The sequence below is a fragment of the Sminthopsis crassicaudata genome, chromosome 6 (genome assembly GCF_048593235.1).
Source record: "Sminthopsis crassicaudata isolate SCR6 chromosome 6, ASM4859323v1, whole genome shotgun sequence".
Taxonomy (NCBI): Eukaryota; Metazoa; Chordata; class Mammalia; order Dasyuromorphia; family Dasyuridae; genus Sminthopsis; species Sminthopsis crassicaudata.
In genome coordinates this window covers 252,255,285-252,368,535 of record NC_133622.1, presented here as the reverse complement: position 1 = coordinate 252,368,535, position 113,251 = coordinate 252,255,285, and the positions used below count along the sequence as shown (strand labels likewise).

Sequence of the window (113,251 nt, the reverse complement as noted above, 5' to 3'; positions counted from 1 at the left end):
AATCTCCTCCCTCTCAATAACTGATAAAAGGAATAAGCCGTCCTGTCAGATGCAGACCCTTGGGAGATGCTCTGGAGATCTTTTTTATTGACGAGGAGCCATAAACCCAACCAGATCTGCAGGGACAGAAGTCAGCTCTTGTCTGACACGGTTTCCCGTGCCACGGTGGGCGCCTGGGCCATCCACTTCTCCGATCGTGCTCCCCCCAAGGCCTTTGGTGACTCCCAGATAAAGTTCTGTCTCCTTCGGTTGGCATTCAAGGCCCCCCCCCACCCCAGCCTTCTATCCCACTGCCCTCAGCACACACAGCCTCTCACTGGATGACCTAGAACGGCTGAGTCCCCAAGCGCACGACCTGCTACCAAAGGGATTCTGCCAACTTCTGCGGCCTTTTCAGAACTGACATATTCAAGGGTTTGCTCGCGGCTTAGAATGGGACATTTGTAAAATGTTCCACCTTTCCCGATCTACCTCAGTACCAAACTCCACAGATCCGTGGCAGCGTGGTGGCGCAGCCCTGAAGTCAGGAGGACCCGAGTTCAAATCTGCTCTCAGACACTTAACATTTCCTAGCTGTGTGACCCTGGGCAAGTCACTTAACCCAGCGAAAAGAAAACAAAACTCTACATGGACATTAACTTCTGGGAGTCGCGCTGAATCGGTCCATGGTTACATATGTGTTTAAAATGTATATAGAGATGGGAGTCATATGTATGTGGGCTACACATTCGTGTAATGTGTGGGAAGACATATGTATGCATACATTTCTACATTTCTTAGAACGTAAACAAAAACGGGACTCAGAGGAAGAAGTGAGACAGAGCCCTGTGTATTGGGGTGCTTTCATTGGTTCTGGGATAAAAGGGGAGCATTATTCTGGGCCGACAGTCTGGGCCTATTGGGAGCTCCAACTTAATGACGGATCAGTAAGAACCATCATTGCTCCACTGCCGGTTCTTCCAAACCCAGTAGTGAGCTTAGCAGCAAACCTTGTCCCTGTGACCCAGAGCGGGACGGGGCACAGAGGCCGCTGGGGGTCACGCGCTGGGGACGTCGCTAAGGGAATGTATCAGCGGAACTCTAGGCCTTCAGAGGTCGCTTCCAGGGCCGGACCTTGCTAATTCCATGTTGTTCACTCTGTTCCCTCCAGCATGTACACTCTCCTACCCAGGAAGTGAGGCTCAGCGTGAATGCTACCTGTGCCGGGAAGCCTCCCTGGATTCCCCCCCTTCCAATGCCCCTCGGACATTTTTCTTTGTAAATCCCAGAGACCCCAGTTCCTCTGGGCCAGGTGTTGCTCCCTCCGCTTATCCCGGGAGCTCCCTGAGGGCAGGGGTTGAATCCTATTCCTGTCTCCCCTCACCAGGGCCCAGTATCGCCCTGCCCCCCCCCCCCCCAGAGACGAGGGATAAATGTCTGAGAGCTGACTGGCAGATGTCCCCAGTGGGGAGTGGTACTGGGGGACTGAGTTAGACTGAGTGGGCCATGATTAATGCCAACTGAAGGAACTGTCCCACTGAGGCCCTTGTGTTCTAAAAGCAGACATTCCAGGAGGCCGCAGCAAGGACTCGGGGATGGTCGCTTGAAAAGGACTCGGGCCCTTCAGGCGGGGGCTCTTCAGGCAGGGGCTCTTCAGGCGGGGGCCCCAGCCCCCAAGGCCAAGTGGAGCCCACTGGAACAAAGGCCTCCCAGACATCTGGCCGAACTTTAGCCATTTCTGTCCCTCTTCCACAAATTGGGCGGGGGGGGGGGGGGAAGCTCCTGCAAGAAGCGTCAGCCTGGAGATTATTATGCAGTAGTCTTTGTACCCAATTTCCAGGGGCCCCCAAGGCCGCACGGCTGGTGGACGTCAGAGCCCAGGACTGAGTGTAACTGTCTCAGTTCTAGGCCTAGGACTAGGCCGTGTGGCCCAGATAAGACTGGGAGGCCACATTGTATCCTAAGAGGCTGGGACCCAACCTTGTGCCGTGATGAAGCCGGCCCTTCCCACAGCTTCTCAACCGTCTGGGAGCGCCTCCTCCTGAGGGGACAGCCGCTGTGTTCCTCCATGCACCCAGGGCTGCCCAGACACATCACTGGTGCTCAATAAATGCTTACACATGCTGGCCAGGCTGGGACTGCCAGGAAGCTTTCTTTCGCTTGTTCTGGGATAAAAAGGAATCGTGATCCTGGGCAGAGAGTCCTTGGGGACTGAGGGAGCTATTGGCTTCCATCCCAGAGGAACCCCTCTAAGACACAGGGTCCACAGAGCCCTCCCCCCAATCTTTTCTCGGCCTTGAGGGTGTCACAGAGCTGACCCCTTTGATGTCTACTCATCACACATGGCTCAAAACTTTTACTGCAGGATGCCATAGAATGTGGAGGGTAGGAGCCGGGATGGCCCTTGGAACGTAGGGATGTGAGAACCAGGAGGCCCTTGGAAGTGGGATGTAGGAGCCGGGAAAGCTTTGGGAACCTGGGATGTGGGATCCAGGAGGGCCCTGGGAACCTGGGACGTGGGAGCCGGGAGGACCCTGGGAACCTGGGACGTGGGAGCCGGGAGGGCCCTGGGAACCTGGGACGTGGGAGCCAGGAGGGCCCTGGGAACCTGGGACGTGGGAGCCGGGAGGGCCCTGGGAACCTGGGACGTGGGAGCCGGGAGGGCCCTGGGAACCTGGGACGTGGGAGCCGGGAGGGCCCTGGGAACCTGGGACGTGGGAGCCGGGAGGGCCCTGGGAACCTGGGACGTGGGAGCCGGGAGGGCCCTGGGAACCTGGGACGTGGGAGCCGGGAGGGCCCTGGGAACCTGGAATGTCTGAACTAGGAAGACCTTTAGAACACAGCACATGGGATGCTCCAGCTCTGTGAGAACATCGGGTATGTGGAGGCTCCTAGCACACAATCATCGGCTGAAGGAGTAGAACCTTTTTTCCTGGAGAAGACTCGGGGTCAGCCTGGCCCATCCCATCCAGGAAAGAAGGGCTGTGTCTGATTGGTCCAGTGAGAGCTGTTTGTTCCTCAACAACACAGGTCCCAAGGAAGGACGTGAGGCCGGAGGGTCATAGGCTGCCGAGGGGGGCTGATTCGCCGGGTCATTTACAGATGAGAAAACTGAGGACAAAGAGTTGAAAAGACACAGCTGGAAAGGGCTGAGGCCACATTGGAAGGCGAGTCGTTCTGATTCATTCCCAGTCCAGAGTTCTCTCCACTGGGCAACCCTGCCTTTTGTTCAGGTTCGAATAGAGTAGTTGCTCCCAGAGCTTCCCTCCCACTCTGAGGTGGCGAGACCCTTAATTTCTCCAGCAGCATTTTCGGGGTGTCACAATTTGGCAATCTGGAAATAAATGCTGGAATGACTCGGCCAAGTAGCCAGCACTTACGTAGCACCCTAAGCTAAAACACTTTACAAATATGCCCTCATTGGATTCTCACAACAACCCTGAGCAGTAGGAGCTCTTATTAGCTCCCTTTGACAGATGAAGAAACTGAGGCAGAATGAGGAAGTGACTTGCCCCAGGTCACACAGCCACTGTCTGAGGCTAAATCAGAGTTCAGGTCCAGAGCTCTATGCCCTGCCCCACCTGGCTTCAAACTGAACAACTTGGTTTTAGGCCATTCACACAGAAGGATGGACCTTGGTTCCGACTACGTTTCTAGACAATATGGACCAGAATGCTCCAGACCAGGCCTTTCGTCCAGGACTTAAATGGGCTGGGAGCAGGAATGGCCCAAGGGGGGCCAGTTCAGAGATGCCTGAGATTCTGAGCTGCAAAAGATCTGTGGGTTCGGAGCGCGATCCCCATTTGTACCCGGCTCCCCGAGCATCGGCCTCCCCACAGATCTCTGGGAGTGGGGCGCCCATGGCCTCTCTCAGTGCCCGGTCTCCCTGGGGGAGCTCTCCTCCTGTAGGCTTCCTGACTTCAGGTCCAAATCTGCCCCTTTTGGTAGCACTTCTAGCTTCTGGGTTTAAAGCAAAGCTCTGTTAGGAACAGCCTACAAAAGCTTGGGGAAACCTGAAGGCAGGAAGACTCACTTCCTAGCTGTATAGCCCTGGGCAAGTCATTCACCCTGTTTGCCTCAGTTTCCTCATCTGATTTCTCTGATATCTTTGTTGCGCCGGAGCAGATTGCCACCCCTGGCGACCTGAAGGCTGGCTCTTTGAATGGCCATGGGGATGAGCCTGGGGGACTTCGGCTGGCACGTTAAGCATCACTGACCGGCTGGGAGCCTTCCCAGGACCCCGAGCTCCTGAAGTTGGGCCTGTGCGGGTGAACGCCTCCCACAGCTCTGGGCCATCTCCCTAACAGGGCCAGCTTTGGGAGGAAGGAGACCTTGATGGACAGTCTCCAAAGATATCAGAGACCTCCTAATTCCCCAATCGAATGGCCCTTTCTCTGCTCTCATTCTCCTTCACTCCCCCGTGGCCTTGGGCCCTGGGGTTTACTCTCAAGGCTTTCTGGGAAAGCTCCCTCTCCTGGCTCTCCCACTACAGACCTGCCTGCTCCCTGTCTGTCTCCTTGCCTGGATCCTCCTCCAAGTCCCGCCTTCTACCCCCAGTGTCCCACAGAGCTCCGCCCCGGAACCTCTTCTCTTCTTCCCACAGTGAACACACCAGCTCCTGTGGATTTCACACGCTGACTCCCACCACTTCTCTGGCGTGGCTCTGTCCAGATCGCCAGTTAGACATTCAGTCCCGGACACGGCTTGTCCATCAACATGGTCAAAATGGGCGCATCCTCTTTCCTCTCAAACTGGGGACTCCTCTAGGACTTCCCCAGGACTAGTGGTGGTGCTTTCATTCTCCTCATCGCTGCAGCTCCAAACCTAGGAGTCATCCCTAATGTCTCATTCACCTCATCCCCAGCCCCTCATTCACCCTCATCCCTAGCCTCTCATTCACCTCATCCCCAGCCCCTCATTCACCCTCATCCCCAACCTCTCATTCACCCTCCTCCCCAGCCTCTCATTCACCTCATCCCCAGCCCCTCATTCACCCTCCTCCCCAGCCCCTCATTCACCCTCATCCCCAGCCCCTCATTCACCCTCCTCCCCAGCCTCTCATTCACCTCATCCCCAGCCCCTCATTCACCCTCCTCCCCAGCCTCTCATTCACCTCATCCCCAGCCCCTCATTCACCCTCCTCCCCAGCCCCTCATTCACCTCATCCCCAGCCCCTCATTCACCCTCATCCCCAACCTCTCATTCACCCTCCTCCCCAGCCTCTCATTTACCTCATCCCCAGCCCCTCATTCACCTCATCCCCAGCCCCTCATTCACCTCATCCCCAGCCCCTCATTCACCCTCCTCCCCAGCCTCTCATTCACCTCATCCCCAGCCTCTCATTCACCCTCCTCCCCAGCCCCTCATTCACCTCATCCCCAGCCCCTCATTCACCCTCCTCCCCAGCCTCTCATTTACCTCATCCCCAGCCCCTCATTCTCCCGTCCCCCACGTCCAGTGGGTCACCTGCTGATTTGACCTTTCCAGCACGCCCTCTCTCTTCTGACCCTGCTCTCACTCCAGTCCTCACCTCTTCATGTCCCAAGGCTGCTCAGGCTGCTGCTTCCCCCCCCAGCCTCTCCCACTTCAGTCCGTCCTCCCTGGGGTCCCAAAGTGATCTTCCTCAAGTGCAAGTTTGCTGGCATCCCTCCTCCCCCCAGCTCCGGTAGCCCCCCACCGCCTTCGGATCAAATAGAACAGCTGGGGTGGCGAGGCAAGCTCTTGGGCCGGAGCTCCCTTCCCAGCCCCTGCCTCTGTGCTCCGGCTCCAGGACCCGGGCATCTCTCGGGCTGGCCCCCAGGGCCTCTTCCTTCCTCGCTGCCTTCCTCCCCGCCCGCGGGAACCTCACTTCTGCAGCCGCTCTTACTTTGGGCTCTCCCTCCGGTTCCTTTTAGCTTCTCCCTGACGGGCGAGCTCCTGGAGGGCGGGACTGCGGCCTTGCTCTGCAGGCTGGGCCTCGCACAGCGCCTCAGTTGTCCTGTTCGTCCTGTGATGCCAGGACAAGCAGCGGATTGGCCTGGGGTGGGGGGGCTGGCCAGGTCACTGCCTCAGTTTCCCCTCCAGAGCCTTCCGGGGGCAGCGGAGGCCCCGAGAGGCCCCGGGTGTTGGCTGACAAGCAGGCCAGAGAGAACTGGGGCGGCTGAGCCCAGAGGGACACTGAGTCAGGGACGGCTCCGACTCAATCCCGTCCCTGCTCCTGGGGGGAGGGGCAGTTTGGCCCCAGTTACGGAGTTCTCGGGGAGGGGGAAGGGAGTGGGGGGGGGCTAAGGATGTGCCAGCAACCACGAGGCCCCCTCCTAGGGACTCTAAACCCCCCCCAGTCACTCTCTGCTTGTGGGGCAGCCCGGGACCTGGGGGCGGGGCCTAGGTTCCATTGCCAACATCTCTGCACCCCCCCCACCCCCGCAGCGGGAGCGGGCTCGGATCCCGCCGTTCACCCTCGCTGGCTGAGCTTAGCCAAGTCCCTTTTTTCCTTGAGCCTCGGTTTCCCCCGCAGGTGAACTTGGCGGCGGGAGACTCCCGCCCGGGTCCCTCTCCGGAGTCAGAGCGGAAGGAACCGTGGGGTCTCTGGGCTGGGGAAAGCGCACGGCCCCACCGTAGAAACGGGATTTGAACCCAAGTCTTCAGACTCCCAAGTGCCCGCACCTGGGCCCCAGGGCAGCCGGGGCAGCCTTAGGTCTGTCCGAGAGCGCGGGGAGAAGCCCCGGCACACGGCCCAATCCGGGGGGCTCTGCCCGCCCCCCGCCTCGCTTCCTTCTCCCTCCTTCCCCGCCCCCCCAGCCTTCTCTCTAGCTCCTTCGGATTCCGGCCACGGACCCTTCCAGGGGAGACGCAGCCCCCGCAGGGCCCTCTCAAGGCTGCTCCTCCCCTCCGTTTCTCCGCATCTTGGAACTCCGCCCGGCGCCTTCTTCCCCAGGGTCCCCCACCCTGCTCCCGGCTGCAGCTTCCGCAGCCCCTGCCGGGATCGAAGCCCCCCTCCGCCCCCTCCCTCTCCAGGCCCTCTCCCCAGCGGCCGCCCCTAGCCCCGCCTCCGCCCCCCCCCTTCCGCCCGCCCCCTCCCTCTCCAGGCCCTCTCCCCAGCGGCCGCCCCTAGCCCCGCCTCCGCCCCTCCCCCCGGCCCCTGCTGGGATCGCAGCTCCCCTCCGCCCCCTCCCTCTCCAGGCCCTCTCCCCAGCGGCCGCCCCTAGCCCCGCCTCCGCCCCCCCCCCCGCCCGCCCCCTCCCTCTCCAGGCCCTCTCCCCAGCGGCCGCCCCCTAGCCCCGCCTCCGCCCCCCCCCCCCGCCCGCCCCCTCCCTCTCCAGGCCCTCTCCCCAGCGGCCGCCCCTAGCCCCGCCTCCGCCCCTCCCCCCTGCCCCTGCCCCGATCCCAGCCCCTCCTCCGCCCCACAGTCCCAGCCCAGGTCCTCTCCCCCAGCCCTGTCCCCAGAGCCCTCCTCCTCCCCCTCCAGCCAGGCCCCGCCCCCGCCCCGCCCCGGCCCCTCCTCCTGGGCATCCTCGGTCACTTCCTGATTCCCGCTTCCTGCTTCCCAGAGTTGGGGATCCAGAGCAGCCGCCGGACCCGGACCCGGACTCGGACTCGGTCCCGCTGCCCCGCGCGCGCGGTGCCCACCCGCCCACCGGTGAGCGGGGGCGGGGCTGGGGAGGGGGCGCGGCCTCCCGAGGCAGCCCCTCCCCCCGGGCTCTGGACCCGGGCCCTTCCCGGAGCCGGCGGGGGCGCGGGGTGCAGGGGGTTCTGGGCGGGGGTGGGGGGTGGGGGCCGCGGGACCCTCTGCCTCCCTGCAGATCCGCGCCCCTCACCCCCTCCCCTCGGCGGTAGCCTGGGCCCTGGCCTAGTTCCTCTGCTGGAGGGGAGGGGGGGCCCCCCAGCCAGGCAGAGCAGGGTCTGACGGGAGCGGCCCGGGAGAGGGCGGGCCGAGCCTCCGGACTGCGAGGGGCCGGCGGGAGCCGCGGGGGGAGCCCGGGTGGGAGCCGCGGAGGGTGGTTTAAGGACAGCCTATTTTCCAAGGCCTTGGGAGGAGATTTCTGGAACACCACCCCCACTCCCTTCCCTGCAGACGCTAAAGAAAGGTTTCCCCAAATCCCCGAGGAAGCCAGGAGAGCCTTCTGCAGTTCTGTGGGCAGGAGGGGGCAACGTCCCATTTTCTAGATAGGAACACTGAGACTCCGACTGAGAGACAATCAAACAGAAGTCAAAGCGGGGAGTGGAAACTCCTGCACAAGGCGGGGAATCTGGGGGACTCGTCCAGGGCCTGACTCTTCCATTTGCCAGCTGGGTGAATTTGGGGAGGCCCCTTTTTCCTTTCTGGCCTCAGTTTCCCCATCTGTAAAACGAAGGGGTGGCCCTTGACGAGGAGGCCCAGAGTTTGCCCCGCCCCTGAACTGCCCCAGATGCCCCGCCGGGACCAGGCAGGGAGGGAGGGGGCACCTCCTTTACGGGGGGTGAGGGGGTGCAAGATTCATTTCTGCTTTTCTCTTGCCAGACATGTCATTCCGCAAAGTGGTCCGACAGAGCAAGTTCCGGCACGTCTTCGGACAGCCGGTGAAGAACGACCAGTGCTATGAAGACATTCGGGTGTCCCGAGTCACCTGGGACAGCACCTTCTGTGCCGTGAACCCCAAATTCCTGGCCATCATCGTGGAGGCCAGTGGGGGAGGGGCCTTCATGGTGCTGCCCCTGAGCAAGGTGCCTTCCTGGGCCGAGGGCGAGCCCCCGGGTTACTTATCATGTGTGTCCTAGAGCTGCCCTAGAGTCTGGCCCAGAAGGTCCTAGAGCGCCCCGGCAGGGATGATGGGAAAGGCCCGAGAATCCCTTCAGGGGGGACAGAGGAGTGGGTACAAAAGTAATCATGGAGGCAAGAATGGTACCGAAGGGGGGCCAGGAGAGCCCTTGTGTGGGAGGTACTGGCTAAGAGCAGGGGGAGGAGTGAGTGCATTCCAGGCCAGCGACTAGCTGTTGCAAAAGCGTCTTCAGAGAGGCCGGGTGGGCTGGCTGGAGTGGGGGGGGGGGGAGAAGATGTAAAATCAGTCTAGAAAAACAAGTCACTGGCGGATGCTGAAGGGCACAAACGCCAGCGAGAGTTTGCATTTGAGGTAATAGGGAGCCACTGGAGGTGAGAAGGGAGGGGAGGCTCTGGTCACTCAGATCTGTGCTTTGGGGGATCACTTTATTGCATTTTAACTCCGAGCCTGGGTCAGTGAGCAGACTGAGGTTGGCGTGGCCCAGCCCACGGGCCAGTGCAATGATCCGGGTGCTGACAGCCGAGCCAGGGAAGGGGCCCTGCGAGTGTCAAGGGGAGAAGGGGGGAATGGAGTGGGGAAGGGAGGGACAAGCCTTGGCAGCTGATTGGATGCTGGGGAGGATTCTGAGGTCATCACCCCAGGACTAGGGGAAGGGGCCACAGAGAGCCAGGCAGGCCTGAAAACAAGCAGAATTAGGGTGTTCGGAAGCACTGTGAGACGCCATTTTCCCCAAGCATCCCTGGAGTGGCTCCCACCCCTTATCTCAACCTCGATAAAGGGGGAAGTCCCACTGTAGAGTCCGGGAAGCGAAGGCTCCATGCTATAAAGCAATTTGACCAAGGTCACCCAGACTGTAAACTGCTACTGGAGCCTGGGAGTGGAGCTCCAGCTTGGGTGGGGGGGCCCACCTTGTGACCCAGCTCTGTGACCTTCTCTTCCTTCTCCCCACCCCCATGCCCACAGACTGGGCGCATCGACAAGTCGTACCCCACAGTGTGCGGGCACACCGGCCCCGTCCTGGACATCGACTGGTGCCCCCACAACGACGAGGTCATCGCCAGTGGCTCGGAGGACTGCACGGTCATGGTGAGGAGCTGGCGGGGGCGGGGGGGGCCTGCTCTGGGGGCCTCCTGCTAACACTTGGCGGGGGGCCCGCAGGTCTGGCAGATCCCGGAGAACGGCCTGGTGGCGCCCCTGACGGAGCCCGTGGTGGTCCTGGAGGGCCACTCCAAGAGAGTGGGCATTGTGACCTGGCACCCCACAGCCCGGAACGTTCTCCTCAGCGCAGGTCTGACCCCCTTCCCAGGCTGCCCTGTAAGGGACGGGCCGCTAGGAGCCAGGGGGATCCGGGTACAAATCTCCCTTCGTCTGCTTATTTAACTGGGCAAGGCGTTCCATCTCTTGCCCTCGGTTACTTTACCTGCAAAATGGGGTTGCAAGTGGTACCTGCCCCAGTGGCTATCGTGCAGACCCAGAGATATAGCATTTATCCATCCCAGAGAGTCCAGAGAGCCCGGCCCGGCACTTCCCAACTGTGGGAGCCTGTCCGGGTCCCCAGCCGTGACTGCCCGGCTGCCCATTAGCCGGGCCCTGGATGAGAAGGGTCATGGGAGCAGCAGGAAGAGTGCATTGCTGTTGGCCCATTCTCCAGATAGGATGAGTGAGGCAGCAGAGGAGGCCCTGGGGCAGGCTGGGATCAGAGCCTTTCCCTCAGTGGGGGGAGGGGCGGGGTCTGGACCAGCACTGAAGGGAGGGGGCCGCTCAGGCTGCGACAACGTGGTGCTCATCTGGAACGTGGGCACGGCCGAGGAGCTGTACCGGCTGGACGAGCTGCACCCCGACCTCATCTACAACATCTCCTGGAACCGCAACGGGAGCCTCTTCTGCTCCGCCTGCAAGGACAAGAGCGTGCGCATCATCGACCCCCGCCGAGGCACGCTGGTGGCGGTACGTGGGGGGCTGGGCGCCGGCTTGGGGGGGGGCGATGCTGAGCCTGGGAGGGGGGATCGGCCCTGGGTCCCAACTCTGAGGAGGGGGCGATGCTGAGCCTGGGAGGGGGGATCGGCCCTGGGTCCCGGGCTCTGTTGGGAGGTGCCGATGGGCGGGGCTCCCAAACTCCTGCCATAAAGATGGCCGACCGCCGTGCCCACAGGAGCGAGAGAAGGCCCACGAGGGAGCCCGGCCCATGCGGGCCATCTTCCTGGCCAACGGCAAGGTGTTCACCACGGGCTTCAGCCGGATGAGCGAGCGGCAGCTGGCGCTCTGGGACCCGGTAAGCCGGGGCCGGCAGCTGCCAGTGGGAGCGGGGCTTCCGAGGGACCAGCAGGGGACGGAACTCGGCTTAGGGCACTAAGGACAGGGGCAGGACCCCAACCCTAACTCCTGGAGGAAGGAGGAGCGAGATCCCTGACATCCCGGAATGCTGCAGGGAACGGAGAACAGATTGTCAGCCAGCAAGAGCCTCCCCCCAGAACGTGGGCTCTCAGAGCTCGAGGGACCGAGAACGTGGCAGGGGTGGGAAGGAGCGGGCACAGAGCAGAGCACCGGGCTGGCCTGCAGAAGCACAGACGGAAGCCCGGGGTGGCAGAGAACGGCTCCAAGCCCCCAGTGTCCCACTAATGCCCCCTCTCATCCGGCAGGAGAACCTGGAGGAGCCCATGGCTCTGCAGGAGCTGGACTCGAGCAATGGGGCCCTGCTGCCCTTCTACGACCCCGATACCAATGTCATCTATGTCTGTGGCAAGGTGGGGCTGGGGGTGCCCTGGGGCTGGGCGGAGGTGGGCGCATGTGGGGGGAGCAGGGACCTTGATGTGCCTTGGGCCCCCCCGTTCTCCAGGGGGACTCAAGCATCCGCTACTTTGAGATCACGGCCGAGCCCCCCTACATCCACTTCCTGAACACCTTTACCAGCAAGGAGCCTCAGCGGGGCATGGGGCGCATGCCCAAGAGAGGCCTGGACGTGAGCAAGTGTGAGATTGCCAGGTGAGAGGGGCCCCGGGAGCCCCAGCAGGAGGGCAGGCGGGCAGCCCCCACCAGGTTCACCCCCTCGTTCCCTCCATTAGGTTCTACAAGCTCCATGAACGCAAGTGCGAGCCCATCATCATGACGGTGCCCAGGAAGGTGAGTGGGGCCCGGTCCTCGGGCCCTGGGCCCCCGCTGAGTCCCCAAAGTCTGGCCCTGGGCCCCAGCTGAGTCCCCAAAGTCTGGCCCTGGGCCCCAGCTGAGTCCTCGGCTCTGGAGCCCCCAGATCTCTACCCTCTGGAGCTCCCAGATCTCTACCCTCTGCAGCTCCGGTCTCTGGGCGCTCAGGACGGGGAGGGAACCGGAGCTGTTCAGTCTGAGGAAGATTCAGGGAGGGAGGGACCGGGGGAGCTGGGCCCAAGGGCTCTAGGGCCCTCTGGGGAGATGGGCGCCAGCCTTTGGGAGGTGGGGGCCCTGGGTCCTGGAAGCCGAATTTGCCCTGCTCAGCCCTGGAGGAGCTGGGTCCCCCCGGTGACTGAACTTGACGGACCCAGAAATGGGGGGATGGGCAGCCTGAAGGGACCCTCCCTGCCCATAACCCAGCCCCCTCACACACGGCCCATCCCCCGAGGAGGGCCGATCTCCTGGGCAGCAGGTTCATCTTGACCTTGGCCCTCCATCTGCCCCCGTTACTTCCCCTCTGGCCAAGGGGAACAAATGTAATGGCTCTGGACACTGGGGCTGGTGTCTGGCCGGGCCAGCCCTCCGCCCTCGGCTCCCTCCAATCTGTTCCTCCTCACGTGACGCTTCCCCGGCCGTCCTGGCCGCTCTCCAAACTCCCACAATGGCCTTCCCGGGGCCCTGGGGCCGCTCCAACTGGGGCAGAATGTCAGCGCTGTCTCTGGCTGGAACGCCCGGCCGCCCCCAGAGGGAGCGGCCCCCCCCGGAGGGCTTCCCAAGAGGCCGGCTGATCGCCCGCTGCTCAGGCCGCAAGTTCCCTTGGTTTACCAAGTGGACCAGGAGTCTCCCGGGTCCCTCCAGCCTTTAACCGCTTAATTCCCAGAGAGGAATTAGGACGAGAGCCCCAGGCCTCCCGGCCCATTCTCCGGGTCTTTGGAGAGCTGACAGCTGGGGCGGCAGGAAGGCAGCGGACGCCCAGGTGGAGGGCTGGGCTGGGGTTCGGGGACTGCCCTCCAGCGGAGCTGTCTGCCGGAGCACCGGGGTGCACGAGGGGGATGCCTAAAGTGTCAGCCTGCACATGGAGAGCAGAGGCAGGGAGCCCCGGGAGGGTCAGAGGCGAGGTCAGGGAGGCTGCCGGGGCACAAGGAGGCTGGGAAAGTGACCCCGGCCAGTTACTTAGGGAGTGAGCGTAGAAACCTGCAGTCCCCGGGGTTAAACCCTGGTTCTCCCGCCTGGCAGTCCGGAGGCCTCGGGCTGGTTCCTGCTCGGGGCCTCAGTTTCCCCGTCTGGAACATGAGGACACAGGCTCAGAGCTCTGAAGGCCTGGCCCCTTGTCGTCACCCAGGCCTTCCCGGGGAGGGGGTCTGTCCTTCCTCCCCACCCCCTTGCCTACCAGCGCCCCTCTCTGCCCCCGCAGTCAGACCTATTTCAGGATGACCTGTACCCAGACACGGCGGGGCCGGAGCCCGCCCTGGAGGCCGAAGACTGGGTGAGTGGCCGGGACGCCGAGCCCTTGCTCATCTCCCTCCGGGAGGCCTATGTGCCCAGTAAGCAGAGGGACCTCAAGGTCAGCCGCAAAAACGTCCTCCATGACAGCCGCGGGGCCTCGGCTCCGGCGCCCTCCCGGGCTGGCGTCGCCGCCCCCGCCTCCGCTGGCCCCGCGGTCAGCGCCCCCGGAGGCCCGGCCACTGGGGTAAGTGTCGTCCTGCAGCCCGGCCTCCGGGCCGGGGTCATGCGGGCTCCCGGGGGCAGGCCGGGCTCTGGAGCGCGCCCCATCACCCTGGCCCTGTTCCCCTGCAGGAGGCCGGCAAGCTGGAGGAGGTGACCCGGGAGCTGCGGCTGCTCCGGGCCCTGGTCAAGGAGCAGGGCGAGCGCATCGGCCGGCTGGAGGAGCAGCTGGGCCGCATGGAGAACGGGGACGTGTAGCGCGGGCCCCGCACACGGCTCTCTGGGCGCCCGGCCCCCCCGCCAGGGCGCCCCGCTCCGGCTGGACCACTTTTATACTTGTACCCAGAATTTTTTATATATCGCAGGCCAGAAGTCCCCCAAACCTCCGAGGGGCCCCGCCCTCCCCCAGCTAGCCCCCGACTTACCCAGACACCGCTCTCCTGCCCTGAGCTCCCCTGGCGGAAGTTGTGGGGCCAACTCTATTTTCATTCCAAATAAAAACCTTTCTAAGAACGTGGCTGGCTCCCCCTTTGCTATGGGGCGCGGGGCGGGGAGGAAGGAGGTGGGGGGCGGCGTGTGCGGTGACCTGGGGGGGAAATGACATGTGGCCCTCCAGCCCTGGACGGATCTGCTGCACCCCCCTCCCCCTGTTGCCAGTTCCCAGCATGCTGCTCTGGAGTTGCCTAAATCTGGGCTCCCCACCACCATTCTGAGGCCCGATCCCTGCCCCCCACGGCCCTCCCTCTGCCCACAAACACACCCACGCTTCTGGCACCTTTAAAAGTCTCCCACTGGCCTTCCCTTTTCTCCCAGTGTTCTCCCCTCGCCGAATCGCTTCCTTTCCTCCCCAGTACCTAAACTCTCCCTCCTTGCCCTCTCCTGGGCACTTGAGGGGCACTCCAATCTCCTGGGGTCCCTCTAGTTTGGGGAACACTACCTTCCCTAGGGAATTCCTCTAGTTTTGGGGGGCACTGCCTTCTCCCAAGCTCCCCTAGTTTTGGGGGGCGCCACCCTCCTGGGTCTCCTCTCTAGGTCTGGGGAACACTACCTTCCCTGGGAGTCTCCTTTAGGTTTGGGGGACACTGCCCTCCAGGCCTCCAGCTCCCTCAGCCTTTGGGGGTCCTCATGCCACAGTGCTGGGGCCCTCCCACACCCACTCCAGCCCATCTGGCTCAGGGGCCCCCCTCACAAGCTGCATCTTGGCCACTGTTGGTGGCATTTCAGGGCAAACGCCCGAGCCGCTCTCCCCTCCTACCCCCCCCACAGCGGGCCCCGGCCCAGCCCTCAGGTGCCCAGGCCAGGTGTGGCCCCTGTGACTCACTCACACCTGGACTGAGGCACATGCTGCCCATCCTCCACCCTAGCCCGGGCCCGACCGGGCCACCTCTGCCCAATGAGTTTCCCGGGCTCTGTTATCCCCTCATCAGGCCAGGAGGCCCTCCTGCCTCTCCCAGCGCTCCGGCCCCATCCCGCTCCATCCCCATGTCCTGCCTCGGTACCAGCTGCCCCCTGGGCTCTGGGCCTGCCCCCCTGCCCCCCCCAGTTCTCCCCCAACATCCTTGTCTCGCTCGACAGCACGTGAGCTCTGGGGGGAGGGGGCAGTGTTTCTGCTAAGTTCGTGATTGGCGGCACCCGCTCCCCAGAAGCCTTTGGGTCCCAGGCCTGGGGTTGGACAGAAAGCCCCGATCTGAGGGAACGCGTGGGCTCACCCGGCAGCCCCGCCTCCCCATCACCGGGCCCCTGCCAGCTTGGGGAGGGGTGGGCAAGACACAGGAAGCCGGAAGCCCCACTCTAACTCTGGTCTCGGTCCCTGCCTCCCTCGCCCAGTCTGCTCTCAGGCCCCGCCACAGCCGGTGTTATTCGCCCCAGAGTAGCCGGGCCCGCTCCGAGACTGGAGGCCCACATGGTGAGTGAGGGGGCCCCGGACGAGGAAGCGGGCAGGGGGCGCCGGGGCTGGAGCAGGCCAGCGGCCTCCGCCTCTAGGCCCCCATCTCTGAGGGCCTGCTTGGGACCGATCTTGGGGAGCGTGCCGCCAGGAGTGCCTGGCACCTAACGGGACTGGCAGGCTGTCCAGGGCGGTCAGAGGTGAAGGGTCACCGAGGAAGGAGCCCTGAGCCTCAGCTTCTCAGGCCTCCACACACTGGGTGCCCGCAGCCCAGGGCCCAAGGGGCTCCAGCCCCTCCCCCACAGCCCGTGGGGCCAGAAATGGGGGCCCCGGCTCTGCTCACCCCTGGGAGCGCACAAGCAGGGCAGGCCCCACCTGCTTTGTTCCGACCGCAAGCTTCCTCTCAAGGAGGCGGCTCAGGCTCGGTCACATGCCTGCCCCCCCCAACTCCGCTGGCTGGGGGGGTGGGGAGGACATGCTAAGCAGAGAGCTCCGAGGCTCCCAGGCCCTATGTGGGGAGCAGGGGCCCTGGGAGGAGGAAGGAGGAGGGCGAGGCAGGAAGTGCCCAGTGCCAGCCAGCCCCCCACCCCTGCCCTGCTCCAGGGCAGCGGCCCCAGGCCCCCATCTCTGGGGAGCCCTCGAGGAGAGGGGCCCGGCAGCTGCTGCCAGCTTGTATCCCTTGGCCTGGGTTCCCCCCCCAGAGGACGCTTACCCTTTTACAGAGGAAGAAACTGAGGGTCAGAGAGGGTTGCCCAGTTACAGAGCTGGGGCCCAGAGTCCCAGCCTTGCAGTCCAGGGCCCTGCTGAGAAGGGTGTGGGCAGAGGCCGCCAGGCTGGCCTGTACTTTTGGGGGCCCCCCTGAGCAGAGGGAGCATTCAGCCATCCGTGGGAACCTGGCCCTTTCCCCCTCGTCTCCGTCCCATAAGCCCCTGGCTAGCCAACGTCATCCCCGTTCTACGGCTGAGGGAACCGAGCGGGCGGCCGGCACGGGGCCAGAGCCCCGGACCTGCAGCGGGAGCCAGAAGGGCCTGACCCCCCCCGGCTCCAGCCCCCGTCCACCTTTCCCTCCTCCCTCCCCGCAGGCTCGCTGCAGGCTGGGTGGCCTGGCGACGCTGGCGGCCCTGCCGGGGGTGCTGGGCTCCGAGGAGAGCGGCTCCCCCAACTCGGTCACCGTGTGGCTGCTGCTGCTGCTGCTGCTGCTGCTCCTGGCGGCCTTGGCCCTGGCCTGGTGCCACCTCAACCGGGAATCGGGGGGCTACTACCACCCCAACCGCCTGGGCACCTCCCTGGGCAGGCGGGCCCACCAGCTGCTGCGCGCCTCAGGCCTGAGCCGCTGGTTCCGAGCCTCGGCCATCGAAGAGCTCCAGGACAGCACTGAGAAGCAGGAGGAGGACGAGGAGGAAGAGGAGGAGGAGGAGGATCTGGAGCCAGACGGGGAGCACGGGCATCAGCTGGAGCAGAAGCCCAAGGATTGTGGGCTCTGCGGCTCCCAGGGCCTGGAGGCGGCCCAGGGGGAGGCCAAGGAAGGCCCCCAAGCCCACCCCTCCGAGGCCGGGGGCAGCGCTGGGGCCCTGCTCAGCGACCTCCACGCCTTTTCGGGCAGTGCAGCCTGGGAGGACGGGGCAGGCACAGAGGGGGGTCACGGCCTCAGCGTCACAGCGCTCTAGGCACGGGCGGCCTGGCTTTGCCTCCCTGATGCCCATCTCTGGCCCAATAGTCACGGGGGGACCCACAGGTCCTGCCCAGCCTCCCAGGGGCCCGCTCAGCCCACCCCGCCCCCAGACTCCACAGCGGTTCCAGTGTCCTGAAGGGGTGGGAGCGCCACACCTGACCCCGTGATCGGTGCCCAGCCTCAGCCTCCAGACTGTGGGGCACGAAGCAGCGCCCCCCCAGACTGAGACCACTGAGCTCTCCCTGCCCTTGTGGGTGCAGGGCAGAAGGATGGGGCGCCCGATCCAGCTCCAGCATGGGGGGGGGCCCTCTGAAATAAAGGCTCCTCCACTGGATTCCTGTGCTTTTCTAGGCGCCCACCCCCACCCCTCCCAAACTGAGGGCGGGCACCAGCAGACCCTCAAACACTCCATAAGGGGGGCTCCCCACAATCCCAGGATAACTGGGGGGCCCTGAGCTCCCACCCCCTTCACAGGAAAGGATGAGGTCTCCACAGGGTCATGATTCCAATATTTATTTCCTAAAAGCCGCAGCCCAGCAGCCGGGCGAGGAGGGCACTCGCTGCCTGGAGGCCGCAGCAGTCCGTTCCCATGATTCTGTGCAAAAGGTGCCCTCCCCGCCCCCAAGGGCACTTCACTCAGCCTGGCCCAAGGGGCCTACAGCACTTCCAGGCCAATGCCAGGAAATCCTTCCGAGAGGTCAAGGGGGATCAGAGTCCGAGGGTGGCTGGGGTTCATGGCGGCCCCTCTAGCGTCCAGAGCGGCCCCGGCCCTTCTTGGACTTCTTGCAGGGAGTTCGGATGGGAAGCGGGGCTGAACTGACCGGGGGTGGGGGTAGTTCCATGGACTCCGGGGGGCCGGTACTGGGTCGGAACGCTTCAAAAGGTGAGAATTTCAGGGGGCTGAAGGAGAAACCGAGGCACAGTGAGGGGGAGGCCCTGGTCTAGAGAACGGCTCCAGCCCAAGTCCTCCCTTGCTCCGCCACTCGCGGCCTGGCATACCTGATGGGGGTCCGGGGGCTGCTGTTGAGGCGTCGAGGGGAGCCCAGTTTGGGCTGGAACGAGAAGCCTTCCTTGATGCCCTCCAGGACCGAGGGGGCCACGTAGGTGAAGCCCTGGAAGCAGAGGCACAAGTCTTACCCCTTTCCCTGCCCCCACCCCATCCCCAAGCCCCCCAAACACCCTGAGGGGTTCCTCACCAAGAAGACCTGGCTGGCGTTCTCGCCGAGCACCGAGTCGTCGGGGCTGTCCACGGGCGTCTGCTTCGTGAAGCGAGTGTCAAACTGGCTCACGTCCTCTTCTGACTGCTGCGGTGGGTGGGAAAGATGGAGGGGGGGTCAGGATTACGGGCAGGGGGCTCGGCTCCCCGCCCCCGCCCCGTCCCCACACTCACCAGGTTGGGCCGGAACGGCGGTTCTACTTGGAGAGCCAAGAGGTCTTCCCAATTGATGTGGCGGAAGAAAGGGTGTTTCTAGGGAACGAGAACTGCTGTCAGGGTCGACTGCCCCAATCCTGGACACAACAGCCCCGTCCCCAGGCCCCCCCACCCCGGCAGGTGCCCGTGCGTTACCCCAGTCCCAGACCACTCCACCAATACCTATGAAGCACCTACTATGTGCAAGACAGAGGGAAAAACAGAAGGCCCATGCCCTGAGGAAGCAGGGGAGAGACGGGTGGGAAATACAAGCTGCCCCCTGATGGAACTCAGAACTAAGGGGGGCCAAGGGGGGGCCACTTGAGCTGGCAGAAACTGGGGAGAGCACGTTCTAGGCCCAGGGGTGGGGAAGAGCCCGGCCTGTATGTCCGGACCTCAGCAGGCAAGAAGAGGACTCATGGGAAACATGGGGAGGGATGGGGGCTGGGGCTAGACTCGGGGCGTGGGGGGGAAGGCTTTCAGACTGAGAAGTCTGGATTTTCTCTTGGCAGCAACAGGGAGCCACTGATGGTATTTGAGGGAGGGTACCCCAGTCATATCTGCTTTAGGAATTTTCACATGGTACCTGCGTGAACAGAGTGACCCTTCCAATGACCCCTGACCCACCTGGACATCTGCTGCATCCCCGGGTCCACCCCCAAGTCGCTGGCTGGGGTTTCTCTTCAAAAACTAGGGAAGAAAAAGGGAGAGAAGGGGGTGGGTGTGAGTGGGGGTCAGGGCAGCACTCGGGAGGATCGGAGGTCATCCCAGGGAAGTCACTGACCCCCACCCAGCCATCCCTCTCCAACCTCCCTGCCGAGGTCAGGCAGCACAGCACTTTGTTTACAGGGCTTCCTTTGCCATTCTCACATGGGTGACATCCTACATTACAGATGTGGAAACTGAGGCCGGGGAGATCCAGGCTCCTTGGCCATGGAGGTAAGAGCCGTCCCAGCTCTACCTGACTCCAGACTGGCAGGAGATTCCCTCCACTGTGGCCTCCAGAAAGGGAGAAGGGCCCTTTCTGAAAGTGGATTCGAATGTAGCTCCAACCTCGTGGGACTTAGTTATTTAACTTAGAGGACGGCACTCAATGACTGAGGCTTCCTTCAGCTCTGACCGATTCTAGGAACAGGCCTTGGTTCTGAATGTCCCCTACCCAGGATCCCCTGTGACTGACTGGAGGAGGGAAAGGGGGGAGGAAGGGAGCCCTTGGGGGCCGGGAGTCCAGGGAGCACTCCTCCGAGACTGCAGGCGGGGAGTGGGAGAGGCACAGAGCCGGCACCGACCCCCTCAGAACCGGACCGGTGGGCCCACCTTCTTGAGCAGGTCCCGAGCATCTGGCGTGAGGTAGGCGGGCAGCGCCAGCTTCGCCCTCAGGATCTTGTCGATTGTCTTCTTGCGATTCTCTGCAGTGAAGGGCGGCTGTGGGAGCGGACAGTGATCAGACCTACCTGCCACTGCCCTCCCCCCGCCCCTGTCACCGTCAAACCCCCCCCCCAAGCCAGGGAACTTGCCATTCCTGTGAGCATGTCATACATCAGGGATCCCAGGCTCCACCAATCCACGGCCCGGTTGTGGCCGCTGTGCGTGAGGATCTCGGGGGCCCTGCGGCGGGAGAGATGGCCGTCAGGGTCCAGCTGTCTGACCCTTTCCCCGCCCCCCCTTGGGCCCTCCTCCTCGGGCCCCCACCACTCACATGTACTCAATGGTGCCGCAGAACGTGTGAGTGACCGAGCCCTCGTGGATGGACTCTTTACACAGGCCGAAATCTGTCAGCTTGATGTGACCTGTGGAAGAGGGCGGGAGGGCGTTCAGAAAAAGCCCCGAGGGCCACTGGGAGGAAGGGACTAAAGGGAGATGAACCTGCCCTCAGGAAGCTTCGCTTCCACCAGACATGCGCCTGTGCCCAAGGAAGGAAACCCAGGCAGTGCCTGCCCGGAGTGCTGGAGGGAGGCAGGGCCTTCAGCCGCCTGGGACAGCCCCTCTGGAAGGCGTCAGAGGCGCCAGCAGCTTGGGCGGCCTCTAAGGGATGGCTCTCTGGAGAGGGGAGAGACAAGCCGGGCTCCTTCAGGGCAGAAAGTGCTTCCTTGGCGTCAGCCCCGACCAACCGGGAGCGCCAGGCTCTGCTGCCGCCCCCCCACTCTGGCCTTGCCTCTTCCCTGGCCATCCCACCCTTATACACACATCCGCACCCCCTACAAACACGTCCACACCTGCTACAAACAGGTCCACACCTGTAAACACACCCACATTTCCACAGGTGCACACACCCCTACACCTACTCACATCCCTCCAACACACACACCTCCCCTCTATGCCCCCTTACAGACACAATCCGTAGCCCCTCACTCTCACACTCACACACCTTGGCTGCTCAACATGATGTTTTCGGGCTTCAGGTCCCTGTAGATGATGCCCTGGGAGTGCAGGTGGCCCAGGGCCAGCGTGATCTCCCCCAAGTAGAAACTGCGGGGACAAGACAGGTCAGGGGGGGAGGGAGGGAGAGGGGCCCGGGGCTCCCCACCCCCCGCCGCATTCCCAGCATCACTCACCAGGCCGTGTCCTCCATGAAGATGCCCTCCCGCTCCAGCTGCATGAAGAGCTCCCCTCCTGGAACACAAACCCGCCCTGCTGTGGGACCCAGAGCCCGAGCTCCCTTCTCTGAGCCTCAGGTTGCTCATGTCAAAAAGCCCGGGCAGCCCTCGGCCTGACCAAGAGTAGGAGGGGGATGGTGGGGATGGGGAAAGGCAGGCTCTGCCCTGGTGGCCATACTGCTAGGGGCCTCCAGGGCGAGATAGAACCCTGTCCCTGAGACCACCAGAACAACCTAGAACCCTCCCACTGGGACCTCCAGAATGACCTAGAACCCTGACTTTGAGGCCTCCAGGACGAGCTAGAACCCTCCCCCTGGGGCCTTCCAGGATGAGCTAGAACCCTACCACTGAGACATTCCAGAATGAGGTAGAGCTTGCCACTGGTCTGGAAGGCATAGATCAGCTCCACGATGAAGGGGTGCCTCACGGCCTCCAGGATGCTCCGTTCGGCCCGCGTGTGGGCTGTGTCCTTAGCGTTGCGCATAATTTTTGCCTGGTGAGGTGGGGATGAGGTGCAGGAGAGATGCAGTGTCAGACCCTGTTGGAAGCTGACTCCTCCACCCCAGCACCCAGCTGCCCCTGCTCCCCCTCCCCAGGTCCACCCCAGCACCCAGCTGCCCCTGCTCCCCCTCCCCAGGTCCACCCCAGCACCCAGCTGCCCCTGCTCCCCCTCCCCAGGTCCACTCCAGCACCCAGCTGCCCCTGCTCCCCCTCCCCAGGTCCACTCCAGCACCCAGCTGCCCCTGCTCCCCCTCCCCAGGTCCACCCCAGCACCCAGCTGCCCCTGCTCCCCCTCCCCAGGTCCACCCCAGCACCCAGCTGCCCCTGCTCCCCCTCCCCAGGTCCTCCCCAGCACCCAGCTGCCCCCTGCTCCCCCTCCCCAGGTCCACCCCAGCACCCAGCTGCCCCTGCTCCCCCTCCCCAGGTCCTCCCCAGCACCCAGCTGAGGCATCAGCTCCTGGGGACGCCACTCACTTTCCTCAACACCTTCATGGCAAATATCTTCCCCGCATTGGTGCCTTGTATCTTCCGGACCTGGAATACCTGGAAAAGCAGGCAGGGTGCCTGTCAGGAAGCCCAGCTTCCTGGTACTGTGGCACAGGGCAGCACCCACGGAAAAAGACGCAGGCAGCCAGTCCCTGAGGTCGGCGGGGCCCAGGCTGCCTTTGGGAAGGGCCCCACCCTCCAGGAGACCCACCTTCCCAGGGGAGACCCCCATACCTTGCCATAGCCCCCTTTGCCCAGGACTCGGAGGAGCTCAAAAGAGTGGGGGCCGATGCGCTCGAGTCCGGGGTTCACACAGGTCTCTGACAATTCCACCTCTTCGTAGTGCCCCACGGACCTGTGAGCATACTGTCAGTGGAACGAAACCTCCCCCCGGTAACCCAGGAACCCACCCCCCCCTTCCTTCCCCAGACCAGGCTCCATCTCCAGCCTACTCACTCCAAACAAGCAGCTGTCCTCAAATCCGGGTCCATATCCTGGGAGAGAAAGTGGAGGTCAGTGTCCTGGCCCTGACGGTCACCCCGGACCCCAGACCCCCACACCAGGGCCCCAGGCCTGAGAGCAAGGCGATAGGAAGGCGGTGACTGAGAAGCAGCATGGCATCGTGGGTAGCCCACCAAACTCCGGACACTCAACTCCAGCTCCTGACACTTAACTAGCCATATGACTCTGGGCAAGTCTTTCTGCCTCAGTTTCCTCAGTAGAAAAATGGGATGACTGAACTTAAGGACTTCTTCCTTTCAGCTCCCATAATCTGCTCAGAGTGTTCAGAGGGACCCAAGCCCAACCAGGGACTGGAATAAGGGAGACCAGCCACGGCACGAGGCAAGGGAGGTGAGAGGGAAGCCCAGATAAGGTCGGAGGAGGGGATGGGGGAGCGTCTGGGGAATAGGAACCCTGGAGTCCTGAGCTGGGGGGTGAAGGAGGCCATACAGACACGCAGGGGGCTAGCAAAGCTGCTAGAAGAGAGCCCCGGGGGAAACTGGAGGAAGGGGGGGCCTGACTCGCAGCCCAAAGATGCAGGAGAGAAGCCTCAGCAGAGGGGCTGGAGGCCCGGAACCCTGGAACACTGGGACTGAAGGAGAATGCAGATCAGATAAAGCAGGATGTCAGACAGCCGGGGAGGGAACTCTGAGCAGCCCCCTCAGCATGCTGAGGGGCAGGGGGGGGGCTCGGAATTTAGCCCAGTCCCTGTCAGGGCAAAGGGATCTCCCCCAAGAATGATGAGGGCCAAGCCCAGGATGAGAGCGCAGAGCATGGAAAGAGGAGACGACTAGAATGTAGAACGCGGAGTATGGAGGCAGAGGAAGACCTCAGAACCGGAGTAGCAAAGGAAGGAGGAACTTAGAGCTTAGAACATAGTATCAGAGTAAGACGGGCCTCAGAACCCAGGAGTGTCAGAACAGAGATCAAAGAGAAACTTCAGAACTTAGAACTGACAGTTTCAGAACAGAGCCCAGAGATCAGGGAGGAAGTTCAGAACTTAGTGTCAGAGTAAGGGGAACCTCAGAACCCAGAGATCAGGGAGGAATTTCAGAACTTAGTGTCAGAGTAAGGGGAACCTCAGAACCCAGGAGTGTCAGAACAGAGATCAAAGAGAAACTTGGGAACTTAGAACTAAGTTTCAGAACAGAGCCCAGAGATCAGGGAGGAACTTCAGAACTTAGTGTCAGAGTAAGGGGAACCTCAGAACCCAGGAGTGACAGATCAGAGATCAAAGAGAAACTTGGGAACTTAGAACTGACAGTTTCAGAACAGAGCCCAGAGATCAGGGAGGAACTTCAGAACGGAGTGTCAGAGTAAGGGGAACCTCAGAACCCAGAGATCAGGGAGGAACTTCAGAACTTAGTGTCAGAGTAAGGGGAACCTCAGAACCCAGGAGTGTCAGAACAGAGATCAAAGAGAAACTTCAGAACTTAGAACTGACAGTTTCAGAACAGAGCCCAGAGATCAGGGAGGAACTTCAGAACTTAGTGTCAGAGTAAGGGGAACCTCAGAACCCAGAGATCAGGGAGGAAGTTCAGAACTTAGTGTCAGAGTAAGGGGAACCTCAGAACCCAGGAGTGTCAGATCAGAGATCAAAGAGAAACTTGGGAACTTAGAACTGACAGTTTCAGAACAGAGCCCAGAGATCAGGGAGGAACTTCAGAACGGAGTGTCAGAGTAAGGGGAACCTCAGAACCCAGAGATCAGGGAGGAACTTCAGAACTTAGTGTCAGAGTAAGGGGAACCTCAGAACCCAGGAGTGTCAGAACAGAGATCAAAGAGAAACTTCAGAACTTAGAACTGACAGTTTCAGAACAGAGCCCAGAGATCAGGGAGGAACTTCAGAACTTAGTGTCAGAGTAAGGGGAACCTCAGAACCCAGAGATCAGGGAGGAAGTTCAGAACTTAGTGTCAGAGTAAGGGGAACCTCAGAACCCAGGAGTGTCAGATCAGAGATCAAAGAGAAACTTGGGAACTTAGAACTGACAGTTTCAGAACAGAGCCCAGAGATCAGGGAGGAAGCTCAGAACGGAGTGTCAGAGCAGGGGGAGGCTCGGAGCTCAGGAGTGTCAGGCCAGAGATCCAGGGGAAACTTGGGAACTTAGAGCTGACAGCGGTAAAGCGGAGCCCGAGAACCCCGAGGGCCCCAGGAGGGAGCCCCGGGCCCGGCTGTGAGCAGCCTCCGCTCCCTCCCTCCCGGACGGGGCCTCTCGAGCCCAGCGCCCTCACTTCTCTGACGGGTAAACTGAGGCCGGGAGGGGAGCGGGCCGCGCCTTACCGCAGGGCTGAGCTCCGGCTCGCCGTCGCCCTCGCTGCCTTCTTCGGTCTCCAGGTCAATATCGAACACCGCCGCCATGGCGGCCCGGAGGCCGGCGCCCCGCGTCCCCCCGCGTCCCTCCGCGTCCCCCCGCGTCCCCCCGCCCGCCGGGCCGGCCGAGCGCGTGCGCCTCAGCGTGAGGGCGTCACGGTCACCCCGAGCCGGCCCGCTCCGCCACCTCCCCCCGCCTACACGGCCCGGAAGGGAGGTGGCGTCCTTCCTGGGGGCTTGTGGGAGTTCGAGTTCGGCCGGGCCCCGGGGGCGCGCTCCGGGGCCCCTCCCCGGCCCGATCGCGTCAGTCCCGAACCTTGGCGTCCCGGGCGCCCCGTTCGGGGCAGGCGGCTCGGTGCGGTCCGGCGGGCGGGCTGGGTCCCGTGGTTCACTTCCGCTTGGTCCGCCTCCGGTCGGATCTGCTGCGCTCGCTTCCCGGCCGGCGGAGTCACCGCCGGCGTCCGAGGCTAAAAAGCCTCGGAGCGGCCTCCGCCCGGGCGGGGCCGGGGACCTAATCCCATCAGTCACTCAGCCGCTCCGCCCACGCGCAGGTCCTCCGGCCCCTCGGACCCCGCGCCCCGCTCCCCGGGCCTCCGCCTCCCCTCCCGCGCCGGGACTGCGGGGGAAGTTTCCAGTTACGAAATGGGGGCAGCCGGGCTGGTTCCCGGGCCTTCGCGGGGACGGCAGCGGGAGGGGCGCCGGCACGCTAATCCCCGCGGGGGCAAGCCCCAAAGGCACTCGCGCAGCCGGGGAGGTCGGGGGTCTTTCCCACCTTGGCTCAGTCCGCCCCAGGCACCTCAGAGTAGCCGCAGCTTCCCCCGTTCCGCTGGAATCGGTTCACGTGGGGGAGGGGGCGCTGCCTCGATGGCTCCCGCCGGATCCACCAGGACGCCGCAGTTAAGAAGTCCGCTCCTTTGGGAGGCTTTCCCGGCTGCTGCCCCCTTGGCGGTCCGCGGGAGTTGTTCGCTTGGGTCCAGCCCTGGGAGCCCCTCTGGGGTTTTCTGGCCAGATCCCGGGGTCCCTTGCCATCTCCTTCTCCCGCCCATTTCACAGATCAGGAAACTGAGGCAAATGATGACTCGCCCCGAGTCCCACAGTAGTGAGTGTCAGAGGCTGGATTTGAATCCATATGTTCCTGACTGCAGGCCTGGCACTCCCTCCGCTGACTCAGTGCAACAGGAGGGGGGGGGCCAGTTTCATGGTGGTCGGGGCCCTGTGGTTTGAAGGTAGGGAAATGACAAGGGGCCCGCGTGACCCATTCTTGTGGAGAGGGGAGACCTAGGGGAAAAAAGGCACCCGGAGGCCGGCAGTGGTGAGTCACAGAAGGTGCTATGCAGCAAAGCAGGGGAGCGGTGACCCGAAAGGGCCGATGGGGAAACAGGCTGCTCCCCTCCCCCGCCCTCTCAGCCAGGAGCCTCCTGGTTTCCCTGGACAAGTGGAGGCCAGCCCTCACCGGCTCCTGCTGGGCATCTACCTGGGCCACCAACTAACCCCTGCCCGCTCAGTGGATCCCCTCCCCTCCCCCCCTCCAGTAGATTGCCCCACTCTGTCCCGTGGGATCTGTTCCTGACCACTGGCTCCTTCCCTACAGCCCCCAAACATGCCACGGCTTCCCTCCCTTCAGGAAGCCTGCAATCGATCCTCTCGGCCCGTCCTCTGGGGCTAGGCTCCCTCTGCAATAAGTGGCTCCACTTTTTCCCCTTTGCTTTTTTGTGCCCCCCCCCATTCCCTATCAACCCAGAGCTCCAAAGTTACAAATGTCTCTTAGATGGCCCAAGGTCATGACCTTTTCCCAGGGCTCATTCTCTCCACAGCCTCTGACATCACTGAGCAGCCCCTTTTCTTTGATCTTCTCCGGGCCTCCCTCCTCCCCAGGAAGCTTGCCAGATCCTCTTCCAGACCGGCCCTCTAACCTCAGCCATCCCTCGGGGCTCTGACCTGGCTTCCCTTCTCTTCTCCCTCTCGACTGTTTCACTTGGTGATCTCATCAGCTCCCCGGATTTAATTATCATCTCTATGCCGAGGATTCTCTAATCTGCCTCTCTGGCCCCCACCTGTCTACAGAACTCCGGCTCCCATTCCCCAGCTGCCTTTGGGGGATCTCCACCTGGATGTCCAGAACAGACCATAGCACCTTTCTCCTAACCCCTTCCCTCCCTCCCTTTTCTAATCTACCGTGCTCTCAGTCCCCTAGGCTGGCTTCTATCTTGAAGCCCTCAGATCCAGTCAGTTTCACCTCCCCCTTCTTCTTCTCTGACATGACCTTCACCTTGGACTCCCCCTGGACTATTGTGGTAACTGGGGGGGGGTGTGCCTGTTTCAAGTCTCCCCCCACTCCAATCTATCTTCTCTTCAGCCACTGAAGTAATTTTCCTAAAGTGCAGATCAGATCATGTCATCTTACTCTCCTGCACCCTGCTCCCACTCAGTAAACTCCAGGGGCTCCCCATCACTCTCAGGGTCAATTACAAAATCCTGTTTGGCCTTCAGAGTCCTTTATTATTTGCTTCTCACACTTCACTCTACAACACATGCTCTTTGCTCTATTGACAGCCCATTCCCGGCTGTTCCACAGACAAGTCCCTCCGTCTCCCAGCTCCAGGAATTTACCCTGGCTCTCTTCCATGCCCGGAATGCTCTCCCTTTTCCTCTCCTCCTCCCTAGCTTCCTTGGTTTTTCTTCAGGTCCCATATTCTACAGGAAGCCTCTTTATTATAATGTCTTCTCTCTTGAATCCCAGCCCATTTATCTCGTTACATTACTCCTTTTTTATACAAGGATGTTTTCTTGTAGCCTCTCCTGCTAGACTGAGCTTTTTGAGGGCAGGGGCTGTCTGTTGCCTCAGTATCCCCAGTGCCTGGCACCTGGTGTGTGGCCTACAGTAAATTGTGTGGCACTTTGTAGAGGGCCGGAACTCTGGAGAAGTATACTTGAAACAAGGTGTTAACTCCGGAATGGATGAGACAATTAAGTACTTAGTACTTAGCATGGTGATGTAATGGTTCTGGAAGTCACATATGTAATTGTAATAAGGTATGTGAGAATTGGGGACAGGAAGTCCCACCCAAGGCAGACACAGGCTGGGACTTCGGACTCGATTCTTGTCTGTCCTCATGGTGGCTAAGACCTTCCGGAGGACCTGGACCTCCAGAAAGCTAGCCCGGACATTGCAGCACTTAGTAAATGTTTGCTGACTCTTGACAGACTGGGAGGCACAGAGCTCAAAGAGTTAAGTGCCCTCTAAGGGTCAATAAGATGCCCTTTGGAACCTGTATGTGCAAGAATGTTTGTGGTAGCCCTCTTTGTGGTGGCCAGAAACTGGAAACTACGTGGATGCCCATCAACTGGAGAATGGCTGAATAACTTGTGATATATGAATATTATGGAATATTATTGTTCTGTAAGAAACAAACAACGGGATGATTTCAGAGAGGCCTGGAGAGACTGACATGAACTGATGCTGAGTGAAATGAGCAGAACCAGGAGATCATTAGATACTTCAATAGCAATACCATGAGGATCGATTCTGAGGCCCTCTCCAACAATGAGATGAACCACATCAGTTCCAATAGAGCAGTGATGAACCAGCTATACTCAGAGAAGAGCAGTAATGAACTGAACCAGCCACACCCAGGGAAAGAACTCTGGGAGATGACTATGAACCACTCCATAGAATCCCCAGTCCCTCTAATTTTGTCTGCCTGCATTTTGGATTTCCTTCACAGGCTAATTGTACGCTATTTCAAAGTCCGATTCTTTTATTCAGCAAAACAACTGTTTGGTCATATATACATATATTGTATTTAATTTATACTCTAACATATTTAACATGTATTAGTCGACCTGCCATCTGGGGGGGGGGGGAAGGAGGGGAAAAGTTGGAACAAATGGTTTAGCAATTGTCAGTGTTGTAAAATTACCCATGCAAATATCTGGTAAATAAAAACTATTAAAAAATAATAATAAGATGCCTTTTGGCCCCAGCCTAGAGATAACCGGTACAACTGAGACAAGTAGGAGTTGCTTGCCAACTCCTAGTGGGCCTCGGAGCATCTCATTGGGCCACCAGGTGGCACTCGTCTTCCTATCCCAGTTATCTTCCACTGAGCATGTGCAGGTAACTTGCAGCCCTCTCTAGCTCTTCCCTCCTATTGGTCTTCAGGGTACGGGGATGTAATCATTTCACCAGTGACTCATAATGCTCTCTTGGCCTATACTCCCACCCATTTCCTGAACATCACTCACAGCATTCAGTCAATTTGGAAGTCCAGAAGGACTGGGTTCAAATTCTGTCATAAACTGACTAGCCTCAGTTTCCTCTTCTTCCAAATAAGGGGCTGAGACTCCATGATCTCGGGAAGTGTAGCACTATTAGCATCCCAGCGGCAGGAATCTGCCTCCGTTCCTTACTAGAGGGCAAGGAGAAGCAAGCAATCTCTTGCCCTTAGCAGGGACCCTGGGATCTCCTCCATGCTCTCCTTCCCCCCTGTCCAGGCCCTGTAGTCAGAAAAAACAAACTTCAAAAAACAAGGCCAACAGGGCCAGGGCCATGAGGCTTTGCCCATTTTAAAACTAAACAGCTTTGATTGATTGATGCTTGATGGATGATTGATCTCTTTTGTTTTTACATTGATTAGGTTTTTCCCCTCAATCCAACAGGTTTTGATGAGAGGAAGAAAAAGAAAAAAAATGGCAAATCCAGCCTCTGACACTTAACACTTCCTAGCTGTGTGACCCTGGGAGAGTTACTTAACCCCAATTGCCTCAGGGGAAAAAAAAGAGGAAGGAAGGAGGTGGGGAGGAATGAAGGAAAGACAGGAAGGAAGGAAGGAAGGAAAGGAAGGAAGGAAGGAAGGAAGGAAGGAAGGAAGGAAGGAAGGAAGGAAGGAAGGAAGGAAGGAAGGAAGGAAGGAAGGAAGGAAGGAAGGAAGGAAGATTATATGCAATATTCCACAAGTAGGGAATAAAGGAGTGGGGGAGGTGTCTCTTCCTCTCTTCTTTGAGACAAAGCTCCTTCTTTCCTAGTGTTGGTTTCAGTTGCTTTTCTGTTGTTCTTTCGGTTTCCGCCTCATCATTAGTGTCTCTGGTTTTCCTGCCGACTGGGTACCCTTGTATGTAACTCTTCCTTGCTTCTCTGTTTCCATTCATTGTTTATTGTTTCTTGCAACCCAACATTCTGTTACATTTGGGGCCAGACTCGCTTGGTTGTTTACAAAGTCAGCATGCGGCAACTTTGTTTCCAAGTCTCGCCACCACAAAAAGTCCTGCTGTAAATATTTGGTATCTAAGGAGCCCTTCTTTCTGTTAATGACTTCCTCGGGGGATATTATGTATCTTTTACTAAGTCTCACCAGGGATGGCAATTGAGCATGACCCTGATACTAAGTCTCACCAGGGATGGCAATTGAGCATGACCCTGATAATGATCAAAGAATCTGAAATTGGCAAAAGGAAACCACAAATGATCAATAATCGTGTTTAAATCGTCAGCGACATTAAAAATCAGAAAGGAAAATTCATCTCCCTTTGAAGTAGTAGTCTTATGTAGCTTCGGTCACTGATTGGGCCTTGAGTCAAACTGAGACCAGTTAAAGAAGGAGCTTAAAAAGGCCCAGGTTCCCCATTGCCTTGAGAGCCTTCTCTAGTCATCCTGGTCTCTATCTGCACCCAGATGGCTCAGGAGGGGACCGTGAGGTGGGTGACTTGCCCAGCCTTCCCTCCCTCCCTCCCTCCCTCCCTCCCTTAAATCCAATTCACTTGCATGTCACAGCCTCTTGGCCTTCCTGATGTCAAGGCAGAGAATGGAGAACAAACAACAGTCTCCTTGTGCCCATTAAATAATAAGAACTAGGTGCTGATAAGCTCACAGAGGAATTGTTCCGGGTATTTCTTCTCTAGAAAGCTAATAGAAAAGAGGGAGGAGAGGAGAAACAAAATTGTCCCTTAAATATCCTTGCCCGATGCATATTGACTTAGTTTCCAAATGTCCTGTTATCGATGTTTCATTGTATTTTATTGACATTGTGAAATATGTCCCAATTGTGTTTGAAACAAGACCTCTGCAGGACTGGGAGCCCCAGGTAGGGCGCTGCCTGCCCGCCTGCCTGATTCCTGTGGAGTAAAGGCAAGGGGCTTCATGGACAGGGTGCCAGGCCTGGATTTTGGTAGAATTCAAATCTGGCCTCAGACATTTATTGTGAGACCCTGGTCAAGTCATTTCACCCTATTTACCTTAGTTTCCTCCTCTGTAAAATGAGCTGGAAAAGGAAATGTCCAACCACTCCAGTATCTTTACCAAAAAAAAAAACAAACACCAAATGTCGTAAGAAGGGAGAGACCTGAGACAGAAGGACCAATTAGGTGGCCTTGGCCAGAGTCCAAGCAAAGTGTGAGAGCTTAAATTAAATTAGGGGTGTGACTGTAAGGAGATGTGCCTCCCAGATTAAGTTCATGGCCTCTAATCTGATCATGGTTCAGTCACCTAGGGGTTCATGACATTGTCTGGCCGCCCTATCCATGGAGCCATCTAGCTGCCTCCTAATCTCTCACCAGGCGGCTAACCTAAGATTTGACCTACCGCCTCCCTTCACCTTCTACACTGGATCAGAGGGTTGGAGGGTCGCCTACCAATCTCTTCCAGATGTATCCAGGGAGAGAGCCCCGATTCCTCCAGCTCACTCCACTCTGCATCTGCTGCTCTACCGACTTGGAACAAGAACAAGACTGCCCTTCCCATCCCTCTCCCCTGCCCCCCTCCCACCATGCGTAGCCCCTGGTCTCCCCGCATTCTCAACCTTTCCTGCCTCCCTTTGGGTGTCTCCCCCAATTAGACTGCAAACTCCTTAAAAGCTGATATTTCTTTTTTCGTTGTATCCCCACAGTTTAGCACCGGGAGCAAAGTAGGTGCTTAATAAGTGTTTGTTGGCGATGAGCTGATTCAGGCCAATTCCGATGGTCTTGTGATGGAGAGCGCCATCCGAATGCAGAGACAGGACCCTGAGGACTGAGCGTAGATCACAATAGAGTATTTTCACCTTTGTTGTTATTTGCTTATTTTGTTTCCCTTTGTTTCCCCTCTTGATAGGATCTTTTTTGCACAAAGACTGTGAGAACATGTTTAATCTAATCGGATTATTACTGTCGAGGGGAGGGGACAGATAGCGGTGGGAGGGAGGAAAATTCGGAATGCCAGGTTTTGCAAGGGTGAGCATTGAGAACTAACCTTTGCACCTTGTATTTTGAAAAATAAAAGAGGGGGAAATTCGGAACAGAAGGGAGTGCAAGGGATAATATTGTAAAAAAAAATTACCTATGCATATGTACTGTCAAGAACAAGTTATAGTTATAAAATTAATTAGAAAAAGAAAAGGCTGTTATTAAAAATATAAAAAATGATAAAGCCATTTTCCTGCAAAAATGAATAAAATCCATCTTCGCTGGCTCGGCTCCCCAGCTCCTCAGAGCACCAGCCTCGGGTCTCCGCCCCCTCCCACGAGAAGCCGGGGGAACGCGTCCCTCGGCCACTGCCCCAATCCAACCTCCCCTTCCCCAATCTTCCGGCCCCGGAAGAAGAAAGTGGACTGGGGCCGGACTGAGCGCTCTGGAGCCCGTGAGAATCCGGACCAGACTCCGGAGACCTTCACAGAGACTTTATTTACCGACACTCTTCTCCGAGCGAAATAGCAAGAGAATTTTTAAAATAAAATAAACAACCCAAGATGTTGGCGCAGGCGCAGTGGTCCCGGGCCCTGGCCCGCTAGGGCTCCCTAGATGTCTTCTCTGCTGGGAGCGTTGCCAAGGAAGGGGTGACGTCATGGAGACTTTCATCCAGAGGAGGCTGTGGCTTAAAGGGCCGCCTCCAACTTTTCTGCGAACCTAGGACTAGAGCGGAGGGCAGCAAGCAAGGCCCCCCCAGAGGGAATGGGACCGTGATGAGCCCGGGGGCGGGGGGGCACTCCGGGAAAGGGAACAGGGCAGCCTGATTAGAACCTGTGCTAGGAGACCCAGCCACGTCCCTAGTTAGCTTTGCCCTGTCCTCTGGTCCTCAGTTTCCCCATCTGCAAAATAAGAGCGTTGGATAAGATGCCGTGGTAGGTCGGCTCCTGCTGAATCCTAAACTAAGACCTTGGGCTAGCCCCTTCCCCTCTGAACCTCGTAGTAAAGGAAGGGACGAGCTTGGGCCCTGTTTCCAGCCTAGAACTTTGTGTTCTCTGAGAAGAGAAACAGGTTGGTTGGGGTAGGGGCTCTGCAGCCATAAGGGGGTCTTTAGTGGGGAAGGGGTTCTGCTCGGAACTGAGATGGTCCCAGTGGGCAGCCAAGTCATCAACACTGGGCTGGAAGATAAGACTTTAAAAATAAAGATGAAAGGTCTTGACCTAAGGGCAGACCAGGGAGCGCTGTGGATTTCTAGGATGGCCAAAGCAGGAAGGTTCCCCAAGAGGGCTTGCTCCCATGATTGTTATATCAGGGGCTGAAGCTTTGGTAGGTGGAGAAGAAGGAACCCTAAGTTCCTGAGCGGGGGTGGGGGGTGGGGGGGTGTTAATCACTGACAGCCACTCGGTGCTTAGGCGTCATTGCCCTTCTCCTCCCAGAGTCCTCTCTGATAAGAGACCCATCTCTGCCAGAGTACCCATGACTCCTGCACAGCATCCTTCCCAAGGCCCCGGGGAGAATTGCAGCCGTGGGAGACTGCGGTGGATCGTAGCTGCTTTGGAGAATGGGAAGGAGGAGGAGTGGCCGCTGGCCTCGGGGTGCGGGGGATGGGGCAGGGGGCTTTACTTCGGGCTGCAGGAGGGCTGGTCTGAGTGGCTGCCTCCCTCCCAGCGGAAGCGCCGTACATCTCAGGCCCCGGGGAAGACCCGGTTTGGGACCTGGAGGACCCCAGAGGAGGGACGGGATGGTGGGACAGTGGGTGAGGGGGTGGTCAGGCCCAGAGGCCGCTGGGAAAGGGCCTGCATTCGAGGCCCGGCTCCCCCACCCCACCCCACCCCGGCTCATCCTCGGACGGGGAACTAGGAGGGCGGGGGATGGATCTGGGCAATCCTCTGGCCAACTTTCATCTGGAAGGCAAAGACGGGCTCTGGCTTGGCCACGGAGCCCCGGCCCCACGCAGGGATGCTCTCCTCCCGCCCCGTTCTCCTCCTCAGCCTCTCCGGCTCCCCGCCCCTCGCGGTCTTCTCCGGGAAGCTCCCGGACGGATTCTGCGAGCCCCCCCTTCCCAGCCGACGCCCCCCGCCCCCCAGCCGGCGCTGGGCTCTCAGCAGAGCCCCGCCCCCTTCCGGGGGCTGACGGACACCTGGGGCCCCACCCCCTCCTCTTCCCTCCCAGCCAAGGACGGCCTTGCCCTAGGGCCCCGCCCCGCCCCCGCCGCTATTTGAAGTGCGACAAGAAGTGGGCCACGGGGTAGTTCGGGGAGTCGATGCCCAGCCCCTGGCACAGGCCGAGCAGGCGCTGGCGCGCTTCGGCGGGGCTGCTGCCGGCGCAGGCCACGCTGCAGTACGGCTCCTCGTACTCGCCGGGCACCAGCGCCTCCTCCAGCAGGTTGAGGCGGATGAGGCCGCGCTCGTGCAGCGCCTGCAGCGCCTCGCGGCTGGCCGTGGAGCTCAGCGCCCGCAGGTGCTGCGACACCACGCACATGACTCCCACCAGGCAGGCCCGCGGCCTGGGCCGCGCGGGCAGCGCGGGCGGGATGCCGCAGGCCACCATGGCGGCCGCCAGCAGCAGGTCCACCCCGTACAGCTCCTGGATCCAGTCCCTCAGGTAGAAGCCGCCCATGCGGGGGTTGATCTCGATGAGCCGGGGCCCCGCCGCCGTCAGCTTCATCTCCACGTTGAAGACGCCGTCCAGGAGGCCGCAGCCCAGGCAGCACTGGTAGGCCGCCTGCACCAGCTGGGCCTCGCGCTCCGGGGCCAGCCCCGTGGGCATGCAGGCCGCCGTCTCCGTGAAGCCCGGGAGGCGCGTGGGGCCGTTGTCCGAGACGAAGGCCCCCAGCAGCCTCCCGGAGAACAGCACGAGGTCCACGTCGTGCTCCGTGCCCGCCACGAACTCCATGAGCAGCATGGCGTTGCCCCAGCCCAGCCCGATGCCCGGGTGATCGGCCTCCCCCTGCAGGTCCCGGGAGATCTTGGCGAAGTGCGCCCGGCACTGCGAGGCGTCCTCCACCAGGCGCACGCCCACGGCGCCCGCCCCGAACTCCAGCTTCATGACGCCCGGAAGCGGCACCACGCGCGCCGCGCGCTCCACGTCGTCCGGGCCCTCCAGCGGGCAGCAGGGCACGGCGTAGAGGGAGGGGGCGGGCCAGCGCGGGCCGCGGCAGCGCAGCAAGTGGGCCTGCGTCTGGCTCTTCCGCTTGGCCAGGCTCATGGCGGCCGGGGGACAGCCGCGCAGGCCCAGCTCCTTGCACAGCAGCGCCGTCAGCACCAGGCAGTCGTCCCAGTAGGAGAGGCAGCCGTCCAGCTGCAGGCCCCGGGCCCGGACCAGCTCCGCCAAGTGCCGGGCGTTCTCCTCGTCCCGCCGGTGCTCCGTCACGTCGAAGTGGATGAAGGTCTGCACCAGCTGAGAGGCAAAGTGATTGGGATCCGACTCCACCAGGTGCAGCTGGGGGAGACAGGATGGAGAGTGAGTGCCGCCTGGCCAGGCCCTCCGGGCACCCCCACGCCCACAGGGCGGAGGGGAGGGGAGGCTCAGCTGGAACTCGCTCCTCCCCCTGCAGCTCAGGAAGACCTGAGCTCGAGACGGCCATGTGACCCTGGGCCAGACACTGAAACTCTGCCTCGGTTTTCTCATCTGTAAAATCGGGGTAACAGCACCTATCTCCCTGGGTTATGGTGAGGATCAAGTGAGATATCATTCGTAAAGCACTCAGCACAATGCCCTGGCACATAGTAGGCCCTTAATAAATGCACGTTTCCTTCCTCTCGTCCTACTGTAAACGCACAAGGATTGTTTGGAAGAACTGGGCATATGAAGGATGAGGAAGAAGGCCGGGTCAGGAGGTTTGAAAGAGCAGCCATCTCCACCGTGGGCTAGACTTGCCCAGCTGCTCCTGGGAGAACGGAAGGGGGGCTACTGGGAGGTGCCCAGGTGGAGGGGGGTTGCTGCAGGAAGTTCCCCGGCCTGGAGGGGCGCCAGCGGGGACCGGAGGAGCCCGGGGAGTTCTGCCTCGGTTGGTCCCCGATGCCTTTGAGGCTGCTCCCTGGCGAGCTCTGGGATTCTAGGCTTCCATGCTTCTAGCTTTATGATCATCATTCTGGTTCTGGTCCTTGAAGGCCGAGCTCAGTCCCTCTTCCAGCAGCGGGTGGAAGCCGCTTCTGCACAGTGCTCGGGCACACAGTGCCGCGGCAGTCCCGCCCTCTCCCCCGGCCGGGGAGCATGTGTCCCAGAGCTGAGCCCAAGGGTCGGGAGCTGCACAAGGGAAGCCCCCTTCTGGCCGCCGCTGTGCCCACCTCCTGGGAGGGACAGCTGGGAGTTCTGGGATGGGTGACTGGAGGAAAACGGGGAGCGCCCCCAGCGCCCTGCAAACCCGGGTGGCCTGGCTGGCAAACTGAACGGAACCTCGGGTGGACAGTTCCCTCCCTCAAGTCCCGCCCACGCTGGAGCAGCCACACCCCCTGCCCAGAGGTCCCACCCACGCCGCAGCAGTCACGCCCCCCGCCCAGAAGTCCCGCCCATGCCGGAGCAGCCACGCCCCTTGCCCAGAGGTCCTCCCCGCCTCCGGGGTCCTTCCCTCGGAGACCCGGGCTGCGGCCCCTGGCATCTCCTCCTCCACCCTGGCTCTGGCCACGCCCCCACGCTCAGGCCTTCCCTCATTGGCTCGGTCCCTGCGTGGGCCCCGCCCCTCACCTTGAGCCCGTAGTCCCGGGCCGCGTCCCACACGAACTTCTTGCTGTAGCCCCCGGCGCCCACCACCAGCAGGTGCTTGCCCTCCATGAGGTGGCGCGCCGAGCGCCGCAGCACGGTCTCCACCAGCGGCCCCGCGGCCGCCCACTGGGAACGCAGGCCCCGCCGGCTCCACTGGCCCTCCAGGAGCCCGCAGGCCTCCAGGCAGAGGCAGCTGTTGAGCTCTAGAAGCACAGGGCTCAGGGAGCCTCCCGGACCCACGGGGGTCAGCGCCAAGTCCACACCTTTGGGGGCCAGAAGGAGCCGGTCAGCGGGGCGGGGCTGCCCTGGATCTCCCCCAGAGAGCTCCCGGAGCAGCCCGAGGTGGGGCGCAGAGGCCGGGTCGCCTCCAGTCGAGCCCTGAGGGCCTGAGATCTTTTGGGAGTCCCGAGCCTAGACGGCACCCCTAAGTGGTCCGGAGTCCAATGTGGGCGGAAGGGCGCAGATTCCTGGGCCTGGGGCAACCCCCGGAACCGGGACCTGCAGCCCCCTGAGGCTGGTGGGATCTCAGTGCGCCTTGTCCCGGGTTCATACCTGGAGGCACAGAGGCCCGCCCTTCCCCCGCCCCAGCCCGGGAGTTCCAGGTGCCCGTTTGGGGGCCGCAGACCCCATTAGTCCCTCCCAAAGTGCAGCTCGGAGATCCTGGCCCCCTGCAACCACCTGCCCCGAGGCTCTCCCTGAAGGAGGTGGCCCGGGACTCGGGGAACGGAGGAGGGTCGGACATTTCCCCCCAACTCCGCGAGCCCGTTGGGGGGGGGGGTTAAAGGCCCGGCACTCACCCAGCACGTCGGTCTGCGCCTGGCGGCCGCCCCGCTGCTCGGGGCTCAGAGACGCCTCGAAGTCCAGCACGGCTCCGAGCGCGGCCTCGGCCGCCTCCCGCACGCGGCCCCGCAGCGCTTCCACGGCGGCCGGCTCGCTGAGGCCGCAGGCCGCCAGGGCCGTCTCCAGGCTCTGCGTCAGGGCCACCTGGTGCCGCAGGGGCTGCTCTGGCCGGCCCACGCTGCACACCACCTGGGTGCCAGGCAGGGCGCGTCAGCCCCAGAGGGCCCGGGCCGGCCTTCTCCCAGCGCCCACCCGCAGCCCGGGAGCTGGAGCTCCACGGCGGGGGGAGGGGGGAAGAGGGGCTGCCCATGGGCCCCTCCCCACTTCTTGGCTCCTGCCCTCTGAAACCGGCTCCCCATTGCCCAGGCATTCAAGGCCCCTGCGTCTGGTCCCCGGCTCCTGCCCTAAATCCTGGGCCTTTCCCTAAGTGAGCTCTCAGCCTCCGCTCTGTCCCGGCCGGAGCAGATCGCTTGGCCTGTTGTTTCCCACCGAAAAAATGAGGAAATGGGCCCCAGACTTTCAGTGCCAAGCCTGCAGCCCCTGCCTGACCCCTCCCTTCAGCCCAGCTCCGCCCGGGACTCTGCCCATTCTCCTTGGCCCACCTCCCATCAGGCTCCCCTGCAGCCTGCACCCGGACTCACAGGACCCAAAGGGACCCCAGCAGCCTTCTGAGCCAATTTCCTTGTCTCCAGACAGGGAAACTGAGGCACAGAGGCCTCTTGTCACAAGGAGTAGTAGCAGAGATAAAGCTAGGGCCTCTGGACAGAGGGTTCAAATCCTGCTTTGAAGCTTCCTCTTGTCCTTCCCCCCCAATCCCTCGAGCTGCCCTGGGTGAGTCTGCTTAGACCCAGGGGCTTGTCCTCTGGGCAGCAGTGGGCAAGCAGCCCTAGGTGGTCCTCTGAGAGGCGGGAGAATCTTGGGGTCCTTATGTAGCCCACTAGGGGTTCCTTTCTTACTTGGCTCATCAGAGGCCGATCGCCCTGGGTTCTGCACACGACAGCACAGGCCCGAATGGCCAGCTCTGGAAGAAACACAAGGAGCCTTACTAACATGGCTGCTGCAAAGCCTGGACAGACCGGAGGATGCCCCGGACAGACCTGCTGGACACCCTGAACAGACCTGCCAGATGCCCGCAATGGCCCCAGGAGGCCCAATGTGCTTTCTTCTTCCCTATTCAGACCTGAGAAGTTTACACTGTTTTTGTTTGGGTAAAACAGGAATTCAGGTATGGGTTCTCCCTTCCCCACAGTGGATCGCAGCCCCCTGGCGGCTTGGTCTTCGTCCCTTGAGACTGAGTGAATTGTCCATGTCCTAGATGTGGCAGGGGCAAGCTGACTCCACGGCCAGCACTCCACCCACCCATTACACTGCCTTATAGGCAAGTGTTTCCCCCCTTTTGCAGATGAGGAAACTGAGGCTCTTAGAGCCATCGTGATCTGTTCAGGGCCATACCTGCCAGCAAGTCCCTGAGCTGGGACTCGAACCCAGCACTCTGTAACTCTAACATAGTATTTACAATCCTGGGGATGGGGGAAGTGCCCCTAGCTGAGGCAGGGCCACAAGGCTAGATCGGGGCCTGAGATTCTGGGCCAGGCCTCTGCCGCTGTGTGGAAGCCAAGAGAGAAGGACCCTGCTGCGCCCGGTTCGGCTCTCTCACCTGGCTGGGCAGTGATCTTCCCGGGGGCATCGGGCTGCAGGACACGGGCTGGGGGACACACGGCTTCCACGAGGACGCTCTCCTCCTCCTCCAGCTTCTCCAGCAGGGCCAGCACGGCTTGCACCACGGCCCCTGGCTCGGACCTCGGGTGCAGGCTCATGGCCTGGGACCCTCGCCAGCGCCAGCCCCCGGGCTTTACTGCCACCTAAGGGGACAGGTGGGCATCAGGGAGGGGCCTCCTGCTCTGCCAGCTCTCCCTCTCTGTGCAGAGTAGGACTCTAACACTTCCCATCCCACAGCCAGACCCCAGCAGCACCAGTTACAACTGAGCGGGTGTGCCCAGGGTTGGAAGGGCTCTCTGAAACCCAACTCTCATTCTTACAGGCAAGGAAACTGAGTCTCAGGGAAGATAAACGGCAGAGTCGGGATTTGAACCCAGATCTTGGGCTCCTCTGCGCCCCAGCACTTTACCCACATCACTTTGTCAGAGTCACAATAACCAGGAGAGAGCATTCTCTCCATCCTGCCCCCTCCTATGATGGCGATGGCTACTAACTGGCAGCCATCCCAGAGTTTCTTGGCTTCGGGGCCTCTCCCGAGCACCCGGCAGCTCCATCTCTGCATCCTCAAGCTCGCTGGGCTCATTTCAGTCTTTGGGATTGGGGGTACAGTCTTTCCTTGAATCCCCCCCCCAGATATATATAGAAAGGTCAGAGGCTCCTAAATTTGGGACTGGGAAAGGAGCCAGGCCATGGAGACCTGCCCTCCATCTTCCAGGGGAAGAAAGGGAGAGCTGCGAGGAGGAGCGACTTCCCCGGCCGCCCCCCGCCTCCTGTAGAATCTTTGCCAGTCCCCCCCCATGCTCCCCCTCATTCATCCCACAGACGCCTCATGCACAGGGTTGTTTCTGGGGACCCCCTGAGTGGGGATTTTCTTCTTGTCCCCGGTGTATGGCAGAGTGCCCAGCGCCCAGGGGGTGCCCTCTACATGGCTGTGGCTAGATGGGTGTGCCGAAGGTCCCGCCTCTCGTCAGAGGACAAAGCCAGGTCTCCCCTCCCCGCATCCTCTCCCCTTCCCCCCTCTCTTCACCCTGTCCCAGCATCCTTGGTACCTGGTGGGCCTCTCCCAGGGCTCCAAGGCGAAGGAAGGTCTCCACTTCCTCTTCCACCAGCCCCTCTTGCCCCTCCTTGTCACTGAGTTCCACCCGCCGCACACTCTGGGTCTGCGCCTGGCCCCGCAGCTGCTGAGGGGGCTTGTAGGTCAAGGCCAGCGTGGCGGGCACCGCCACCTTGTCCCCCTGAGCCAGGAGCTGCCTGGTGAGCAGCCTGTCCTCCAGGAGGCGGGCCAGCTCTGCCGAGCTCCCCGTGGGGCAGCCCAGGTCCCTGCTCAGCTCTGCCGCCTCCCGGCCTCGGCCGGCCCTGGGTCCCAACTCCCCCAGGAAGTAGGTGACCCGCCTCGGGGGGGCGAACTCCTCCAGAAAGGTGAGGCCGCCCGGATAGAAGGCCACGGCCTTCGAGACCAGGAGGGCCGAGTCCCCCGGCTTTTCAGCCACGGGCACTTTGGTCAGCCAGGCCGGGGAGAGACACAGCAGCGAGTTTCCTGGGGGAGAGAAGGAGAAAGGAGGGTGGGTAGGGAGAGCGGCCAGAACCAGGAATTCCGAGACCAGCTGGGCCAGCTCTTCTGGTTTACAGATGGGAAAGTTGAGGTTCGTTCCCCCCTCCCCCCGTTTGCACTAATGCTAAAGCTTTCTGCCTGGTGGTGCTATGTGTGCTGCTTCTAGCCCGTCCTGGAGGGAAGCCACTGGTTTCTGTCTCTATATCCCTGCACTTAGCACAGTGCCGGGTATACAGTCGACACTTAATAAGTCTGGCTGCCAGAGCTAGGATTGCTCTCCAGTTCTCTCTCTCTCTCTCTGAGCCCAAGGCTTTGAGAAGGGAAAAGACGTCAGCCGGGGACCCTTCAGGGAGCCCTCCCTGGTCCCCAGCCCGGGCCCGCCCCCCCATCCAGGCCCATGGGGCCTGGCCCACCCCCCCCAGGAGGAATCCCCAGCTGTCTGCTCAGGAATGCCCAGCAGCTGCCTGGCTCGGGTATTTTGGGACGCGGCTGAGGCTCTGCTGCCCTTTCCATAGGTCAGCTCTGCCATGCAGGGAGTGGGCTGAGGGGGTGGGGCCTGAGGGCACAGAGCTGGACGGAGCTTCCTGACCGGAGCCAGCCTAGCACAGCTACCACCTACCTGGGCTCTGGGCCCCGCCCTCCAGGAGCACAGAGAAGAAGGAACTGGGAGAGCCCAGAATGCACATGGTCACCTCCGCCCCAGGGCAGCCTTGGGAGAAAAGGAGCAATTTCATGCTTTGTTGGCTCCCCTGCCGTCCCTCACCCCACCACCCGTGCCAGCCCGCCACCCAGCCTTTCACTCGATTGTGCCCACTCATCCTGTCGGCTCTGTCTTCCTTGTTCTTGAGAGAATGGGGTACCCAGGCCACCATGGGAAGTTGGCAGAGGAAGACAGAGTAGCAAGGGGGCAGCAGCAGCTGCTGGTGTGTGGGCACTGCCCCTGCCTCCTGGCTCCCTCCACGGGGCCTGGCTGGGGTGGCTCCCCGGCCCCCGGACCTCCCAGCTTCGGGAGGCTCACCTGGGCGAGGCTCCAGGCTGCGGTCCCCTGTCTCGGGGAGGCCGGCCTGCTGCAGACAGCTCTGTAAAAGGTTGTAGTAGAAGGTGGTCCATGCACGGGACGCGCCCTCCTCAGGGCAGCTCTTACAAGTCAGGTTCACGTCCTGGTGCCAGGAGCCCAGGAGGGGTCCCCTGGGAGGCAACTCCGGGCTCCCGTGCTGCTCCCCACAGCCCTCTTCCTCCGGGTCTTTGGCAGCCATGGGGCGGGCCAGTTCTGGGAGCATTGGATCTAAGGAAAGCTTGAGGCAGAGAGGTTCAGATTGGGAGGGAGGGAGAGGCGGAAAAGGGGGTGTGGGGACCCCGAGGAGGATGTGGATCAGGATCGATCGGGGAAGAGGAATGTCAGCCGGATAGCGCCCGGCCAGCTGGGGAGAGAGAGAGATGACCCCGGGCGTCTGAAAGCACGGGGAAAGAAACCTTCAAACATCTGCAGGTGCCTACTGTGTGCAGGGCCCACACTGGGTCAGAAGGAGGGCTGGAAGTGGCCTTCAAGGCTATGGGCACCAACGTCAGTATTTTACAGAGAAGGAAACTAAGGCAGGGAGCGGAGGGATCTGGCCCACAAGGTGTCAAGTGTGTAAGAAGGGAGTGGCCAAAGAAAGGCTCTCCAGCTTCACCCCAGTGACTGACCTCCGGAGGGGAAAGGGAAGAGCAGGGTGCCCGCCGCCATGACTGGCTCCCACCGGGGAAGGTGGGCACCCCCAGGGCTACTCTTACTGGATTGGGGCGGGGCTTTAATCTTATTAAATTTGGGGAGGGTTTTACTAAACTCTGAGAGGAAGCCTGGGCAGCTGGAGACTCCGGCGGGAAGCAGGAAAGGTTCACGTCCTGCCCCCGACATTTGCCCGCAGTCAGAGCAGGGACGGCCTCCTCACCAACACAGGTCCCGGGCCATGCCCGCACCCACTGCCGGATGGCCTCAACCAGCCTCTGCACCAGTCTGGGCCTGTTTCCTCCTCTGAGAAGTGAGGCTGTTGGGCTCAGTGCCTTCTGAGACTCCCCTGAGGCCTGGGTGCGAGGCCGGTGCATTTCAAGTCTGCAAAGTGCTTTATGGGCAGGGCCTCGTTCAGCCTCAGGAGGAGGTACAAGTGAGGAAACTGAGGTACAAGAGGGAAGTGAGCTGCCCCAGCAGGATCACTTCCCCAGCCTCAATTCTGCCAGGCCACGGCAATGGCAGCATCTGACATTTGAAACCAGATCTTTCCAGCTCCAAGCCCAGCACGTTTTCTCCTCCCCCGGGCACCTGAGCAAGACAGCCCTGCCAGGGCCAGTGTACAGAGCTCGGGCTCAGGAGGGCCGGGCTTGAGCCCAGGCCAACAAGGCCGAGGAAACTCCTGCCAATGAGAGCCAGCCCCGAGAGGTCACTTCACAGAGAGTGAGTTCCCCGTCCCTGGAAGTCTGCAAGTCAAAGGGATTGTGGGTATCTTTGTTTGGGGACAAGTCGGACTGGAAGCCCAGGAGGGTCCCCCGTCCCTCCTCTGGAACCGGAAGACGGCCCTGCTCTCCCCCAGCTCTTGCCTGGTGACTGGCTGCCCTCCCCACTCCTGGCTCCACATGACAGATGGGAATATCACGCCCTGCCCCAGCCCTCCCACCAGGAACCGGAGGCTGATGGGACAAAAAGGACCCGTGCTCTTCAGCAGGGCCCGGCCCAGCCGTATTCCTCCTTGTTGATGCTTTGGGGGAAATCGCCATTAGGGTTCGGGTGGAGGAAGCCGCCCTGGATCCAAGTCCCAGCCGTGGGAGGTGGGGGCCTGGGGAGGGGCCGGGGAGGAGGAAGGGGAGAAAGAGGACTCACCATCTTGCAGATGAAGAGGCTGACAGAGAGAAGAGGGAAAGGGGGAGGGGTTTCAGCAAGGTGTGTGCAGCTCCTGAGGCCAAAAGAGAGCCTCTGCCCTCCCGTTTGCCCTCCTGTCCCCCAAGCTCTCTCCCCCTTCCCCGGGACCCTGAAAGGCCGAGCTGTGGCCCGGAGTCAGAGCAGAGGCTGGGGAGCTGAGCCCCCTCCGGTGCTGGTGGCCGAGCTGTGGCCCAGAGCTCCGAGCAGAGGCGGAGGGCTGAGCCCCCTCCGGTGCTGGCGACTGCAGTGCTTTTGCCACCACTGAGGATACTGAGGCGTCCTCTGTCACCAGAGCCGGGTGGCCCAGGGTGGCAGAGGGGCAATGTGGCCAGGGGTGACCGGCTGCCAGAGGACGGCATTTCCCGGCCATGGGAACCCAGCCACAGCTGCCCCGGCCCTCCAAGCCCCGCTAGCTCTCTGCCCGGATGCCAGGTGCGGGCTAGCACAAGCCTCGCCAGTCCCAGACTGCCGCCCGGCCCCGGGGCCTCCTCCAGGAACGGGCTGAGGGGCGTTTTTCAGGGCTGAACCAAGGGTCTGAAAAGGAGGAGCGGTGCACTAGGGAGCTGGCCATCAGTCGGGACCCGGATAGCACCGGGGAGGGGAACTGGGCTGGGCCCCGGGGACTCCTGGGTCCCCGCTCTGCAGAGTCGTCGACCTGACCCCGGGCTGGCTCAAAGCGCCAGTGACTTCTCGGGGTGGGGGCGCTGGAGGGGGCTGCTGCTAAAGGCAGGGCCGCCCCCGCCAAGGGACTGGAGCCTTGCTCTCTGGGCCCCAGGAAGGCAGAGCTCCGGCTCCCGAGCCCCCCCCCTCCGCCCCTGGCTCCCGTCCTGCCCCGGCTGACCCCCCAGCCCCCGCTCCCGCCCCTCCCCTCTGGGCCAGCCCCCGGGGGCGCCGCTCCCCAGCCCCGCCGAGCAGGGCGCGGGGGTACCTGGGTGAGCAGGGGGCGGCGCGGCTCGCGGCCCGGCTGGCCTGGGCTTGATACCAGTGTCGGGGATTAGAGGCGCCCGGGCTTTATATAGCCCCGGCGCGGGGCATGCCCAGTGCCAGGGAGGCGGGGAGGGCTCGGCCCGCGGGGCCGGGGAGCTGGCGGGCGGGGCGCAGAGAGGGAGCGCAGGGATGCGCAGGGACCGCCCCGGGGCCAACGCCGCCGGCGGGAGAGCGAGAGTCAGAGAAAGTTCCAGGGAGACGGGGAGACCCCGGCCCGGAGGAGGGAAACCCGCGCAGAAAAAGCCCGGGGACGGAAAAACAGCGGGAGGGGGGGGGGAGGGGAGGGGGACGCAGAGACTGAGAGATGAAAGACAGAGACCGAGAGATAGAGAGAAGAAACAGAGATAGAGACAGAGACTGAAAAGAGAGATACAGAGGAGAGAAACAGAGAAAAGAGAGACAGAGACTGGGAGAGAGAAGAAACAGAGATAGAGACAGAGACTGAAAAGAGAGAGAGAGAGAGAGACAGAGAAAGAAGACAAAAGTCAGAAAGGGGGGAGTAGAGACAGAAGGGAAATGTCGAGATAAGGGAATTAAAAAAAAGAAAGAAAAGAAACAGAGAAAAATACCCCAGAGACGCACCGAAAGCGCCACAATAGGGGGACGGGGAGAAGGGGAGGGGGAGGGAGAGATGAATGGGACACTCACTGAGCTGCGGAGGGACTGAGCCGGGAGAGGGGAGACCAAGAGACTGGTACAGGCCCCGCCCCCTCCTCCTCCCCCCGCCCCCCCCAGGGACTCGGGGACAGAGACACATTGTTCAGGACAGGCGGCGGAGCCCCTGGGACAAGCAGGCTCCCACTCCCCACGGGCTCCGCTATGGAAACCGAGCGCTGGCCGGAGGCCCGCAGAGACAGCCCGGGAGCCTGGCACAAACACGGACTCTCCGGCCCGGCGCAGAAAGGTCCCCTCCCGCCCCGGGCCCTGGCCGTGGTGCTGCCCTCCGCAGCGGAGAACCCCCCTGTCTCAGAGCCGGCCCAATGCCCCCTGTGGGGGCAGCGTGACCGCCTCACAGCCCGGGAGAGGGGGAGTGCCCAGAAAGGTGCCATGGGGGCTGGAGAGCCCCCTGCCGCCCCGGGCCCTGGCCGTGGTGCTGCCCTCCGCAGCAGAGAACCCCCCTGTCTCAGAGCCGGCCCAATGCCCCCTGTGGGGGCAGCGTGACCGCCTCACAGCCCGGGAGAGGGAGAATGCCCAGAAAGGTGCCATGGGGGCTCTCCAGCCCCTCCCACCTCAGGCAGCCCGCCCCATCCTTGGGCAGATAGAATTGTCAAAAAATAGTTCTCTCTCATGTTAAGCTGCCATCCCCTCCCCCCCCTGGCCCTGGCCCTAATCTGGGGGGGGGGAGGGAGGGCGGGCAGTGGGCAGCCGGAGTCAGCAAAGACAGAACTGAGCTCACATCCAGCTGCGGACTCCCTAGGCCCACCGGGTCTGCCTCAGTTTCACTGTCTGCAAAATGACAATCACTGCCCCACGACCTGGAAGTGTTGCGGGGGCCAGGTGAGGTCATTGCTTTGAAGCGCCAGTTCTTGGAGCATTCCCTCCTCCCCAGCCGCCCGCACCCCCCCATCATTTCCCTCTCTGGCTCTAAGACTTCGGCTGCTTTTCCCAGGCTTCCTCTAGATCTTCACCAGCCTGTGCCAGAGAGCGTCCTTTCTGTCTCGTCCTTCTGTCTGCTCCTCGAAGAAGCACCCCCAAGGGGAAGGACTGTTGTAGGGGTGCCCTTGCATCCCCCAATTCTAAGACCCGCCTGGCACACAGTAGGTGCTTAATAACTGCACTTTGGATTGTCCGAAACCCTAACACTGCGGGAGTCTCCTTTGTGGGTCCTCTGTGCTCGAGGACAGAAGGGAAATGATGGCAGAGCTTGAGCTGGACCAGGACAGAGGGCACGATTGGGGGGCCGGATACCCCGCCTCTGCCCGGCTCCTGAGCACCAAGCTGAAGACTGGTGACGGCCAGTTGGCACTGCCCGCCTAGGGGCTCCAGAACCAGATTCCGGTCAGCTGGACAAGCACATCCAAGAAGCGGGGGGGGGGGGGGGGGAGGGGGAGGGAGGGCCCCCCGGGGCCATCGGGGCTGTTTATACCAAGGCACCAAGGAGGAAATGGACCGGCTCAGGCAGGGGTCGGCCAGAGGGTCAGGTAGGGGTCGACCAGAGGGTCAGATGGTGAAGGTCGGCCAGCGGCTCAGATGGTGGGGGTTGCCCTGGAGATAGAGGAGCTTCGATGACAATGGGAAAGATCCAACGAGGGCACCGGCTGTCCCGGAGTCGTGAGAGGCGAGTGTCCAGCGAGCGACGATCATCTGTCGTGAAGCATCAGGCAGGGGCCGGCGGGAGGCCGGGACACAGAGTCCCGGAGAGGGCCGGTGACGTCAGGCGGGCGGACAGATGCGGCCACTGACATTTATAGGCTACGAGAACAAGCCCTTCCCTGGATCCCCATCGTGCCGCCTAAGGATGGAGGGACAGACTCGATGCTCCCCACAGACGGAGGGACTCATGCTGGCTGGGGCAACTGAAAGGGTCCCTATGCTCCAAAGCAAACGTCGCCTTCTGATTATTGGAAAGTGGGACCCCGAGATGTCCCATCACCCCTTGGGCTGCCCGCTGTGGCCCCCCAGAATGCAAGTGGCTGATCATGGAATCCTCCTGTAGAAGGGACCCCTGCAGCCCTCCAGTCAGAGTGCCCAAAACTGGGCCTCGGGCCTCTGCTTGGAGAACAGGGGAAGGCAGGCCCCTTGGTGGGCAGCTCAGAGGGCAAGCCCCTTCGGACCCTCCCCCTGGACTTGTCTCCGGGTCCAAGCAGAGTGAGATAATCCCTTTCCATTCCCAGAGGAGAATGGAGCCCTCCCGTTGTGGACACCCTCCCACCCCATCCCCAGCCTGCCAGAACACAGCCCCAGACCAGGCACACTACCTCAGGTGCGCTCTGACCAAAGCCAGAAGGCCCCATCCTGCAGCCCCCTCCCCATGGCCAGCCCCTCCCCAAACGGCCAGCCGCCCATTGCTCTGTCGTGCTGAGCTTGCCACCTTTGGCCTAGACTGGGTGTCACCCCTCGAAAGCTGAAGCGGCACCTGTGATGTCTGAGGCAGAGGGACACAAGCTCATTGGAGCGGGCAGTGGAGACCCCGGGATGCTTCCCAGCCACTGATGGATGGGGGGGGGGGACGCGGAGCCCAGCAGCTTCCTGCTTTTCTTATTTTTGCTAACCACCACATTTAGCTTTGCTGCTTCCGGACCCAAGGTATTGTCAGTATTGTCAGAGCCCCTCAGAATTGTGGCACCCTGGGACACAGCCCGGGTCACAGCAGCTTAGTTATAGCTCTTACCCCCTCCTACCATTCAGAACCCAGAGAGTGGAGTCTTTCTAGGGCAGGGGGCCCCCCTTCCCCACCTGCCCAGCTTTATCTCCCAGGCACACAGCCAGGCCTGCCAGCCCAGCCCAGTCCAGGGGGGAGAGCTTAGGTTCTTGTTTGCATGGGGGGAAGTAAAGAAACTTGATCTCTCTGAACCAAACCAGCAGGAGCCGGAGTCCGGTGTGCCCAGGAACAGCAATGCAGGCGAAGGACGGAGGGCTCCTCCCAGCGGGGCGGAGGCCGGGGCAGCCTGGCCAGAACAGACCCAGACACAGCGCCCTGTGCACCCGAGGGAGCCGCGGAGCTGGGCGGCGGTGCCCGCTCCCCTCCTTCCCTGCTCTCCTAATCTCTCCCGCGGCTCCCTTTTGCTCTGATTTTTCTCTCCTGCTGTGATTCATAAAGCAATGTGTGTTAAAGAGGAAAACGATTAAAAGCAAGAACTTCGCTCTGGACCTCTGGCTCGCCCAGCTTCTCCCATCCAGCTCTGGCTGGGAGGGGCCCAGGGCAGCAGCTGCCCCTCCCCTGTGCAGGAGCCTCGGGACTGGCTGTCAGACTGATTACACGTGACTCTGTGCCTCAGTTTCCCCACTTGCCAGTGAGGGGCATTTCCCCCAGCCTAACCGGCCCGGGGTGGAGAGGAGGTAGAGGAGCAGGGTCTCAAAGGAACCGGCCCCATTGCCTTGGCAATGGCGAGGGCACAAGGAACCCTAACGAGGCCCAGTGGGCCCAGGCGGCACTCAGGGAGCGAGGACTCACAGGGTTTCCATGACATGGTGGGAGCCCACGGCGGAGGGGCTGGGGCAGAGGGAGGGCTGACGCGGGGACCGGGAGCGGCGGTGGCCACTGGGCCCAATCCCGTCCCACCTTGCTGCACCGGCCACGTGGAGACTCACTCCAAAGGAGCCCGAGAAGGACCATGCCCCAAGTGGGGCCAATGGAACCAGCCTTTATTGAGCACCTACATATGTCCCAGAGGCCTTAAGCCTTCAAGCCCATCATGGGCCTGATCCAGCCCAAGTCTGTCCTGGCAGTGAAGGGGAAACTGAGGCCTGGAGTGAAGAGAGCCTGGTCTGACATCACGGGTGATTAAGGGCCAGAGGAGACAAGACCGGGCTGGCAATGGAGCCCCAAGGGGCAGAACCCTCATTGGGCTCAAAGGCCCTTTCCTGCTGGAGCCGGTGATTGCCACCTGCCTGTGACCAATCTCTGGGCCCACCTGGAGGGACCGAAACTGGGGTCTGGGCCCCCCTGGCCCAGTCTCCTGGCCAATCCAGGCTGCAGACAGAGCCTGGGGGAGGAGGGGAGCAGGGGCAGTCCTCCCCAAGAGCAGGAGGAGTGCAGGCCCACAGCCCCTGGAGACAAGAACCAGGTCTTCCTGCCGGGGGGGGGGGGGGGGTCACTGAGTCCGGAGAAGGGAGGCAGGTGGGGCAGCCCCAACCCCAGCCTCTCAGGAGGCCTCTCAGAACCGTGTGTCCAGGAAGGAGGAGGAGGCCCGGTGGCTCCTGGAGGGGCCCTCCGTCTGGGGAGCCCGGGGTCGCCTCAGGATCCCGTGAAAGGTCTTGCCCCGGGTCTGAGGCTTCTTCCGGGGCCGCAGCTCCTCCGGGGGGTGCACCACGATGCGCGGGACCTCCCGGCCTGGCGGCTTGGCGGCGGCCAGCTGCTGAGCCTCAAAGATGGCTGGAGCCCCAGGCAGGCGGTCCTGGGGCCTCAGCTGCAGCTCTGGGGAGGCACTCTGAAGCTTGGTCAGCTGATGGAGGCTCTCTCGCCGCAGGTCTCGCTCTGACACAGCCACTGTGTGAACCTGCAGGGGCAGCTCTCTGAGGGCTGGGGGTCCGGGTGGGCTGAGAGGGGTCCAGGAGACTAGGGGACTCTGGGTGGGCTAGAGGGCTGGGGGGGGTCTGGGTGGGCTGGGAGGTCCAGGAGTTGGGGGGGCTCTGAGTGGGCCAGGGGGGTCTGGGTGAGCTGGGGGTTCCAGGGGGCTAGCGGGTCAGGGGAGGGGGGCTGCAGTGACCACCCACCTGTGCCATGAAGGGTTCCTCCTGCAGCTGGGCCGGCGGGATGGAACGCAGCGTCTCCAGCGTCTCCAGCAGCCCTGGGCAGGCCCTGCGCTGCTCAGCCGTACCCAGGGCCAGGCGCACCATGGTCAGCCCCACCCGGAACAGGACCTTCACCCCTGGAGAGAGAGGGCACCTCAGCGGAGCCCCCACAGCCCACCCTTGGACAGCGAGCCCTTCACCACCAGCCGCCCGGCGCTGCCTCAAAGGCCTCCCAGAAGTCCGTCCCACTGGCCTTGGAGAAGTCCCTGTCATTTCCAACATTGCGGACAGCTCCCGTCCTCCCTTCCCCCGCTCCTTCCTGTCCCTTCCTCATGTGTCAGGGACCCCAGGCCCGCCCGGCTCTCCTTTCCCGGACATTCCGATGCCCGACAGCCTGATTATGCTGTCCTGACCGCAGCCTGGCGGAACACAAGGGAAGGGACTCTGCCCCATTCCTGCCGTCCACTGCGGCCCAAGTCACTCTCACTTCTGTGGCTACCATACAATGACACTCACGATGATCTTGTGGTCCACTGAGACCGCCCAGTCCCTTTCCAGACAAACCTGTCCAATGTGCCTCCCCTACCTGGAGCAGGGAGGTTAATCTTTGGACCTGAATGTCAGACTTTATGTTTCTTCCCACTCAAGTTGGTCTTGTTGGATCCAGACATTGTTCTGGCCCAGGGAGGTCCCCCAGCGCCTCAGCTCCTTCAGCTTTGTGCCATCAGCCACAGGGAGGAGCCGGCCATCAGTGCTTCTCTCCCGTGACTGATAAATGCACCAAACGGTGAGGGCTGAGGCAGACCTTGGGGCCCAGACCGCCCTGGAGGCTGGCCCACCTACCTTGGGACTCCACAGCTGGCCCACCTCTGTGTCGCCTGCACAAATCAGGCTCACTGCGGCCTCCTGCCCCTGCTACTTCAAACCCCACAGCCTTCACTTGAGAGCCCCTTCCTTCAGGAAGTCTGGGCTCCATGACACGTGGGGCTGATGGAAGTGCCCGGGAGCCAGGACGCCGAGTCCTTCAGACTCAAACCCGACCAAGGCTCCTTTCCCCACTTTGGGCCTCCAAGCAGCCTCCCCCACTCACTCCCCATTGCAGCTCCTTTTCATCAGTTAGTCAATAAATATTAAGTACCTACTGTGTACCGAGCCTCGTGCTGGGAGCTCATGGGCCAGCAATAATATGGTCATTTTATGCATCAATATTTTACGTGCTTCCCCCCAGCTCCTCAAGGCTGTTCCTTCCCACCTCAGGGCCCAGCACAGCGCTTGCACATGGGGAGCGCTGAAGAGATGCTGTTCCAGTCATTGCTTTGTATTTTAACTTGTCAGTCAGGACCTTAATCAAGTTTTCTTGTTCGATAACTGCCCAGAACACTGCCTGCCCGGTGCAGGCCTTGGGTCCTGAACTCTAGAGCTGGGAAGGCCCTTGCAAGCCCCTGCCTTCCCTGGGTCTCGTGCAAGTCTCAGCCACTGGGCCGGCACGTGGGAAGGCTAGAACAGGGCAGGGGGCAGAGCTGCTGGCCCCCCTGTACCTGCCAAATCAGACCATCCCAGAACCGAGCCCAGCCACACGTTAAGAGGCAATGTCCATGCTGGAAGACCCTGGGCACCAGGGCTGGGGGCCTGGAGCTGGCTGTCCCCATCTGGAAGAGGGATCAGCCTTGTTCTGCTCAGTGCCCGAGGCAGAAATGGGACCCCAGGGTGGAGGGTGGGGGGACAGACTGAGGTCCATCAGGATCCTTGGCTGTTCCCGAGCTCAGGTGGAACGGACCGCCCCCCTGGAGGAGTGAGCTCTCCAGCCCTGGAGCCCCTTACTGGGAGAGCCCCAGAGAGAGGCGCCACATGACTGAGAGAGCCCCTGAGAAAGGCGCCACGTTACTGGGAGAGCCCCCAAGAGAGGCGCCACGTTACTGGGAGAGTCCCCGAGAGAGGTGCCACATTATTGGGAGAGCCCCTGAGAAAGGCGCCACGTTACTGGGAGAGCCCCCGAGAGAGGCGCCACGTTACTGGGAGAGCCCCCGAGAGAGGCGCCACGTTACTGGGAGAGCCCCCGAGAGAGGCGCCACGTTACTGGGAGAACCCCTGAGAGAGGTGCCACATTATTGGGAGAGCCCCTGAAAGGCGCCACGTTACTGGGAGAGTCCCCGAGAGAGGCGCCACGTTACTGGGAGAGCCCCTGAGAGAGGCGCCACGTTACTGGGAAAGCCCCCGAGAGAGGCGCCACGTTACTGGGAGAGTCCCCGAGAGAGGCGCCACATTACTGAGAGAGCCCCCGAGAAAGGCGCCACGTTACTGGGAGAGCCCCCGAGAAAGGTGCCACGTTACTGGGAGAGTCCCCGAGAGAGGCGCCACGTTACTGGGAGAGTCCCCGAGAGAGGTGCCACATTATTGGGAGAGCCCCTGAGAAAGGCGCCACGTTACTGGGAGAGCCCCTGAGAAAGGTGCCCCTTCAGGTCCACTCACCTTCGCTGAAGAAGGCGTCCCAGATGCGCAGAACAGTGGCAAAGGGCAGGGAGCGGGCAAAGAGGCAGAGGAACCACTCTGGCAGGTAGAGGAGGGGCCCCACGCCCTGCTGCTGGAGGTGCTTGTGGATCCGGGGACACAGCTTGCTCAGCAGGGCTGAGAACACCTCGGCGTCCAGCCGTATGGCCTCCTTGGGACAGCCCGGCCAGGGCCGATGAGCCCAGTCCAGAGCCGTCACCCCCCAATACCCACATCCTCCCCTCCCCCCAGGCCGGCCCCTCGGCCTTCCTCAGAGGCTTGTCCTCAGGCCTGTTTTCGTGCAGGATCACTAACCCCCCCAAGGTACCCAGAGGGCCCCCTGGGGATGGGGTCACTCACCATGTGGGGTCCGTAGTAGCCTGGCAGGTAGAACTCACAGATCTGCACCAGACACCAGAAAGCCTCCTGTGGGGCGGGAGGTTAGGGAGGAAAAGGAGGAACAGGGGAAACTGGATCTTGCATTTCTGGAGGAGGGCTTCCTTTACTGGTGTGTGGGCAGAAGTGAACTCCCTGGGCCCGGGGTGGGGGGGGGTGGATGATTAGCTTGGGGGGGTGGCTCATCAGAACTGAAAGACTCACTGTGGATGGGGCTGATTAGACTTGAGGGGGAAGGGTTCATTTAGTAGGGAAAGTAAATGATGACCTGACCCTGGGGGACTCATTAGGGACGAGGAGGAGGGAGGCTCCCTGGGTCGGAGGCTCACCTCAGGGGGCATCTGCATGAGTAACACAGCAGCCACTGGCCCCTGGGCCTGGCAATAGCCCTGTTCAGGCCGATAGAGAGTGTAGGCCTTAAGCACGTTCAGGAGTCCTTGCTGCCTGTGTCAGGAAACTCTATTAGGGACCCAGTGACCCCCACAGCCACCGCCCTTTCTCTCAGATTCCAAGGGCAGCCTAAAAGGACCACCCGCCCTGACTCTGTGGCCAAAAGGGAGGCAGCTGGCAGGCCCGGGCAAGCCTTAAACAAGGTATAGTCTTGCTCTGTGAGCATGGGCAGCCCTGCCCTACTCAAGGTCCTGTTTTCTCCATCCATTAAATGAGAGTAGAATGACTGGCCCCGGGAGCCCTCCCAGCTGGACTGGCACCTCCTAGTCCCAGGCCTCATCCCTAGGGAGACAGCCCCGTGCCACCCTCCCTCCCCTGCACAGCCCTGAAAGAGCAGAGGATCCTTCCTCTTACCCATGACCTTGGGGAGACAGGAACATTTCATGGAGGGGGAACTGGCGATGCAGGTCTCTCCCAATGGTCTCCAGCCACTGAGGGTCTCCCGGGGCTGAGACCAGTTCCTGGGGTTAAGGAGAGACAGCACATGGAAGGAAGAGCTGAGCCAGGGCTAGGGCAGAAGGCTGGTCACGGACAGTCTGGAGCTGCCCTCTCCTGCCCCTTAGGAATCCTCGAAGAGGTTCCTGCCTCCCATTTGGGGCTCGACTTCTCCTGGGAGGTTGGAGGAGGAGGGTGGGTGGGCTTAGGGAAGGGTTACTTTCAGGAAAAGCAGGTCGCCCCCCCCCATATCCTAGCTTCCCTCCTTCCCCCATGGCCTTGTTAACTGAGTTGGGGGGTGCTGAGTGGGAACCACAAGAAGGGGGAGAGCAAGGGGAGCAGGGCCCCTGGACCCTCACCTGGTAGGTGTTGGGGTTTTGGGCCTGTCGGCATCGAGCCCCACAAAGCAGGGGCCAGCAGCGGGCACGAAGGGCGGATGGGATCCCTTTTCGGCACTGGATCTTCACCTGCAGGCAAGGGTGCCATCCTCAGCCAGACGTCCTCCACCCCTCCCCAGGAGGCCTGTTTCAGCCTCTCCATCCCCTCCCCCTGCTGTAGCTTCAGGCCCAAAGCCTGGTGGGGGTGGGGGGAGCTGGGCACTGGACACAAGCTGAGCTCGTCCAGTAGAGAACAGGGTCAGATTCCCCCCTCCCCTCAAAATGAGCTATTCTGGAGTTTACATCTGGCTTCCTTTGGGTTACATCCCGGTCCCCAGAAGGCCCGGGGGAAAATGAACACCCCTCCCCCCAGCCTGTGCCCACAGCCCAATTCTGCAGCTGTCCCTCAACATTCTCTGGGCCACAAGTCTCCACCCCATTTTTGACGGGGTTTCTCCTGGCTCAGGAACCGTCTAACCCACCACAGGCAGACTCGGTGCTTTTAAAGTAAGGAAAGGCCTTAACAAAGCTCTAGAAACAGAGGCTGGACAAGGATCTCCAGTCTGGGGAAGGGCCCTCCTCTTTCCTCCCGATCCTTCTAGGGGAGCACCAGAAGGGAGCACCTCAGCTGTCCTCCCGAGCTCTCCCTCCTCCTCCTCATACCTTTCTACATCGCCCTGCAGTCCCTCTGAGGTCCATCCCTCTGCTGGTGTCCGAGGTCCCATCCCTTCCCAGAGCGCCCCCTTCCTCTCCCCCCCCATTCTCTCTTCTCTGTCTCTCTCGCCCTCTTCCCCTTTTCTCTCTCTCCTTCCTGTCCCTCTCATTTTGTCTCCTTAAAAACCCCAACCTTCTCCTCTGTCTCTCTCCTCTCCTTCCTCCCTTTTATTGCTCCACTCCCTTGTTTTTTAACCCAGTGTGACCACACTTCCAAGTCCATCCTGAAGCCATGGCCTTTTCTGTCCTCCAGAACGACTCAGGCCTCCCCACCCCTCGCTCCTCCGGTCCCTTGGCCTCCACGCCACCGTTCTCTGTCAGCCTCTCTCTCTGCACTTATTTCTGGGTGTCGCTTATTTTGGCTGTGTCCCCATGCCTGGACCTTACCTCCCCTCTCTTTCTAAGGGAGCTCACCTGGCCCCAGGGGTTCGGTCTCTTCTCAGGGGATGCATCGGTCTGGATGCCCCCAGAGCCCCATGACCAGCTCCCGCTGGATCTGCAGCTGGATTCCTCCTGCCCCCCCTTCTGTCCTGGGCACCGGGCTCCTCTCCTAGCCTTCTCTCCCCTCCCTTCCCCAGTGAGTTGCTGAGACTTTTCAAGCCTTTCTGTGACTTTTCTCGTGCATCCCTCCCCTTCTTGCCACTCACGGACTCTTGGCCCAAGTTGGCGCCAGGCCACCGCCCCTTGTTGCCTCCCCACTGTTCTAATGAGCCCCCCATCTCTGGGTTTCAGCCTCTCTGCATTTCCACCTCCTGAGCCCCCCAGCTTCTTCAGTCCCAATCAAGCTCCAGGAAGGCTTGCTCACCCCCCATGGCAGGGCCTTCCCTCTGCCCATCCCTCTGCCCATTTCTCTGTCTAGAGCTCGTCCGGACCGTCTGCTTGGCGTCTCCCCGAGGTCGGGAGCTCCCGTTTTCACCTTTCTCATCCCCGGGCCTGCCTGTCTCAGCCTCTGGACGAGGTCTGGGCCCGAGTCCCACTGCGGTGCCCCGGCCTTGACTCCCGCGGACTCCCCAAGTCCCTTACATTGCAACAGCGGCTCCACGTGGGCACAGGCTGGGCCAGGGCCCGCACAGTGCTGGAAAGCCTTTTCCCTCTCGCTCCCCAGCGGGGCCTCACCTTCTTGGGCCGCCTGGACATGGTCTTCTCCCAGTGAGAGGTCATCTCCACCCACTTCATTTCTCGTTGCCGGATCAGCTCCAGTGGGGGCTGCCCTGGGCTGAGGGGGTCAGACAGGACAGGTCCCCCAGTGGTCACTGCCTGCGGGCAGGCCACTGCCCCGCGATTGGGGGAGGGGGCAGTAACCTGAGTCTGTCTTGTTATGGCCCGTGATGGGAAGGATGTGGCTTAGAGTGCGGTTGGCGGGGGGAGGGGATCCGGCCCAGGTTCCCCTCCCTGCTGGGCCGCCCACCCCACAGCGGAGTCTCCCGGGCGGCAGCCTTGTCGGGTTCTAGGACTTGCCAGACCCAGAGAGGGGGCCGTGTTCCCTGCTCCTGGGTGCCGTGCCTCGGCCTTCGCTTGTCTCCCCAAGCAGGAGCCGGCCCACAGCCCACCTCGCGGCCCTCTCCCTCACAGCTCCGACCCCTGTGCCTCTGCCCGGAGGCTGATACTGCCTCAGTGCCCCTGCCCGAGAGGAACAAAGGGAGGGGCCGGAGCTTGCGCCCCCTTTTAGAGCTGAGGAGGCTGCGGCGTATTCCAAGCCCCCCTTGGTAACCTCCTTAGCCGGATGGCCTCTGAACGTTCCTTCCAAGTGCTCCCCAGTCCTGACTTCCAGTCTCTAGCCCCCTCCCTTCCCAGCTCCCCAAACTTTCTCCCCTGGCCCTAATCCCCACCAAGCTCCGCAAACCCCGGCTCAGGAGGATCATTTATTGCATTACATGCAGCCCTGGAGCCTCGAGCGGTGAACCTCGTCCCGCCTGCGCCGATCCCCAGTCAGCCCTTCCCGGGTCTTTGATTGAGCCGGGCCTCGGCCCTCCCCGCCCGGCTCACCCTGCCTCCGAGAGCTGGGCATCGCCCCCGATGAAGCCGTAGCGGTCCGCCCGGCGGTAGGGCCCTGGACCATTGAGCTCCGAGTCTGAGCCAAGAGAGCTGGAATCGTCCTGGGCATCGGGGGCCTGAGCCAGCCCCTCCCCCAGGGCGGCGGCCATGGATCGCCAGCCTCCTGCAAAGAAGCAGCTGTCCAGGTGTGCCTGGGGGGGCCTCGGCCCCCATTGCCCCGGGGCCGCAAGGTGGTCCTCCTCCTCCTGCCGCGCTCCTCCTCCCCTCCTTCCCAAGGCGCAGGGGCCTCACCTCACGGCCCTTGCCCCTCGGCTGCGCTCATCCCCGTCCTCCCGGGGCCCAGCCTGGGCCTCCTGCTGAGCGCCAGCCGCTCACCTCCGACACGCTCAGCCCCCACCTCAGCGCTCACTTCCTCCCCAGGATCACTTCCTCCTCAGCATCAGATAGAGCTGGGGAGCCCTGGGGTGAGGCCCCCTTCCTGCCCGAGCCTCCCCTCCCCCTCCCCTCCCCCCCCTGGGCCTGGGGCTGCTTCTGCTCCCGAGGCCGCGTCTCCCTTCGCCCTCACACTGGGGCCCGGCGAGGCCTGGGTTCCCGGCCTTGGGAGGGCACCGAGTCGTGCCCTTCAAACCCTGCACACTCGCGGCCCGGCCCGCGCCCGGACGGACCGGGACAGGCTGAGAGCTGGGGCTCCTGGCTCGGGGCGGGGCCGGGCTCTGCCGCGGAGGGGGAGGGGGCACCTCCGCTGGCTGCTTCCTCAGAAGTGCGGCTGACAGAGCCCCGAGGGCTCCCTCCCTTCCAGCCCCCCAGCCCCAGCCGCCTCAGCCTTCCTCCCTTCGAGGCCCCCTCGCCCACTCCATTTCCCTCTTCATCAAATCCCTCCTTTTCTGTTGGCCTTCCTCCAAATTATCATCCTCGTCTTCATCATCATCATCCCCATCCAGCAATGCCCCTCCCCCACATCGTCATCATCACTATCAGCGCCCCCTCCTCCCCACGGCCATCAGCGTCTTCCCGGCGTTTCAAAGTTTCTAAAGGGCACAGCCATGCCCATTTCACAGATGCGGCCCCCGAGGCAGAGGTGGGAGACTCAGGCCGCTGGGAAGCGTCCGGAGGGGCGGGATGGGATCCAAGTCCTGCGCTGGGAGCAAAGCGCCACCTCGCGGCTCCTCGCCCTCTTTTTCTCCGCCTCCTCCTGGTCCCCGCCCCCAGATCGGAGCTGGTCCCGCCCCCTCCAGTTCGCTCTTCATTTCCTGGTTCAGCCCCTCTCCTCCGATTCTTTTCCGGCTCTGGCTGTAGCCCCGCCCTATCCTTCCGGCGTCTTTTCCTGCTCGTTTCGCGGCCGCCCTTCTCCTCCTCCTATCCGGGCCGTCGGCACGCTCGCCGGTCCCACCCCTCGTCTCCTCCTCCCCCTATAGGAGCCGTCTTCTCGCTCACTGGTCCCGCCCCCTCGATCCACCGTCGCCGCGGCCGCTCCCCTCCCGGGCGGCGGGGGCGCTGTGGTGCGCGGCTCGGGGCGGGGCCTGGGCGGGGGCTGAGGCCGCGGGCAGAGGGCGGAGGGCGCGGCGGCGGAGGAGGAGGCGGCGGCGTGAGCGGGCGGCGGCGGCGGCGGCGGGAGCGGCGGGGCACGGGCCGGAGGGACGCAGCCGGGGCCCTCGGGGCGGCGCCGCCATGTCCGACAGCGAGAAGCTCAACCTGGACTCCATCATCGGGCGGCTGCTGGAAGGTACCGGGCGGAGGCCGGAGGCCGGGCGGGGGCGGGGGAGGGGGCGGCCGGAAGCGGGCCGGGCCTCGCCGGAAGTGCCCGCGGGAGGGGTTGGGGGAGAGCCTTCTCTGAGGCCTGTGTCCAGTGCAGGGTTCCCGGCCCGGCAAGAACGTGCAGCTGACGGAGAACGAGATCCGCGGCCTGTGCCTCAAGTCCCGCGAGATCTTCCTGAGCCAGCCCATCCTCCTGGAGCTCGAGGCGCCCCTCAAGATCTGCGGTGAGACTCCCCGCGGGGCCGCCCCTCTGCCTGCATTGATAAGGCGCCCCCAGGAAGAGCCGTTTCTCCACCCGCATTGCACCTGCGCGCCTAGCTGCACTTAGTTGCGAGGTGTATGCCGGGCGCTGCCCAGGACCCTGAGCCCAGCTAGCCACTCCTTGGCTTACAAATGGGGGAAGTTAAGCCTGCTCCTGGGACTCCGGGTCCTGCCCCTTCAGGCGGCTGTTGGTGCTCACTGAGTGCTTGTTGGGAGCCTTGGAAGGGACCGAGGACTGCTGGGTAAACTGATGGGTGGTGAGACACTGGGGCCAGGCCCATGGTGGAGGGCCGTACCACAGGGACCGCTGCCCGGTCCAGTCAGGCCCGATTGGCCACAGAGACCCTTGTCCCACCTTGGGAGCCCTGGGGAGTCACTTTCCTGACTGGATCTCAGGCCCCTTGGGCCTGGTCCCTTGTTGCATTGTGGGTCCTGCTGCTTGGGGCGGGCCTGAGTGTGGGCAGCAGGTGCCAGGTCATGGGCCCTGACACCGGTGGCCAGCCTGGGCTGGGGGCCCCCCCTCATGGGCCTCGCGTCCTGTGCAGGTGACATCCACGGCCAGTACTATGACCTGCTCAGATTGTTCGAGTATGGGGGCTTCCCCCCTGAGAGCAACTACCTCTTCCTGGGGGACTACGTGGACCGGGGCAAGCAGTCCCTGGAGACCATCTGCCTGCTGCTGGCCTACAAAATCAAGTACCCCGAGAACTTCTTCCTCCTCCGCGGCAACCACGAGTGCGCCAGCATCAACCGCATCTATGGCTTCTACGATGAGTGTGAGCGGGGTCGGGGCGGCCTCTCAGGAGTCGGTGGGCGCTGGCCCCCTGCCTCTGGGCCCCTGGGGGAGATCCAACTGATTGAGGAGATCCTGGACCCGCCCCCACATCTCCCCCTCCACTGCCCCCACAGGTAAGAGACGCTACAACATAAAGCTGTGGAAAACCTTCACGGACTGCTTCAACTGCCTGCCCATCGCTGCCATTGTGGACGAGAAGATTTTCTGCTGTCACGGAGGTGAGAGGGGGCCAGGGGTCAGGGGTTGGGGTCATGGACCAGGGGCCGGGCACTCAGGGGAGCTGTGCTCCCTCCACCCCAGGACTGTCCCCAGACCTGCAGTCCATGGAGCAGATCCGGCGCATCATGAGGCCCACAGACGTGCCAGACCAAGGGCTGCTGTGTGACCTCCTGTGGTCAGATCCCGACAAGGATGTGCAGGGCTGGGGGGAGAACGACCGCGGCGTCTCCTTCACCTTCGGGGCCGAGGTGGTGGCCAAGTTCCTTCACAAGCACGACCTGGACCTCATCTGCCGGGCACACCAGGTTGGGGGGGCAGTTTGGGGACTGGGGGGGCATGGGCTGGCAGTGCCCACAGGCCACCACTGACCCGCTTCACTCTGGCCCAGGTGGTAGAAGACGGCTACGAGTTCTTTGCCAAGCGGCAGCTGGTCACCCTCTTCTCCGCCCCCAATTACTGTGGCGAGTTTGACAATGCGGGCGCCATGATGAGTGTGGACGAAACCCTCATGTGCTCTTTCCAGGTGGGTGAGCCCGGGTCTGGGAGGGAGGGGGACCAGGCCACCCACGGAAGGGGCCCTTCTGACCTGCCTGTCCCCCCCTGCAGATTCTTAAGCCGGCCGACAAGAACAAAGGCAAATACGGGCAGTTCAGCGGCTTGAATCCTGGTGGCCGCCCCATCACCCCACCCCGTAACTCTGCCAAGGCCAAGAAGTAGCTGCCCCAGGCCCCCCAGGGAAGACTGACTGTCCAGAATCCTGGCTCCTCTCAGGGTCTCCAAGGCCCGGGGGGCCGTTAGTGGCAGGGAGCACCAACCCTCGGGGTCATTTTCTTTTATAAAAAACAAAGTCAAATAGAGTCTGACCCCCTCTGGCCCCACCCTCTGAGCTGGGTCCTGGGAGGGGCAGTGGGGAGGGGGCGGGAAGGCCGGCTTGAGTCCTGCCGGGCTCAGCTGCCCTGTCGGGGGCCGCCAGGCTCTGTGCCCTCCTCTGGTCTTTTTGGAATAAACGTCAAAGCTGGATTCTCTCTGGCTTCCCGGCCTGCCTTTTGTACAGGAACCACGCGTGCTTTGGGTTAGGGAGGCTTTATTGAGGGACCAGGTGCTGCTTGGGATGGCAGCGGCGGCCGCCCACCCCCTGCCTGCCAAGGGGGCATCTCCGCCGAGAGCGCCGCTCCTTCCAAACAGCGGCCGGGCCTTTCCCGGCACAAGCCGGGCAGGCATCGAAGCTTCCTCCTGAGGTGGCGCAGCTGTAGGGACCCCAAAAACCAAGCTCAGCCCTCCCCTTCGCTGTCCTCGGCTAGCACCGGGTTGGGTTCGGAGGGGGGCTCCATCGGGGCCAATACTGAGCCAAAGAAGAGGGAGCGGAACTAGAACCAGAGAGACAAGCCGCAATGAATCCGGGCTCTGCACCGGAGCCCAGGGAAGCCCCCACCCCCTGGGGAGCAGAGCAGGGAATCACTGGTTCACCTTTTTTAGAGGAGGGGTCCCAGGTACCACATTGGGCTCCGCCTCCTCTTCCTCTGACACAGGTGAAGGAGTTCGGGGGGCCGCAGCTACTCCTTCACACACAGTTGTTTCCATGGCAATCATATATGAGTCAATGTCGTCATTGGCAAAGTCATCCTGATGTGTAGAGCTGGGGGAGGAAGGCCCAGAGCTGGGGGTGTCTGGCCAGACAGGGTGCCCCTCCCACCAGGGGGTCACTAGGCTGGGACTGAGGTCAGGAGGAAGGGGTGGGAAAGGGGGGGGTAGAACAAGGCAGTTTGGACTGAAGCTGAGGTCAGTGGGGGGAGGGGAGAAGAGCTGGACCACAAGGCCACCCAGAGGAGAAGGCGTGCTCAGGAGCCAGAGGGGGGGTGTCCAAGACAGCGGCCTCACCTGGGGGGCCCCTGCTCCGGCTGCCGAGGCTCCTGCACGGCCTGTGGCTCTGCCAGGGTGGCCAGGACAAAATGGCCGTCCATTAGCGAGTCCTCAATGGTGAAGATGGCCGGCCTGGGGGGAGGGGACCAGAAACAGGAGAAGGGTGGCAACGCGGCCAGCAACTCCCCCTCACGCCAACCTCTGAGGGTCCCCCACTTCCCCTCCCCCTGCTGGGAGGCCACCCTACCTGCCGGGAACATCAAAGTGGATGTTGAGGGCAAGGTTGGCAGATTCTGCGAAACTCAGGAGACCCTGGAAGACCAGACGCAGACGTCAGCAGAGGTCTGGCTCAGTGAGGGGGTGCTCAGAGGGGGGTGGGGGGCGGAGCCTCACCCGGAACTCCTTGAGGCAGAAGGTGATGGAGGCGCCCTCCCGGGCCTGCAGCTGCTGGAACTCGTCCTCACTGAGACTCATCTCGGTCATCATCGCCCTGGCAGCATCTCGGAGGAAGAAGCCCGGCCTCTGTCCTTGTCCCCCCCACACCCCAGCCCTCCCCCAAGGGCAGGGCCGCCTCCCCCGGCCCTGGGCCCCCCGAGCTCACCTGTGTCCTCCTCCAGGTAGCTCCTGAAGACCACTCGGCGCCCCCGGATCACGCCCAGCGTCACCTCCGACAGCGCGGGGGAGAAGGGCGACACGGCCTCCACCAGCACACTGTCCAGAGCACAGGGCCGGGGCGCTCAATCAGGACCCCCTCCCCCAGCCCTGGCCCCGGCCGGTTCCAAAAGAGGGGAGTCGCTGACTGGTCCTTCCGAGCAGCCCAAGCCCCCAGCACCCCTCACCTGGCAGGGGAGAAAGGGAGGGGGGGTTTGTGTGTGTGTGCACGCGCGCGCTCACCGGGCCTGGGCGCGTAGCAGGTGGGGGCACTGCGCGGGGTCAAAGATGGCCTGCAGGGACTCGCACTCCTGGAAGGACAGGTTGTAGGTCTTGGTCACACCTGGGGGTGCAGGGGGAAGAAGTTTAGGCCCCGCCCCTCACCTGCCCAGGCAAGCTGGCCCCTCCCACGCCCTGGCCCCGCCCCCGCACCGTGTTTGCAGTGCAGCTGGACCACCAGGCGGTTGGTCTCGGGGCTCAGGGAGATGCAGCAGCGCTCCACCGTCTTCTCCAGCGCCGCCAGCGAGCGGAACACGGCCAGGAAGGACTGACAGGGGACACGGCGCGGCCGTCAGCGCGTCGGCGGGGGCCCCGCCCCGCCCCGCGTCCCCCGCCCGCCCGCGCCCTCACCTTCATGAGCACCTTGCAGCGCGGAGGCTGCACCTGCGGGGGCCGGGCCGCCTGGTAGTGCTGGAAGAAGAGCGGCGCGAAGAGGAAGCACGCGAAGGCCGAGCGCGACGCGTTCACCGTGCGCAGGGAGAGCTGCGGGCGGGAGTCAGGGGTCAGCGATCGGAGCTTCCCGGCCCCGGCCCCTCCCTCCGCGCCCGCCGGCGCACCCCCTCACCCCGTCCTCCAGCGGTTCCAGGTAGAGCTCGTCTCCGATGCGCGACAGCGAATGAGCGGCCTTGCCCAGCACTGCGGGGGAGGCGCGGGGTCAGAGGGCAGAGGCCGTGCCCTCCGATCCCGCCCCCGGCCCTCTCCCAGCACTCACCCCGCACATTTCCCCCAGTCACGAGGCACTTCATGTCACCCGCCTCCCCTGCCCTGGGTCGGCCCGGCCTCAGCACCGAGAGCCGGCTCCTTTCCCGCGCGCTGGGCCTTTTTGCCGGCCCCGACCCGCCTCGCCCTCTCATTGGACCGTGCGCCGCCGAAGCGGGCTCCTCCGTCACGTGGACCAGAAGCCGACCTATCTTCGCTGTGCTCAGCACCACGTGACAGTAGTCCCCCCCCCATTCTGTGTATCACGTGAGAAAACAGTCGGGCCTCCATTGCGCGCCGTCATCACGTGATCTCATTTTACTGACGCTCCTCTAGCTTAGAGGTGTTCTTCGGGAAACCCCGCCCCTAGAAGGCGGGTTGCTTCCGCTCTCCTCTTCCCCCACCCCCGAAGCTTTTTTTCTACTCTTCCAAGTGCCGGAGCCGCCCTCTCGTGCCCATTGTACAGATTCAGAAACTGAGACTCCGAGATGCGGAAAGATGTAGCCTGGGCCCTGGGAAAGGCAGTGATCAGAGTTCTCGAGTCCTTCAATTGCTTATTATAAGTTGTTCTCCATTAGGGGAGGGGCTGCTTTGTTTTGCCCTGCACCTGGAACTCAGCACGGTGCCTGCCATGCAGTAGGTGCTTAATAAATACTCGGAATGAATGAGGAAAGATGGATCGCCCTGGGGGAAGGTTGCAGATGATCAATCCATCACATCTCTCGCTCTCACTTTCCCCACAGCCCGAGGGGAAGCCCTGAGGTTCTGCCAGGCTCCGGATAAGGGTCTCTCCCGGGTCTGAAAGAGCCTAGAATCACTCAGCCAGCTGCAGCTGGAGAACCGGAGGCTGTGGCTGCCCGTGCTGAGGGCCAGGACTAGCACTCCCCCGGGCACCACCGCTTTCGCTGAAATGCCAGTTCCGCAGGGTCACTGGGGTGCCTTGGCCATGTGTATTCCCCACACTCCCATCTGTCGGCCTTTGTTTCCCTCTGTGTAAGGAAATTCGCTAGTGGGGGCTCATTACTGCAGCATTACTAGTCACCCTTTCAATGAGAAAAGAGGGGAGGAAGGCCCATCCCCCAACCCCTGTGTAGTACTTTTGCCAAGAAAACCCCAAATGGGGTCACAGAGTCAGACAGGGCTCAACAACAATAAAGGCCATAAACAGGTTTCAGAAAAAAACCCAAGTTATCAACAAAATAATGCTCCAAATTGTGGGGAATAGAGCAAGATAAGGTGAAGAACTTACAAGAATATGTGAATTCTTTTTCTGTATTTTATGTTCATTATTTCTGTGTTTCCCCTATGACCTGTATAATATGTGCAGACCCATATTTACTTGAGCCTTGGCCAGCTATAGCCATATTTACTTAACCTGAGCTGATGACATTTATCTGTATTTGACATTTACCCATATTTAGTCTACTAGCTGGACCACTATCTGCTTGATTAAGCCTGAAGGCCTGATTTTCTGTTTCCTAGAAATCAGGAGATTTTGGGGAAACAGAAACCTTCCATTCCAATCTCTCCGAAGAGCAACAACCAATGAGATGCCTCCCCCTCCCCTTCGCAGTGCCTGGTATAAAAGCTGGGTATCTTTACTTAGCCCTCCTACCAGGATGGGACGGCTGATCCTCCAGAGGTGTTAATAAACAACTTTTCTGCCTTCTACTGAGTAAGCTCTGAGTAATCATTTTGGGTAAGGGTCTTCTACATCCCTCACAAAATCAATCTCTAGAGAAATGTAAATTATAAATCAAAACAGCTCCGAGGCACAACCTCATACTCATCAGTTTCACTAAGTTGGCAAAAAAAAAAAAAAAGGAAAATGACAAATGCCATATTTTTTTTTATATTTTATATTTTATTTTTATTTTTTTATTTATAATTTTTTTTATTATATATATATATATTTTATAATATTATCCCTTGTATTCATTTTTCCAAATTACCCCCCCTCCCTCTATTCCCTCCCCCCGACGACAGGCAATCCCATACATTTTACATGTGTTACAATATAGTCTAGGTACAATACATGTGTGTGAATATCATTTTCTTGTTGCACAATAAACATTAGAATCCGAAGGTACATGTAACCTGGGCAGACAGATATTAGTGCTAACAATTTACATTCCCCTCCCAGTGTTTCTTCTCTGGGTGTAGCTACCTCTGTCCATCATTGATCAACTGGAAGTGAGTTGGATCTTCTTTATGTTGAAGATTTCCACTTCCATCAGAATACATCCCCATACAGTATTGTTGTTGAAGTGTACAGTGATCTTCTGGTTCTGCTCATTTCACTCAGCATCAGTTGATTTAAGTCTCTCCAGGCCTCTCTGTATTCCTCCTGCTGGTCATTTCTTACCGAGCAATAATATTCCATAACCTTCATATACCACAATTTACCCAACCATTCTCCAACTGATGGACATCCATTCATCTTCCAGTTTCTAGCTACAACAAAAAGAGCTGCCACAAACATTTTGGCACATATATGTTTCTTTCTGCTCTTTAGTATTTCTTTGGGATATAATCCCAGTAGTAGCGCTGCTGGGTCAAAGGGTATGCACAGTTTGATAACTTTTTGGGCATAATTCCAGATTGCTCTCCAGAATGGCTGGATTCCAAATGCCATATTTTTAAAAATGCTAAATGCTTTGTGTTCTTGGATATTTGGATAAATTTGAATAAATCCATTTGGATAAATCCATATTATCAATAGCCACTTAAAATAATGCTCCAAATCACTAGAGAAATACAAATTATAAATCAAAACAGCTCCGAGGCACAACCTCATGCTCATCAGTTTCACTAAGTTGGCAAAAAAAAAAAAAAAAAAAAAAAGGAAAATGACAAATGCCATATTTTTAAAAATGCTAAATGCTTCCTGCTCTTGCGAAGGGCATCCATTATTTTGCAAAGCGATTTGGAACTCTATAAAACTCTACCTATTTTCTTGGCTTGGCAATACTGCCACTAGGGAGGGCTAATAGACTTGGAATGGAAAATGGCATCCGCATCCAGGGAGGGAATTGTGGAAACTGAAGGGGATCACCTGGTTTAGTTTCCTTTCTGTTTGTTCTGATTTTTCTTTCACAACACAACTTATCTGGAAATATGTTGAAAATGAATGTACATGTAAAACCTAGACATAAAGAAATTAAAGGTTTAAAAACATTTTTAAAAGAAAACAATGAGAGGGATGGGTTCAGAAAAACACGGGAAGACTTAAATGAACTGACAAAGAGAAGGGTTACACGGTAACAACAATGGTACGAAGGTAATCAACTTCGAAAGACTTTACAGATGCTGATCAACTCAACGACCAATGACCATTCAGGAGGACTCATGATGAAACCTGGGACTCACCACCAGATATCCAGCCAAGGGGCTTTGAATGAAGAGGAAAGTGTATTCTTTCTTTTTTTCCTCCCATTCTTCCTACCGAAAGAAAGAAAGAAAGGAAGAAAGGAAGGAAGAAAGAAAGAAAGAAAGAAAGAAAGAAAGAAAGAAAGAAAGAAAGAAAGAAAGAAAGAAAGAAAGAAAGAAAGAAAGAAAGAAAGAAAGAAAGAAAGAAAGAAAGAAAGAAAGAAAGAAAGAAAGAAAGAGGAAGGAAGGAAGGAAGGAAGGAAGGAAGGAAGGAAGGAAGGAAGGAAGGAAGGAAGGAAGGAAAAAAGGAAGAAGAAGAAAGGAAGAAAGAAAGGAAGAAAGAAAGAAAAAGGGAAGAAGAAGGGAAAGCATAGGAAGGAGGAAGAAAAGAAGGTAGAGAAGGAAGGAAGAAAAAAAGCTGGAACATGGTTAATGGAGGATTTGTTTTACATGACTTCATATTTTTGTTTTGTTTTTTTCTTGCCTTTCTAATAGGTTTGAGAGGGGGAAGAGAGAGAGCATTAGAAAAAAAAATTACTTAAAAAAAGTAGTCATTCACTGAGTTCCTTTGAGAACCACAGAACTAGCCTGCTGTGTGAGTGCCACTTGGGGCAGTGAGCCAAGGGGGAGCTACACTATGTACCTGATATTTACTAGCTGTGTGACCCTGGACAAGTCATTTTAGCCCCATCTGCCTTTTTTCTCATCTCCAAAATGAGCTAGAGAAAAAAGATGGCAAAGCACTCCAGTACCTTTGCCAAGAAAACCCCAAATGGGGGATGAAGATTTGGTCACGACTGAAAAACAACAGAATAATAAATTAAGACTAGGATTGTGCTTTTTCTCTCCAGAACCTAGGATTGTACCTGGCTCTTAGCAGTTGCTTATTAAATGATCAAAGGGGGCGATTTCCGAATCAAAGGTCATCTAGTTGGCAGAGTTTGGAGTGATGGTGAAGTCTAAGATGAGAGCGGTGAGAACACCTGTCCTTCAGATTACCCTGATGTGGCCGTGTCACTGTGGGACAGTGTTTCATGGCCCCTCCCTCACCCTTCAGAGAAAACAACGGCATCCATGTTTCTGACCCTTCCAGAAAGGCCCTAAGTGGGGGTGACCCCAAGAACTCCCATTCTCGGACCTCGCCTGGCTTCAGTTGAGTCACCTCCCCCTTCATGGCCTGATGCCTCATGGTCTGGAAAGCCCAACAAAGGGGACTTTGAAAGGGGTGCTGAAGCTGCTCCCCCTCCTCCTGCTCCCGAGGCCTTTCGACACAGCCCCTGGGCACCCTGTTCTGGGAAGGGCTCTTGGTTGACCTTGTCAATGAATGATCCAAGAAGCTTGCTCATCAGAGGATGTTTTTCCTTTGGTCCCAGCAACTCACAATGATTGTCTATGAGTAAGTGTGTGGAGGGGCTGCCATTGATCGGGGGGGGGGGGGGGGGATTATATCCACTGGAACGGGATGCTGATCTGCAGAAAGAGAGAATTAACCCCATACCCCAACTCAGGGAAAACTGCAAGTCACCCTTGGAAAGTCACTTGGTTTCCATTTAAATCAACCAATTTGTATTACACATTGTACCGGTGATGTCGGCTTTATTATCTTTCTCTTCTTCGAAGGAAGAAGTCACCCAAAGCTTGAGCAGGTTCCCCTTCCCAGCTCTAACAGTGGGTATTCTAGAGTCTCTCCCCCTTTTCACATTCTCTCCCCAAATTTGAGACCTGGAAGGGAGCCCAGCCACCGCCTAGCACCCATCCTGTACCCCGAGGGAGTCTCCCCTAAGTCACGTACCTGGATTAGCTCATAAATATGGAATCATCAACTATTGAAAAAGGGATTTTTAAACTTCCTTTGCTTTCTGAACAGTTTCTCCATCACTTTCTTCAGACTAGGCAACTAATAAAACAATCAGTTAAGGCCGGGTTTGGTGAGCTTGCCAGTTTTCTCAGGTGGAAATGCTCACACCTGAAAGTCAGCAATCACCTCAAGAATCACTCCTAAGCAGGACCGGACAAGTGGCTGTCTGGCCTCCGCCTGAAGGCCTCCAGGGCGGATGAGAGGCTGCCCCTTCTGCTCTGGGACGGCCTTCTTGTCAGGACGTACTTCTTTTGGAATGGGGTTCCACATTGCCCCTTGGTATCTTCCTCACACTGCTCCAAATTCTGCCTCCTCGGGACCTCTTCCACACAAGAGCCCCCAAGGCAGAGAGAGCCACCTTTTCTGCACACCCACGTGACATCCCGAGGCGTCTCCTGTCCGGATCTCTCTCTGACCATTGGACCCAGGGAGCTCTGCAGGAGAAAGGAGGTTGCCTCCCTCACTTCCATCCGACTCCGTCACAGGCTCCCCCCCATACCGTGGTCCTCTGAGAAGGAACGGTGACCGACCACATGACAGAGACTCGGGGTCCTTCAGCCTCCCAGGAGCTCCCCGACTTCCTTGTCAAAGCCCTACTCCAGCGCTGGGACCCAGAACCACCCCACGCTGCCTCCTATCCCGTGTGGAGGACGGGAGTTCCCCCCTCATCTTCCTACTCACGGCCATCCCCCATCAGTACCTGGGATGTATCATTTGGCACTTGCCCCTATTGAATTTCTTCTGCTCAGCTTTCACTCAGGACTCTGGCCTTTTGGGGGTCCCGACACTTGTCATCCATTGGGTTTCGGGTGGTCCTCCAGAGTCTGACATACTGCTGTTTTGTGATTTTAGAAACGGAGGATGCGGGGGATGGGGTGTGTGTGATGGTGGCAGGGGTGGGGGGTAATGGCGGGCGGGAGGCTGGCAGGGATGGTGTTGGGGGCTGGGCTTTCCCAGGGAATGAACCAGTTCAGAGTCATGGGGGGGTCCTGGCTGAAGGGGGGCCACATGGACTCACTCATGGAAACCTGAATCAGCACTGCTGGGGGTCTCCTGGAGCTAGAAAGAGGTAAGCTTGGGACACGTGACAGGCAGCTCCACTTCCCACGTGGGCGAGGATACTGAGGGAGCGCATTATTTGAAGATGTGGTCCAGGCTGGAAATAGAAAGTTTCAGGAAAGGTGTAGATAAATGCACAGGTGACAGCCCCATTAATGATTAGCGAGGGCTCCGAGGGGAGGCAGCCCTGGTCTCCCCCACACCAGCCCTGGGTGGGCCAGCGGACGGAGGCCTCTCTGGTCTCACTGGCTGCTGGAGGAAAGGCAGGACAGACGGATGAGGAAAATGGCTCGGGAACGGGCTGGGCCGGCCTCGCCTTCCGAGCCCCCCTCAAGTCCAGAAGGGCAGGCAGCCCGGGAAGCACCGAGGGGGACGGTAACAACAACCGACGAGGACGCGGCGCTTTCCGGTGTGGGCAGCATCTTCCCTGGAGGCAATCCCGGAAGTACCAAATGCGCGTCTGCTTTCTTCAACTGTCCAATTTATCATTATTTTTAAATAAAGCTTTTTATTTTCATACATATGGACGGAGGCAGCTGGGGGTGCGGTGGAGAGAGCCCCAGCCCTGAAGTCCGGAGGACCTGAGTCCCAAACTGGCCTCAGACACCGAACACGTGCTGGCTGTCACCCCGGGCCAGTCACTTAACCCCAATTTCGTCAGCAAAAAAAAGAGAAAAAACACGCGCGCTCGGGTGGCGCTTGCATAGCCTTGTTTCAGATTTTCCCCTCCTCCCCCTCCCCTTCCCCATGTTAAAACAGGAGTTAAATCCACTGTGTAAACGCTTCTACCGCCTTCGGACGCGAGCTTTATTAAGGCAGGAACAAGCTCAGGAAGGAGGCGTGTCCCGGGCGGAATCGGCCCCGGCTCTTTCTAATTCGGAGGATCTCGGGTCCCCTCGTCGCGGCTCTGGGCATCGTGGGGGGACAAGGAGGGAGCAGCGGGCGCAGAGCGGGCCGGGGCGATCCCCTCCGTGGCCGGGAGAGGGCGCGAGACACCACAGCTAGTCCCCTCACGGTCCGGTGCCCGGCCCGAGAGCCATCGCGGCAGCCGGTGGCGGGCTGGTACCCCGACCCAGGGGAGCCCCGAGAGCAGGAGAGACGGAAGCCCCGGACCCGTCAGGAGGAAATCCCACGGGCCGCTGTCAGTCCCTCATTCATTAAGGGGTCTCGGCGGTGACGCCCCCCCCAATCCTCCAGGGCTGGGAACCAACGGGGGACCAGGGAGCCACTGGCCGCCCGCTCCCCGGGGGCCCCGGCCGCTCTAAAGGCCACAAGAACCTCGGGAACCTCCCTGGACGATACAGCCTCGAATAGCAGCCCCTCCCCCCCACACACACACCTAGAGTCCTCCCCTAAGTTCGGCTCCGGTCTGAGGAGAGTCCTGGCCCTGAGCTCCGGGGGGGGGGGGCGCACCCCCCCTCCCATGAGCCATCCGGGAGACCCCACGCCACGGCTGCCAAGCTGCCCGTCCCGCCTCCTCCAGGAAGCTCTCCCTGCTACTCCGGCTCCGAGGAGTTGGGGGACATCTCCGGGGGCTCGCCTCGCCCCCCGGGGGGCATCCTCCGAGCGGCTCAGAGGCCCGGACCACACTTGTTTCGGGGAGCTGAGCCCGGGCCGGGGCCGCTTTCTGCCCCCCCCCCAAGGCTGTACCTGGCCCCGCTCCCCCTTCCCGGGCCCCGGCCTCTGGAGGCCCGGCAGCGGCACATTGGCAAGAGCGGCCCGGGGGGGGGGGGGGGGGAGGAGCGGATCGGGTGGCAGCGGTGACTCAGCACTCGGGATAAGGATCTCCCCCCCCCCCCCCCCCCCGAGACTCAGTCATGGAGCCTGCGGGGTGGGCTGGCTGGGCAGAGGCCGCGGAGCCGGCCGGGCCGGGGGTGTTCCGGGCTCCGGCGCTCGGGCCGCGGGAGCAGGGGCGGGCGGGCGGGAGGAGCGCGGCGGCCGCGCGGGGAGAGGCCGGGGAGGGCCCGGGCTGCTCCAGGTGCCGCGCGGCCCGGCGGGGCACGAGGTGAGCTAAGCGCAGGCCCCGCCGCGTGCCCCCCGGGGCTTCCGGTGACGTCACAGGCAGCCCAGGGCACGGCAGGGCTGGCAGCCCTCGGCTCCTGGCTCCTTCCCGCCTTGGGAAAAGGGAAAGTGTGTCAGGGCTGGCAGCCGCCGAGCACATTCCTGCCGGGTTTCCTTCCCCTCCCAGCCTCCCCACCCTCCTGCCCTCAGCTGCCTCCGTCCCCGCCGGCACGCCACCACAAATGCCAACAGTCTCATGAGCTGGAACCTCCGGGGCGGGAGAATGTCAGCCGGGGGTGGGGCGGCCCAGGAAGCGCCCCCGCAGCCGCGGCTCCCCTCCCCCAGCTGCCCCCCAGCCATGGCTCCCCCAAAGGCAGCGGCTCGGGGGTCTCTGCACACCTGGGGCCTCACCCCTTGAGAGCCCACTCCGGCAGGGATGGCAGGGCCCACCTCCCCAAGAAGCCCAGGCCGGCTTCCCCAGCCCTCCTCTCACCCATCCTTGTGGTTCAGGCGCCGCGGGGGGGGGGGGGGGGGGGGGGGGGGGGGGGCGGCGGGCCTCCTGGGGCCCCACCCCCTCCACAGACTGGGGAACCAGACCTGACACTTAGGGTGACACTGGAGGGGCAAGGGTGTGACCTGAGACTCCTTGACTCCAAATCACCCTGCCCCACTCCTCAGAGGCTCTGCTCCCTTAGCATCCCAGGGGCACCCAGAGAGGTCGGAGAGCCCACGGGCCCTGGGAGGGGGTGGGGCCTGGCTGTTCTGAGGGTGTCAGCAAGGGAGGAAGGTGGAGGAGTGGGGAAGGGGACAGAGCCCATCTCTAGACCCTCCCTCCCCATGGGCAAAAAGGAGAGCCCAGGGGAGTCAAGAAAACAGAGGCAGAACCTCATGGGAGCCTGCTGGGGCCTCTCCCTATCTCCTGTCTGTCTTTGTCTCCCTCCTATTCTCTTTCTTTTCTCTCTCTCTCTCTCTCTCTCTCTCTCTCTCTCTCTCTCTCTCTCTCTCTCTCTCTCTCTCTCTCTCTCTCTCTCTCTCTCTCTGTCTCTCTCTCTCTCTCTCTCTCTCTGTCTCTCTCTCTCTCTGTCTCTCTCTGTCTCTCTGTCTCTGTCTCTCTCTGTCTCTCTGTCTCTCTCTCTCTCTCTTTCTATCTTCTTTCTCTCTCCTTCCTGTCTCTCTCTTTCTGTCTCTCCTTCTCTCCTCCTCCTTCTTTTCTCTTTCTCTGTTTTGGTCTCTCTCTCCCCTCCTTCTCTGTCCCTTTTGCTCTTTCCTCCTCTCCTCTTTCTGTCCCTCTCCCCTCTCTCCCTTTCCTTCTTTTATTTCCTTCTTTATTTTCCTTTTTTATTTATTTCCTTCTTTTTAATCTCTCCTGCTTCTTGCTTTCCCTCTCCCTTTTCCCAGTTTTCTCCTCTCAATCCCAAACAATAAGCTAACCATTTCTTATTCTATCTTAATGATAATTTCATCTTTCAAAGGTGGCAGGATGAGTAGCAAGAACTTCACTCCACATCTGATTCTCACCAAAGAATTGGCTATGGGGCAGAAATGATGGGAGTCTTTCGAGGAGGAGAGGAAACCTGAACGTGGGCCACATAAATAAGATGCCCTGGGTTAGGGGAGAACAGATGTTCAAAGTCTTGGAGAAAGGGTAGGGAGGGTCCCCTGGCCTAAAATTCTATTGGAAGTTAGCCAAGGAGGAATGGGAAGCTCCCAACCATGAAATTCTGGAGACTCAAAGGGAAAGCTCTGATGAGGAAAAGAAACTGTGGACAAAGACATGTGTGGATGCGTGGGAAATTCCCTGACCATCGTAGACTTTCAGCAACCTCTTGGACAGACGGATGCAAGAACACGTACTAGAAGAGAAATAAATATGTCATGGTCCAGAGTGGTGAGAAGAGCATCAGGAGTGCTAAGGCTGAGAGCAAGCTGAGGCTTGGGAGGAAACCAAGGCTAATGAAAAAGTGGTTTTTAAGGCATGTTGGGAGAGCTCAAAGAAGGGATAAGACCGTGAAGAGAGAAAGCTGGAAGTGAGAACTGGCAGAGCTGCGCAAACCTCAGTTCTTTGCTTTTTCTGTCCTCTCTACAAAGAAACATCTTTGGCCCAGGAAGGACAGAATAAAAATGGCTCCCAGAGCAGGGAGACCCAGAAGGAGCAGGGAACTCCTGAGTCTGCTGGAAGCCTGCTTCACATCCCGGGATTCAGATGAATCAGAAGACCAGGAGATGTCCCTGGGTGTGGCCAAAAATCTCTGAAATAGAATGGAAAATTAGAGAAAGCCTCAGGTGCCTTCTGCCCCATCAGTGAATACCGGGAGGCCTGGGTTCCGTTTTGGGAACCAATATCTTAGAAACGATTTTATTTAGTGGAGAGTTTTCAGAAGACAGAAAACTGAATGAGGAAGAACCCACAGGCAAATGAACTAGAAGACATGAGAACAGCTGACCTGGAAGAAAACAAGATGGGCAAGGGCTGAGCTGGTTCTGCTGGGCCCTACGGGTTATAAGGACAAATAGACCAATCTGAGGCCAATGAAAGGAAACCAGAGCTGTCCCAAAGTCCCAAGAATAGGAAGCTCCCTGCATTGGAGGTCCACCAGCAGTCTGGATGACCATTTAGAAATGGTGAAGTAGATAGAGCACCAGCCTTGAATTCAAGAGTACCGGAGTTCAGATCTGGTCTCAGACACTGAACACTTCCTAGCTGTGTGACCCTGGGCAAGTCATTTAACCCCAATTGCCTCAACAACAACAACAAAAGAAAGTACATGATTTTAATGGGATATTCTTACAGCGCTATAAGAAATAATATATGGGATGAATACAGAGAAGTTTGGAAAGATTCACATGAACTGATATAGAGTGAAGTCAGCAGAACCAAGAAAACAATATACACAATAATTATTATAAAAGAAATTGAAAGAACCACCAAAAAATCAAAAGTTGAATGTAACAAAAAATAAGGACAAAGTAGGAATTGCATGAAGAGAAAGGAAAGGACACCCCCCCCCTTCAACCACCCTTGCATGAAACTTCTAAAGGGTTACACTTGAACCTGCATATGTTTTCAAGCTTTTCCAATGTACTCATCAGTTGTACTGATTCCCCCCACCACACCCCTTTAAAAATACTATTTGATTTATAGGACAGCTCTCTGGGAAGGGGTAGGGATACTTGGAATAATGTGATAGTGTAAGGAAAAGAAGACATTAATAAAAATATTTCTCAAAAAAAAAAAAAAAAAAGGAAAGAAATGTAACAGAAGGAATTGAGTTGGATGAGATGGTGGTGTCCAACTTCGAGATTCCATGATTTTGTGTGGCTATTACAGGGATGTCTCCACGAAGACAGGAATTTGAAGTTACTGGGGAGGGGGCAGGAAACTTTTCAAGGAGGTGTGTGCAGAGTTATTGCAAAGGATATATATCATTGGATATCTGGCACAGTAAATAAATGGACATTCTTGACATTTCTTCCTCTCCCTCCATGTCCAATCAATTTTTTTAAAGTTTTAGACATCCTTTTTTTATGGGGAAATGGAGGTTAAGTGAACTAGTAAATGTCCTGTCTGAGAGCTGATTTAAATGCAGGTGCTCCCGACTCCAGAACTGGAGCTCTATCTAAAAAGCCACCTTGCTGCTTCCAAGTCTAAGAGATTCTATCTCTCCAATATCTCTTGCATTCGTCCCTTTCTGTCTTCACTCATGCATCTAATGCCCTAGTCCAAATCCCACATGAATTATTGCAATAGCTGCTTCTTTAAAAAAAAAGTTTTTATTACTATTTCTATTTCTTACATCATCCTAATTATTTCACAAATTCTTTTCCCTTCCACTCTCAATCATCCCATATAACAGATATAGTATTTTTAAAATATTGGCACTTTTTATTTTTTTTAAAAATATTTTATAATTTTTAAAAAAATTGGCACAACTGATGGATATATTGGGGAAAAGTCTGAGACCTTTTCCATGTGTAAGTGACCTCCTGTGGCCCTTCCACCTCTGCTCAGAGCTGAATTGGAGGCTTCTCATCTCTCCTCAGTCCTGTTGGATCTTTATCATCTTATCACAATTCTGTTTTGTGGTAAGAGGTCTTTTTTCCCCATTGTTGTAGTCACTGTATACATGGTTTTCTTGGTTCTGATGATTGCACTCTTCATCACTATATACATGGTTTTCTTGGTTCTGCTGACTGCCCTCTTTATCACTGTATACGTGGTTTTCTTAGTTCTGCTGACTGCACTCTTCGTCACTGTATACATGGTTTTCTTGGTTCTGATGATTGCACTCTTCATCACTATATACATGGTTTTCTTGGTTCTGATGACTGCACTCTTCATCACTATATACATGGTTTTCTTGGTTCTGCTGACTGCCCTCTTTATCACTGTATACATGGTTTTCTTAGTTCTGCTGACTGCACTCTTCGTCACTGTATACATGGTTTTCTTGGTTCTGCTGACTGCCCTCTTTATCACTGTATACATGGTTTTCTTGGTTCTGCTGACTGCCCTCTTTATCACTGTATACATTGTTTTCTTGGTTCTGATGATTGCACTCTTCGTCACTGTATACATGGTTTTCTTGGTTCTGCTGACTGCCCTCTTCATCACTGTATACATCGTTTTCTTAGTTCTGATGACTGCCCTCTTCGTCACTGTATACATGGTTTTCTTGGTTCTGCTGACTGCCCTCTTCATCACTGTATACATCGTTTTCTTAGTTCTGATGACTGCCCTCTTCGTCACTGTATACATGGTTTTCTTGGTTCTGCTGACTGCCCTCTTCGTCACTGTATACATGGTTTTCTTGGTTCTGCTGACTTCACTCTGCCTAAGTTCAGAGATCTTACAATGACTCCCAACTGGTCATCTCTTCTTTCTCCAATCCATGTTCCACACAGGTGCCCAAGGCTAGAAGCACAGTCTGACCATATCACATCCCTGCTCAAAAAAACTCAGTTTCCTACGTCTCCAGAATAAGATACACAGTCCTCTGGCCCTTATTACCTTCAAAATCTAGCACCCATTCTCCTGTCTGTTGCACACTAGATTCTGGTCAAATCGGCCTCCTTTCCAGGCAGTTCCATCTCCCATCTCCATCCCTTTGCCCTGGTACTAGCCTCCCCTTCAGGATCACCTCCCATAATGACGGGCTCCCTTCCCTCCCTGTGTGAGGCCTCTCCCAGGGCCCCCACTGTTTCCTTAGGCCACTCTGGGTTTTTCCTTTGGACACACTTTATTCTTATTTCTAGCTCTACTTTCCTTTCTCCGATGGCTTTTCATTGTGCCCTCTAATGCCCAGCACCCAGAAAAGAATAGACATGGAATCAGTTTGTGCTCAATGAATGCCTTCCCCCCAGCATCTTGTATGGGATTCTCCCTAAATGTTTATTGAACCAGTTTGTGGGTGTTAGAAACATCTTTGCCTGAGATTTCCCGGATAGAGGGACAGCCCCATTTCTCTACATGGGCTTCTGGACAAATGTCAAGGGGAAGGGAACTGAAGGCAAGACTTAGGGCATCTGAACCCAGGGCTCCTAGCTCCTAGCACAGTGCTTTAAAGACCTGGTAAATGATAATCAGAGCGGGCATTTGTAGAGCACTTCAAGGTTCCCAGAGAGCTTTAGAAATAGCTCCTCTGATCCTTACCACAACACTGGAAGATAGATGGCTGTTATCATGATCCCCATTTTACAGAGCAGGAAAGCAAAGCAGGTAGAGTTTAAGGGTCCAATGTCAGAGGTCACATTTGAAGTCAGGTCTTCCTGTCTCTAGGGCTCGATCCACTCTGTGACATTTGGGATGTCTCTTGATCTATTTTTGGTATTCCTAAAGGCCTCTTTTCTTCTCAATGGGTCTGCTGCCTCATAGACAGGGCTGATCTTCAGCCAGGAAAAAAAAGTGGGGGGAATATATGTAAAGTTGGTCATTGTTTTCACATCTCCTTCTTCTTCCTCCTCCTGCCCAGCTAACACATGTTTTATTCTCAGCAGGATATCAATAGATTCCTAGCTGGTCTCAGAGAAAGGTCCCTTGGACATGCAAACATTAACAGGGGTGGGAGAGGGGGGGTTTGAAGAATGTATAGGAATGACACTTTAATGGAGGAATTCCAGCCCTGTTGGATTGTTTGGGGGCAGATTTCTGAGTGTAAAGCTCTAAGTGTCCCTCAAATCGTGCCAGGTGGACAACCAACTATTGTGCCCCATCTAAAATTGGCCAAATGAAGTTCGGGGGCCCCTTCCAGCTGGGACTTGGGAGAATTCTTCTGGCACCATCAGGGCTCTGAGTACAAAGTGACCCAGGGATTTTCTGCTTCCCATGGTGGAAGATGGGGTCAGTCCTAGAAAACTGCAATGGGAAGAAGAGGGAGGAGCTTGTGTTCTAGCTGCTCAGGGACACTGAGCAATGTATGGGCCCTGTCGGAGAAGGGGACCCTCCCTTACAGATGGAGACACAGAGTCCCACAGAGAGGGGAAGGAGCAGCCGAGGCAACTTGTCCCTAGAGATGATCCCTTTGTAGGGTGTCAGGGTTGCCCAGACCTTTCTTGCCCACTCCAACACACACACACCTGAGTAATTGACTCTAACACGGGGTGCCATTTTGGTCACAAATTAAGGACAATAACCGGCCCCACTCCCACTTAATTATGAAGGTAAGTTAGTTCTAACACCATCACTTCCTGCACCTCTCCTCCCGCTCCACGTTAAATTATGTGTCTCATCCCAAGAGTCTGAAGAGAAAAGGAAGAAAAACTTAGGAAAAAACCACCAACCTAGGCGTTTTCACCTATCGTTTCATTGGCTCCCTCTGAGGAGAGGGGAAAGAAATGTGTAGTTATACCACCCTGCTATGTCCTAAACGCTTTCCTCATCTCATTTGCTGCTTTTATTATCCCCATTTTACAGGCTAATTGACCTGCTTGCTCAGTCACACAGCTAATCAGTGTCTGAGGCTGGATTTGAACTCTTGGAAGTCTTCCTTACCCCAGGCCCCATGCTCTAGCCATTGTGCTAACCATCCACCAGTGCAAACTAAGGCTAATTGTCTTAATAATAATAGATAGCCTTGTAAAGGCTTTACAATCATTACCTAATTTCATCCTTACAACAGCCCTAGGAGGTAGATGCTATTACTTATCATCTCCATGTTTCAGAAGAGGAAACTGAGATAGAAAAAGGTTGTGTCTTGTCTAGAGTCACTGGGCTAACAAGTATCTGAGGCGGGATTTGAAATCCACTGTCCTCCCTAGCCTCGGACAACCTGCACTCAGAGAATCCTAGATTTAGGGTCAAAAGAGATTTCCTAGTTCATCTAGTTTTGTTTTGCAGATGAAGGCTACGTGACTGTCTTAGAGAAATGCTAAGGGAAGGAAGGTGGTACAGTGGGAGAGCTCTGGGCCTGCAGTCACAAAGACCTGAATTCCAATCCAGCCACAGACACTGACTAGCCATGTGACTCTGAGCAAGTCACGTCACCCTGTCTGCCTCGGTTTCCTCATCTGCAAAATGAGCTGGAGAAGGAGATGGCCAACACCATACCTTGGCCAAGAAAACCCCAAATGGGGTCATGAAGAGTTGGACAAGAATGAATGAGTCCCTCAAGCGTTAGAACAATGCTTGATGCGGTGAGAGCTTAAATGCCTTTTCCCTCTTTGCCCTCCTCATTGGCCATGATCAGAGGGCTAGAGCTGTGACTTGGATAGGGATGACGTCCCAGCCATCAGCTTGCCCACCGGGAAACAAAAGTGAGGAACGGAGGGACCAGTCAAACACTCCAAAGGAGCCCAAAAGCCAGGATTTGGTGCCCCCCACTCCCGCCCATCAACCCTGAACTTTCTCCCAGAGTCCCCAGCTCATGGGGGGGATGTTAGGGGCTAACAAAACCTGTGTCCTTGAAGCAATTTGGCAAGTTGAGCTGTAAAAGTAATGGAAGAGGTCATTGGAATGAATTCTGGCCAGTTGAAGGGGAGACTTGGGGAATCTGCCCCTTGTGGAGGGACCAGGAGAGCCCAGCCCGCCTCAAGGCCGCCCTTGGGTAAGCTGCCTCCAGGAAGAAGTCAGCCTGGTAGCCTCCAATTTTAAGCGATTATTTTGGCTAACTGGGAGTTGAGCTCAGTTGCTTTGCTGAAAACTTGAAATGTCAAAGTGCAAATGTAACAACTTTCAAAATTGTGAAATCTTCAAATCATTCTTTTAATTTTTTCCCCCTCTCCACTCCAACGTCTTGGAGCAAAGCCCCGTGGCCCCACCCTAGTTACAGACTGGGTCTTCTTACTGCCATACACACCTTCATCTCCCCAACACAAAACAGGGGGCCCCATCCTCCCCAGTACCCTAAAGAACGCTCCCTCCTTTTCACTCAGCTTGTCCCCCCAAAGGCACAGAGCAACTTCCTCCTCCCCAGCAAGCCTTCCCTCAGCACCCCAGACCCCAGAGAGTTTGTCTTCCTCCGAGAACAATCCTGCGCTTGGCCCCGGACACACACTGCCCAGTGGGGCTCTCCCCGGAAGTCCGGGAAGCATTGGAAGTACTCGGGGAGTGAGGGGGCCCGCGGGGAGCACCGGGGGCTTGAGCCTACCATGTGCACTGGCCTAGGGAGGAGGCAGCTGCTCGGCCACGTCTCCTCTGGTCTTTCCCACACTCCTGAGCTCGAGGACTTTCTAGGGAGCCTCCTGGTGAACACTTGAAAAGGAGGGCATTTCCCTGCCTCCCTTTCTCTCTTCCCCCTCTGCCATCTCTTTTTTTCTCTCCTTTCACCCTTCCCCTTCTCTTTCCTTCCCCTCCCTCCTCCTCTCCCATTCCCCTGTTCTTTCTTCCTCTTTCTTCTTCCCTTCCTCACCCCCCTCCTCTCCCTCCTGTTCTGGAGCTGCTTTCTCCCTGACTCAGCAAGGTGCTTTATAAGGTGCTGAGGGGGCTCGAGCAAATCCAAACCACATTGTCTGCAGACTCCGGCACGGAAGGAGGGAGGCCGGAGCGGAGCCTCTCCCTCCCCCGGCCCGGCCCTGAGCGGGTCCCCTCCCTCCCGGCCGGCCCCCGCCCCCACTTCCCGGGCAGTCCCAGGGATTTCTTCTGGCCAGCCGGGCCAGGCCCTTGGCACCAATCAGCCCTCCCGGCACCAGGAGGCCCCTAGAAGCTCCGGGATGCTCCCGAGACCAGAAGGGTGGGAGGGCTGGGACCTGGGGGCTCTTTGCTCTCTCCTTGGAGCCAGGCTCGGGCCCGGCAGCCCAGTGGTGTCCCTGGGAAGCTCACTGCCCCCAGCCCCAGGCCAGCCCTCTCTCTCCTTGTTTAGAAAAAAGAGAGAGCAAAAAATCCAACAACAAAGTCTGTCCCACTCCAGTGAGGTAATTGAAAACAAACTTCCCCCTCCCCAGCTCTTGCCTGCAAACCAGGGAAGAGCTGTCCTGGGAGCAGAGCGATGGCCTGCCAGCAGCTCCCATCCTGGGCCGGGCATGGGGCGCCGGGCGCTCTGGCCTGGGCCCCCCTCCCCCCTCTGGCTCCTGGGGAGGAGAGTCTGCAGCCATTCCTGAGAGGTCCCCCTGCCTCCCCCCCCTCGCTGGGGCTCCACTATCCCACTCTCTCCCTGCCCCCTCCCACCTCAGAACAAAACAATTTCTAGGCCCCGGGCTCTTGGGGCCACATGACTCCCTGCAGTGGGCACTTAGGTGCCCGCTTCGGGGTCTCTGAAGGCTGGGGGGGGCTGGAAGGGGGGGCTGTGTCCTCCTGTCCCTGGCCTTTGGACCAGGGCGGACAGACAGAGACTGACAGAGACCGAGAGACCAGGGAGGAGAGACAGAGCCCGAGAGACAGAGCCTGAGAGACTGAGAGAGCCCAGCAAGGGGCTCCAGGGAGGGCCCGTCCCCTGCCTGGAGAAGGAAGGCGGCTGGCAGCCCGGCCGGAGGAGAGAGCCAAGTGTCCCAGCCGCCTCGGGAGCGGTTCCCAAAGGGAAGCTGCCGTCTGTCTGTCCTCCGGCTTGAATGGAGAGTTCCCGCTGAGTCACCCACAGAAAGAAACCTCTTGTGTTGAAACTGGTCCTGTGCCTCGCGCTGATTAATGAATTACAAATCTCCCTTCCACCCGCCCCCCCCCCCCCCCCTCCCGCTGACATTAAGAACAAGAATGACAAACTTTGTGAACTTGCGGGGGAAAAGGCCAGCGCCAAGTGCTCTCGTCTCCGGGCCGGTGTCCCGGCACGCCGGGCCGGGGAGGGGGGAGGGGGCCCCGCCACTCAGTCACCTGCTGCGCCGAGGGCCCGGCCCGGAGGATGGGAGAGCGGCGCGGGGAGGGGGGGGGCTGCCCGGACAAAGGGAGGCAGGGAAACCCCCAGCCCTTGTTGGGAGGCCGGCTGCCTGGCACGGGGGTCCCCACGTAGACTGGGGGGGGGCCGGTCCGAGGCGAAAGCTTGCCGGGGCCCGGCGGGGGCGGGGGAGGGGCAGTGATGGGGGCCGGTTTCCCGGCCGCCGGAGGCGGAGAGCGGCGCGCGGGGCAGGGGTCCGGCGGGAGTCCGGGCGAGAGAGGGACCCAGTGGGCACCCCCTCCCTTCCCTTCCTCCCCCTGTTTGCAGACGGTCTCTTGCCCTCCCTCCTCCAACTCCCCCTCCCCCCGGAGGCCCAGGGTGGTACCGCAGCCTTCGCCTCACCCTTCACCCACCCACCGCCCCCCCCACTCGATGCTTGTGGGAGAGAGAGGAAGCCCTCCCCTCCCTCCCTCCCTCCCCCCCCTCCTCCCCCCCACCCCCGGGAGGGCCGCTACAATTTGTGGTTACAGCCTTACACGTCAGAAAAGAAAAAAAAAAAAGTTTGCAGAATGTCCCACACCGAAAAAAAAAATCCGAAACCCAGAGAAAAAAAACCTGCGAGTGGGCTTGGCGGATGGGATTAGTAAGGCTTCGCCAGAGCTGCGGCTCTCCCTCCCACTCCGCCAGCCTCCGGGAGAGGAGCCGCGCCCGGCCCCTGCCCGGCCCCCGGCCCCATGGACCTCCGAGCAGGTAGGAAGGAGCCGGACCCCCACCGCCCCGCCACCGCCCCCCGCCCTCGCTCGAGAGCCGCTTCCCCGGCCTTCCTCCGGGGGACCTCGGGGCCAGGGCCAAGCCCCCCCGGCCGCCCCCCCCCTCCCTGAGATCCACTTCCCTTCCCTCTCCCCGGGGATCCCCGAGGCCGGGCTGCCCCCCGTCGGCTCCGGTGCGGACCCGGCGTCCCGGGAGTCCGCGTCTCGGCCGGGCGGGGAGGCGGGGACAGGGAGAGTCCGGGACAGACAGACGGCCGGCCGGCCAGACGGCGGGCTGCCAGCAGACGGGCAGCGGCCGGCGGCCGGACTCGGGGGAAGGAGCGGCCGCCCGCACAAAGGAGACGGCAGCCGAGCCCCAGAAAGGGAGCCCCGGCCGAGCAGGAGGAGCCCGAGCGGGCCGAGGGCGGGGAGAGCCCGCCACCCTCGGAGACCCACAACCGAGCCAGCCCGAGCCCGAGCCGGGGACGCGAGGAAGGGGGACAGCCAGGAGTCCGACGCGAGCGGGAGGGAGGGAGAGAGAGGGAGGGGGAAAGAGAAAGGGAGAGAGGAGAGAGAAGAGAGAGGAGAGAGAGGGGAAAGAGAAAAGGGAGAGAGAAAGGGAGAGAGAGAGAAGAGAGAGAGAGGAGAGAGAGAGAGAGAGAGAGAGAGAGAGAGAGAGAGAGAGAGAGAGAGAGAGAGAGAGAGAGAGAGAGAGAGAGAGAGAGAGAGAGAGAGAGAGAGAGAGAGAGAGAGAGAGAGAGAGAGAGAGAGAGAGAGAGAGAGAGAGAGGAAGGAAAGAAGGGAAGAGGGGGAGTTGGAGAGAGGAAGAGGGAGGGGAAGGGGAGAGGGGGGAGCCCGAGACAGGGCCGGAGGGAGGGAGACAGGCAGGGAGGGAGGAAAGAGAGGGGGAGGCCAACACCTCGCTCGGACTCCGCCGCTCTCCCTCGTCCCCCCGCCGCCGCCGCCGCTGCGCCCACCCTGGAGAGCCCGGCTGGGCTGGGCCGGGCCGGGCCGGGCCGCTAGGACTCGGCGCCTCTGCCGTGGGCCGGGGCGCGCTCCGAACTGGGCGCAGCCCCGGCTGGACCCCACGATGCTCCCCGTGGCCGGGGAGCCGGCAGGTAAGGGGGTGCCGGGCCGGGTCGGGCCGAGCCGGCCAAGTTAAGGGGGCCAGAGCGGATGCTGACTGAGCGGGCCGCCCCCGGCCCCGGACGGCCCGAGCGGACTCAGGCCGGCCCGGCCCGGCCCAGCCCCGTCTTGGCCTGGGAGTGATTAGTGGAGGGGGCGGGGGCGGCCCAGCCGGACCCGGGCAGGAAAAAGCCCGTCACGGGCCGGGGGAGCGGCCGGCGGGAGACTTTCCGCTTTGCGGCCAAGAGAGTTAGTTAGTCCTCAGCCCCGGGGGAGGGCCGGGGAGGGAGGGGAGGGAACCGCTCCGTCTCGGCCGCGCCTGGAGGTGGGAACTCGCCACGGGAGGGGGAAAGGGCATCTCTCGGCTCGAGAGACTCCGTCTGTACCCCTGACCCCGCCCCCGCCGCTGGGAAGGGAGAAGCTCCCAGGAGTAAGGGGGGGGTGGGGGCGGGGCCGGGGGCTTAGGGGCCACACAGGGGGAAGGAGGCGCCGCGGGGGGAGGGGGCGGGAAGAGCAAGGTCACTGCTTTGGGGTTCGATCGGAGAAAGTAGGACCTCCGGAAGCCGCACCATCCCCTCCACCGCCTCGTTTCCCCATCCCCCGGGGACTCTTCTGACCCCTCCCGGGGACGCCCGAATAACTTTCCCCCAAAAGTGCCCCGTCAACGCACTCGGCTCCCTGACCTTCCCCGCCCCCCCCCCCAGTCTTCTGGTGCCTCCCACAGTCAGCCTCCGCTCCGGCTCCAGAGTTCTTCCTCCCCCAGCCGTAGACCCCCGAGCGATTCCCGAACTTCCCCAGGTCAGCCGGCCTCTCTCCCCCGCCCTCCCCGCCCCCCGCCCCAGCACGCCAGCCCCGCCGAATTCCCACGGAGGCCCCTCCCCTTCTCTGGGCCCCTTCCTCAGCCCCCAGAGTCCCACCGAAGCCGGTGCTCCTCCTCGTCCAACGGACTGCCACTTTCTCCTCCTGGTGGGAAAGGGAAGGTGAAGGGAGAGTGAACGGCCAGGAGGAGCAGGCACCTCAGAGAGAGGGCCCCCTCCCCTCCCGGGCCACCCACAGAAGGCGAGGACACCCAGAGATGCGGGCGTCCCGGGGCCACGCTCAGCCCGGTCCGTGCCCCGCGCCGGCGGCCGGCGATTCCCCAGCACCCCACCGCCGCGGGCAGGACGGCCGCCGGGCTCCAGCCGAGCAGAGCCTTCCGCGGCCCGGCCAGCGCCATTCCGGCCTGCCCCTGGGGCCTAGCCGAGTGGCTCCCGGAGCCCTCCACGCGCCCCTCCTTCTGCCATTCACAGCACCTCTCCCACACGCCAGGCTGCCTCCCCACTCACTGCGCCGGCCCATTCCTCGGCGGATTCCCCCCCTCTCCCCCCTCTCTTCCCCCCCTCTTCCCCCCCTTCTTCCCCCCCTCCCCCCCTCCTCCCCCTCTCTTCCCCCTCTCTTCTCCCTCTCTTCCCCCCCTTTCCCCCTCTCTTCCCCCTCTCTTCTTCCTCTCTTCCCCCCCCTTCCCCCTCTCTTCCCCCTCTCTTCCCCTTCTCTTCTCCCTCTCTTCCCCCTCTCTTCCCCCTCTCCCTCTCCCTCTCTTGCAGCTCCTTTCCCATCCTCACTGAGGAGGCAGCACGGCCTGGCGCTCCCCCGGGGCCCTGCCTCGGCGCCCGGTCCTCTGGGAGACCCTCCCGGGCTTTCCTGCCCTCTTCAGGGGCCGTATCTGCCCTGGGAAGGCTGTCACCCACCGGGCTGTCCCCGAGTGCAGAAGCCGAAGCATGGCCTGGCTCATTTCCTCCCTGCCTCTCGAACTCCTGGCCCCGGGACTTGCCCACCTTCTCCTTGGGCCCCAGCTCTCCTTCCCAAGCGGAGACCGCTGAGCTCTGTACTCTAGTCAAGGCCAAGGAAAAGGACCGGAGAGGAAGAGATTCAGAGGAGGGATGGGGGAGATCTTGGAGGGAAAGAAGTGAGGGAGCCTGAGAAGGGAGGCCAGGGCCTGGCTGTTTCCCCCCTCCCCCCGGCTGCCAGACTGGGGCCCTGAGTCCCCCCAGGCCGTGGGTGGAGAGGGGTGCTCTCTGTTTGGAATCAGTGGGTCTGAATTTGAATCCCAGCCCTTCCTGAGGAGGGAGAGCTTGTGGTCTCTGGGTCTCAGTTTCTTGTTCTGCAAAATGAGGGGGTGGGGACTAAGTAATCCTTCCCCTGCTTTTTCCTGCTCCACCTGAATCAAGAGCAGGCAGAACCCTAAAAAAGCCTCCCTGGGCCAAGCCGTCTTCCTTGCCTGGGAATCCCCAAATAAGGTCCCTTCCTGGGAGCCCAGATTTCTAACGGGTGCAAAGGGATCCTCAGCCCCCCCCCCCCCTCCAGTGCATTCTGGCCGAGGCCTCTGGCGTCCTGCTAAGATGAGGCTCGGGAGGCGCAGGGGCCCGGGCCAGGGCTCTCCTCCCAGGCTCTGCCCTCCCCGGCACATCGGGCCTCCGAGCCCCCCAGACTCGCGGGGAGGTCAGGCTGAGGGCCGCAGGCCAGGGGCTGGGGGCCGGAGGCCCGAGCTTGCACACACGTGTGTGCCTGCGTGTGCAGCCCTGCGCTTGCGTGGGCCGTGTGGATGTGAGGATGTGCTGGGCCCTCCGTTCCCAGGGCCCGGGGATCTGGATGGAATTAGGGGCCTGGCCGGGTGGGGGCCGGGCTGGGGGTTGAGGGACTGGGGGCTCCAGCAGGAAACCTGAGCTGGCTCATTAGCTCCTCACGTGCTCAGCTGGATTTATAAACACAGAGAGGAGAGGGGATGTAAACAATCAAGCTGCTGCAGCCGGAGGCAGAGCTGGGGGAGGGGAGGGGGCCTCTTGGGCCACAGCACCCCACAGGGATGGCCCAGGCCCCCCTCACCCCAGAGGAGAAGGAGCAGAGAGCAGGATCCTTTCACAGAGGCCCCGGGCCACGCTCTAGGGTCCAGGCTCAAGCTCTAGAGTCCGGTTCCAAGCTCTAGAATCCAGGCTCAAGCTCTAGGGTCCAGGTTCAAGCTCTAGAATCCAGGCTCAAGCTCTAGGGTCCAGGTTCAAGCTCTAGGGTCCAGGCTCAAGCTCTAGGGTCCAGGTTCAAGCTCTAGGGTCCAGGCTCAAGCTCTAGGGTCCAGGTTCAAGCTCTAGTGTCCAGGCTCCATCCCAGGTAGGGGAGGAAGAGCTGTGGCTAGCTGCAAACAGGCGGGCTCCCTTCTCAGGAGCCAGGCTTCCCGGCTTCCTGGCCCAGCCTGGGCTCCCCAGGTGTTCTCTGCCCCTCCCGCCCTCCTCCCGCCTTTGAGGTGCAGGGGAGAGGGCTGATCAGCCCCCAGCCCCGGAGCTGGGGGGGAGGGGGCCAGGCAGCCTTCCTTCCCGCTGCCCTCGTGCTCTCCCCTCCTCTCCCCAAGCTTCCTGCCCTCCCGCTGCCTCTCTCCATCATATTCCTCTGCTCCTCCCTTCCCCTTCTTCTGCTCCCCCCTCCCCCCCCACGCCAGCAGTGACACGGTTACCTCAGAACTGAAATATTCCTGGAAACACCGGCCTCGTCTGGTTAATTTCATGAGCCGTTTTCTGCCCAGATGAGGAGGTTCTTGTTTATCCAAAGGCAGCTCCCCATGTGGGGGGGGCCCGCTCCCCTGAGGGCCGCCCCATGGGGCCCGGATGGGCCTGGCCCCCACGCCGAGGGGCCCCTGATGGCCACCGTGGAGTTGGGAGAGCAAGGGGCTCCATGTGGAGGGGGGGGGGGGCCGTGCCGACCTTGGGACAGCGAGCCTGGAGGAGGCTCCAGTAAGGAGGCTCGGGAAGGGTGAAGGCTCTGCAGCTTTTGGAGAAGGGAATCCTGGAAACCTGGGCCAGCCCTCTCATTTTACAAACAAAGAAACTGAGGACCAGAAAAGTGACTTAGCCAAGCCCACTACGGCAGCCAGGAGCCGAATCAGAACCCTAGGCCCAGCATCCTTCCCGCCATTCCCCAGTTTCCTGACACAAGGCTATGTTTTCCGAGCGATTGGGGCGAAGTGCTCAGGAGGCGGCGGGAGGCCCATCTGGGCAGGTCGGGAGGCCTCTTGGGGTCCTGCGGAGGCATGGGCCCCGAAGTCCCTTCCAGCTGTGGAATTTAGCAGAGGGACGAAGGCCATGTGAATGAGTGGCAGCTGTAAGAGCGGGGGGGCTGACAGAAGGGACAAGGGCTCTCCCCCACCCCAGAGACTCCTGGCCTGGAGACATTGTCATCGGGGTCTCTGCCCCTTGATGCACCCCCCCACAGTACCTAAACATGACTCCTCCCTTGAGAAGGAAGGCGGGCACTGAGCAGATGGAGGAGCCCCTTCTACCTCCCTCCACGCTCATGGTGGCTTTGCTGTCTGTGGCTCTAGAGCCTGAGTGAAAGGGACCACGTTTCCACCTAGAACACCCTTCCACAGGTGGGCAGGGGCAGGCTGCCCAGTGGGCGTCTCAAAAACAGGACACTGAAGCGAAGAGGAAGACGTTACCTCTCCAAGGTCTCACCAGTTTTAGGGGCAGAGTTGAGCCGGGTCCTCCCGGAGCGAGCCCACTTCTTCCCACGTCTATGCGAGTCTCTAGACCCGGCCCAGTCCTAACTCTCCCGCCTCAAACCCAGCTTACCCAGAGCTGACCACGGCTCCATCCTCGGCCCCGAGCCAGTCCTGACCACAAGACCACCCCGAGGACTGGGCCTAGACCCAAGTCAACCACGGATCCCCTCCTCTTTCATCCTCTTCCGAACCCTAAAACCTTGAACGAAATCTCGGCCACCAGAGGCTCGAACCTTCCCCGGCCGACCCGGCCGCCAGCTTCATCCCATTGGAGCCCAGCCCTAAGGCCAAGCCAGGCTGAATGGAGAAGCCCCGCATCGGCTGCTTCACCCTCTTCTGGGATGTGACTCAGCCCAACCAAAACAGGCTCGCATCGTGTGTCCTGACCGTCGGCGGCTCCCAGGAAACCCGACCTCGTCCCGAGAGCCTCCACAGCTTCGGGAGCACGGGGCCCCCTGCCCATCCGCCCCGCCCCACAGGGGCCGGGGAGCACCTCTGACTCAGACCCCACGCTCAAGCCAAACTTTCTCTGTTGGACTCCTCGAGTCGGAATGGGCGCCCGACCTCCCGTGGGGCGTCTTCCACCCGCCGGCTTCTGGGAGCGGAGCCGGGATCCCCGGGAGGCTCCACGCCTGCACCCACTCCCGTGGCCGGCTCTGGCCCCTCCCGCACAAAAGCACAAGCTTTCCACCTCAAGCCCTCACCCCCCACTCCTCCTTCGGCTCCCTCACTTTCCCTCTGGAGCACAGGCTGGCTCCTTTATTCAGCCCCAGGGCAGAAGGGGGAGAGGTAGCCAGGCTCCCTCTTACACCTCAACACCAGATTCACATGGTACAGACGGGGAAACTGAGAAAGGGACGGGGACACACGATGCCAAGAACCGAGCCTCCTTCCTCTCAGCCCCGAGGCTGCCCCCACTCAGCCACACTCAGGCAGCCCCGGACACTCGGGCCCCAGACACACGCACTCACACTCACACTCACTCCTCCACCTGGGCCAGAAACCGTCCCCAGACGCCAGCCCTCTGGGTCTCTCTCTGCTCTCTCCCCCCTTCCCAGCCAGAGGTGGGCACAGCCCCCCACGGGGCTGCCCACCGCCCCCCATCTCAGGCTCTGACTCCATCGCTCTCTTGCCCACAGGGGACTCGTGGGGGATGCTGGCTTGTCTGTGCACCGTGCTCTGGCACCTCCCGGCGGTTCCAGCCCTCAACCGCACAGGGGATCCGGGGCCCGGCCCCTCCATCCAGAAGACCTATGACCTCACTCGCTACCTGGAGCACCAGCTCCGCAGCCTGGCCGGCACCTATGTGAGTATGGGGGCCGGGGGGAAGGGGTCAGAGGGGCGGGGAGGGCTGGTCTCCCCAGCCCCAGCATCCCCTGGGCCGGCCTTTCTCCCCTTGCCTTCCCCCTCCCTTCCCCATTCCCGGCCCCAGGACTAGGCATGTGGGCAGGACTGCCCCACTGGCTGACAGCCCAGCAGCCCGCCCTCCTCCCCCTGGGGGCTGGGGAAGTCTCTTCTGTTTACACCGTGTTGTGGTGTCTCTTGCCCGGGTGGGGCCCAGGGTGGGGGCGGCCCCCACCTCACACTCCTGTGTCCTGGCTCGCCCCGGCCTCTGCACACAGGGCCCCTGCAGCCCGGGCCTCCCCTCTGTCTGACCTGGCCCATCCCGAGCGGGCTCTGGGGGTGCACGGCGGGGGACCAGCAGGGAACCCACGTTGTTGGTGGGCACCCCGGGAATTCTTTTGGAGGAGCCGGGAGTGGCAGCGGGCCTGAGGAGAAGGTGGCGCTGGAGGGAATTGGCCCCCCTTTCCCCTTGTTCCTCCCCCACACCCCAACCCTGCTCCGGAGCCAGGGAAGGGAAGGGGAGGAGGCGGAGGGGGAGCTGGCTCAGGCCCCAGGATACACCGAGGAAATTAGTTTGTCTCTGAGCTTGTCAGCGTGTGAACCTCCCCCTGGGCCCTTGCCTGTCCCAAGCCTCGCCCCCCTCCTCAGCTCTCCCAGCCTCGCACCGCTTCCCCACCCCCTTCCCCTGGGCCCCTGGACCTACCCCACAGTTGGCAAAGGCTCGGGTCACATCTCATCCCTCCTGCCCCCCTCCCCCTCCCCTGGCATTCGTTTGGGGGAGTTGGTCCGAGATGCTCTGCTCCCCACCCCCTTGGCTGGGCTCTTCCAGGGGGGACCCTGATGGCTTTTGTTCCTTTCTGTCACCTCCCAACAGGCGCCACGCTCCCTGACTCTGCTGCCCCTCTAGCTCCCGACCTATTTCTCGCCTCCCTTTCGCTGCCAAACTTGTCCAAGGAGTGGTCTACACCCCTGCCTCCACTTCCTCTCCACCCACTCCCTCCTTAACCCCCTGCGGCCTGCCTCCTTCTGTCTGGGGTCAGCCAGGATCTCCCTCCCGCGCGGGCAGGGCCCCTGCTGGGCCTCCCTTCGCCGCGCCCAGGTGCCCGCGGTGCCCCCGGGAAGCCCGGCCCCGGCCCGGGCCCTCTCTGGTCCTCCCCCTCTGCTCTCGCTCCTCCTGTCGCTTTGGACGCCGATCTGCCTTCCTCCCCACATCTGTGGGCTTCCCCCCAAGACTCAGCCAATCATTCGGCAAATATTTACTGAGCATCCACCATGTGTAAATCCCTCTGCTTTCTGTTCTCTGCACATGTCTCCCTGGAGAGCTCCCCCATTGCTAATGTTTTGACTATGGCCTGGATGTGGAGGACGGGAGGGGGCCCTCCCCTCCCCAGCAGAACAGGAAGTGGCTCAGTGGGGGGAGGTACTGGGCCGGGGTTCCGGGGGGACAGGCTCCCCGCTGAGAGCCGGCTCCATCGCCTCTCCCTCCCACAGCTGAACTACCTGGGCCCCCCTTTCAACGAGCCTGACTTCAACCCGCCCAGGCTGAGCGCCGAGGCCCTCCCCAGTGCCACGGTGAACCTGGACGTGTGGCGCAGCCTCAATGACCGCCTGCGGCTGGCTCAGAACTACCAGGCCTACAGCCATCTGCTCTGCTACCTGCGGGGCCTGGACCGCCACGCGGCCACGGCCGAGCTCCGGCGCAGCCTGGGCCACTTCTGCACCAGCCTGCAGGGCCTGCTGGGCAGCATCGCCGGGGTGATGGCCGCCCTGGGCTACCCGCTGCCCCCCCAAGGGGCCGAGCCCGCCTGGGCCCCCAGCCCTCCCCACAGTGACTTCCTCCAGAAGATGGATGACTTCTGGCTGCTGAAGGAGCTGCAGACCTGGCTCTGGCGCTCGGCCAAAGACTTCAACCGGCTCAAGAAGAAGATGCAGTCCTCTGCGGCAGCGGTCACTCTGCGCCTGGAGGCCCCTGCTTCTGACCTCTGACCTCCACCTCCCTTCTCCGCCTTCGCAGTGAGCTTCCTGCCCTCCTAGGGAGGACCCCCCCCCTTCTCATAGAAAGTGATGCAATAAAGCCCCCCTCAGGGAGCCCGGGGCAAGGCGGGGGAGTGGACAGTGCTCAGGCTCCGGGCTCCCACCATCCCAGCCGGCTGTGGCGATGGATGCAGTCAGACAAGTAAAGGAGGGGCTCACTGCGCAAAGTGCCTTATGGGGGCAAGCCTCCTGACCATCCCTACTCCCATCTCCTCACCTTAAGCCACCCCACGCTTCCCAATTCGGGGAAAACGGGGTGACCCAGGGACCAAAGCAGGAAGAGACAAGAATCCCCAAAAACCAAAGAAGCGAGGGGCCAAGGCAGGCCCCTGGGGGTTCCCTCTCACCAAAAGCCACGGTGCCGCCAAACACGGCACGTGTCCGTAACTTCGCCTCCCAGTTCTCCTTAACATCGAGGGGCTCCCCTCATCCCGGGGCACCCCCCAGCCCCGGGACAGCCACAGTCACAGAATTGCCTAAAAGTTTACATTGTTGAGGACGGTAGCATTTGGGGGATGACAAGAGGGCGGCTCCCTTGGGCCAGCCCCCAACCCCATCCACTCACGACTCTCAGTTTGTTCGTATTAATATTTATTTATTTGGAGACGTTATTTATTAGATGGTATTTATTGCAGAATTTCTATTCTTGTATTAACAAATAAAATGCTTTCCCCAGAGCCTCCGCTGCTGCCTGCCTCACCTCATCTCCCCTTTGCCCCCAGCGTAGTCCTGGTTCCTGGCCCTCCACGCCCCTGCTGAGGTTTTCTTGGCTGAGGGTAGCTGGCCATTTCCCTCTCCAACCCCTTCAGAGATGTAGAAACTGAGGCACTCAGACTTCAGTGACTTGGCCAGGGTCAGACTAATCAGGGTCTAAGCATTATTTCCAGGCCCAGCACTCTATCCCCTGCACCACCTGGATATTATTTGGGTCTGTCTGTGAGTGATGGGAAAGCAGCCAGGGCTCCAGAAATTTGGGCTGGCCAGAGGAGAAGAGAAACCATGGGGTGAGGTGTGGGAAACACTGGGGGAGGGGGGCTGGAATCCCCCTCCTCTGCGAGGCAAAATGCACATTCATTAAGCATCACCTGGATGCAGGGGCCTGGACCAGTCTGACACTTTAGGGAGCTCACATTCACCATGGGACTTACTAGGAGGATGGGGAGAGGACACAGACAAGCCGCCTGACACCAGAGCTAGCCAAGGGGGAGGAGGAGAGAGCCCAGGGGGTGCTCGGGGAGGGCGGCAGGGGGTGCTCGGGGAGGGCGGCAGGGGGCACGTGGAGGAGAAAAATAAAGACCAAAGTATGAGTTAATTTGCTACTTGGGATCTTGAGAAAATCTGATTTTCCTGTGCCTCAGTTTCCTCATCTGTAAAGTGGGGGAGTTGGACTTGATAATGACCGAGGGACTTCCCAGCTCCTGAACTAAGCTCCCACGAAGGAAGATGATACCAGATTGGGGAGGTGTCTGAATTCCAGACAAAGGAGTCTGAATTTTCTTCCGGAGGGAGCCACTGGGGAGCTGGAAGCAGAGGAGGGGAAGGAGCAGACCTCTATGCACTCGAATTATTTTGGCAGTCATAGAAAGGATGGCTTGGAGACATAAAGGGAGATGGGAAGACATGGAAGGATTGCTGCTGCCTTAGTCCAGCTGGATGGCAACATGGGCCTCCAGACCGAGGCGGCCACAGGAGCAGGGAGGCAGGGATGGCTGGGAGGAAGGACTGGCAGGAAACGTGCGGAGGGGTCAGGAGCACGGGAAGGTGCCGTGGAAATAAATGAGAGGTCAAGAGGAGGAGCAGACCCAGTCTGGTTTGGGCCATGGCAAAATGGAGGGAGCAGGGGGGCGTCATGGCGACAACATGCAGATAGCAGGGGGCGTCATGGCGACATGCAGGTAGCAGGGGGCGTCATGGCGACATGCAGGTAGGAGGGGGCGTCATGGCGACATGCAGGTAGCAGGGGGCGTCATGGCGACATGCAGGTAGGAGGGGGCGTCATGGCGACATGCAGGTAGCAGGGGGGGCGTCATGGCGACATGCAGGTAGCAGGGGGGCGTCATGGCGACATGCAGGTAGCAGGGGGCGTCATGGCGACATGCAGGTAGCAGGGGGGCGTCATGGCGACATGCAGGTAGCAGGGGGGCGTCATGGCGACATGCAGGTAGCAGGGGGGCGTCATGGCGACATGCAGGTAGCAGGGGGACATTAAAGAGAAGATGTCTTTTGCGCAGGAGGAGATCCATATCTCCAACTCAGAGAGAAGTCAAGCAGAGAGGTTTGGGTTTGGGAGACATCTGTATAGAGGCGGTAGTTGATGATAAGGGAGGGAAGGAGACTGCCAAGGGTAAAAAAAAGAATGTAGAAACAGAAGGGAAAAGGGCCAAGGACAAAACTTTGGGGAACACCCATCTACAGGGATTGGGAGGAGGAGGAGGAGCCAGCAGCCCAGACTGAGAAGCGCTTACCACAGAGCAGAGAAACCAAAGCAATGCGGTGTCTCTGAAACCAGCGGCGGAGAGGGCGTGGGGGGGGAGGGGGGCACAAGTGCAGGTTTTTTCCAGAGGGCAGGGAGAATGAGCAGTGTAAAAAAAAAAAAAAAAAAAAGGTGGCTGGAACTGGCAGGTGGGAGATGATGGAAGGGACAATTGGGCGCGATGGCGGGCAGACAGAGAGTGGAGACTAAGCAGGTGGGTCCTGGAGGAGACGGGCCAGCTTTCCTTCCCAGCATCTCCTACTACCTGCCTCTACACCGCCAGTGTAGACCTGGCCAGAGGTCCGAGGAATGGGGCAGCCGCAGCGGGGAGGAAATGCCCCCCAGGACCTCCCCACCCACATCTTCCCAGAATGGAGCAGTCGGGGGGGGGGGCACTCCAGCTCTCACCCTATAGTCTCTGGCACAGGGCCTTTTTTCAGAGCGCTTCCACACCTGCTCTCGGGTGCCATCCTGGTACCTGCCCTGCCAGGACGTCTAGGCAGATATTAGCATTGTTCTTTACCTGAGATTAAAAACCCTTAAATGATCTGCCTACCGAAAGAAAGAAGCAGGAGTAGAAAGGGGAGAGTCCTTGGAGGAGCTGGGGCAAGTGGGAAGGATTGCCCATAGAGATGGGGGCAGAAGCCCACCAGGGTTTCTAACCTCCGCCCTTTGCCCTCTGGCTTCTGACCTCATCATGCAGCTGGGGCTGCTCTCCAGGGTTACTGATGTGCCCCGAATGGCCCCTTCTCAGTGTCAGCCTTGGACACTGTCCATACCTTCTCTTCCCAGACATCTTCCCCTCTAGGTTTCCGTACCACCATTTTCTCTCAGTTGTCCTCCCACTTGTCTGAGCATCCGTTCGGATCTCTTTGAAGCTCCCCCTCTGAGTGACCCCCCCTCACTGTCGGGATCCCCCCCAGACTTTCTCCTGGGCGCTCTTCTCTTCTGCCTCTATGCTCCAGCCCCTGGTGAGCTCATCAACTCCCACGGAGTCACTGATCTCCCTCAGATGATTCCCAGCCCTCTCTCTCTCTCTCACCCTCCCGAGGTCCAGTCCCACTTCACCAGCGGCCTCAGACTTGGGCTTCTCACACTGATCTCCAACTCACGCCGACATGTCCAGATCCTAACTCGTTCTCTTTCCCCTGAAACCCTCTTCCTCTTCCCAGCTTGCACTTTCAAGGCCAGCTCCATCTTCCCGCTCATCCAGGCTCGTAGCTTGCGGAAGTCCTCGAGTCCTCAGCCTCTTCACTCCCTGTATCCCCTCTGGGGTCCAAGCTGATCCTTTCCACCCTCCCATCGTCCTGGGAATATGTTTTGCCTCCATGAATGCAGCCATCCTGGCAGAGGCCCTCACCAGCCTTTCCTAGACTCCTGCAAGTGGGCTTTGCCTCCAGTTGCTTCCCCCTTTAATCCAGCCTCTCCAAGCAAGGGTCCCGTAAGGCAGGTAGGAGAGGGGCGCTCTCCTAGCCAATAAATTCTAGTGGTTCTCTATGCTTGGCAAGATCCAGGGAAGCCTTCCTGGCATCCCAAGCCCTGCCCCATCTAGCTTTCCTTCTTTCCACTGCAAACTCTAGAAGCCGCCATCCTGGTCTCCGGCTGTTCCTCGCACACGGCGCCCATCTGTGTCCACTTCACTTCATGTTCCCTCTCCTCACCTCCGATCCAGACTCCCCAGGCTTCCTCCAGAGCAGCTCAAATCCCACCTTCCTGATTCCCAAGTCCATTTAACCTCCAGTTCCCCAGGACGCTTCCTCTGACACAACTTCCATCCACCTTGTACGTATCGTGTATGGACATAGTCTATACTGTCTCCCCCGTTAGACTGTGAATGCCTTGAGAGCAGGGACTGGACAAAAGCCTTTCTTTGCACCCAATACTTAGCACTGCACTGGGCATACAGCAAATGCTTAATAAATGTTTGTTGACTACTGACCTCAGACAAATCACTCCTTTTCCTCTAGGAGGCTCGGTTTCTGAATCTGCAGAGAGAGAGGGTTGGGTTCAATGGCCCATGAGCCCCCTTCCAGCCATCTGCAGCCAATCCCTAACGACTTCTGAGGACCCTTCCAACTTTAAACATGTGATTCCAAGATGACCCCAACTTCTACATTGGGGCCAGATTAGCAAGTATGGCGCCAGGCTCAGATGGCAGGGCCTACTGTAGTCAAGGAAGGACTGGGCAGCAAAAGAGAAGGAGCAGGTTCTTCTGCACATAGTTGGTGTTTAATAAATGTACAGTTTGTAGAACTGAACTCTCAACGACCTTGAACTCCATCCCCCCAACTATCAGCCTTACCCTCAGTGTAAGCCGCGGAGAATCAGGGGAGAGTATGACTATCCCAGACACCCCCTCCTGAAAAACGAAGGCTCTGTGAGGCTCGAGGCAGGAGAAAGGCCAGTTGGAGGTAAAGTGAAGCGGTCTGCCCCGCCTCTATTTCCTTCAATATTCCTTTGCCATCTTAGCCGACCCTACCTCCAGTCAGTGTCTAGTTCTCCGGAGTCTTCCTCCTCTCTCTCTCCAATGCGCCTCCTTTTCCCTTCCCACAATCCGGCCCTCCCTGCCCCTCCGCTCCCGCTCTCAGAAACATGGAAAGTGGGCCGCGGCCATCCTGCACCTGATCCCAAAGACTGCTAAATGATGATTTCCGTCCTAGCCCTCACACAGCTCTGAGCGGCTTCTCCCTGCCTACTGACCGGGTCCAAGGTCCTCAGCTCGACCATCTGGAGCCAAGCTCCCTTCCCAGCCTGATCTTCCATGATGCAGGGTCCCGTTTTAACCAAGCTCACGTGTTCATCCCACCCTGAAGGAGCCTTCTTCCCTTCCTTCTTCCAATAATCCTTGTTTGTCTGCTTCTGCCTGCCCCCACCCCCACCCCTAACGGGAGAGTCCCCTCCCTGTCCAGGCCAATCCATGATTTCTCCTTCCCCCCCACCCCCAGTACTCAGGACCACCTTCCATACCTGCATCACATCCTCTTTGTTAAATCCCAAGTGCTTGAGCGAGGGCGGGGCTAAAAAATCACAGCTAAGACCCCTCCACGGCTGAGGTGGGAGCAGAAGGGTCAGAGGAAGGGTTTCACCAGTCTGGAGACTTCGTTATTTCGGGGTAGGAAGGAAGACGTCGGGGGCTGCAGATGATCACTAGGCGGGTGGGACTGAGGAGAGAGAAAGGCCCAAAGGGGCTACTCCGGCCTGCGGTCCCTCTGACTTGAGATCCCACGTACTCGAATGTTGTCGGGATGTGAGTCTTCCCAGCTGGCCTTCCTCTCCTGGGCCTCCGCCCTGCATTTCCCCTCGCTGGATCCGCTCCCTTGGCTTTCCCGATGTCACTCTCCTCGTTCTCCCTCTCTGACCTCAATGATCCCCAATCTCTTTGCTCAGTTATCATCCAGGGCCTGGCCCCCAGCTCTGGGAAGCCTTCCACACTCTGCCCTTTTCAGCCTTCCCCGCACGTACCGGCCACTCTGCTGACATACAATCCTGCCTTTCCAAGTCCTTAATAGAGACAAGGCAGGTGCAAACTGGATTTGGAGTCAAATTTTACCCATCAGCGTCTCTGTGACTTCAGGCCAGTCACATAACCTCTCCGAGCCTGAAAAAGACAGGGTTAGACTAGACAGGTCTGGAGGTGTGCCCCCTAGGGCTGACAGTATAGGGCAGTTCAATTCAAAGAATATTTACTAGGTGACTTTGCTGTATAAAGTGAGAGGTAGTGAGTAAAGAAGTTAAAGCCTTGGAGCCTGGGGTTGTGGGTAAAGAGCTAGCCTTGGAGTCTGGGGTGATAGGTAAGGGTTAGCCTTGGCATTTTGGCAGTGGGATAGGGCTAGCCTTGGAGTCTGGGTGGTGAGTAAGTGGCTGGGCTTGGAGTCTGGGTCAGTGGGTTAGAAGCTAGCCTTGGAGTTTGGAGTGGTGGATAGAGAGCTAGCCTTGGAGTCTGGGTAGTATGTAAAGGGTTAGCTTTAGAGTAGGGGTGGTGGGTAAGGGGCTAGCCTTGGAGTCTGCCTCAGCAACCCCCTGGTATGGGCCCCTGGCAGCTTTCTTCATACTTCTGAAAGGAGAGTAGCAGACAAGCTGAAAATCGGCACAGGGGGCGTTCTCTGCCCCGTCCAAGGGCATCATTAAATTAGTTTATAACTGAGACAGGAGAGAGAGAGCCTACCTGCCTGGGGTAGGATGATGGGGCCAAAGTACTGAGGCTAGATCTGTGGAGATCCCCCCAAAGGTGGCAGCTGACTCTCCCCAGCCGGGCCAGGAGCAGAAAAGGCCTGTGAGGAGGCAGCTCTTGCATGAACACTGCAAGGGATCTGATTGCCCACTGGTCACTGTAAATACTTGGGGAGAGCTAAGGAGCTACTGCAGGGAATCTCAGAGACAGGAGGTCGTGCCCCTGGGGCGGTGCCCGCCATGGTTTCCAGGAAGTCTGGCCCTGGAGGCTGCTCCATCAATGGACCCCCGTCTCTGGCTTTCTCCTGACTCCTGCCCTTGCCCCGAGCTGGGGAGAGGGCAGGATCCCAGGCTCCTGCCCTGGCCTCTGAGGCCTCTGAGTGTGACTCAGGCCTGCTGGGCCCGATGCTGGGTGCTTGCCATGCCCCTAGGCCACCTTTCTTTCCAGCTTCTGTCCCTCCACTCTCTGAGCCCTTGACTCAGCCTGGTCCCCCAGTTTCCTGGCAGAGGACAAAGACTGTGTCAGGCGGAGAGGGGGTGACGGGAGCTCATCGGAGACGGGGCACAGCCTCGGCTGACTCAGCTCGCCCCGGGTCCCACACAACTTGCTCCCAGGGCCCTGAGCAGAGGAAGCAGGCCGCCAGGAGGGAAAGAGTTAAGAGGGACTCTCCATCAGCTGGACAGTGCCTGACACCTGGCGGCCAAGGTGGGAATGGTCACAAGGGCTCTCAACTCTCCTGAGCTCCATCAGAGAGATTTTGGGGAGGGGGCAGGCTGGGAGGGAAGGCAGAGAAGGTGAGGAGCCCAGGGCCTCCTCCAGGCCTGGCCTCTGTCACTGAGGCACAGCGAGCTGGGAGGAGCGAGGATGGGGATGGGGGAGGTCCAGGGTGAGAGCAGGATGGCTTAGGAAGTCTCACTGAGATCTCTGGAGTTTCTAAGAGCTCAGGGTGGGTGGTGGGGCCTGCAGGGCTGGGGGTGTTGAGGGAGAGGAAAGGGGGAGAAGCCCCACAGTCTTTAGGGCCCCTGGCAGCCAATCCCATCCCTCCACACTTCCCCCCCCCTCCGCTGTGTGGCTTTTCCCCAAAGCCAAAGTGGGGCCCTCAGGAGGGCTGGGGAGAGCTGAGGCGCTTCCAGGGTGCATGCATGATGGCAGGGGGCCCCCAGCCTACTGCATTGTCTGCGTTAAGCCCACTCTAATCCCCCTTCCCCTGAAGCAGGTGGGGCTGAGAGCTCTGGGGGATGTGAGGCTCCCATGTCTCTTCTCTTTTCTCCTGGAGCTCAGGCTCTAGACCCAGCTAGGGGCACCAGAAGGTGCTGGGAAAGCAAAGGACAGCCCCCTGTGCTTCCTCTCGGGGCCTCCAGGTGTCAGAGCTGACTCAAGGACCTCAGGGACCCCAGGGGAGACACAGAACGGGAGCTGACATCCAGCCCCCCTCCCCCACTGCCCTGCCCCTGAGGCTTGGTGCCTGAGTCTTCCGGAGGCTGGGCAGCGGAGATGAGGCGCTCCTCTGACAGGAGTCCCTGTCCTCCTCCTAAGGTCTCCTGGGAGACTCGGCTGAGGGTCTCCGACAGGAGGTGCTGTGGCCGTCCCCCTCTCTGGAGAGAAGGAAGGAGGGGGTTTCCACCTGTACTGGGTCCTGGTGTTATGGCAAGCCCCAAGCCTCCCCTCTGTTTTCTGATGGCCCCTGCCTCAAGGGGTTGTTGGGGTGTCGAGGAGCTACATAATGTAAGCCATTATTGCTGCCAGATTAGATCCCACTGCTAGACAAAGGCCTCTGGGAGACCAGCTTATTTTCCAGGCCCCAGATGAGCCCAGGACTGAGAAATTGGGCCCAGAGCTTCTGGAGAAACTGAGGCCCAAGGGAGACCTCCACTTCTAGCTAATGGAAGCAGTCCCCCTTCCACAGACACTAGTGAAGAAGCAGCAGCCAAAGTCTCCCGGAGGGACCCTGGCAGAGCTCCGGGGAGTTGTGTGTTCAAGGCCGGGCTTTGGGAGTGGGTCTAGGTGCCAGCGGCAGAGAGAAGGAAGGAGATGGGCCCAGGCGGGCTCCAGAGCCGCTGTGGCTGCCCAGCGGCACACCCCATTTCACGCTCCCTGGGCGGTGACAGGGCCCCACGGCTATCGGCTTTCAGGGGGGGAGGGGCTGACCCACCCAAGATTCCCCATTTCCTTGAGGCACCGTGGCCTGAAGAGGCTGGTGACAGGAGCAGCCGGAACCCCAGGAAGCCTTATGCTCCTGGTTATGAGGTCAGGCTGGGCCAACCCTTGAAGAAAGGGGTGCTCAAGCCTTGGGGACGTCATTCCAGGCCCGACCCCCTTACTGCCCAGCTGGCCCACTCACCTGGCCTACCTTTGCGCTCTCCCATGCCCCTCCCCTTCCTGGAATTTTGGGTTCCACCACCCCCGAGGGCAGGAGGATGGGAGAAGGTTTAGCCAGACCCTGAGGTGGGGCTGGCTCTGTGGTGCTGCGCCCTCCCCCAGAAGCGCCCCCACCTCCTCTTCCTGCAGGCCCCAGGGGGAGAGTTAGCCCCAAACAGGAAAGCGGGGACCCCCTTAGCTCTCCCTTCACCTCGGCTTCAGGCCTGCTTTGACTGGAAGGGGGTACAGGCCTTGGGGCTGGGGAGGCCAGCATGGCTCCTTCGCCTCCAGCTCTCCTCTGCTTGGGACAGCGTGTGGCCCCCAGTAATCAGCTGACCACCAGCCAGGGCCCGTGGAGGCGCGGAGGCTGCGCGTAAGGAGGGTCGGGCGCCTCACCACCAAGGCTTCAAGGCGCCCCATGCAGGGCTGCTGGCCCCCAGAATCGGGCAAAGAGGAGGGCGTGAGGCGCGGGGAGGGCGGCCGAGAGCTGGGAGGGTGAGGAGCCAGCGCTCGGAGCGGCCTGCGGGCCCTGACCACTCCCGGCCCCGCCGCTCCGCTCAGCCCAGACTCCCTGTGCCCCGTGCCAGCGCCCCCCCCCCCAGTCTTGGCGGCCACGGCTCCACCGTCAGACCCCGAGGCAGCGGGGCAGGGAGCGCCCCAAGGGACAGACCCGGAAACCAACCCCCGCAGCCCGCCTGGAGCGCCTCGGACCCTTTTGCCCTGGGGGGGGGCTCTTCCTGCCCCGCCGCCCGGACCACCAGCCTCAAGGGAAGCCGGGGTGTGCCGAGGGTCGCCGCCCCCCCGCCCCAGCTCCACGGGACTAGGAGAGGAAGGAGCGAGCCGGATCCTTCCGTCACAGGGATTAAGGGGTCGGAGACCGCATCTGCCCGGGGGCGGGGCTGGCACGGACCGCGTCCAGCGGGGCAGCCCCTGGGCTCCGGCTCCGGCTCCGGCTCCGCCTCCGGACTCACCCGCGGCCCCGCCCCCTGGGCCCGCGTCGCGTTTCATTGGCCGCATCCAGGCTCCCGCCCCCCGTCCGCGGCACGCCATTGGCCGGGCCTTGTTGGCATGTTTGGGGGCGGGGGCGGGGGGCGGCCCCTGCCTGGAAGCAGCTGGACTTCCTCCCTGCAGCCTCCTGTCTGGGTCATCGCGTCTGTCCGTCCCGGCCCCGCTCTCCGCCCAGCAGCTGTCTCTCCCCTGGTCTCGCGCCCCCCTGGGTGGCTGCCATGGGCCGGAAGAGGAGGCTCATCACCGACTCCTTCCCCAAAGTGAAGAGGAGGAAGGGCGGGCCTGGCAAAGAGGACCCGGAGCCCGAGCCAGGGCTGCGAGGTGGGGACAGGGGAGGGGGGCCGGGGACAGCAGGGGCAAGAGGGAAGAGGGCGCGGGCCGGGGGGCGCCGGGGTGAAGCGCCCTTACCCCCAGTTGGGTTAAGGGGGAAGAGAAGGCTGAGGACGGCAGGAGGGGGCACGGGGGATGTCCCGGAGACAGAGCTACTAGAGTCAGAGCCCCTCAGGAGGAGGGGCAGCGGGATGGGGGGGGCTGAGGAAGAGTCAGGAAAAGGGGGGATCGGCAAGAGAGGAAGGGGAAATGCATTCGCATTGTTGGGGGGTGTGGAAGCAGCTGGGCATGACTCACAGCCTCTCTTGTCAGGGGAGGAGCCAGAGGAGGAGTCCCTTGCACCCCTGGAGGACAAAGTTCATTTAGAGATATTGAGGCAGTTTGACCTGGACCGGCACTTCGGCCCCTGCACAGGTAAGAGCTTCCCTGTGTCTTGGGGGGTGTCCTTGAGGGCACCGTGGAGCAGCGAAGCTGACCTTTCACCCTGGCAGTGCCCCGTTTCTGGCCTCCGTAGCCTGGAGTGCCAGCTTGCACCCTCTCTCCCTGGCAGGGATCACGCGGCTTCAGCGTTGGGAACGGGCAGAGCAGCTGGGCCTGGCACCTCCCCGTGAGGTGCTCAAGGCTCTGTGGGCCCACCCTGGAGACCCCCAGTACCAGTGCAGGTGAGAGCAGACTCGGTGGGAGCTGCTGGGAATCAGGGTGCCAGGGTTCAGGGAAGGTAGAGTTCCAACTTCTTGGAGCAGTCACGCCTCCCTCTCCCCTTATCCCCCCATCTCTGCCCCGCCCCCCCAGCAGTAGCCTCCTCTGGGTCAGAAAGAAGCTTCCCGGTGGCCGGGCTCCCGGGGCACTGATGGTCTCTACCTGAAGAAGGGGGGACAAGGGGAGAAGGAAGGAGAGGCCCTCCATCTTGCTCCATTTCCCTCCCAGACCCACCCGAAAAGCCTGAGCTATGGGGCCTGCAGGGCAGCTCCTGCTCCGGCCTGGGTCCACCTCCACCATTCCTCTTTGCAGCCTCTGGCACATGTACCCCATCTAAAGGAGGCGGTCCCGAAGTCCCGCCCGCTGCCTCCCTGCCGCTTTCCCAGGGGCCTTCACGATGGACGTTTCTTCTAACTACCCCCTACTAGAGGGGTCTTGGGGGAGGAGGCTGGAGCAGCAAGGACCCCTCTAGGGAAAGGAATAAACCAGAGTTCCAGGACTCCATGCTGGGGGAGGGGACTCCTCTGACCTGCCAGTAGCCATAGTGACTCTGCAAGCAAGCTCAGCCAATCAGCAGCAGCAGAATCTTTTTAGAAAGCCAGCAGCAGGCTTCCTGGCCCCTCCATCCCTGATTTGGGTCCCTGACAAAGGGCGGGGCAAAGTACAGGAGCTCAGGTGGGCAAAAGGGGTTCTGCAGGGTCCTGGGAAGCAGGTGGGGGCTGAGTTTGCCAGGTGAGCGGAGCTTCGGTGAGACAAACTAATAAAAGATAACTGGCATCGATTTCTTATTGTGCCCGCCCTCCTCTTTTGGCCCTCTCCCGGACAAGGATGCCCACTGCAGCCCATGTCTTGCCCACCTTCAGAAGGGGAAGTCTCTGGCTCCCAAGCCAACTTGGCTTTGGACGCCCCCTTGTGGCTCCTGGTTCTCCACTGAGGCAACGGAAGCCTGGCTGCATTCTACAGGAGGCCCAGGTGCCCTTTCTAGTTCCCAGAAATCACGTCTGGGTGGGACGCATGGCCCCAGGATGCTAAAAGGTCAGGTCTAGCCAGGAGTGTTGGGCCCGTAATGTCTGCTGCTGGCTGTGCGATCCCCAGAGCTCCAGACAGCAGGGCTCTGCACAAAGGCCAGCAGCATCAATAGGCGAGCACCTGGAGCAGGGAACACTGGGGAGGGATGAACTAGCTCAGGGACAAAAGTTAAAGAAAGAAAAAGTTGGACCGCTGCTTTCCTAGACTTCTAGGGCTGGTATCCATGCATTATTTCCCTGGACAAGCCCTCTCTAACACCCTTCCATTTTCCTGGCCTAATCCAGTCCCCAGGGAACACAAATTCCCAGGGACAGAAGCTCATTGTTGGGAAGCCCAAAATCTCTTTCAAAATCCTGGCGAGTTCCTGCCTTTGGAGGGGGATCGGGGCAGGGTGGAAAGCAGGGAAGAGTCTGGAGGCCACGGCGGCTCCAGGATGGCACGTGAGTGAGCTGGAGAGGCCCCGGCAGTGGTAGGGAAAGGGGAATCCAGAAGAACAGTCAGAAAAGTCAGGAGGCGCAGCCAGAGTAGAAGGATTTTTGTGTCTGGTTCTCACATTTTTTCAAAGAGCTTGGAAACTTCCTTTTTCATTGGATGCCACAAAATTCTTATAAGCGCTGCTACTATTGGTTCATCTCACGAAGGCCCAAGGAGCCCACGTAATTTGCTCTTTAATTTACCCCAGTTTAAGTACCTATGTGTGTGAAAGGCAACAGTCAGTCAGAAGGGTCACATGATAGACAAGGCACAAATCTGCATTGGAGGAGACAGTCCAATTCTTTTTTTTTTTTTTTTTTTTTTTTTGCTGAGGCAATTGGGATTAAGTGACTTGCCCAGGGTCACATAGCCAGGAAGTATCTGAGAGCAGATTTGAACTCAGGGCTGGTGCTAGAAAGTCCAATTCTGATCCTACAGAGAGTCCTTCTGACCTCTGCCTGAGAAGGACTCCACTCCAGAACACTCCTGTTCTATGCTGGGATGGCCTTCCTTGGCAGGGAGCTTTCCCTTACACCAAGATATCACTGAAAAAATGGCTGGAAAATGGCTTGACATGAAATGCCATCTCCTAAGAATTGAGATGGCTTGGAGTCCAATGGCTTTGTTTGCATGACATTTCAGGGACAGCTGGGTGCTTGATGGCCACCTTTACACAAATCTCCTTTTGGGACCTAGGAAGGGAGATGCTACCTGCTTCCAGAAAAAGAACTGATAAATAGAAGTCTGCAGAGTATGGTTTTAACTCCCCCATACACACACACACACACACAACTTTGTGTCTGATGGGAGTCACATCTAGGGTGGGAGGAAGGAAAACTGCCCAGCAAAGGAAATATGACTATGTAGAAGGAAGCAGAGAAAGCAGAGTAGCAAATGACCACTAGTATTGACTGGAGAGTTCTTTTTTAAGTAAATAGTGTGAAATATAAACTCCTGGTTTTACAATAAATCCTTTTTTTAAACCTGGAAATGTTCTCCTCTTTTTGTCTTTATGTGTCTAAGTTCAAAATGAATACAAAAATTTTTAAGAGAAAAAATAAAATAAATCTTGGAGCTATCAGCTGGTCTTGGTTTGTGTTCATAAATTATTATTATTATTATTTAATTTTATAATTATAAATTTTTTTGACAGTATATATGCATGAGTAATTTTTTTATAACATTATCCCGTGTATTCATTTTTCCAAATTTTCCCCTCCCTCCCTTTACTCCTTCCCTTAGATGTGTTCATAAATTAAACTTGCCTGCAAGTTAAAAGGTCTGCCCCTGAATCTGACCAGAACGGTCAGTGTCTCAGCCACGGCCACAATTTTGGAAAGAGTGCTGGATTTGGAGGCTGAAAAGAGAGCTCAACATCTTTTCATGGCTATTTTCTTGGGCAGATGGTCACAAACCTTCCTTAGTGTCATTTACATTGGTTAAAACTATTTCTATTTCTGATACCGAACCATTTGAGAGTGTCAAGGCTGTTGCTGGTGGGGCCTTTCTCTTTTTTTTTTTTTTTTTTAATCTTTTTTTAATCTTTTTTTTTTTTTTTTTTTTTTGCTGAGGCAATTGGGGTTAAGGGACTTGCCCAGGGTCACACAGCCAGGAAGTGTTAAGTGTCTGAGGATCTGTTTTGGCCCAATGGGAAATCAGGACCCAGTGTCTTCAAAGATATTTTAGATTGACTTAACCATTCCTTAGTCCCAATCAATCACCTCCTGTGACCAGCTACAACTTTCTTAACTCATAATCCTATAATGTTCAAGTAAAAAAAGATCTTAGAATAGAATTTGGAAGTTAAGTGCAAAAAGTGATAGGTGAAGCTTGAGAATGGAGAAGAGAAAGGAAAAAAAAGAGGAGATAGAAGGAAGCGGAGGGACCATGACTAAGCCTTAAATAATTTCTGAAATCAAGGCGGTGGAAGGGAGAGAAGACACGAAGAAGAAAATAAAAAAGAGCCAGGGTCATGAGGAAGCCATGATGGAGCAGTGCTTTACTTGAACTGAGTCCAGTGATAGCACGATGATTAGTGGAGGAGTTTCAAGAATACTTGGTTCATTTCCAAATCACTACTGATCAGAGAAATGCAAATTAAGACCACTCTGAGATACCACTACACACCTGTCAGATTGGCTAAGATGACAGGAACAAATAATGACAAATGTTGGAGGGGATGTGGGGAAATTGGGACACTAATACATTGCTGGTGGAGTTGCGAAAGAATCCAGCCATTCTGGAGAGCAATCTGGAATTATGCCCAAAAAGTTATCAAACTGTGCATACCCTTTGACCCAGCAGCGCTACTACTGGGATTATATCCTAAAGAAATACTAAAGAGCGGAAAGAAACATATATGTGCCAAAATGTTTGTGGCAGCTCTTTTTGTTGTAGCTAGAAACTGGAAGATGAGTGGCTGTCCATCGATTGGAGAATGGTTGGGTAAATTGTGGTATATGAAGGTTATGGAATATTATTGCTCTGTAAGAAATGACCAGCAGGAGGAATACAGAGAGGCCTGGAGAGACTTACATCAACTGATGCTGAGTGAAATGAGCAGAACCAGAAGATCACTATACACTTCAATGCTGTATGAGGATGTATTCTGATGCAAGTGGAAATCTTCAACATAAAGAAGATCCAACTCACTTCCAGTTGATCAATGATGGACAGAGGTAGCTACACCCAGAGAAGAAACACTGGGAAGTGAATGTAAATTGTTAGCACTAATATCTGTCTGCTCAGGTTACATGTACCTTCGGATTCTAATGTTTATTGTGTAACAAGAAAATGATATTCACACACATGTATTGTACCTAGACTATATTGTAACAGATGTAAAATGTATGGGATTGCCTGTCATCGGGGGGAGGGAATAGAGGGAGGGGGGGTAATTTGGAAAAATGAATACAAGGGATAATATTATAAAAATATATATATATATAATAAAAAAAATTTAAAAAAAAAAAGATTTCCACCTTCAAAAAAAAAAAAAAAAAAAAGAATACTTGGTTCATATGTAGTCAATGCTTATTAAATAAATTTTCAATCTCATTTATTTATTCATTCATTCAATAAAAGTAGGTAGCCAAGTCAAGTTCTTCAAAGACATCTAAGAAAATTAGAAGAGTGAGGGGGGAAGAGCCCCTGGATGGCCTGTCTTTCAGCCGATTTCAGACACTTTGTTCCTAGGAGCTGGCACCTTGGCCAGCCTCCCATGGGGCCTTCATTAACAATGTTACTACAGTACAGACCCAGGCGTAGAAATGCCTGACTGGATTTCCTTTTTGGCTGCTTGGGTTTCTTTGTTATAAGCGAGCACCCACGGGTGGGGGCAGTAGGGGCATAAAATTGGGGGCATAAAAGCCCCCAAATTATCAGTAAAAGTTAAAACAACAACATCCTTAGATCTCTTGTTCTCATCCAAGCTCAGCTCCAGGCGCGCTTTTCCTGGGCTTCCTGTAAGGGTGTACATTCCCTCAAAGACATTTGCCTTTTAGTCACCTCACATGTTTCTACTAGACTGACTTATGGACCCATTGCTTACTCAAACCGAATCTGAGCTTCCTGAGGGCTCTCAGCACGATTCGGAGCCCACAGTGCCTCCTCGGAGCCCACAGCGCCTCCTTGGAGCCCACAGCGCCTCCTCGGAGCCCACAGCGCCTCCTCGGACCAGTTTTCAGATCCAGGCTCAGACACTCACAAGCGCTACCCCACTTTCTGCCCCAGTGTCCTCCTCTGTAAAATCGGGCCGGGTATAAGTGCTCCCATTAGTCAGTATGTGATGGTTGATTTGGGGAGCTATCCCCCAATCATTGGCTCCAAGGGAATCATCAATGTATCCTCTCAATCTGTCCCTGACTAAACTCTACTCCACTGGCTCCTGGGAGCCTGAGCCACGTGCCAAGCCCTCATCACACTTGGCCACCCACCCGGCCAAGCTCCAGCATGCAGAGTTCTCCCCAGGCGGGCTACAGGGCGGGAAATCCTTCCACCAGATGGCCAACGGCCAGAGCTGTAGAGGCCTGGCTCCATGAAGGGGCTGCCCACGTTGAGAACATCTCAGATCCTTGGACTTGGGCTTCCCCATCTTGTCAGACTTTCCTCCAGAAGGATCCTGCAGATTTCTACCTCTATCAGCATTATGGGACCTGGGAAACACCTTCCCCTAGACAAGCCCACAAGTGGTTTAAAGGCTTAAGGGAATAATCTGCTGGGAAACTAAGGTAAACAAAGCAAAGCAAAAAGCACAGGCTGCTGAGGAAGCAGGGAGCAGGCCTCGTGGTGAAGCTGTTCTCCCAGAGGGAGGGGATTTGGTCAAACGCTCCTTCCAGGGATGGCAAAGTTCCAAGTCCCCCCCAGAGGCTGCTTCTTGGTCCTGGTCCCATTTCTCCCTGCTGCCGTCATCTCTGGGCTCACCCAGGGCCAGGGTCTTGAGGCTCCTTCATTCTCCTGCCAGGGAGTGACAGCCTCATCTCAGGGCCCCAGACACTGACCCTGCAGTGACCTCCTTCCTCCATATCTGCGGGTTTCCTGTGGTCAGGAACCTTCCCTCTGTCGGGTTCTGTCTCTCAGAGACATTCACAGGCTCAACTTCCCAGGTAGTGGTGAGGATGCAAACTTGGAACACCCGTAAGATACTTAGCCACTCCTTGCTTCCGAAGCAGCCGGGTGGCCCAGTGGAGAGAGCAGTGAGTCCAAATTTGGCCTCAGACCGGTACTGGCTGGACTCCCCAGGCTGCAGGCTGGTTCCTCATCTGCTACTAAAGCTCATGGCACTTTTGTCCCAGGGCTGCTGGGAGGAGCAAACAAGCCATCCGTGCATTAAAGCCTTCTAGAAATCTCAAGCAAGATGAGGAGCTTGTGGGGCCTCTACCTGTCTGATGGAGCCGGGCTCCTTCACCCCCATTGTAGCTCAGCACCAGACCAGAGATCTTCCCATCTAGGCCCAGGGGTAGAAACTGCCTTTCCCGGGGCCCTCCTTTAGAAGCGGTTCTATTTTCTGAGGCCTGGGAGAACTTTACCAGGAAGCGGGGAGAAGAGTGGGAGGCTGGGGGGGCAGAGCAGGCCGGGAACTTCAGGACCAGGATCCTTCCCCTCCGTGGATGTCTTCGCCAGGAACATCTCAGCCTGACATCAGGCCTGCAATCTCTCAAAGAGCCCAAAGACTTTGCTGTCCTCTCAGACATAATTGTCTCCCCTTTGTCCCAATGCCTCCATCCCTGTCTCTCACTCTGGGAGCCCAAGTGCCTCAGTCTCACCGGGTGTAGGCCCAGCTGTGATAATCCCAGCCCCCAGCAGGGGTGTGCATCCTAACTGGGGGCCAGGATGATCCCAGGCCAGCAGCTACCATTGGTACTCCCTCCCTGGAGGGAGGGAGGGGGGGATGGAAGAGATGACTGAGCAGGGACTGAAGAGAGGGTGAGGCTGAGGCAGGCTGGCGGGTGGGGTGGGGCGGTGCCCCCTCCTCAGCCGCCTCCAGCACCTCCACCTCAGCCAGCAGCTGCCGCATCGGCTCCTGCCCACACGGCTGCTCTTGCTGAAGCTGGGCCGTGCCACGTAGGCCCCGCTCCATGCCAACTCCCAAGCTCCTCAAGTGGAGGGGAAGCTCGCCTTCGCCCCAGACCAGGTGCTGCTGCCCACTCCTCAAGGTCCAACTGGCCCCTGGCCTAAGGAGGAGGTTCCACCACCGGGTCAGTGCAATCACTCCCCTGAAATGTCCATCCTGCTTCCAAAAATGGCGGGAGACTGGCCAAGGAAGCCTGACGGGCGGGGATGGGGCAGGTGGAGGGCTTGTAGAAGGTGAGCAGACCTGCCAAAGGAAAGGCTTGGGATCTGGGAAATGGTTTCACAGACTGTGGGAAAGGCTGCCATTATCGCTGTGCTTGTCCAACCTTTGTTCTGGAACTTCGGAGACTGATCCCATGACAAGCAGGGGAACTAGGTTTAAGGGAGGGAGTGCCGGCCAAGGTCACCTGCCTTGCTTTCTCCTCCAAAGCCATCTGGGGCCAGCAGCCAGATCTGAATCTGGACAACTGAAGATGGCCCTGGTCGCAGAGGGAAACTGTGGCCTTTGTAAGCTAAGGTATCAGAACACGTCTCAGTTTGACTGACACAATGGCCCGATTGTTTGAGGTAAGAAATGAGGCAGAGAATGGCCACTTTCACCTGGTCAAAAAAAAAAAAAAATGTGGGAGGGGAAGATTCAGGGTTTCTAGTCCCATCTGGAACAATGGCCATAAATATTCCCTCTGAGTCAAGCAGGCCCAAAAGGAGAAGCCTGTGGAGTTTGGCCAGGAACCTATCGTTGGACAATCGAGAAGAGCCAGAGTGATTTGGGTTTGGGGCGTGATCCTTAAAAAATAAATCCCAAGATTTCTTGCAAGGTTTCAGTGATCAAAGCACAATGGCAGAAAAGAGGATCCTGACATTCTAGATGGAGCCACAAGCAGAGAGGAGACCTTGCCCTCTCCCTGTACTAGAAGGTGCTGGCAGGCCTGGGTTGCCGGGATCAGTCTACAGGCAGATCACCCAGGAGGGCCAAACCCCCACCCAGTCCTCAGAAACAACCTCTTTCACTTACCCCGAAAAAGTCCCGAACTAGGCCTGAACTTGAGGCCTTGCCCCACCCAGAGCCTCAGTCTGCCCACTCTTATTGGAGCTGTTGCTAGGCTTAGGGTTAGAGCGGCTGTGATGGGCCCCTGCTGCTCACCAGATGTTCGTCTGAAATGGATTTGCAAGAGGCAGAAAATACTAGAGGAGAATCTCTGCCAAGGGCCCTGGCCTTCCTGCACAGTCCAGTGTGGGTTCTCCTGACCCAACCCAGTAATTGTCCCTGATGGGACTGTCAGGAGCCTAGTGGAGGCCAAGGTGATGAGCTGACACATCACTTGGGTCCTCTTCCTGGAAGGCTGAAGACTTGGGTTCCGAGCTCTGTGGTTCCACCATGGATCTGAGTCACAAGTCCTGTGCTGGAGCGCCAGCTGACTCTCAGAAAGAAGCTGGGTGGCCATTGGGAAAGTCACTGCCGCCCTGGGTCTCAATTTCCTCATCTTCAGAATGGAGATAATACCATTCTGGCTAGGTCATGGTAAGCTTTAATTGGCATACAAGTGGGAACAGTTTTTGTTCTTCTAGCTGGAGTTGAAAGGAGTGGGGATGAGGATTTAGCTTTCCTCTGGTTCAAGGGCTTATTCTCCCCATAAAGACTTTGCCATAAAGAGCCTTGATGCAAGGAAAGAGGCTGCTGGGAGCCGAGGTTATGAGGGCGTCTGGCCTTTACCGCCTTCTAGGAACACTGCCAAGCTACCCCTCTGGGAACAACTATGATAGTCAGTGCTACCTCAGCTGCCCTGTTCTTCTTCCTCCACTACAGCCTTCCACCACCAATGGTCGCCTCCAGCCCTAAAGGCTCCTTTGTAACAAAACAGGCCATGGAGAAGCCAAGCAGACCCATGAAGCACTCAAGTCTGGCAGCCTGTGCAGGACCCATCCCATAGGGCCGAGGTTAAGCCCTGTAACTGCTCCAAATTCCACTGCCTTTCCTGGCCTTTTCATTAACATTACCACAGTGATTTTATCTCCGGCTTTCTTGGTTCCATTTTCTTGGCTTTTTATCAGCTCCTGCCGGTTTTCCCACATGCCCCTACGTTCCTCACATCCATGTTCTCTTCAGTACAAAGCACCAATGTGCAGCACATTGTAAGGCCATCCTCCACATGACAGGCACCCATTTGGGAAAGTTTTGTCATTGAGTTCCTTTCCCCTTCTCGTTACAGGTTCTCCAAGCCTTCTCTGCATCTCCAATAACACTTGGCACAGCACCAGACTTACAGCAGATCTTCAATAAATAGTCGAACAAACTAATCATGAAAGCCCTCCCTATAGTACCTACCTTGAAGTCATTTTGTATATATTAGCGAGAAAATTCAAAGATTGGACAAGAGGTCACCAAGGAACTATATGACAGAAAGAGAATATGGGCTGGCCACCAATAAAAGCAACATAAGCAAGAGGGATAACCAAAGTGCTGCCCTGTCATCCTCATGTTATCCAGGGAAGGCCGCTAGCTCTTTGGGTGGATTTCCTGTAGCCATATTATGAGAAGTCATAGATGTGGATGGTTTAATATCTGTATCTTGATTCCATCATAAACTGGTCTAAGAATGAATTAAAAATCCTTTATGTTTATAAAATGTTCACTCTGCATATGGCGCTGTGGTAGGTGAGGCAAATATACAAGTATGGAAGTTCCTTATCTTCAAGGAGTTTATAAGGCAGTAAGGAGAGAGAAACACTATCCAGCCATGGGAATATTCAGTCTCTTTCCATGGATATATACAGTATCCATCTATCCATAATCAGTATATTTCAATAGGCATATACAGTAACCATCTACCCATGGGTATATTTAATATCTTTCTATGGGTATATACAGTATCCATCTATCCATAAGTATAATCAGTATATTTCAATAGGCATATACAGCAACCATCTACCCATGGGTATATTTAATATCTTTCTATGGGTATATACAGTATCCATCTATCCATAAGTATAAGTATCTTTCCCCAGGTATATACAGTATCCATCTATCCATAATCAGTATATTTCAATGGGCATATACAGTAACCATCTACCCATGGGTATATTTAATATCTTTCTATGGGTATATACAGTAGCCATCTATCCATAAGTGTAATCTGTATTTTTCCATAGATATATAGAGTATCCATTCAAACATGCAAATATTCAATATCTTTCCATGGCTATGTACAGTATCCATACATCCATTCATGCATATATCCAATATCTTTCTATGCTATATATCCAGTATATATAATATCCATCTATTCAAGGGTATAATTAATATCGTTCCATGGATATGTATAGTATC

The 113,251-nt window shown here is 59.2% G+C and overlaps 9 protein-coding genes and 1 long non-coding RNA gene across 14 annotated transcripts; 5 read left to right on the top strand and 5 right to left on the bottom strand.

Annotated features, from left to right (window-relative positions):
• Positions 1-1,399: 1,399 nt before the first annotated feature.
• Positions 1,400-6,940, bottom strand: LOC141545517 (uncharacterized). Of its 2 annotated transcripts, XR_012483046.1 has the most exons (5): positions 6,796-6,940; positions 5,846-5,965; positions 4,592-4,803; positions 2,904-3,090; positions 1,400-2,144 (listed from the first exon to the last, which is right to left on the bottom strand). It is a non-coding gene; the product is annotated as an uncharacterized LOC141545517 (long non-coding RNA). The 2 variants fall into 2 exon arrangements; XR_012483045.1 differs by having other exon boundaries at positions 1,401-3,090.
• A 431-nt stretch (positions 6,941-7,371) lies between these two features.
• CORO1B (coronin 1B) lies at positions 7,372-14,039 on the top strand. Its single transcript, XM_074275401.1, has 11 exons — positions 7,372-7,597; positions 8,459-8,661; positions 9,681-9,803; positions 9,876-10,005; positions 10,483-10,664; positions 10,870-10,989; positions 11,357-11,461; positions 11,554-11,699; positions 11,780-11,837; positions 13,276-13,551; positions 13,659-14,039. The coding sequence occupies exons 2-11, from the start codon at positions 8,461-8,463 to the stop codon at positions 13,782-13,784; spliced, it is 1,467 nt and encodes a 488-aa protein (XP_074131502.1). The 5' UTR covers positions 7,372-7,597; positions 8,459-8,460; the 3' UTR covers positions 13,785-14,039.
• A 1,256-nt stretch (positions 14,040-15,295) lies between these two features.
• Positions 15,296-17,417, top strand: PTPRCAP (protein tyrosine phosphatase receptor type C associated protein). The gene is made up of 2 exons (XM_074272596.1): positions 15,296-15,432; positions 16,494-17,417. Exons 1-2 carry the CDS (start codon positions 15,430-15,432, stop codon positions 17,076-17,078), a joined length of 588 nt encoding a protein of 195 aa, XP_074128697.1. The 5' UTR covers positions 15,296-15,429; the 3' UTR covers positions 17,079-17,417.
• A 163-nt stretch (positions 17,418-17,580) lies between these two features.
• RPS6KB2 (ribosomal protein S6 kinase B2) lies at positions 17,581-25,385 on the bottom strand. Of its 2 annotated transcripts, none has more exons than XM_074272595.1 (15): positions 25,207-25,385; positions 22,535-22,572; positions 22,313-22,433; positions 22,067-22,135; positions 21,437-21,584; positions 21,050-21,107; positions 20,863-20,963; positions 20,194-20,284; positions 20,012-20,102; positions 19,812-19,919; positions 19,122-19,184; positions 18,474-18,551; positions 18,280-18,387; positions 18,083-18,195; positions 17,581-17,983 (listed from the first exon to the last, which is right to left on the bottom strand). In XM_074272595.1, exons 2-15 carry the CDS (start codon positions 22,567-22,569, stop codon positions 17,830-17,832), a joined length of 1,338 nt encoding a protein of 445 aa, XP_074128696.1. In that variant the 5' UTR covers positions 22,570-22,572; positions 25,207-25,385; the 3' UTR covers positions 17,581-17,829. The 2 variants fall into 2 exon arrangements, with proteins under 2 accessions (XP_074128696.1, XP_074128695.1); XM_074272594.1 differs by lacking the exon at positions 25,207-25,385 and adding an exon at positions 24,861-25,003.
• An 8,809-nt stretch (positions 25,386-34,194) lies between these two features.
• On the bottom strand, positions 34,195-44,761 carry CARNS1 (carnosine synthase 1). Its single transcript, XM_074276803.1, has 10 exons — positions 44,682-44,761; positions 43,715-43,733; positions 41,879-42,155; positions 41,480-41,569; positions 40,358-40,845; positions 39,247-39,451; positions 38,546-38,610; positions 37,547-37,778; positions 36,732-37,012; positions 34,195-35,486 (listed from the first exon to the last, which is right to left on the bottom strand). The coding sequence occupies exons 2-10, from the start codon at positions 43,715-43,717 to the stop codon at positions 34,260-34,262; spliced, it is 2,868 nt and encodes a 955-aa protein (XP_074132904.1). The 5' UTR covers positions 43,718-43,733; positions 44,682-44,761; the 3' UTR covers positions 34,195-34,259.
• A 4,263-nt stretch (positions 44,762-49,024) lies between these two features.
• TBC1D10C (TBC1 domain family member 10C) lies at positions 49,025-57,430 on the bottom strand. 2 transcript variants are annotated; one of them, XM_074275572.1, is made up of 10 exons: positions 57,364-57,430; positions 56,980-57,151; positions 56,110-56,209; positions 54,262-54,369; positions 53,822-53,928; positions 53,347-53,461; positions 52,982-53,047; positions 52,604-52,793; positions 50,117-50,271; positions 49,025-49,899 (listed from the first exon to the last, which is right to left on the bottom strand). In XM_074275572.1, the coding sequence occupies exons 2-10, from the start codon at positions 57,135-57,137 to the stop codon at positions 49,558-49,560; spliced, it is 1,341 nt and encodes a 446-aa protein (XP_074131673.1). In that variant the 5' UTR covers positions 57,138-57,151; positions 57,364-57,430; the 3' UTR covers positions 49,025-49,557. The 2 variants fall into 2 exon arrangements, with proteins under 2 accessions (XP_074131673.1, XP_074131672.1); XM_074275571.1 differs by having other exon boundaries at positions 57,280-57,401.
• A 1,124-nt stretch (positions 57,431-58,554) lies between these two features.
• On the top strand, positions 58,555-61,044 carry PPP1CA (protein phosphatase 1 catalytic subunit alpha). Its single transcript, XM_074275573.1, has 7 exons — positions 58,555-58,711; positions 58,836-58,967; positions 59,550-59,780; positions 59,914-60,018; positions 60,101-60,324; positions 60,408-60,542; positions 60,626-61,044. The coding sequence occupies exons 1-7, from the start codon at positions 58,657-58,659 to the stop codon at positions 60,734-60,736; spliced, it is 993 nt and encodes a 330-aa protein (XP_074131674.1). The 5' UTR covers positions 58,555-58,656; the 3' UTR covers positions 60,737-61,044.
• Positions 61,045-61,086: 42 nt separating this feature from the next.
• On the bottom strand, positions 61,087-63,697 carry RAD9A (RAD9 checkpoint clamp component A). The gene is made up of 11 exons (XM_074275570.1): positions 63,522-63,697; positions 63,375-63,445; positions 63,161-63,292; positions 62,963-63,077; positions 62,774-62,873; positions 62,481-62,590; positions 62,273-62,379; positions 62,127-62,191; positions 61,898-62,011; positions 61,487-61,655; positions 61,087-61,386 (listed from the first exon to the last, which is right to left on the bottom strand). The coding sequence occupies exons 1-11, from the start codon at positions 63,661-63,663 to the stop codon at positions 61,291-61,293; spliced, it is 1,221 nt and encodes a 406-aa protein (XP_074131671.1). The 5' UTR covers positions 63,664-63,697; the 3' UTR covers positions 61,087-61,290.
• Positions 63,698-82,646: 18,949 nt separating this feature from the next.
• CLCF1 (cardiotrophin like cytokine factor 1) lies at positions 82,647-92,487 on the top strand. Of its 2 annotated transcripts, none has more exons than XM_074272608.1 (3): positions 82,647-82,783; positions 89,572-89,738; positions 91,268-92,487. In XM_074272608.1, exons 1-3 carry the CDS (start codon positions 82,768-82,770, stop codon positions 91,760-91,762), a joined length of 678 nt encoding a protein of 225 aa, XP_074128709.1. In that variant the 5' UTR covers positions 82,647-82,767; the 3' UTR covers positions 91,763-92,487. The 2 variants fall into 2 exon arrangements, with proteins under 2 accessions (XP_074128709.1, XP_074128710.1); XM_074272609.1 differs by lacking the exon at positions 82,647-82,783 and adding an exon at positions 83,665-83,900.
• A 9,397-nt stretch (positions 92,488-101,884) lies between these two features.
• Positions 101,885-103,630, top strand: POLD4 (DNA polymerase delta 4, accessory subunit). The gene is made up of 4 exons (XM_074274781.1): positions 101,885-102,141; positions 102,463-102,564; positions 102,701-102,812; positions 103,162-103,630. The coding sequence occupies exons 1-4, from the start codon at positions 102,039-102,041 to the stop codon at positions 103,184-103,186; spliced, it is 342 nt and encodes a 113-aa protein (XP_074130882.1). The 5' UTR covers positions 101,885-102,038; the 3' UTR covers positions 103,187-103,630.
• The last annotated feature ends 9,621 nt before the right edge of the window (positions 103,631-113,251 follow it).

What these genes read in the sequence shown, in the direction of transcription:
- CORO1B (XM_074275401.1), top strand. Translation starts at nt 8,461, where the DNA reads ATGTCATTCCGCAAAGTGGTCCGACAGAGCAAGTTCCGGCACGTCTTC. An exon ending in GCCGAGGCACGCTGGTGGCG is followed by an intron (nt 10,665 to 10,869) that starts GTACGTGGGGGG and finishes CCGTGCCCACAG; the next exon opens with GAGCGAGAGAAGGCCCACGA. An exon ending in CCGGAGGCCCGGCCACTGGG is followed by an intron (nt 13,552 to 13,658) that starts GTAAGTGTCGTC and finishes GTTCCCCTGCAG; the next exon opens with GAGGCCGGCAAGCTGGAGGA.
- RPS6KB2 (XM_074272594.1), bottom strand. Translation starts at nt 24,938, where the DNA reads ATGGCGGCGGTGTTCGATATTGACCTGGAGACCGAAGAAGGCAGCGAG. An exon ending in TGCGGCACCATTGAGTACAT is followed by an intron (nt 20,103 to 20,193) that starts GTGAGTGGTGGG and finishes CTCCCGCCGCAG; the next exon opens with GGCCCCCGAGATCCTCACGC. An exon ending in CTCGGGACCTGCTCAAGAAG is followed by an intron (nt 19,185 to 19,811) that starts GTGGGCCCACCG and finishes TTTCTTCCCTAG; the next exon opens with TTTTTGAAGAGAAACCCCAG.
- CARNS1 (XM_074276803.1), bottom strand. An exon ending in CCCTGGGAGAGGCCCACCAG is followed by an intron (nt 39,452 to 40,357) that starts GTACCAAGGATG and finishes CTGTCCCCTTAG; the next exon opens with GTGGCAGTAAAGCCCGGGGG. An exon ending in ATCGGCCTCTGATGAGCCAA is followed by an intron (nt 37,779 to 38,545) that starts GTAAGAAAGGAA and finishes CCTGGCACCCAG; the next exon opens with GTGGTGTGCAGCGTGGGCCG.
- TBC1D10C (XM_074275572.1), bottom strand. Translation starts at nt 57,137, where the DNA reads ATGGCCGCCGCCCTGGGGGAGGGGCTGGCTCAGGCCCCCGATGCCCAG. An exon ending in GCCCAGCTCTCGGAGGCAGG is followed by an intron (nt 56,210 to 56,979) that starts GTGAGCCGGGCG and finishes TGACCCCCTCAG; the next exon opens with CCCAGGGCAGCCCCCACTGG. An exon ending in AGGAACCCTTCATGGCACAG is followed by an intron (nt 49,900 to 50,116) that starts GTGGGTGGTCAC and finishes CTGCCCCTGCAG; the next exon opens with GTTCACACAGTGGCTGTGTC.
- PPP1CA (XM_074275573.1), top strand. Translation starts at nt 58,657, where the DNA reads ATGTCCGACAGCGAGAAGCTCAACCTGGACTCCATCATCGGGCGGCTG. An exon ending in CTATGGCTTCTACGATGAGT is followed by an intron (nt 59,781 to 59,913) that starts GTGAGCGGGGTC and finishes CTGCCCCCACAG; the next exon opens with GTAAGAGACGCTACAACATA. An exon ending in CCCTCATGTGCTCTTTCCAG is followed by an intron (nt 60,543 to 60,625) that starts GTGGGTGAGCCC and finishes CCCCCCCTGCAG; the next exon opens with ATTCTTAAGCCGGCCGACAA.
- RAD9A (XM_074275570.1), bottom strand. Translation starts at nt 63,663, where the DNA reads ATGAGAGGGCGAGGCGGGTCGGGGCCGGCAAAAAGGCCCAGCGCGCGG. An exon ending in CCAGCTGCACTGCAAACACG is followed by an intron (nt 62,874 to 62,962) that starts GTGCGGGGGCGG and finishes CTGCACCCCCAG; the next exon opens with GTGTGACCAAGACCTACAAC. An exon ending in CTACCTGGAGGAGGACACAG is followed by an intron (nt 62,380 to 62,480) that starts GTGAGCTCGGGG and finishes TCTTCCTCCGAG; the next exon opens with ATGCTGCCAGGGCGATGATG.
- CLCF1 (XM_074272609.1), top strand. Translation starts at nt 83,873, where the DNA reads ATGCTCCCCGTGGCCGGGGAGCCGGCAG. An exon ending in CGTGGCCGGGGAGCCGGCAG is followed by an intron (nt 83,901 to 89,571) that starts GTAAGGGGGTGC and finishes TCTTGCCCACAG; the next exon opens with GGGACTCGTGGGGGATGCTG. An exon ending in GCAGCCTGGCCGGCACCTAT is followed by an intron (nt 89,739 to 91,267) that starts GTGAGTATGGGG and finishes TCCCTCCCACAG; the next exon opens with CTGAACTACCTGGGCCCCCC.
- POLD4 (XM_074274781.1), top strand. Translation starts at nt 102,039, where the DNA reads ATGGGCCGGAAGAGGAGGCTCATCACCGACTCCTTCCCCAAAGTGAAG. An exon ending in GCCCGAGCCAGGGCTGCGAG is followed by an intron (nt 102,142 to 102,462) that starts GTGGGGACAGGG and finishes CTCTCTTGTCAG; the next exon opens with GGGAGGAGCCAGAGGAGGAG. An exon ending in GCACTTCGGCCCCTGCACAG is followed by an intron (nt 102,565 to 102,700) that starts GTAAGAGCTTCC and finishes TCTCCCTGGCAG; the next exon opens with GGATCACGCGGCTTCAGCGT.